Source organism: Oncorhynchus mykiss, chromosome 12 (genome assembly GCF_013265735.2).
Source record: "Oncorhynchus mykiss isolate Arlee chromosome 12, USDA_OmykA_1.1, whole genome shotgun sequence".
NCBI classification, from domain to species: Eukaryota; Metazoa; Chordata; class Actinopteri; order Salmoniformes; family Salmonidae; genus Oncorhynchus; species Oncorhynchus mykiss.
The window spans coordinates 71559019-71703197 of record NC_048576.1 but is presented as its reverse complement, the minus strand read 5'-3'; the positions used below and the strand labels follow the sequence as shown (position 1 = coordinate 71703197).

General features: G+C 42.5%; 5 protein-coding genes and 1 non-coding gene across 8 annotated transcripts; 2 read left to right on the top strand and 4 right to left on the bottom strand.

Moving 5' to 3' along the window:
* Nucleotides 1–47471: 47471 nt before the first annotated feature.
* Nucleotides 47472–54605, bottom strand: mrm2 (mitochondrial rRNA methyltransferase 2). Its single transcript, XM_021624928.2, has 2 exons — nucleotides 53944–54605; nucleotides 47472–47910 (listed from the first exon to the last, which is right to left on the bottom strand). The coding sequence occupies exons 1-2, from the start codon at nucleotides 54242–54244 to the stop codon at nucleotides 47477–47479; spliced, it is 735 nt and encodes a 244-aa protein (XP_021480603.2). The 5' UTR covers nucleotides 54245–54605; the 3' UTR covers nucleotides 47472–47476.
* Nucleotides 54606–54826: 221 nt separating this feature from the next.
* On the top strand, nucleotides 54827–56574 carry nudt1 (nudix (nucleoside diphosphate linked moiety X)-type motif 1). 2 transcript variants are annotated; one of them, NM_001165153.1, is given in 4 exon segments: nucleotides 54827–54951; nucleotides 55224–55380; nucleotides 55615–55760; nucleotides 55960–56424. In NM_001165153.1, coding segments are annotated over 3 exon segments (471 nt in total). In that variant the 5' UTR covers nucleotides 54827–54951; nucleotides 55224–55228; the 3' UTR covers nucleotides 56133–56424.
* Nucleotides 56575–56800: 226 nt separating this feature from the next.
* On the bottom strand, nucleotides 56801–71603 carry LOC110538233 (sorting nexin-8). Of its 2 annotated transcripts, XM_036938294.1 has the most exons (13): nucleotides 71361–71382; nucleotides 67529–67656; nucleotides 66654–66783; nucleotides 63527–63717; nucleotides 62882–63002; nucleotides 61132–61268; nucleotides 60924–61004; nucleotides 60667–60827; nucleotides 60292–60421; nucleotides 60126–60194; nucleotides 59626–59775; nucleotides 58960–59109; nucleotides 56801–58740 (listed from the first exon to the last, which is right to left on the bottom strand). In XM_036938294.1, exons 1-13 carry the CDS (start codon nucleotides 71380–71382, stop codon nucleotides 58651–58653), a joined length of 1560 nt encoding a protein of 519 aa, XP_036794189.1. In that variant the 3' UTR covers nucleotides 56801–58650. The 2 variants fall into 2 exon arrangements, with proteins under 2 accessions (XP_036794189.1, XP_036794190.1); XM_036938295.1 differs by lacking the exon at nucleotides 67529–67656 and having other exon boundaries at nucleotides 58496–58740; nucleotides 71361–71603.
* trnaa-ugc lies at nucleotides 59916–59990 on the bottom strand. Its single transcript has one exon. It is a non-coding gene; the product is annotated as a tRNA-Ala (tRNA).
* Nucleotides 71604–72720: 1117 nt separating the features above from the next.
* ttyh3a (tweety family member 3a) lies at nucleotides 72721–129498 on the top strand. The gene is made up of 14 exons (XM_021624923.2): nucleotides 72721–73826; nucleotides 86438–86607; nucleotides 102982–103093; nucleotides 103324–103544; nucleotides 104611–104706; nucleotides 107544–107616; nucleotides 108229–108304; nucleotides 114903–114958; nucleotides 116101–116193; nucleotides 117056–117148; nucleotides 119093–119229; nucleotides 121340–121516; nucleotides 122129–122207; nucleotides 125882–129498. The coding sequence occupies exons 1-14, from the start codon at nucleotides 73701–73703 to the stop codon at nucleotides 126038–126040; spliced, it is 1668 nt and encodes a 555-aa protein (XP_021480598.1). The 5' UTR covers nucleotides 72721–73700; the 3' UTR covers nucleotides 126041–129498.
* Nucleotides 129499–134417: 4919 nt separating this feature from the next.
* lfng (LFNG O-fucosylpeptide 3-beta-N-acetylglucosaminyltransferase) lies at nucleotides 134418–142508 on the bottom strand. The gene is made up of 7 exons (XM_021624922.2): nucleotides 141936–142508; nucleotides 137397–137445; nucleotides 137008–137110; nucleotides 136738–136891; nucleotides 136382–136633; nucleotides 136182–136267; nucleotides 134418–136036 (listed from the first exon to the last, which is right to left on the bottom strand). Exons 1-7 carry the CDS (start codon nucleotides 142365–142367, stop codon nucleotides 135970–135972), a joined length of 1143 nt encoding a protein of 380 aa, XP_021480597.1. The 5' UTR covers nucleotides 142368–142508; the 3' UTR covers nucleotides 134418–135969.
* Nucleotides 142509–144179: the final 1671 nt, after the last annotated feature.

The window sequence follows — 144179 nt, the reverse complement described above, 5'->3', positions numbered from 1 at the left end:
ACTGCAATACTCAATTCTTAAGGTTAGAGTAGAGCTCTGCAGAAAAAGTACAATGCTATGGATCAGATATAAAATATAGTATGCTGGTGGGATGCAATTCCAAAATGTTCCTGGATTTTTTTAACAAGGGTGTCAATAAAATGGAAACAGTGTTGGCAATGTAGTATGACTATCTCTTTGGTAATTCGGTAACAAATAATGAACTCAACCTATGGGCAGGCCTGGAGACAATGAATGCCTTCAATGGGGTACTCTGTCTGAATCAAAATTCTGAGCTTTTGTGAAAGACTAGGTAAGACATGGAAGGAGTGTATTTCATTAGAATTGTATTTGAAACATTGCAGAGCTCACCCTGGCATAGTCATTGTAACATCCAACACAAAGCAAGTGATACTGTTGTGCAGAGGAAAGATTCAGCTGTGAACGGTATTGTCAGGGATAAAGCCAGGGCCAAAATCAACCCCACATGCAGAGAGGGACCCATGGAGCTCCGAACACTTGATAAGTAGGTGTTTTTTAAGTTATTTTTCAACTTGATAGAGAAGCCCAGGCCAATCAATGGAGCACAGAACAAAACCGAGCACAGGTAAATCCACCACTGGCCGCCTCATTGAGGTTGAGATTTCAAACTTTTTGATGAGGTCCAGAGTTTCAACTGTCACATCAGCACTTTGCACTGGAATAATCAGCACAAACTGCTTTGTTAACAGCTGTCTTGGGAGGTGCAACGCTCAACTCTTATTTCATTGACCTCTGATTGCAAGGTTTAATTAACTCTGCAGTCCTGACGGGTGTCTCCAAAGAGTTCTTCCAATTTTTATGTGGAGAGTTCTTGACAGACAGATTCACTTGAACCTAATTGGTTTTGGCACAATTGCCTATTAGCGATCATCTGATTGGCATCAGATAACAAAGTTACTTAGTCTTGAGAGTGATTCAGATCTATCTCTGGGCCTACAATACGTCTTCACATGCCAAGTCATACTGCTGCTCAATTTCAGAATGCGTTGTTACGTCCTCTGAGGCACATTTCAATCACCTTGTGGTTGATGGCCTATGTGAAGGAGTCTTTAACCTATACTGGATGTAGGGTCAGGCTATAATCTAACATTTACAGATGCATTTTCCTACTTTGTATCTTTTGAGGAGAGCGACATCCTGACAGACACTTTGATATGGACAGTGTACAAGTGGAGGTAGACAAAATGCATCATACAGGAAGTAGCAGACGCCCTACCTGAGTTTTCTATCAAATAAGCTGGGTGAATACCTTTTGTGTTTGTCCAAATCCCTGTCTTTGGGCATCTTAAAATGCACTTCAATTAAAATGTTCATTATTGATTCAAATATGATTTTGTTTGGGTACGGTTGGCTTTTATGCACAAATAAACCCATCACTCACTGAACTCCCACGAGTGCTCCTGCTGTCTTTTCTGCTAACAGACACTTTGTAAATGATCACTCAGCATAATTACCTAAATCCTGAAAGCGTTTCACTAACGAGACAAATAACTTTTTGAAACTTTGATTCATAGCAACTGTCCCTCAAACCACGCAGGGGACGTAATAAAGTAAGGAAGCCGTTTAAAAGTCGGGATGTTCTGGTAGAAGGACGTGTCTGACAGAATCTGTCTGTAGGATGGTCGTCCGTAAAGCGGAGTGAGCGGACCTCCCTGGAGGCTGCCGCTATCTGCTGTCCGACGAGGTCTACTGAGAGGATAAGGCAACACTGGCTGGTGATGCCTCCCTGCACGCCTCCCCCGGGATGCCCTGTGAACAGCCCGTCACAAGTACTGGGCACACAGGCTCCAACTCACACATTTCTCGCTTTCATTTACACCAGTCTTTAATATGCATACATTCCATCGTTTTCACAAGATGTCGTGTTCTCTCTTTTGGCTATTTTCAGAAAGTTGACACCTCTATAGCTCACCACCTGGGTGGCATCAGCCATTATATTTTGGTGTGATGATGAGAAAACTCTACCATGGAAACCGATCAACCGGGTGCATCATTTAATTTTCATTCACCCTTGTTTCCCTGTCTACAACTGGTTTTGCCAGAATATGTGTCTGTTATAGTATGTCTTCGACACTAAACCATACATTTCACTGGCACACACAGTAATGATTGATTCAGGTGTACTGTTGAAATTGTGCTTTAGCTGGGTAAAACAACAACATAAATCTAACTCCCAAGCGATCAGATCTTGCCTCCAGCATATGACCAGTGAATTGCTTAATAAGGAAAGATGTGAAAACTACCAGATGCCCTAGTAACAGTCCCAAACCCCCATCATATCCACAGCTAGGGCCCAATTAGGGCAGCTTTAGTGACAGGTCCTGCATTACTGGGCTCCACAGAGGAAAAAGAGATCTCCTGGACTGTGTTTATCTCCATTGTCAATTCTTGCTTCCCTGACACCCTTCAAAATAGCCTTTGATGGTCTCTTAATAAGAGCCAAAACAACATAAGCTGCCTGGCCAATACATGTTCAATTAGGATTATCCAGAGGAATAATTTATGGGAGTTTGGAGTTCATATCTGAGTGAAGCTTGTCAAACTGCACAAACTTCCATAAGGCTTTAAGGGGTTCAAATTTGCAATTAACTCAAGCGACAGCGAGGAGAACAATGCACCTACCCAGGTCAGCCTCCCCCTAAAGCTTTTCCATTATTTTAACAAGCAAAACAGCATATTGTGTTAATAGATTTTTTTCCCCAGTCCTCTGGAGCTTGAGTTTCCTGTTGTCAGTCTTCCTGATTATAAAGGAAGACAATTTGAGTTAGAGACACTACATTAGTATTCACAATATGTTCCCCAGTAAAACAATGTCTAGTCCCCACAATGTCGCACCTTCGACTCACCCCTTACCTCATCTTAAATGTTCACAATACAGCCTTTAATTCCCAAATGACTGTCCCTGTTTATAAGATATACAACCCTCTGTAAAAGCAACACAACTTTGTGTAATCTTGTTGTGAACATTTGGAACCTGTTAGTCCTAACATATGATAAGAACATTTGGTTAGGTCAACAAATTGTGTATAAACATACTGTGTGGAAACTTTGTATCTAAAATTGTATTTTTAGCATTTTCATTTTGTATGATGTTAGCAGAGTTTCTCCGTATGTCGTTATTCATACAATGACTCATCTATAGTTTACCTAGCTTCATACTGGAAAACAACCCACTGTCAAATACAATTAGATCACCATAATTCCTTTGAATGAATAAATGACTTCCAGAGAAGCCTTTGACACTAGCATTTCTTACTGTGGTGATGAAACGTTGTGTCTATCACTCCACTTGTTGTTGAAGCAGATAAGAGGTTTGGAGAGGGGAGAAGATCAATCTGAGTGGCATAAACTGGCTCCCAATGTTGGGAAGATGCCTGGTACTGAACCATGAATCATCAGAACACAATGCTGCATTTAGTTGAGGGACAAGGCAATCCAGTGGGCCTTCAGGATGCCTGCATGCAACCGCTTCACCTGCAATGCTCCTGCCTCATCCTTCACAAGACAACATTCAACAACATGTGTCCTGGTGATGAATCTTTGCAGTACACAAGCAAATAAAAAAAGGGCCATGATTAATCTTCCTTTTTTGAAGTTGGTGAAGTGAGGTTGGTCTATACTTTGTGCTCAAAGTCACTGTTGTTTTACTGTAATTACATCTGCTGGAATTACAGGATACTGCGGTTTATTGCAATTCCACAGTTGCCTTCAGCTGCTGCCTATCAGTCAAAGCTCAAGGCCCCCGCTGTCAGCCAAAGGCTCCTCCCACGGTGGAACACATTTCACAGTGGGGCTGAGCAGAGTCCACCTCACCTCATATTATCTGCGAAAATCCAGTTAACAGCTAAAAAAAAAACTCGGAGCTTGTACATGATCTGCAGTTTAAAAAAGCAATTTGCTCCCAAGCCCACACTCAAAACAAAACCTGCTGTAAATTGTGTCCTGCTCTCGACTCCTCTCTACTCGACTACAAATTCCAGACAACAGACATTGGAAGAAACCGTCTGAATGCTAATTTTGCTGCCATTTGCTATTTGCTAACAGAGAGAATTGGCCCTCTATTTTTACCATTAAGAGAGGTATCAGTGATCTCTGTTTGCCCATTAAACAATTAATTGATTGGTACTGACTGGAGCCTGGAGGTTCAATTAGGTCAATCTGTTTTCCTATCTAAATGAAAAGTAACAGAAAGATGGAGGTTAACGGGAGGGTGGTACATCCTCATACATTAGACGAGAAGCTGCTGTCTAGAGTTAAATGAGCCCAGACTGCCCACGGGGTTTCAAATGGGAGTTTAGCAGATCTGTTCTGGCTCCTTCAATCAGGTAAAAGTGTTGTTTTCCTGTCTCAATGGGCAGATTTGTACATTCACATCCCTTTTGTTGATATGACGGTATACCGTAACGTGCCCGTTGATTGAAGTAAGGGAAACATGCAGCGAAATTCCTTCACAAACCGACAGGTTGTGTTCGTCAAATTGGTGTGTGTTGCAAATATAAGGTGGGAAACAACATTGCCGGTTGAGGTGCAAGTCAATCCAGCAGATAAGTGAGTAGAACAAACAAAGAAAATGTTTTCCTGCCTACCTCATCTGAGATGCAAAACCTGCCTCTGAAATTGCATAAAGAATCAGTGTTGTACTTCCACAAATGTATCCTTCATGACAGCCCTGCATGTTGAACACTCCACCCACCAATATGTCAAGCCCTTAAAGCAGCTTGGAGGTTGTAACAGATGTTCACATTATTCTCAGATGAACACAGACGGGTTCCAAAAGGGCTCAGGTCCCACCCTCTGCAGTATCTCAACTGAAGCGAAATAGTCTCAGTTCTTCGGCCACACAGCGCTCGTAAGTTATAGTCTTCGAGAATAGATACAGTGTAACTTAAAGCAGGACAACTTTCAGCCGCATGAACAACTGAATTGATCCACTGATTCAAAATTGACGTATATTATTGAAATGTTCTGGTTGTCATGTTGTCTGGTAACCTTTGTGTTGACTTGGCGCAGTCTTAAGCAATGACAACATTCTCAACTGTTGGTCTCACCATTGTGCACATGAGATGAATGTTGTTACCTGGTTCCATCGAATGCCACCTGGCTGAGTTCCCTGGGGACGGTGAACAGAGGGGCTTTTAATACTTGAGCAATTCGCTGAGAGCACAGTCAATTGAAAAATGATAATATCCCAGCATCTGCAACTTGCTGTCACCATTCAAACAGTGTTACAGCAGCTGGCACGAGGACACCTTGTTTTACAGCTGTGCTTGGAACTCAGAAAGCATTGCTGTCTTTTTTGGGGCATTTGATGAACAAAATACATCTGTAGTCCTCAGCAAATTAACCAGCATATTTGATTACACAATAATCAGCCCTGCATGTTGTAGACATTACATATGAGTTTTTGTTTTTTTGGTGAGACATAAAGTCTTAGTGCCTATACAAATATTAAGCACAAATACATTCAAGGTAATGCGATGATGGTGGGGCAACTTTCCCACTGGGCACAGACGTCATTTCAACATCTATTCCACATTGGTTCAACGTAATTTCATTGAAATGACATGGAAACAACATTGATTCAACCAGTGTGTGCCCAGTGGGTTAGCTCACCTAAGCAAGGTCACCCTTTCCACCAGTCAAAGGGGAGGGAGTGTTCACACGTCTCCTAGGGACATTTCAAACTGCATTTTTGTTAAAAATACTTCACCACAGAGTGGACAACAAAACAGGATCCGGAGGACATCTCTCATTTCCTTCCTAATAGTAGGATGAAAGCCCAACATACCAGCATTGTAGGTCAAGCATTGAGATCTGCTTTAAATGTCAAGAATAATCCGTTTGAAATGGTTTGGAAATGGTTTGGATGCTTTTGTATCTTCTAATTGAAGGACTTGTATTGCTCCCCTATGGCTGTCCTTCCACTACAGCTTTGTCATTGTGAGTGACAGGGAAATTATTACACGGTATACAAGACCCTTTTATCAAGACTTGAGAACAATTGCCTGCTGAAGAAATAACTTATTTCATGGGAGGAAAGTCTCATGTGAACTCACTTCCATCATTGAATTTAAACTTGAAGAGATGTAACTCCTGAGCCCTCTGTCGCCCTTTTTTCATGGCACCTGCAGCTGGGGCCCTGAAATTACTCCTATGTCTTTAACAGCTCAGGAAGTCTATTCTGCGTGAACACAGCAATCAAGAGCAGAGTCATTTACATCCCAGGGTTCTCTATCAATCAACAATTCTACCTGATTACTATTGTTTTTTTGCATTGCATTTCAATGTGTTTTATTGTGTAGTCTGCAGCAACGGAGAATAATTTGACACAATTCTGAAGATTCAATTCCTGCATCCTGTCGGGATGTATACTGGTACGGCAACTGCTCCGCCCATAACCGTAAGGCTCTCAAGAGGATAGTGAGGTCTGCACGCATCACCGGGGGCAAACTACCTGCCCTCCAGGACACCTACACCACCCGATGTCACAGGAAGGCCAAAAAGATAATCAAGGACAACAACCACCCGAGCCACTACCTGTTCACCCTGCTATCATCCAGAAGGCGAGGTCAGTACAGGTGCATCAAAGCAGGGACCGAGAGACTGAAAAACAGCTTCTATCTCAAGGCCATCAGACTGTTAAACAGCCATCACTAACATTGAGTGGTTGCTGCCAACATACTGACTCAACTCTAGCCACTTTAATAAAATTGATGTAATAAATGTATCACTAGACACTTTAAACAATGCCACTTTATATAATGTTTACATACCCTACATTACTCATCTCATATGTATATACTGTACTCTATACCATCTACTGCATCTTGCCTATGCCATTCGGCCATCACTCATTCATATATTTTTATGTACATATTCTTATTCACTCCTTTACACTTGTGTGTATAAGGTAGTTGTTGTGAAATTGTTAGGTTAGATTACTTGTTACATATTACTGCATGGTCAGAACTAGAAGCACAAGCATTTCGCATTAACATCTGCTAACCATGTGTATGTGACAAATAAAATTTGATTTGATTTCATTTTTATGCATACTCAGCAAATTGGATGCAGTCTATCACAGTGCCATCCGTTTTGTCACCAAAGCCCCATATGTTACCCACCACTGCGACCTCTATGCTCTCATTGGCTGGCCCTCACTACATATTCGTCGCCAAACCCACTAGCTCCAGGACATCTATAAGTCTTTGCTAGGTAAAGCCCCGCCTTATCTCAGCTCACTGGTCACCATAGCACCACCCACCCATAGCACGAGCTCCAGCAGGTATATTTCACTGGTCACCCCTAAAGCCAATTCCGCCTTTGGCCGCCTTTCCTTCCAGTTCTCTGCTGCCAATGACTGGAACTAATTGCAAAAATCACTGACGCTGGAGACCCATATCTCCCTCACTAACTGTCAGAGCAGCTCACAGATCACTGCACCTGTACATAGCCCATCTGTAAATAGCCCATCCAACTACCTCATCCCCATACTGTTATTTATTTATTTATTTATGCTCCTTTGCAACCCAGTATCTCTACTTGCACATTCATCTTTTGCACAACTATCACGCCAGTGTTTAATTGCTAAATTGTAATAAATTGCCACTATGGCCTATTTATTGCCTACCTTGCATTGCATTTCAATGTGTTTTATTGTGTAGTCTGCAGCAACGGAGAATAATTTGACACAATTCTGAGGATTTCTATGGGTGTCTGCATGTAGCTGATTCTCATGTCATTTCAGTTTAAGTTGCACCAAGTGTCTTTGTATTGTACATCATGACAGTCTTCTGTCATCAGGACACTGACACATCATAATGGTATGACAATGGGGCTGCTTTTGCTTAAATAAGATCTACTCAAATCACTGTTACTTTTCCCAGGTCTCCACAAAGCAGGCCTTGAACATTGGTTTTGAGTTGTGAATAACAAATGTTCATATTTGTATTTTAGACAGGTGGAAAGAAAGGATCAATCTGAATTTTGGTGTCAGAATAATGATTATATAACGCATTTGTCTGTCATGCGTCATACTTCAGGACAGGAGTGGTAAATTAAAACCCATCAAGCATTGCAGCAATATGACAGACAACCACCTCTTGAAGAGCTTAAGTGCTCAATGCAATATGTATGGGAAATATTTGCCACCAGAAGAACATGATGAGCTTTTAAGCAATGGAAAGACATTGAGAAAGTATTAGTGGTTTATGAAATGAGTTTTATAACTGAATACATTATTATGTTTATAGGGAGCAGATGTGGGGATGAATCCTTAACTGACATCCTCATGTCCTCGATCCGCCAGGATGTCACTCTGGCATAAGAACAAAGGGAGCCATCTACTAAGTGTTGACCTCTCTCAGTAACAACATGTACTAAGTGTTTACCTCTCTCAGTAACAACATGTACTAAGTGTTTACCTCTCTCAGTAACAACATGTACTAAGTGTTTACCTCTCTCAGTAACAACATGTACTAAGTGTTTACCACTCTCAGTAACAACATGTACTAAGTGGTGACCTCTCTCAGTAACAACATGTACTAAGTGGTGACCTCTCTCAGTAACAACATGTACTAAGTGTTTACCTCTCTCAGTAACAACATGTACTAAGTGTTTACCTCTCTCAGTAACAACATGTACTAAGTAGTGACCTCTCTCAGTAACAACATGTACTAAGTGGTGACCTCTCTCAGTAACAACATGTACTAAGTGGTGATCTCTCTCAGTAACAACATGTACTAAGTGGTGACCTCTCTCAGTAACAACATGTACTAAGTGTTTACCTCTCTCAGTAACAACATGTTCCCCGACCACAACAGCTCTCTTGTCAACCTGTACAAAATAATGGACAAATACAGACCTAATTTCTCTGTAACACATTATTATTCTGTAAAACACATTTCCTTAATGTTTCCAGGAACATGACAATATCTCCAACCCTGGGAGAAAGGCATAGACAGCACTTTGCAATTTTACAGATGGTTTAATAGCCTTGTAACAGAGGGGATTGGTGGTGTTAAAATACGCCCATATTAACATTCTGGCTTCTGTACATCCTTCTTTGAGGCATAGCATCTATTTTCTATTCTGTAGCTTTCTCACAGGCACAGCACAACATACTTGTTAATGCATTATCCTGCCAACAACAATAACATGCAAGGTGGGAACATTATACACCAGGCCAACAGCCTATATTATTGTGCTAACACACTGTTTCTTAACACCTTCAAGCTACTAAACCTCTTTTTACACCTAGTTAGTACTGGACCATTTGGAATTGACATTGATTGGGCAATAGTTGCTGCATTATCAAACTATATTCAGCTAAAGTTATAATAATCAAATACAGTGTACAATTTTCTAAATATGTATTTAAAAAAAATATGTTTCATGAAATACAAGATGCATTTTCATACTGAGAAAACTTTTATTTATTTTTATTTAACCTTTATTGAACCTTTAGACAGGTGGAAATAACAAAACAAAGGAGATGATCGTGGACTTCAGGAAACAGCAGAGGGAGCACCCCCCTAGCCACATCGACGGGACAGTAGTGGAGAAGGTGGAAAGTTAAGTTCCTCTGCGTACACATCACGGACAAACTTAAATGGTCCACCCACACAGACAGCGTGGTGAAGAAGTCGCAGCAGCGCCTCTTCAAACTCAGGAGGCTAAAGAATTTCGGCTTGTCACCAAAAACACTCAAACTTTTACAGATGCACAATCGAGAGCATCCTGTCGGGAGGTATCACCGCCTGGTACGTCAACTGCTCCGCCCATAACCGTAAGGCTCTCAAGAGGGTAGTGAGGTCTGCACGCATCACCGGGGGCAAACTACCTGCCCTCCAGGACACCTACACCACCCGATGTCACAGGAAGGCCAAAAAGATAATCAAGGACAACAACCACCCGAGCCACTGCCTGTTCACCCCGCTATCATCCAGAAGGCGAGGTCAGTACAGGTGCATCAAAGCAGGGACCGAGAGACTGAAAAACAGCTTCTATCTCAAGGCCATCAGACTGTTAAACAGCCATCACTAACATTGAGTGGTTGCTGCCAACATACTGACTCAACTCTAGCCACTTTAATAAAATTGATGTAATAAATGTATCACTAGACACTTTAAACAATGCCACTTTATATAATGTTTACATACCCTACATTACTCATCTCATATGTATATACTGTACTCTATACCATCTACTACATCTTGCCTATGCCATTCGGCCATCACTCATTCATATATTTTTATGTACATATTCTTATTCACTCCTTTACACTTGTGTGTATAAGGTAGTTGTTGTGAAATTGTTAGGTTAGATTACTTGTTAGATATTACTGCATGGTCAGAACTAGAAGCACAAGCATTTCGCTACACTCGCATTAACATCTGCTAACCATGTGTATGTGACAAATAAAATTTGATTTCATTTCATTTTTATGCATACTCAGCAAATTGGATGCAGTCTATCACAGTGCCATCCGTTTTGTCGCCAAAGCCCCATATACTACCCACCACTGCAACCTCTATGCTCTCATTGGCTGGCCCTCACTACATATTCGTCGCCAAACCCACTAGCTCCAGGACATCTATAAGTCTTTGCTAGGTAAAGCCCCGCCTTATCTCAGCTCACTGGTCACCATAGCAGCACCCACCCATAGCTCGAGCTCCAGCAGGTATATTTCACTGGTCACCCCCAAAGCCAATTCCGCCTTTGGCCGCCTTTCCTTCCAGTTCTCTGCTGCCAATGACTGGAACTAATTGCAAAAATCACTGACGCTGGAGACCCATATCTCCCTCACTAACTGTCAGAGCAGCTCACAGATTACTGCACCTGTACATAGCCCATCTGTAAATAGCCCATCCAACTACCTCATCCCCATACTGTTATTTATTTATGCTTCTTTGCAACCCAGTATCTCTACTTGCACATTCATCTTTTGCACATCTATCACGCCAGTGTTTAATTGCTAAATTGTAATAAATTGCCACTATGGCCTATTTATTGCCTAGCTTTCTTATCTTCTTACCTCATTTGCACACACTGTATATAGACCTTTTCTCTATTGTATTATTGACGGTTTGTTTGTTTATTCCATGTGTAACTCTGTGTTGTTGTTTGTGTCGCACTGCTTTGCTTGATCTTGGCCAGGTCGCAGTTGTAAATTATAACTTGTTCTCAACTAGCCTACCTGGTTAAATAAAGGTGAAGTTAAGAACAAATTCTTATTTACAATGATGGCCTACCCCGTCCAAACCCTAACCCGGACGACACTGGGCCATTTGTGCGCAGCCCTATGGGATTCCCAATCACGGCCGGATGTGATACAGCCTGGAATCAAACCAAGGTCTGTAGAGACGCCTCTAGCACTGAGATGCAGTGCCTTGGACCGCTGCGCCACTCGGGAGCCCCAACTTAGAAATGTCCACTGTGTTCCATCCACATGTACATTTCAAGTACTTTGTTTTTTTATTCCACAGTCTGTGCTTCCCTTTCAACGTCTCTGTGTACATGCTCAGAAGAGGAACGACAGAGAAAATATATACAAACAGAAGTCAGTGGTGTCTGGTTGCTTCCGAGGTGTATTAGCATAAGCCCATCTGATTGGAATGGGAGCCACACCACGTAGGAAGAGGCATGGGAAAGATGTGGGCTGTGCCGGTGGTGGGCGGTTGTCAGAAGATATAAATGGTAGTGCGAGTAAGAACCCTTAAGCCCTGTGCACACTGGCGGCAGTGGAGCACAAATATAATATATGCAATTCAATGGATACACTTCCACTGACAGAGGGATTACACCTCAGACAAGCCCAGCAGATAGCCTGGAGAGCAGTACTTTCACAGTATTGACCAGTGGCTCTCTCTGTTAGCTCTGTCAGTCACCGGGCAGCTTTGCCAGGCATGTGACATCAGTTATAAATTGTGTGACGAGGCATCCTCATGCTAGATTCTATGCCAGATGTAGCAGGGTAGAATGTCAAGTCACGTGACTTAAATGTGTCTTATGAAGTATGACCTTTGTGTGGGTTTGCATTGCAACTCTTCATTTTCACTCATGCTGTAAAAAATGATGTCAATACCTTCTCAATATACACACAATTCCAATCACATATAAGTTTACAGGTATGTTGCTAAATGCTTTTTGTTGACAGATATTAATCACATTTAGAGAAAAATACTTACCTGACTTTTCCTAACTAATTAATAGGAGTCTTATTGGAACAGACATGTATACAACTGAGTTTCACAGCCAATATACAGAAAATATAACTTGAGATTCACCTTGAAATCCTGACAAATAATTAAGAGTTGTCTCATGTTATTAAAGGTCCAAAGCAGCTGTTTTCATCTGAATATCAAATCATTTCTGGGTAACGATTAAGTACCTTAAGGTGATTATTTTCTATTAAAATGGTCAAAAATAAACAAAAATAGCAATTTATCAAGCAATAATTTAGCTAGGACTGACAACATCTTGCCTATGCTGCTCTGTACCATCACTCATTCATATATCTTTATGTACATATTCTTAACCCCCTTACACTTGTGTCTCTATAAGGTAGTAGTTTTGGAATTGTTAGCTAGATTACTTGTTGGTTATTACTGCATTGTCAGAACTAGAAGCACAAGCATTTCGCTACACTCGCATTAACATCTGCTAACCATGTGTATGTGACAAATAGAATTTGATTTGATTTGATTTATGGGAGTGGTCTGAGTGGGAAACTGAAAACTAGCTGTTATATGCAGAGAGGTTAGGAACTCTTTCTTATTGGTCTATTAACTAATTTATCGCTCGGTGATGTCACCAGGCAGACAAACTCCATCCCACCAAAACAGGCTGAAATTTCAGGCGGTCTTTCCAAACAGCTCTCACACCAAAAAGAGCATTATCATAAGTTTCACATTATTATTCCAACCTAATAGTGTGCAAATGTATATAGAACACAGGAAATCACGTTTTTGACTGAACTGGGACTTTAAGCTAAGCTTTGTCGTTAATTGAGTAGATACTTAGAGGGATCTTAGCAAATATCAATTTGCTGCTAATATTGGTCTTTAAGATCAATTATAAAATTAAACAGATTCTGTTAGTGTTGGCATCAAATAGCCAGGACTAAGATGTCTGTGGCCAGAACATATGTGATATTGTTTTTACAAAAAAATAACAAGTAGAAGTTTGTAAGACATTGAAGGAAACCGTATTTCAACTAAATGACAGGCAACCTTATAACACAACAATCTTCAATAATTGTATATTCATACTTACATTAGTGAAAATAAAGTTATTGAAATGAATCCAACCATGTCAAAATATCTTGTGACTTGAAAGGAGACATGGCAGATGGCAGTGCACCATAATGCCCGTTGTAAAATGAATTGTTTTGGCGAAGACGCACATGAGTATTTGTAAATGTTTTAGTAGATGTTAAAAAAAAAAACAGCGAGTTTTTCCAGATTTTCTTAGATTCTCTGGGGAAGGGTCAATCAAAGCAGCTTCATATATGAATGTTCTGCATGAGCTGTGCCTATTAAAAGTCATGCATAGTGCATTGAAAACTATAGCTGCAAAATTCTGAGAAATAACATTTTGAAAAATTAGTAGCATTGATATAATTTGATGCAGAAATGCTTAACTTCAATTTGAAGTGGGAAATATCCGACTGAATATATGCCTGTGCGCATGCATATATTGAATAGAAAATCAAAGGGTGCAGTAAGCATAATGTATATAGAAGAGATGTATATATTCCTGACTATTTTCCACCCCCTATTTGTGAATGTGACCTTTTTTGAACTTGTTTTTCATTTCGTTAAAGAATAGGTCACCATATTCAAAGGGTAGAGACCCAGTTTAAATGAATTATAGCTTTGGTACATTGTAGTTCAGTGCAAACTCCTCATTCCACCTTTTTGACACTTTTTGTTTGGTCTATTTAGAAGGTAGCACAGGTGCACACAAAGCTCTTTACTATTTTATTGGTTGGTCACCTTCATCGATGCTCAGTCTCAACTAAAGACTTCACAATTAACATTTTGGATTTGGTTCATGTTAGTCTAAATGACATAAGGGGCTGGCATAATAGACACTGTATTAGATGATGTCAATCCCGACAAATGAATCATAATCGTTTTCAAGTTTGCCATGTCACTTTCAATTGCCTTGCACCTCACTGCACAACTGTGATTGTCTTGGATGGGAAAGTACTGTTTCATCACCTAGACCGAGAGATGGATTGTTCCCAGAAGGGTATGCAGCCCTTTTGCTCTTACCAGCCACAGGGAGAACTAGGCTTTAGTAAAGGGGCTAGGATACTATCCTGACAAAACCTCACCGATTTTTATCCTCACAATTATTCAGACAGTTATATATTAAATATGTTTTGTTTCTCTCTGTGTACTCACCCGCCACCCCAACCCCCCACCCCTCAAGACATTAATTCATCCTAGAATAGACAGTCAAATGTTAGATGAGAAAGTTCCCCAGTAACCTAAATGTCAGGCCACCAGTGGTCTAGTTTATTCTGTGTGATATCCTAAAGCATAAAGGAATATAGACTTTAAAATTGAGGTCAAAGTGTCTCCAACTACTCTCAAAGAGGAACTTGGATATATTCTTATCTCAGAGAAGGAGTAGCTTGCACAGCCAAAGTAATGGGGGAAATTATGAAGATGAAAACTACAGTTTATGACCAAAATATACTGTAGAGGTGAGACATTTTCATTAAGATTGGTGTTTTTCATTTTAAAACCACGTAATCACATCCTCTTAAAACAATGGCAGAACATCTGGAACATACAGTATTTAGTGTTCCTTCATAAAGTTGACAATATAACAAACATTTATCATAATGTTCTAGGAACGCCATTCTTTCACTTTTGTAATCTTATGTCTGCATTCCTCTTTATCTGAAAATAAGAATCTGTCCCTGTCTGGCGCAATATCTCATAAACAATATGTCATTTATTACGGGCTACATCACACCATAAGAAAACAGGCAACAACGTACCATCAGCTATAAACTTTAGGGAAAATGTTTATCTTCCAAAGGACATGTTACATTTGAGTTGAGACATAAATTAATGTGGTCCTAATTTAGGAACAAAAGCAGCGCAAACTGCTGTAGGACACATTGTTCCGGTCAGCTCATTAATTGGCTGACAATTAAGGGAACAATTCCCCCAGGAAGTTTTTTTTTCTTCAGTAAATGTACAGTATGTCTGCGTCATACTGCACTCTTGGATCTATTAGTCACAGTGTTGTGTGTCAAACAAAAAAAAATGGCTTTAGCTTGAAGACTTTGTGATAAGTCAGTCATCATTTCAATTCATGCAAGTAAATTGGAGGCGCTTTTATGGATTAAGCCAGCTAATGTGTGCAGAGTTCCTCCACTGAGAATAAACGAAACAAGAAAAGGTGAGGTGTATCAGACTATATGATTACTAATACTAGCTCCCTTTGGCAATGAATTCCTATATCCATGCCAACCTGAACAACAGTATCCAATTAACACCAAGAAAGCAAGCACAGGGAACGAGATGACATTGGCAGGAGAGTATTGAGTGTCCAATGGATCACATTGTTTTTCATTTTTGTCTTTCATTTGGAGCCAATTGGACTTCAATAACAGGGTTTCATTGCAGGGAAATTAAACCCGAAAGCACCAGAGGAGTGGAGTCTGAAAAATGATGAAATTAAATCTGTGAAATTGGTTGACAATTAAAGTAAACAGTGAGCCAAGTCCCACTCAGGCCTTGTTATGAGGAAAGGGCAGTTTGTTATGTGGAATTATAGGCAACTTAAGATCAAAGTGTTCATTCTATACAAAACACCACTAATTGACTGCTCTGTGGCGTTGGAATATGATAATAGTAGCATGTCAGTTCTTTCTGCAGCGATCTTCAGAGGTGTCTATCTCCATTTTTGTTTCAGACAGGGAGTCAATGGGACTTTTCTATGTTCATCCCACATTTAGTTACAACCGCCTCGGTATTAACTCTGTATTTACTCCTTAAGTGAAAAGTGAAGGTGTGTCAAAACTCAAAATGTGTATGAAACTTTAAGCCTGTGGTTCTCAATCCAACTCTGGAACAAAATAAGAAGCAAATACAGCTGCAACCCAACTCATCAAGTTATGCTACAACACTAAATGAGAACCGTTTTACAACAAGCATGCAATTCCACATACTGTAGTAAATGAGAATATTACAAAATGTATTTGAGAGTTCCATGTTTCACATTCGACTATAACTGCGATCCATTGGAGGTACTGTATCACCCTCAGCCCCCTCTCAGTCAATGCCTCAGCATTAGTATGGAAATAGTGAGAGGATTCAAGGATATGACAAGCAGGAACGTCCCTGTAATTAACTCTAATCCGCTTTAGACCTGCTCGCCAATCTGTTCCCCAAGTCTGGTTGGTACATCCGGCATACAAGCTAGTCACAGCAACCTGCACATTTCAACAATGATTTGAGCATGATCCATACAACACAGAAAGCCGAGTACAAATTGTAAACATGGACAACTTGTTCACCCTTCGTATCAGTGGTGTGGAGTCTGCAATAACCAGCTCCTAGGCTTAACGAGAACAATAGCAGGATGTTCAAGATTGCACCATATATATATTACCTTGGCAACATTGGGTTCCACTGATGATTGTTAGTACATAACACTTCTGAAACGCATGTTTGTAATTAGCTGTTGTTGACAGAGACACTGGCTGCTGTTTTATCTTCATCATATTTTTTAACACTGGCACTCGAAAGACTGTTGTTTGTTGCATTTTAAAGTACCCAGGACATAGACCTTCTCAAAGCCATATTTATATTTAATCATAGGGTTCTGTTAGAGGTGAAGGTGTGTAGAAATGCTTCTCTCTTAATTACTGACTGTGAAAGCCCCGTAGCACCTAGGTGACACTGGTGTCGTTGACTGTTAGACATAATTAGAATTTAGCGTCGGCAATAAAGAGGGCCTGTAAATCTGCCCAAGTTTCATTTGGTTTGAGGAAGCATGGTTGGTGGCACGTTCATAAACCCAACACATTCAAATAAAAATAAAACCAGTTTTTGAAATAAAATATTCCCTCCCTGTTTCCTTTTTGAATTCTACAGACTAAGCATCATCATCATCATCACCATCATCAATGCCTGCAGGCCATTGTTTATTTCAACCACTCTCTTGTGTGCCATCGCTGTAATAAGTATGGTTTTAGGTCAACTACTGTGGCAGTGTCTGTGTACTTTATTTTAGGACGAAGGTGACCACAACCTCTACTTTGACAGGGTGAAGAGTGCAGTGCTTGTTGGCCCACTTGGTCCTCTGAGCCCAAACAAAGTGCATGGCTGTGGAGCCTGAGATATAGTTCCTGGATGATACATACGCAGGGTGATGCAGGCATTCATTATAAACAACCTGCTGTATTTATATTCAGCAACAGAACATTATTCACTCATCGTTTCCTCTCAAATCTGACATCACATTCATTCACGCGTTATGTTCAAAATCAGATATTGACAATTGTTTCAAGAATATTGATATTTCTTTTTTCACACACCCTTAGGCGTTGACGCACAGGCCTAGAGTTACAGAAAAACAAAGCGAGTGTGCTTCGAAGCGCATGCAATTCACACAGTCAAACATCACTTCATCCTCAGGAAAATCAGATGGATACATATTGACAGAAGGGAAATGTGTCCAGATTGAGTGAAGGAAGTGAAAATGAACCCCCATGCCACATGCTGCATCTGACCAAATTCAATGTGAAGGCTAACAAACACTTCTCACGTTTACTGCCTACTCTTCTTTTTTCCCGTTCTCAGAAACATGGCTATTTTACAACAATGGGGAAGTACAGCTTACAATTCACAAAGTGAAATATCCTTTATACGTGTTTACATGCAAATCAAGACGGTTTTCAGCCATAGTATAGAAAAGTAGCTATATCCAGCTATATGCAAGTCATCCAACCAGAAGGGATTTGTTTGTGTTTGGCTGTCTATTTTCAACCAGCATCCTGATGATTCGTTATTCATCAATTTCCACTGTGATTGCACATCCTGTGCGACAATATAGACTGAGCTCATTTCAATTTTTGTCATGGATAATGCCACTTCATTTTCTGCCACTGAATCACAACAAAACATCCATCAAACTACCCTCATAATATCATCCCTGACAGGGCATTTAAAAACAAATGCAGAAAACACAGGATAACTCTCAATGCTTTGGAAGTGCATTTGACTCAATCTCGGCGTCAGTTATTGGACGTTAAATTCACATTCAGCACCAGCTATTCTCCAAATGTATCTCCATCATTACCCAAGATTATACTGATTAACACTGACATTTCATTTCGGTTCTGTAGATGACTTGCAATTGCAATGTTTCTGTGTAACTAAACAAATGTGCACAGTACAATAAAGAGCACAGACAGGATCATTGTGTCATAAAAATCCATATCTTGGGTCTTTGTGCATGTGTCACTAACAACCGAGTACCATTGGTGCATTTTTGATTCAGCAAGCAGGAATTTGGAATAGATTTTGCAATGCTAACTATCCGGTTCTAGAGACCAGAATGAGAAACCACCCTCAGCAGGATGGGCCATGTTTGGATGAATATGTAGAATCATGGTTTCAATAAACACTGATGCAGCCATGCCGTGCAGACAGATTTGCTGTGCTTCTTGTCTGAAAAAGCCAAGACCTCTACGTAAGCATAAATCAATAAGTCTGAACTAACATCTTTGCCTGGAATTATTCTTGAATGACTTGGAATAATTCTGACACCCTGACAAGAAGGAAGAGCAGTACACTGTCTTAGAAGACACACACAGAGAGATGCTCAATGGCTGGCTTGTTGCTAAAACAAGATAATAAGGAAACTGTAACATATACACCAGGAGTCAGGACGCAGGTGAGTTTAATAGTGAGTATAAGCAGATAAACAAACCAGGAGACACGTACTGAACGTGAACAAAAGCAACACTGATGGAAAACTGATGGCTAAATAAAGGGGAACAAGTAATCAAGGTAATGATGAAGTCCAGGTGTGCATAACGATGGGGAACAGGTGTGCATAATGATGGTTGCCAGGACCAGTGGTTAGTAGACCGGCGATGGCACTCGCCAGAAAGATGGAACGGGAGTAGGTGTGACAGAAACTCAACCTATTGACATAATTACTAATGTACAGTACGACACGCACAGACTCTACTGTATATGGAAGCACATACCAACTGACACAGATGTATGTCATGGTAAATAAGCACCACCATCAATTATTCCCCATATATATCTACCTAACAGATCAGGTGTTGTGCCTAATAAGAAAATGAAATATTAATCAATAACTCACAATATTGGCAACCAAAACTGGAGGCTTTTTATTTTTGATTGTATAAAATGTATATTCATAACTGAAGCCTAATATGAACAAAGGCCCAGCAGTTATCGTTTGAGGAACACCGCTATATTTTTGTACCTACTTTTCTCCCCTCCACGATGTATTAATAGATCACGATAAAGTGCTTTGGCGCTCTCCTGATCCCTTAGATATCAATAATAGGCGGTTTAAAGTCAAATCAATAACTTAAAGCAAAATGAATATAATTGCCTCCATGTTATCACGTAAAACAGACCCTTGAGTCCAGCTACATAATTCAGCTCAAACAAACAGTGTCCAGTTCTGTACAGTGTAGAGCCAATATAGCTAATCAAGAGGTTACTGAAGGACATATATGGTTCTTCATTTGTCTTAGTCTCGTTGCCCATTCGATCTTGAGCTTTAGCTACAATAATTTTCTACAAGAGAGAAAAAAATGAACAACCAAATTACCAGAGCCTGTTAAAGGACTAGTTCACTATTTTACAATGTTATGTTAGACGGTTCCTTACCCTGAAAGTAGTCTATGGACCAGGAGAAGCTGTCATCCATGGTTCAGTTATCTTTAAACAGCCATTACGAAGTTCAGTTCACTTTAGCCACCGCTAAAAATCTATGGAAGTGACGGGGATATATGAGCATGTTTAGAAAAACAACGCTCAAATCACCTGAAATGAACTCCATATTTGGTTTGATGTTACTTAATTAAAGTTGATTTGGCCATAAACAAACAACAACATGCTCACAAGCCTCCCATCACTTCCATTGATTGTTAGTTAATGCTGGCTAAAGTCAGCTCAAGTTTGTAATGGCCGTATAAAGAAAACTGAACCATGGATTACAATTACTCCTGCTCCCTCCCTCAGGCGCTCGATGCCACCGGTCTACTAACCACCAATCCTGGCAACCCACATTGCGCACACCTGGCAACAATCATTGTGCACACCTGCTCCCATCACTACGCACACCTTCTCATCATTTTCTCCTTGATTACTCCCCCTTTATTTAGCCCTCAGTTGCCATTAGGTGGTATTGTTCTCTCTCACGTTCAGTACACTTCTTATGTTTGTTCTTGTTTATCTTTTCATCATTAACTCACTTGCTTCGCGGCGTATACGTTATACATAGACTACTTTCAGGGTGAGGAACCATCTAACCTCAAGTTGTAAAATACTGAACTACTCCTTAAACAATAACCCCATAGCCTAATAGTGGAAACTACCCTGTGAAAACAGGGGTGCCCTGTCAAAATGTAAAATATATGCTGCTTATTTATGAAACATCGATAATATGGACGTTCTGTCTGCAACTTGGCACTTTGATTAACTCACTTCATTTGGATCATCTCTCTGGGGCTTGCCCTCCGACCCCAGCTTCAGACTGCACTGCAGGCTGGCTCTTTGTGGCTTTGCCAGTTGTGTACTCAAAAGCTTCCTTTTTACAGTATCACTTTTGCAATGGCATCAGTTAGAGTTACATAATGCCCATCAGCAATTTATTGTAGGCATTTATGAGAAACAAATCTCATAAAAATATGAAACAATTAAACACAAAACGTTTTAAGCATTTCTTATTCTTCTTGAACTCACAATGCCTGATGTTGTTGGGCCAGACGATTCACAGGGGCAACTACATTACAATGGCAGTTTCAAGAGTAACTACAATAATAGAGCCAATGAAAGTATGAAGCAAAATGTCTCCTTACTCAGAACGTGTAACAGAAAAATGCAGCAGATTCCAAAGTAGAGAACCTAATAGACCTTCAATCTTCTCTTTACAGCGGCAACCCTAATGACTCCTTGTCGATACAAGGGAGGATCCTCTGGAGCAAAATAGAATAATTACTAAGAGACGTTCTCATCATTAAAATAGCTACCTTTGACATGGGTACCTACTTTATTGATCCCCTGGACTTGCAGACTGAACCACTTCAAAGTCTAGGCCTGGTGAAAAAGCAAGATGTGTCAATATTGTCTCTTATGGAATATTTTGGGGATTTTTCAATGAGAATTCCTGTCTCCTTGTTTAACTTTATCACGTTTTTGCCAGACTAATTATCTTCTACTTTCATGCATCGACGGAGAGAGAGCCTTTGAATTACTTGCTCAACTCTTGTCAAGCTCGGCCTATCAAGAGACAACAACATGCATTATTCATCTCTACAAAACTCCCTGTGCCGTGTCAGAAACTACATCAACAGCAATGACCAGTCCTCTGATAACTACAGTGCCTTCAGAAAGTATTCATACCCATGAACTTTTTCCACATTTTGTGTTACAGCCTGAATTTAAAATGGATTCAATTGAGATTTTATGTCACTGGTCTACACACAATACCCCATAATCTCAAAGTGGAATTATGTTTGTACACATTTTTACAAATTCATTTAAAATGAAAAGATGAAATGTCTTGAGTCAATAAATATATTCAACCCCTTTGTTATGGAAAGCCTAAATAAGTCACATAATAAGTTGCATGGCCTCACTCTTTGTGCAATAACAGTGTTTAACATGATTGTTTAATCACTACATCATCTCCGTACCCCACACAATTATCTGTAAGGTCCCTCAGTCAAGCAGTGAATTTCAACCACAAAGACCAGGGAGGTTTTCCAATGCCTCACAAAGGGCACCTATTAGTAGATGGGTTTTAAAAAAAGCAGACATTGAATATGCCTTTGAGCATGGTGAAGTTATTAGTTACACTTTGGAGGGTGTGTATTAATCCACCCAGTCACTACAAAGATACAGGTGTCGTTCCTAACACAGTTGCCGCAGAGGAAGGAAACCACTCAGGGATTTCAACAAGAGGCCAATGGTGACTTTAAAACAGTTACAAACTTTAATGGCTGTGGTAGGAGAAGCCTGAAGAGGAATCAACAACAATGTAGTTACTCCACAATAAATCAAACCAAATCAAATTTGTCACATGTGCCAAATAAAACAGCTGTAGACCTTACCGTGAAGTGCTTACTTATAAGCTCTTAACCAACAATGCAGTTCAAGAAATAGAGTTAAGAAAATATTTGCTAAATAAACTAAAGTAAAACATTAAATAAAAAGTAACACAGTAAAATAACAATAACGAGGCTACAGTTGAAGTCGGAAGTTTACATACACTTAGGTTGGAGTCATTAACACTCGTTTTTCAACCACTCCACACATTTCTTGTTAACAAACTATAGTTTTGGCAAGTCGGTTAGGACATCTACTTTGTGCATGACACAAGTCATTTTTCCAACAATTGTTTACAGACAGATTATTTCACTTATAATTCACTGTATCACAATTCCAGTGAGTCAGAAGTTTACATACAGTAAGTTGACTGATCCTTTAAACAGCTTGGAAAATTCCAGAAAATGATGTCATGGCTTTAGAAGTTTCTGATAGGCTAATTTACCTAATTTTAGTCAATTCAAACTCAGTGTCTCTTTGCTTGACATCATGGGAAAATCAAAAGAAATAAGCCAAAACCTCACAAAAAGAATTGTAGACCATTACAACTCTGGTTCATCCTTGGGAGTAATTTCCAAACGCTTGAAGGTACCATGTTCATCTGTACAAACAATAGTACACAAGTATAATGGGACCAGGCAGCCGTCATACCGCTCAGGAAGGAGACACATTCTGTCTCCTAGAGATGAACGTACTTTGGTGCGAAAACTGCAAACCAATCCCAGAAGAACAGCAAAGGACCTTGTGAAGATGTTGGAGGAAACAGGTACAAAAGTATCGATATCCACAGTAAAATGAGTCCTATATCGACATAACCTGAAAGGCCGCTCAACAAGGAAGAAGCCACTGCTCCAAAACCACCATAAAAAAGCTAGACTATGGTTTTCAGCTGCACATGGGGACAAAGATCGTACTTGTTGGAGAAATGTCCTCTGGTCTGATGAAACAAAAATATAACTGTTTGGCCAGGATTCTCTGGAGGCTCCTGAACATCCTCAGTGTGTGCTTGTTCCATTATAGCTTCTGCTATAGCAGCACCTTCATCAACACGTTTCCTTCTTTCAGCCTGGGGTCTCTTTACTGCCCCACCGTCCTCTACAAATCAAATCAAATCAAATTTATTTATATAGCCCTTCGTACATCAGCTGATATCTCAAAGTGCTGTACAGAAACCCAGCCTAAAACCCCAAACAGCAAGCAATGCAGGTGTAGAAGCACGGTGGCTAGGAAAAACTCCCTAGAAAGGCCAAAACCTAGGAAGAAACCTAGAGAGGAACCAGGCTATGTGGGGTGGCCAGTCCTCTTCTGGCTGTGCCGGGTGGAGATTATAACAAAACATGGTCAAGATGTTCAAATGTTCATAAATGACCAGCATGGTCGAATAATAATAAGGCAGAATAGTTGAAACTGGAGCAGCAGCACAGTCAGGTGGACTGGGGACAGCAAGGAGTCATCATGTCAGGTATTCCTGGGGCATGGTCCTAGGGCTCAGGTCCTCCGAGAGAGAAAGAAAGAGAGAATTAGAGAGAGCATATGTGGGATGGCCAGTCCTCTTCTGGCTGTGCCGGGTGGAGATTATAACAGAACATGGCCAAGATGTTCAAATGTTCATAAATGACCAGCATGGTCGAATAATAATAAGGCAGAACAGTTGAAACTGGAGCAGCAGCACAGCCAGGTGGACTGGGGACAGCAAGGAGTCATCATGTCAGGTAGTCCTGGGGCATGGTCCTAGGGCTCAGGTCCTCCGAGAGAGAGAAAGAGAGAAGGAGAGAATTAGAGAACGCACACTTAGATTCACACAGGACACTGAATAGGACAGGAGAAGTACTCCAGATATAACAAACTGACCCTAGCCCCCCGACACATAAACTACTGCAGCATAAATACTGGAGGCTGAGACAGGAGGGGTCAGGAGACACTGTGGCCCATTCCGAGGACACCCCCGGACAGGGCCAAACAGGAAGGATATAACCCCACCCACTTTGCCAAAGCACAGCCCCCACACCACTAGAGGGATATCTTCAACCACCAACTTACCATCCTGAGACAAGGCTGAGTATAGCCCACAAAGACCTCCGCCACAGCACAACCCAAGGGGGGGGGGGCGCCAACCCAGACAGGATGACCACATCAGTGACTCAACCCACTCAGGTGACGCACCCCCTCCAGGGATGGCATGAGAGAGCCCCAGTAAAGCCAGTGACTCAGCCCCTGTAATAGGGTTAGAGGCAGAGAATCCCAGTGGAAAGAGGGGAACCGGCCAGGCAGAGACAGCAAGGGCGGTTCGTTGCTCCAGAGCCTTTCCGTTCACCCTCCCACTCCTGGGCCAGACTACACTCAATCATATGACCCACTGAAGAGATGAGTCTTCAGTAGAGACTTAAAGGTTGAGACCGAGTTTGCGTCTCTGACATGGGTAGGCAGACCGTTCCATTAAAATGGAGCTCTATAGGAGAAAGCCCTGCCTCCAGCTGTTTGCTTAAAAATTCTAGGGACAATTAGGAGGCCTGTGTCTTGTGACCGTAGCGTACGTGTAGGTATGTACGGCAGGACCAAATCAGAGAGATAGGTAGGAGCAAGCCCATGTAATGCTTTGTAGGTTAGCAGTAAAACCTTGAAATCAGCCCTTGCTTTGACAGGAAGCCAGTGTAGAGAGGCTAGCACTGGAGTAATATGATCAAATTTTTTGGTTCTAGTCAGGATTCTAGCAGCCGTATTTAGCACTAACTGAAGTTTATTTAGTGCTTTATCCGGGTAGCCGGAAAGTTCCCAGTTCTACAGTTCCCTGTGTGTCACTCTCAGGAGTTCTCTGTGCCTGTTCTCTCTCAATTGTTGTGCTGTTTTCCGTGGAATGCATTTGGTTAATGTGACGCCGCCACATTATGCCTGGGCTCACTTGAACCTGGTAAGTTCTGGGTCCCGTTTTTGTATGTACGGTCCCTCTTGTCCATTTCCCTCCTTCTGTAGTCTCGCACCATCACTTCCTGTCCTGTTTGGAGATGGTGCTCCTGGCCACCGGAGAGCATCTTGGCTTGTTTGTTCAGCACTTCAGTACGCCTGTTTGGCTTCATGATGTCCAGCTGTGTGCGGAGAGGCCTCCCGAACATCAGTGCGGCTGGGCTTTCATTTGTCGTGGCATGTGGGGTGTTTCGGTAGGAGGCCAGTAACTTGGCCAGTTTTGTTTGCAAAGTCCCTTCGTCTCGTTTTGCTGCACAGTTCTTGCTTTAGGGTTTGCACATAGCACTCTGCCAGCCCATTGGTGGCAGGGTGGTACGGAGCTGAGTTTGAGTGTTTGATTCCATTTACTGACATGAATCTTGTAAACTCGGCACTTACAGAAGCTTGCGCGTAGTCACTTATCCGGAGTGTGCAAACATTGTTCTGAGACACTCTATTGTCTGAGCTGAGGTGGAGGAGTCAGTGCAAAGCACCTCTGGCCATTTGGAATGGGCATCAACTATAACCAGAAACATGTGCTTTTCAAAGGGACCAGCGTAGTCCACACAAATTCTCTGCCATGGCTCTGCGGGCCATTCCCATGGGTGGACTGGGACAGGAGCAGGCCTGTGAAGGGTTTTCAAACATCCACTACAGTTCTTCACCATATTTTTTATCTGTTGATACAGACCTGGCCACCAGAAGTGGCTCCTTGCGAGCAGCTTCATTTTGACAATTCCAACATGACCTTCATGTAGTTGCTGCAAAACCTGATGTTGGCATTTCTGGGGTATCATGACTCTCATTCCCCACATCAAACATCCTTGGTACGTTGTAATTTCCTTTCTCCGCTGGAAATACGGAGTCAGCTCTTTTCTGCCAGTAGCTGGCCATCCTGACATGATGTAGGTGTCCACTTTTGACAAGGTCACATCTTTCCTTGTCTCCTGTTTGATAACTGTGCTTGTGACCGGTAGTGCCTCGAGCTGAGCGGTATGGAAAATGTCCACTGCATCCACACTCCTTTGTCTTTCTCTTGTACACAGCAGTCTGGATAATCCATCTGCATTTGTGTGGAGGGACGACGGCTTAAACTCAATGTCATACATATGACTGGCAAGAACAAGGCGTATCGCTGTAAACTGGCTGCTGTCATTGCCGGAATGCCTTTCTTTGGACTGAAAATGGAAAGCAACGGCTGGTGATCTGTAACCAGTGTGAAACGCTTGCCATATAAGTATGCGTGGAATTTCTTGACGCCCCACACTAGTGCCAGTGCTTCTTTGTCGATTTGTGAGTAGTTTTTCTCTGCATCATTCAATGTTCGTGACGCAAATGCAACTGGCCTCTCAACTGGCCTCTCTGTGTGCCTTTCAGTGTGTGTGAAAGGACGGCCCCTAAGCCATAAGGGGACGCATCACAAGCCAACTTCACTGTCAGGTCAAGGTCGTAATGCATCAGGACCTGTTCAGATGTGATGAGCCGTTTTGCCTCAAGAAATGCATTTTCACACTGCTCTGTCCACCGCCATCTCCTATTCTTCTCCAGGAGCTGATTTAGAGGCTGGAGTACTGCTGAAAGGTTTGGGAGGAATCTTCTGTAGTAATTGATCAGTCCCGTAAAATATCTCACTTCTGTGATATTTTGTGGTCGTGGTGCCTGTACCACTGCTTAAATTTTGTCCTGTGTTTTGTGCAATCCATTGCGGTCGATTTCATGTCCACAGAATACCATTTTTTTAAATTTTCTTTGAAAAACTCACACTTCTGTAAGTTTGCCTGTAGACCATACTCTTTCAGTCTTTTCAGGACCTCTTCCAGGTTAGCCAGGTGCTCTTTGTCGGTGCGTCCTGTTATGTTCATGTCATCCAGGATATACTGGGTTCCTGGGATTCCTTGCAAAATCTGGTTAATAATTTGTTGCCAAATGACTGGGGCTGATGCAATGTGTGTGTTTATTATCAGGTACTGTTTGGAGCTCTCTTCAACCATTAGCTGCAGGTAAGCTTGTTTCAGTTCGATTTTACTGAAGTGTTTCCCACCAGCTAGTGCAGCAAAGATGTCATCCAGACGTGGCAGGGGGTATTGGTCCACATGCAACATTGAATTCATAGTTACCTTGAAGTCCCCGCACATTCTAACAGACCCGTCTTTCTTCACAATAGGAACTATGGGTGTGGCCCATTCACTTCTGTCCACTTTCGTCAGGATCCCTGTATCCTGCAAGCGATCGATTTCCGCTTCCACCTTTGGTCTCAGGGAGTATGGAACAGATCTGGCTTTGCAGAATTTAGGGGTTGCGTCATCTCTTAGTACAAGTTTTGCTGTGAAGCCTTTTACTGTTCCCATCTGATCACTGAAAACTGTGTTGTATTTCTTCCGCAAGTGTTCCAGTGTTTGGTCTGTGGCTTTCTCTTTGGACTGGGACGTGTGGAGCATTCTCAGGTCACACCAGTTCAGCTTTATTTTTGAAAGCCATTCCCTGCCAAATAATGGGGGGCCAGTCCCAGGCACCACATACAGCTAGCTGTAACTGCTGTGTTTGCAACCCATAACGCACTCTGACCTGCAACACCCCCATTGGGCTCAATCTCTCTCCTGAGTAGGTCTTCAGTAACACATTTGTGTTCTTCAGCTTGATAGCCTTGAAGTGCTCATTGTAGACAGTAGTGGAAATTATAGACACTGAAGATCCTGTGTCCAGCTCCATTTTGAGGGGTTTGCCTTCGATATCTGATGTCATCCATATTATGCTACTGCTGGGAGAAGTCACTGTGTTTAACTCCATTGTACCAATTAATCGTTCATCTGAATCACTGCCACTGTTCTCTGCTAGCTCCTTCACAGACCCTTTACTTTTCTCAGTTTTCCTGTTGTGACTGAATTTTGAATGTGCCCCCTTCTACTGCATGTGTGACAAATTTCGTCTTTGAAACAGCAGTCCTCTGCTCTGTGACCATCTCTGTCACACCTGTTACATTTTTCGGCCACACGGGGGCGCTGTCGGCTGCGTGAAAACTTGTGCAGGGAAGTTTGTGATAGGTCAGTATTTATTTTACTTTGCAACTCAAATGCATCTTTAGTCGCGATTTCCATAGCCACAGCAATTTCAACAGCCTTTGCAAACGTGAGATCTGATTCTGTGAGCAAACGTTTCTGAATGTGTTCATGTTTCAGTCCACAAACAAATCTATCCCTTAATGTGTCATTTAGGTTCTCTCCAAACTGGCAATGTTCCGACAGTTTCTTCAACTCTGCTACATATGTACTAACACCCTCCCCCTCATTCTGATCTCTCTTGTGGAAACGAAAACGTTCCGCGATGAGGAGTGGTTTAGGTGATAGGTGATTTTGCAATATCTCCACAATCTCTGTGAATGTTTTATTTGAGGGCTTCAGAGAGGCAGTCAGATCTCTTAGCAAACTGTACGTTTTTGGGCCAATTAAACTCAACATCGCTGGTACTCTCTTGTTATCAGCAATGTTGTTTGCAATGAAGTACTGTTCCAGTCGTTCAATGTAACTTTCCCAGTTTTCTTGCGTGTCATCAAACACATCTATTTCCCCGATGCTAGCCATTCTCTTTACCTCCGGATCCACGGGTCTTTGATCTGCCGCCTTGTTCTCGTCAGCTCTCCCCTCGTCGTCACTGCTTGCTAGCTGTTATTCTACAGGGTCAAAATCTTCCTCTCTTACAGGGTCAAAATCTTCCTCTCTTCCTACGAGGTTCATCTGCATTCGTGATGCACACTGCAGGTAATCATACTTGTCGCCATTGTAGTGTCTTAGCTCTTATTACTTATTTATATAATAAGAAAGACTGAATACAAGAGATTGAACTGGAGCTTCACATTTACTAAAACAAGTTACCAGAATAACATAGAACAACACTGTGCATGACCAAGGGTGCTCCATTCTTAAAGGGGACATCAGTAATTAACAGAACATAACAGCCAGAATGACCATCGTTATGTTTGGAGGAAAATGGGGGAGGCTTTCAAGCTGAAGAATACCATCCCAACTGTGAAGCACGGGGGAGGCAGCATCATGTTGTGGGTGTGCTTTGCTGCAGGAGGGACTGGTGCACTTCACAAAATAGATGGCATCATGAGGGAGGAAAATTATGTGGATATATTGAAGCAACATCTCAAGACATCAGTCAAGAAGTTAAAGCTTGGTCGCAAATGGGTCTTCCAAGTGGACAATGACCCCAAGCATACTTCCAAAGTTGTGGCAAAATGGCTTAAGGACAACAAAGTCAAGGTATTGGAGTTGCCATCACACAGCCCTGACCTCAATCCTATAGAACATTTGTGGGCAGAACTGAAAAAGCATGTGCGAGCAAGGAGGCCTACAAACCTGACTCAGTTACACCAGCTCTGTCAGGAGGAATGGGCCAAAATTCCCCCAACTTATTGTCGGAAGCTTGTGGAACGCTACCTGACATGTTTGACCCAAGTTAAACAATTTAAAGGCAATGCTACCAAATACTAATTGAGTGTATGTACATTTCTGACGCCAGGGAATGTGATGAAATAAATTATTCTCTCCACTATTATTCTGATATTTCACATTCTTAAAATAAAGTGCAGATCCTAACTGACCGTAAAACAGGGAATTTATACTAGGATTAAATGTCAAGAATTGTGAAAAACTGAGTTTAAATGTATTTGGCTAAGGTGTATATAAACTTCCGACTTCAACTGTATATACAGGGGTACCGGTACCGAGTCAATGTGCTGGGGTACAGGTTAGTCGCTGTAGTTTGTACATGTAGATTGGGGTTAAAGTGACTATGCATAGATAGTCACGGGGGGGGGGGGGGGGGGGGGGGGGTCAATGTAAATAGTCTGGGTGGCCATTTGATTAATTGTTCACAGTCTTATGGCTTGGGGGTAGAAGCTGTTAATTGTACCCACAAACACCAGTCTCAACGTCAACAGTGAAGAGGCGACTCCGGGATGCTGTTAACCTAAGTTCCTCTGTCCAGTGTCTGTGTTCTTTTGCCCATCTTAATCTTTTGTTTTTATTGGCCAGTCTGAGATATGGCTTTTTCTTTGCAACTCTGCATAGAAGGCCTCTTCACTGTTGACATTGAGACTTGTGTTTTGCAGGTACTATTTCATGAAGCTGCCAGTTGAGGGCCTGTGAGGTGTCTGTTTCTCAAACTAGACACTAATGTATTTGTCCTCTTGCTCAGTTGTGCACCGGGACCTCCCACTCCTCTTTCTATTCTGGTTAGAGCCACTTTGCGCTGTTCTGTGAAGGGAGCGGTACACAGCGTTGTACGAGATCTTCAGTTTCTTTGCAATTTCTCACATGGAATAGCCTTAATTTCTCAGAACAAGAATAAACTGACGAGTTTCAGAAGAAAGGTCTTTGTTTCTAGCCATTTTGTTTCTAATCGAATCCACAAATGCTGATGCTCTAGAAGGCCAGTTTTATTGCTTCTTTAATCAGAACTACAGTTTTCAGCTAACATAATTGCAAAAGGGTTTTCTAATGATCAGTTAGCCTTTTAAAATTACAAACTTGGATTAGCTAACACAACGTGCCATTATAATACAGGAGTGATGGTTGCTGACAATGGGCCTCTGTGCGCCTATGGAGGATAATCTGTCGTTTCCAGCTACAATAGTCATTTACAACATTAACAATATCTACACTGTATTTCTGATCAATTTGATGTTATTTTAATGGACAAAAAATGTGCGTTTCTTTCAAAATCAAGGACATTTCTAAGTGACCCCAAACTTTTGAACTGTAGATTTGACAAACATGTTTTAGAAATTTGACAAAAATGTTACAATTATTATTATTATTATTACTTTGTCATTATGGGGTATAGTGTGTGGCTGGGTGAGAAAAAGCCACTGTAAACCCATCTACATAACAACACTAAATGTCTATATCTATTCAGCATTCATCTTAAAACATTTCCGGCCCTCTCTCTCTTGCTGTTGTTTCATTGTAAATGTGTTGAGGTCTCTAGACATTCATGCTCACATAATGTTCTTATGTGTTTAATGTTGCTTTGCTCCTAACGTTGTGCGTTTGCCATCGTAACCATGCAAATCGTTTTTTATTCAATGAAGATGGTCTTGTATAATTAACAGGCATATATTCTGTGGAACTGAATGTATTATGATGACTTGGCCAGTAGAGCCTGGGTCTTTTACATTAGAAGGTGCAAGCTTTCCCAAGTCATCTGACTGTCAGCTCAGCTGTTGTTACCATGGCACCCCTGGCTGGTAAAGGAGGAACCACAAACTGCTGCAGACAGCAAATGCAAGAATAGAATAAGAATGGAGAAGAATGGTTGTGTTCTTTGCATAATTTGGAGACCATTTTGTGAAGGCTCTCAAGAGTACAATATGCAAAGTCCAGTTCAGTTAATTCACCTCAGTAGGATAATTTTAAATACATTGACATGCCATATCTTTGAGCCAGAACTGTTCAAATGATGTACATAACACGGTTATTGTATCTAACTTTGCCACATCATTTGGATAATTGTGTCAAGATAAAGAGAGTATATAGTAGATAATTAAGTTCCGAGAAGGGCAGGATATGAATTGAAACAGGCTATCGTAGAGATACCTTGCACATTAAAGTAAATGGAACTTAAAAAGAATAGACCAAAATAATAACTGGTTTATTTCATCAAAAATAATGCATTAACAATTATTTATTTCTGTCAAGTATATTTGATAAATGTTTTTCCTTTAGCTAAAATTCATTAAGGGAATACCATTCAATTACAGCTGTAAAGGTTTAGAATAACAAAGGCTTTTGGGACACGAGGACAGCATTAAAGAAAATTACAAAAAAAAAACAGAGCTATCTCAGAACCCAAAGTCTTTGAGAATACTGCTGAAACGAGAAATTCTCCAAGCCCACTTTCTTCATCACATGTGTCTTTGAGAGACATGGTGCTGGATCCAAAGAGTTAGGGAGCTTTTCACCAGAGTTTGAGGCAGCTTGTTCGAAACCATTTATTGTGTGGAAAGTATTGGCAGCTTTTCCCCCCTCGAGGACTCAGCAAACTTCTCTTTAATGAAGGGGAATATCAAACACCATTCCCAGCGGTACTCATTGCCTGTAGAGGCTTTCACTTGTTGTTTCACAGCAGTAGAATTACAGTGGAGCTTTTTAGTCTCACCACCAGTTAGCAGTGTGCATTGCACAGCACAGAGTGTAACAAGTCTGTGGGGTCTAATTGAAGTCCGAACAACAGATTGTCTTTGATCATCCTTCCAGATGGAGAGAAGCACAGAGCGATTTCAATGTCAGTCGCTGGAGCAAAAACCTTTGTCTAATCAAAAAGTCGACCTAACGACACCTCTCACAATGGAGGAAAATCAAGCGATGGCTTTCTGGCATCAGAACATACATACTAATTGTTCCCCCTTGACTCAGACTAATAGTAACTAACAACATTAGTTTCAGGTTTTAATGTCACATGGACAAGTACAGTGAAATGCCTTTCTTGCGAACCCCAAAACGCAATAATCAATAACAATGTAATACTAGAAAAAAACATGAGAAATAAGAAGAAATATAAAGAACACAATAAGTAAGTAAATAAGCATACAGGGTCAGTTCTAATACCCTATTTATAATGTGCAGGGATACTGGAGTGATGGAGGTAGATATGTATAGGGGAACTAGCCAACAGGATATAAGAAAAACAGAGTAACAGCAGCTTGTGTGTGTGTGTGTGTGTGTGTGTAGAGTCAGTATACAGTGGGGCAAAAAAGTATTTAGTCAGCCACCAATTGTGCAAGTTCTCCCACTTAAAAAGATGAGGGAGGCCTGTAATTTTCATCATAGGTAGACTTCAACTATGACAGACAAAATTAGAAAACAAAATCCAGAAAATCACATTGTAGGATTTTTAATGAATTTATTTGCAAATTATGGTGGAAAATAAGTATTTGGTCAATAACAAAAGTTTAACTCAATACTTTGTTATATACCCTTTGTTGGCAGTGACAGAGGTCAAACGTTTTCGGTAAGTCTTCACAAGGTTTTCACACACTGTTGCTGGTATTTTGGCCCATTCCTCCATGCAGATCTCCTCTAGAGCAGTGATGTTTTGGGGCTGTTGCTGGGCAACACGGACTTTCAACTCCCTCCAAAGATTTTCTATGGGGTTGAGATCTGGAGACTGGCTAGGCCACTCCAGGACCTTGAAATGCTTCTTACGAAGCCACTCCTTCGTTGCCCGGGCGGGGTGTTTCGGGATCATTGTCATGCTGAAAGACCTAGCCACGTTTCATCTTCAATGCCCTTGCTGATGGAAGGAGGTTTTCACTCAAAATCTCACGATACATGGCCCCATTCATTCTTTCCTTTACATGGATCGGTCGTCCTGGTCCCTTTGCAGAAAAACAGCCCCAAAGCATGTTGTTTCCACCCCCATGCTTCACAGTAGGTATGGTGTTCTTTGGATGCAACTCAGCATTCTTTGTCCTCCAAACACGACGAGTTGAGTTTTTACCAAAAAGTTATATTTTGGTTTCATCTGACCATATGACATTCTCCCAATCTTCTTCTGGATCATCCAAATGCTCTCTAGCAAACTTCAGACGGGCCTGGACAGGTACTGGCTTAAGCAGGGGGACATGTCTGGAACTGCAGGATTTGAGTCCCTGGCGGCGTAGTGTGTTACTGATGGTAGGCTTTGTTCCTTTGGTCCCAGCTCTATGCAGGTCATTCACTAGGTCCCCCCGTGTGGTTCTGGGATTTTTGCTCACCGTTCTTATGATCATTTTGACCCCACGGGGTGAGATCTTGCGTGGAGCCCCAGATCGAGGGAGATTATCAGTGGTCTTGTAAAGCATAGAGAAGAGTCTATGGCTTGGTGGTTAGAGTCTTTAATGATTTCCTGGGCCTTCCTGCCACACTGCCTGATATAGATGTCCTGGATGGCAGGGAGCACGGCCCCCGTGATGTACTGGGCTGTCTGCACCACCCTCTGTAGTGCCGTGCAATCGAGGGCGGTGCTATTGCCATATCAGGCAGTGTTGCAGCCAAATACTATCAAAGGTACAGCTGTAGAACTTCTTGAGAATTTGAGAGCCCAAGCCAAACTTTTCCAACCTCCTGAGGAGGAACAGGCGCTGTTGCATCTTCTTCATGACTGCGCACGCGTTTGGACCATTTTAAGTCTAGTGATTTGGACACAGAGGAACTTGAAGCTCTCAACCTGCTCCACTGTGGCCCCATCGATGTAGTCCACGGTCAGATAATTGGTCTTACTGACATTGAGGGAGAGGTTGTTGTTCTGGCACCACACTACCAGGTCACTGACCTCCTCCCTATAGGCTGACTCATCATCTCCAGTGATCAGGCCTACCAACGTCGTGTCATCAGCAAACTTGAAGATGGTGTTGGAGTCTTGCGTGGCCAATCAGTCCTGAGTGAACAGGCAGTACAGGAGGGGACTAAGCACACAGCCCTGTAGGGCCCCTGAGTTGCGAGTCAGTGTGGTGGAGGTGATGTTGCCTACCCTCACCACCTGGGGGCGGCCCGTCAGGAAGTCTAGGATCCAGTTGCAGAGGGAGGTGTTCAGACCCTAGGTCCTAAGCTTGGTAATGAGCTTAGAGTGGACAATGGTGTTGAACGCAGAGCTGTAGTCAATGACCAGCATTCTCACATAGGTATTCCTCTTATCTATGTGGGTGAGGGCAGTGTGGAGAGCAATTGTGATTGCGTCATCTATGGATCTGTTGGGACAGGATGCAAATTGGAGTGGGTCTAGGATGTTTGTGATGGTGGAGTTAATGTGTGCCATAACCAGCCTCTCAAAGCACTTCCTGATTATAGAAGTGAGTGCTACAGGGCAGTAGTCATTGTAGTGTGAAGCCTTAGAGTTCATGGGCACGGGAATGATGGCGGTCATCTTTAAACATTACAGTCTGGGACAAGGAGAGGTTGAAAATGACCGTGAATATGCCTGCCAGCTGTTCTGGATGCTCTGAGATCGCACCCTGGAGTATCGTCGGGCCCCTCGGCCTTGCGGCTGTTGACCTGGTTAAAGACCTTTCACACATCGGCCTCGGAGAGCGAGATCACCCAACCCTCTGGGTCGGTGACGGCCCTCACACCCAGCACGATGTTGTCGTTGTCAAAGCATGCATAACATGCACAGTGTTCGTCTGGTAGAGAGGCATCGTTGGGCAGATCACAGTTGGGTCTTCGTTTGTAACCCGTATTAGCTGTAGCCCCTGCCACAGGCATCGGAGCCCGTGTAATATGATTCCACCATATTCCTATATTATCCTCTTGTTCGTTATACCTCAGATTTACATCACTCTATATCATCCATAGGTTCATATCCATGCGCATTAATGAATGACTTACCTCATAAATAATGCAGCAATATGGTCAATGCCCTGAATGTAAATAATGTTCACAACTTTTGTGTGAAGCAAAGGCAAGCTCATTTGACTTACCAGTTGTCATTGACTATCACCAACAGTGTTCTGTTAAGCTGTGATTTAAACGCACAATCTGTAAGATTTCCCACTGTTCATTGGCAACTTAATGATATATATACCAGCAGGATCAACCTGTTGAAATAACAGATTGTGCCTTTAGGCGGGATATCTGGATTCCTCAGTAAGGGCTTCAGGGTGATTCCCTTGAGTGAGACACTCTGGTTTGATTCTCATCCAGCTCATTCCTGGCATTTCTGAGTGTTTGGCAGCCCCTTCATTTCTCTTGACAATCGATTACTTTAAAGTTCAATGTAATTAGTAATTATTCTTAACGTTTAAGCTGAGAATAATAGTTCATCTTAACCCTAATGGAAGAATGTGCCATCTCAGAAAACCTTTCCTGAGTGAATGCATGCATCATTCTCTCTAATGTAGGATAAAAGGAAACAGTCATTTGTCTACTCAACTTGTTTTGTTAAAAGTCAAACACTTTTCCTATGTTCGATTCCCCCAAACCCCCCAATCCAGATAGTCCCTTGTCAAATAGATGTTGGATTGAACATTCATCAGAGCTGTGTAAATGAAAGAGTTGCTTTGAGGGCATCAATTACATGTTACACCTACAGTGGCCTCTTGATTTCTATACTCCCAGTGCCACGAGATAGCAATTCGATGTCAACTATCTTCAAAGCTATGAACTCTGCATGGCTGGAATGGAAAGGCTAATTAGCCAATTTCCATTGAAAAGATGAAAAGACAGTCAGTGTCTATTTATCCTGTCATTTTAAACCCCTTCTTCTCACTATATGATTGGCAGCAATAAACAAATTAATTCGAAAATATATGGTGCTGTATGCAGCAGTATGGTGTTGGATGCTGCAGTATGGTGCAGTATGGAGCTGGATGCTGCAGTATGGTGCTGTATGCTGCAGTATGGTGCTGTATGCTGCAGTATGGTGTTGGATGCTGCAGTATGGTGCAGTATGGAGCTGGATGCTGCAGTATGGTGCTGTATGCTGCAGTATGGTGCTGTATGCTGCAGTATGGTGCTGGATGCTGCAGTATGGTGCAGTATGGAGCTGGATGCTGCAGTATGGTGCTGGATGCTGCAGTATGGTGCTGGATGCTGTGGAGCAGATATGTTTTTATGGGATGAAAAAGTTCTCAAAGATTTCATAAACATTAAGACCATGCCTTAGATTGTTAGCAAGCGAACTTCAAAGCCAAACCGAATGCCTTTTTTTGTAAGTTCCTGTGGCAATTAGACAAAACAAGAAACATCCCTGAGCAAATCATGTTTATGCCACTCTGTATATAAACACGTTCAGAATATCTTATTAAACACCAGTTGATCATTTTCCTGAGGATAAAACGGGTTTGAAATTGAATTTCTCTGCATGTTTTATTTATTTTACGGCAAATATACATCAAGATTACGTAGTAATTTGCACTTTTCCTCTTTGCAAATGAATCAAAATATCCTTGGCAGAGGCAATGCAAAAGACAGATTAAGCTTAATTAAATGCTCCATTTGGTTAAACATCAGGTGAATAAAGTAGCGATGTGCAACTTGTTTTTTTTTACTTCTTTATATTGAGCCATGTGCAGTTTGTGATGACAAACTGGTACTGCATATCCTATGGTGTTGGCACATTCTGACACATTCTGATTCTGAAGAAAAATCGGTCATTCCACATGAATATTCAAATCTGATTCAAGTGAAGTGCTGTACCTCAGAAATGCAAATCTTAAAAAAAAAAAAAAAATGCAGCTAAACAAGACCAAAGTGTCATTTAAAACAGGTCACATGTATAATTCAAAGCTGTTGTGTAACAGCAAGAAGAGTCGTTTTCCCCCTTCATTTGTAGACCTCCCGCTGCTTTCCCTTCTGAGAGAAATGTTAGATGTCTTACCAAAAAGCCTTGTCTCCTGCTGCTAGCCTGAGAACTATCACCGAAGGTGAGTCAACAGGAATGACCAGCAGAGCACCGTGGGAGCTCTATGGTTCTCCAGACAGCCAGTCAGAACAGTTTAGCAACCAACACCCCTCCATAAACACAGGGGAGGCTGTTACAACATACACTTCTCTATACTGACTCGGGCCATATAGTGGAACTTACCGTAGTGCTGTGTGTCAAACTCTGCCTTCAGCATCTTTAGAGAGATGTATGGCTACATGTAGTCCAAAAGACTCCATAGTTTACACTGTGAGTTCCTAAGTAATCCAGGAGGGCATCCAGCTATAACCAGAGAAGCAAAGTGAGGGAATTTCTCTTCAAAAGGGTTTGGATTTGATATGCAGGGATCATTTATAGCAATTAAGACTTGGCATGAAGGTATGAAGGGGATGAACATTTGTACGCTTCAGTGATTTGTGAATAATATTCTTTGGGGAAAAAAACAAGTTCCCTTAACCATCATCAGTGAATTTTAAAAACAGGAATATTTTCAACTGTACACTTACTTACAAATCAGTCAATTAGAATAAATATATTTGTTCAAATATTTTAGTGCTTGCCCTGAGAGGTCCGTTCTATATCATGTTCAAATTACATGTCATGGGCTAATTTGTAGGAGATAGTTAGAAAGTGCAGATAATAAATGTACTTGGTCCGTTTTTATGAATAAATCATGATCTCCCATGTTTTCCATGTAGTGGGATCCAAATCATTTCCCGTCTGACAGGTAACGAAGCAAGATGCCCCAGAACTAGCCCTTGCACCATCTGTCTCACCACACGCTCTATTCCGGCAGTAACTTCTCATTTACACTGTCCACAGGCCTGCGATCCAGCCCTGCAACCCTAGAAACCAGTTACACACCTGTCCCTTGACAAGTTAATTAAATGAAAGGAATAATTGGTCCATGGCAAAGGATCCTAATAGCTCTGTCAAACTGTCATGCAATTAAAAGAGAAACTTCTAATGGGGACTGTATGGAAGTCCATGTGGCGTATAGGTACTTTATACAGTAAGAACATATCTGGGGTTTCAGATACGACCTGAATTAAAGGAGAAGCTGCCCTCCATCTCTTTATCTCCTCCCTCTCTCCAAGATGGAATTCAATTGATCTGCCTTAGACTAGCCTGGGAGACAGCTGATGAGGAGAGCTAACCCTTGAGTACTCCCGGACGGGTGTAATTTTGAACATTTACGCCAGAAAGAGAAATGTCTAATTGAAGAGTGAAGTCTGGACACCTGTCTGAAGCCTTTTGCCTGATTTCAAGACTTCATGGTGTAGAGAGAGCTATTTAAGCACCTACTGTTGTATGTGGGCAACCTAATGCCTGAACGGGTATGTATATTCAATTGCATGCCTCATTGTACCCTCCCGCATTCTTCAGGAGGGCTTGCACCTAGATGTTTGCAGACAAGTCTCTCAGTGTCTCTGTGCCAATTGGTGTAGCTGAACCATCAAAACTATGAACTGTAAGTGTCAATGATAACACAAAGAAAGACAAATATACATCAAGAGATTTCTGGATAAGAGCATCTGATATGAGCATCTGCTAAATGTGTAAAATGTCAATTTCAAGTTCATTTAACTGTCAGCGCAGTTATGAATGCTTGGCCAGTCAACCATAATTTGAGCTTGCTTATAAAATTGGATAAGTGGATAATGGCCTAAAAGTCTATTCAACAAGCTAGGGGGTGTGTGTTGGTAATGTCGTTTAACTTCATCCATTTCTTCTTCCAAGAAGTGAATGCAGCGTCCTGATGCAGTGAACTGATTATTGAGTCAACTGTGTTGTTCTAATGCAGTCGCATTTGATGCCATACAGATGTGAGCACTGTGAATCAATGCTCCAAAAGTTTGTGTTTTTCTGCTGTGTCAGAGTAAGAGGAGGTGACTAGAAAATACATACGTTTTCCTGGAAATGTACTTGTGTTTGTACTGTGTTCACATCACAAGTTTCACACTTTGTTAAGCAAAGGTACTCCATTAACAAACAGTAGCCAAGTGTCAGGATCTGCATGCAACGCTCGGTTGGCAACTTTCTTAGTCCTTCTCTAATGACCGAATCCTAACTTGACCAAGCACCAATTTATCACGTGTCATCCAACTCTGAACTCAAATGACTGCAGACAACATCCCTTTACGTTCAGGCCCAAGCCACTTCCTGAATTGAACCACTAAAAGAGAGGCTCCTAATCTCCCGGATGCAGGCTTTTAGCATAAAAGCAAATCAACTCATTGCTGACGGAGCCAGGTAGCTACATCTATTAACAATCCCCGTGGGAATACATTTCCACCACAATCCATGAGAACGTTTATTGGAAATCCCTAGTGCTGCCTGAAAGAAAGGAAACACATTAGAAAGTTAACTTCAAACAGTTCCTCTGAAGCAGTGGAAGTTTGCTCACAAGCCAGATGATTAAAGAGGTGATCTCATTTCCATAATTGAATTTGAAGGAATTCATAGTCCCTCCAAAATGATTATTTTTTATTTTTTAAGCTTAATTGGCTACTATTTACATACAAGCCACCAGCTGTCTCCACAAAGGTAAATGAACCCGCAAGGCGTTATGCCTAGCCCTTTCAGCAACAGCAGTAACAAGTGCAAAGGAATTGTAGGATTGCATCTAAATATGTGTCAGCAGCACACAGTGTTTAGGGAATAATATTAAAATGTGATCTGAATACCAAACGAAGTGGACGATCAACAAGTAATGAGCAGAAATCAAAAAAAGGGGCCAGCTTTTCACATTTTTCTCCATCAACGGACAAACAATTGGGATTCAAGAAGGTTTCTTCTTTATTAACGTCATTTCAGCATGGCCAGAAATGTGTTCAACAAAGTATACTCAGTCATCACTCCTAAAGAAAGTGACAGGTTGCCTAAAGGAAACCAAATAAGCCGATTTAATTAATACATTAACATGATCTATCTATTTCATTGGTGCCATAAATACATGCAAATCAAGTCATAATTAGGTTTAAAAATTCGATTTCATGGGATAATCGGACTTCTAAAAACTCAATTTTAGATTTTAATCAGATTTCAACAAGGATATTAACTCAGTGGTAATTTGAAGGGCATTTATTCATGTAGAGTATATTCAGCCTAAGCCTGAGAGCAGTTGATTAATTCAATAAAATTAAATCATTGGAGAGCTTTTATTCAGTAGAAATGTTAAAACACTGTTAGGCACTATGATAAAAGAATGATGTTTTGTTTCAACAATTTAGCATGAAAAACCCCAATTGAAAGATACGGTCAAAGGTCTACTTGAAAAATTCATATTCTTTTCAAATTGATTTAAGAGGTTGTTGTGACCCATACAATACTTACATGTCTCATGCTTTTGTAACTTATAAAGGCTGTACAATTCTGAAAAGCAGCTGGTAGACATTATACTTGGGGATGGCTGAACCCAAATGCTGGCATCAGAAGTCGTGGTTGTGTGTCTATTGAATACTAGGACTATCTTTACCAGGGTTTGTAAAGATAGCAAAATGCCCATTTATAAACTGGGAGATTTGAGCTCTGAATGCTGATTGGCTGACAGCTGTGGTACAGATGAAGTTAGATGTTTACATACACCTTAGCCAAATACATTTCAACTCAGTTTTTCACAATTCCTGACATTTAAACCGAGAAGAAATCCCTGTTTCGGGTCAGTTAGGATAACCACTTTATTTTAAGAATGTGAAATGTCAGAATAATAGAAAAGAGAAGGATTTATTTCAGCTTTTATTTCTTTCATCACATTCCCAGTGGGTCAGAAGTTTACATACACTCAATTAGTATTTGGTACCATTGCCTTTAAATAGTTTAACTTGTGTCAAACATTCCGGGTAGCCTTCCCACAATAAGTTGGGTGAATTTTGGCCCATTCCTCCTGACAGAGCTGGTGTAACTGAGTCAGGTTTGTAGCCTCCTTGCTCGCACATGCTTTTTCAGTTCTGCCCACAAATGTTCTATAGGATTGAGGTCAGGGCTGTGTGATGGCCACTCCAATACCTTGACTATGTTGTACTAAAGCCATTTTGCCACAACTTTGGAAGTATGCTTGGGGTCAATGTCCATTTGGAAGACCCATTAGCGACCAAGCTTTAACTGATGTCTTGAGATGTTGCTTCAATATATCCACATAATTTTCCTACCTCATGATGCCATCTATTTTGTGAAGTGCACCAGGTGTTCTTCAACTTGAAAGCCCCCCCCCCCCCCCCCCCAAACATAACATTGGTAATTTTGGCCAAACAGTTCCATATTTGTTTCATCAGACCAGAGGACATTTCTCCAAAAAGTATGATATTTGTCCCCATGTGCAGTTGTAAACTGTAGTCTGGCTTTTTTATGGCGGTTTTGGAGCAGTGGCTTCTTCCTTGCTGAGCGGCCTTTCGGATTATGTCGATCTGGGATTTTTTTTTTACTGTGGATATAGATACTTTTGTACCTGTTTCCTCCAGCTTCTTCACAAGGTCCTTTGCGGTTGTTCTGGGATTGATTTGCACTTTTCGCACCAAAGTACATTCATCTCTAGGAGACAGAACGTGTCTGCTTCTTGAGCGGTGTGACGGCTGCATGGTCCCATGGTGTTTATACTTGCGTACTATTGTTTGTACAGATGAACGTGGTACCTTCAGGCATTTGGAAATTGCTCCCAAGGATGAACCAGACTTGTGGAGGTCTACAATTGGTTTTCTGAGGTCTTGGCTGATTTATTTTATTTTTCCCATGATGTCAAGCAAAGAGGGACTGAGTTTGAAGGTAGGCCTTGAAATACATCCACAGGTACACCTCCACTTGGCTAAAATGATGTCAATTAGCCTATCAGAAGCTTCTAAAGCCATGACATCATTTTCTGGAATTTTCCAAGCTATTTAAAGGCACTGTCAACTTAGTGTATGTAAACTTCTGACCCACTGGAATTGTGGTACAGTGAAATAATCTGTCTGTAAACAATTGTTGGAAAAAGGACTTGTGTCATGCACAAAGTAGACATTTCTGAAGTGGTTGAAAAACGGGTGTTAATGACTCTGACATAAGTGTGTAAACTTCCGACTTCAACAGTATACAGTGCCTTGCGAAAGTATTCGGCCCCCTTGAACTTTGCGACCTTTTGCCACATTTCAGGCTTCAAACATAAAGATATAAAACTGTATTTTTTTGTGAAGAATCAACAACAAGTGGGACACAATCATGAAGTGCAACGACATTTATTGGATATTTCAAACTTTTTTAACAAATCAAAAACTGAAAAATTGGGCGTGCAAAATTATTCAGCCCCTTTACTTTCAGTGCAGCAAACTCTCTCCAGAAGTTCAGTGAGGATCTCTGAATGATCCAATGTTGACCTAAATGACTAATGATGATAAATACAATCCACCTGTGTGTAATCAAGTCTCCGTATAAATGCACCTGCACTGTGATAGTCTCAGAGGTCCGTTAAAAGCGCAGAGAGCATCATGAAGAACAAGGAACACACCAGGCAGGTCCGAGATACTGTTGTGAAGAAGTTTAAAGCCGGATTTGGATACAAAAATATTTCCCAAGCTTTAAACATCCCAAGGAGCACTGTGCAAGCGATAATATTGAAATGGAAGGAGTATCAGACCACTGCAAATCTACCAAGACCTGGCCGTCACTCTAAACTTTCAGCTCATACAAGGAGAAGGCTGATCAGAGATGCAGCCAAGAGGCCCATGATCACTCTGGATGAACTGCAGAGATCTACAGCTGAGGTGGGAGACTCTGTCCATAGGACAACAATCAGTCGTATATTGCACAAATCTGGCCTTTATGGAAGAGTGGCAAGAAGAAAGCCATTTCTTAAAGATATCCATAAAAAGTGTCGTTTAAAGTTTGCCACAAGCCACCTGGGAGACACACCAAACATGTGGAAGAAGGTGCTCTGGTCAGATGAAACCAAAATGGAACTTTTTGGCAACAATGCAAAACGTTATGTTTGGCGTAAAAGCAACACAGCTGAACACACCATCCCCACTGTCAAACATGGCAGCATCATGGTTTGGTGGCAGCATCATGGTTTGGGCCTGCTTTTCTTCAGCAGGGACAGGGAAGATGGTTAAAATTTATGGGAAGATGGATGGAGCCAAATACAGGACCATTCTGGAAGAAAACCTGATGGAGTCTGCAAAAGACCTGAGACTGGGACGGAGATTTGTCTTCCAACAAGACAATGATCCAAAACATAAAGCAAAATCTACAATGGAATGGTTCAAAAATAAACATATCCAGGTGTTAGAATGGCCAAGTCAAAGTCCAGACCTGAATCCAATCGAGAATCCGTGGAAAGAACTGAAAACTGCTGTTCACAAATGCTCTCCATCCAACCTCACTGAGCTCGAGCTGTTTTGCAAGGAGGAATGGGAAAAAATGTCAGTCTCTCGATGTGCAAAACTGATAGAGACATACCCCAAGCGACTTACAGCTGTAATCGCAGCAAAAAGTGGCGCTACAAAGTATTAACTTAAGGGGGCTGAATAATTTTGCACGCCCAATTTTTCAGTTTTTGATTTGTTAAAAAAGTTTGAAATATCCAATAAATGTCGTTCCACTTCATGATTGTGTCCCACTTGTTGTTGATTCTTCACAAAAAAATACAGTTTTATATCTTTATGTTTGAAGCCTGAAATGTGGCAAAAGGTCGCAAAGTTCAAGGGGGCCGAATACTTTGGCAAGGCACTGTATCAGACCATATACGGGTATGACAAAACATGTATTTTTACTGCTCTAATTACGTTGGTAACCAGTTTATAATAGCGATAAGGCACCTCGGGGGTTTGTGATATATGGCCAATATACCACGGCTAAGGGTTGTGTCCAGACACGCCGCGATGCATCGTGCATCATTTTATAAATGTTTTTATGTAACTAGGCAATTCAGTTAAGAACAAATTCTTATTTACAATGAAGGCCTACCAAAAGGCTCCTGCGGGGACGGGGGTTGGGATTAAAAATAAAAAAATAGGACAAAACACACATCACGACAAGAGAGACACTACATAAATAGAGACCTAAGACAACAACATAGCAAGGCAGCAACACATGACAACACAGCATGGTAGCAACACAACATGGTAGCAGCACAAAACATGGTACAAACATTATTGGGCACAGACAACAGCACAAAGGGCAAGAAGGTAGAGACAACAATACATCACACAAAGCAGCCACAACTGTCCGGAAGAGTGTCCATGATTGAGTCTTTGAATGAAGAGATTGCGATGGACAGTTCCATCTTTTATCAAGAACAGCCCTGAGCCATGGTATATTGGCCATATACCAGACCCCCTCGTGCCTTATTTATGAATTTGAAATCATTCCCCATTAATGTCTTATAGTTGGTATAAAAAAAAACATTGCTATGAGCCACAGGTAAAGCGGTCTATCAGGGCTCTGGTAAAACTACAGGCACTTCACAACCACCTGTATTGTGGATTTACACTACATTACAGAAACTGGTGATACGTAACATGTCCCTGAAGCTGGAAATTGAGGACTTTTCAAAGACAAGAATGAAAAAGCAAAGGACTAGATACAAGGTAGCTAGCCTAAACTACACGGAGACTATGAGGAAGCTCTGGATCTTCTTACCAAGGCAATGCACCAATATTGGAACATGGAATGCCAAAACAATGTATTTATTTATGATTGTGTTAGGCCTTTCAACCTTTCGCCTCTAAACATGTCTAGTTTACTTCAGAAGTTCCTTGCACACTTTCCTGCTGGAGCAGGTGAAACCTTCACACGTGCTGTGGTTAATCGTACCACAATGACCTCTGCGTCAGCAGCAATAACAAATCGAACTTGGAGGTTACCACGGAGGTGGAAGGAAATCTGGACAGCATATCAGCTCACACAGTGTACAACGTAATCTATTATGTCCCCCTCCTACCTACACACAATGCTTGATGGTAGAGGTGACTGGCTTCAAACCACTCTATGGTGGAACTTGTATAGCCGGTGCTAGTCTCATTTATGGCAGTGAGGTTGAAGGAGTATTGAATAGAAATGCCTTGCTCATTCAGTCTGTTCTAAGGCATTTAACTGGACATTATTTGTGTCTTTGGTCATCAATGATTTGTGAAAAGTCAAGGCTTTTGAAAAACATAGTTCAAGGTCGAGTTCAGTGGTCGATACCATGAAGACGATGTTTAAAACGAGGTTGATTTGTCGCGCACATACCTAATATTTTTATGCAGGCTGATGTCCACATTACTATTCATTCTTTGTGCTGTGTAACACAAGTCATGTGGAACCCAATACGCCAACAATGAACCCTTTACAATCTAGCTGCGGATCACATACAACTGAGGAGATAACAGGGAGGTATCCATGGCTTGAAAGTCACAGCTCACTGGCTAATTGTATGAAGGTTTATAATAGCGTCATGGAGACAGGGCCCCTCCACCAATGTATGGTATCAAATATATGAAATCTTCCATGTGGATCTTTATGGTGAGGTTCTTTTCATCATATTCTCCATTTTAAGGGACATTTGTATCTGTTTCTCCTGGCCCCATCACATTTAATTGTGTTCTCAGTGCATTGCACAGTTCTGATACATTTGTTTCTTTGTTCCTAATAAAATCAGCAGAGTACTTTCAAACGCTGAGAGGCATATAATTACAGCCAAATCAACACTACCGTGGGCCTTCATCCCGTGGTATTTAGCTCTGTATATTTTTTATATGTTTCACCAGGCAAGCCAGTTAAGAACAAATTCTTATTTTCAACAAAGGCCTAGGAACAGTGGGTTGTCATTCTGCCAGCTCTGGGATTCAACCTCGCAACCTTTCGGTTATTATTCCAACACTCTAACCACTAGGCTACCTGCCGCCCCCTGAGGGAAATCTCAACCAGTGGCAGTCCACTTGGCAAAAATAATTCTAAATCACATCATTTCAAGCAGAGCATTCAAATGCCAGCCTGATGATGTACTGAAGAGCACATCCCCGCTCTCTGAGAGTGAAGACCAACACTATTTATAATGCACGGCTTCAGTGGCATTAGCCTTTTCATTAGTCATGCTGTCCATGGCTCTTTCATCCAGCCTGTTTTCCCTATACAAGCCCTAAATGAGAGAATGATTACATGTTACTACATGGCTGGCAAAACAGATTATAAGCATTACAAATGGCAAACTGGAATATTTATTATCAAACAAATACCAAATGTACTTTGTAATACTTCAAACATGCCTGACAAAGGAAAAAATAAATAGTTCTGACGTGCACAGAAATTTACTTGAGGAACACGGTGGCTCTGATGATAAGGGCTTGATACATACAATACATTCTGGCCCATAGCTGTTGATATCACCTTGTCTCTCGGTAAAGATGAAAACAGCCCATACGGAGAAATGATTGGCCTGCAAATGCACAGCTTATTGATACCTCAAGGGCGCCATCTTCTGGTAGGCTAAATATTTCAGCTCAATAGAGAAATGAATAATGCACGCTTGATCCAAATTTCTTGTTGTATTTTACAGATGTGGTATGGATGTGACTTGTACTTACAAAGTATGTTTAAAATATTTCAGGGAAGGTTTCAAGAATTGTAGATGTTGAATAATGTAAATCATTGTAGAATATCCATCGATTTTAATGAGTTGGGTAAAGATATCATAGAACATGTACAAAAAGTACATTCAGGAAGGAGAAATAGAGGGGCTACTCAAGTGCTTGAGCACCTAAAGCCTTTCATTACAGGTGAACAAAGCTTACGACACGCATGAAAATATACAGTCAGACTATTTTATTTTTTCTGTACGACCGGGCAAGGAAAAACAACTCTGACGACTCCTTTCGGCTGGCTTTTGGTTTGACTGTCCTGACGTCACGGAACACAGCTGAAAGCTTCTGCTGAAGCTGGTGCGCCAATGCCCCGTCCCAATACTTACAAATCAGAGAGCCACCGGTCTGCAACACCTTCTCAGCCAAGTCAATCAATGACAATGACATTGTGATGAGTTTTTCATGGTCCATCTCCTTGAAACCACTGGCATTGGGTGCCATATCACTCATAATGACATGAGCCTGGGCACCAGGGAGAAGTTCAAGCAGCTTGGCATGTGTGACTGAGTCGGTGATGTCATGATTGGACAGGAAGTGAGCTCCATCTAGAGGTGCTATATGCAGAAGGTCAATTCCAACGACAATGCCACGGGGGAATTCTCCATCTGGAAGTAACAAAACATGCAAGAGGTCATGAAGTGTAGAACTGCGGTCATAACTCATTTTCACAGCTTCTTGTGCTAAAAGAACATTGGATAACACTGTCAAGCCTTGACAATACATTTCACTGATGGCACACTGATGTTCTACAGATGATCCTAATGCTTGGCACAGAGCTCTCCACAAGACCAACAATGAACTTAAAATGTCAAAAAACAGAACAATGAGGCAACTGTACATTGATTCCACCCCCAAAGGTAACATTCATATTTATTAGAACAGCGCTGAGAAGGTTCAAGGTTCGGAGGCCAGTTTGGATCAATTTGTACACTACTTCGACCAAATAAAATGTCTTGTTGCTGAACTTAAAACCTCTCCACTGTCACTACTTACAGCAGCCTCCACTCCCTCTGTGCCCTAGAATGTAGTCCCCAGTGTCGCTCTTCCTCCCTCGCCTGCAGCAGACACAGCCCTGGGCATGCCTCTCTCACACGGGACACCTGCTGTACCACAGCATCTTCTAGAGGAGGAGATCAGCCTGGTGCTTCAGCATAGGGATGAGGTTTGGGAGCCGCAGTGTGCATTGAAAAATGTTGAGGAGGAAAACCAGGCTTTCAGGATAGAAGTGTGTAGACTTGGAGAGGAACTGTCCAGCACAGTCAACACTGGCCACATACACGACCTGCAGAAGGAGCTACATGAGCTAAGGCAGGAATTTCTCAGCCGTAACCATCCACTCTACAAAGAGTCCCACAAAAACCAGGACAAGAGCTGAATCAGAACACACCAACCAACCAACCAATGCACTGACCCAACTGACCACTCCATCCCCAACTCACAGCCTGTAATTCTCCAATCACTCCTGCCATCCTTCATAGACCTGACGAAAAACCAGACATTATATTAATGATGAACTCAAATGGGAAGTTTTTATTAGAGAATAAACTTTTCCCAAATAAAAATGTGTCAAAGTTATGGTGCCCCACAACAGAGGGAGCTTTGGAGATGTTGACTGTGGCCCAGCTTGTCTCCCCCAGCCATATCATCATTCACACAGGGACCAATGACTTGTGTCCAATAGGAGCGAGTGGCCACATCACTAAGGGGAGTGATATAAAGGGCCTCCACCATCTTCCCCTTCGCGAACATAGTAATATCTACCCTGCTCCAGAGGAGAGATTTCCACTCTGCCACCATCCAGAAGGTAAATGCCAGCCTCTCTCGGGACTGTGTGCTAAGGCCCAACATACACCTGACCCACCATCCCACCCTCAGCCTGGACTGTCTTTATGACAATTCACAAAGAGACAGTCCCCACCTCTGCCAGGATGTTAAATGATGTTGCTCTGGGTGGCAAGTCCACCTCACATGAGCAACAGAACAGGCACCAACTACCTGAGACAAATCAGATGCTCCTTTAGGCCTGCATCTGGTGGCGCCTCACAGAGATTGGAGAACAGCCAGCAACACTGCCCCCCCACACCACCCTCTACCAAGGAACTGAATACAGATACTCTGAGCTATGCCCAAGCCGTACGCAGTCAAAGAGGCCCCATGCAGAGTTTGGAGCATTGCCGTCCACACCACCCTCTTCAATTCCGCTTACAATCTCCCTCCCATGGTACCAGACCAGGCCCGCCTCAGCACAGCTCAACCTGGCCTATCACAGCACAGCTCAACCAGACCTGGCCTATCAAAGCACAGCTCAACCAGACCCATCACAGCACAGCTCAACCAGACCTGGCCTATCACAGCACAGCTCAACCAGACCCGGCCTATCACAGCACAGCTCAACCAGACCCGGCCTATCACAGCACAGCTCAACCAGACCCGGCCTATCACAGCACAGCTCTACCAGACCAATCACAGCACAGCTCAACCAGACCTGGCCCATCACAGCACAGCTCTACCAGACCAATCCCAGCACAGCTCAACCAGACCTGGCCCATCACAGCACAGCTCTACCAGACCAATCCCAGCACAGCTCAACCAGACCTGGCCCATCACAGCACAGCTCAACCAGACCCATCACAGCACAGCTCAACCAGACCCAGCACAGCACAGCTCAACCAGACCCATCACAGCACAGCTCAACCAGACCTGGCCTATCACAGCACAGCTCTACCAGACCAATCACAGCACAGCTCAACCAGACCTGGCCCATCACAGCACAGCTCTACCAGACCAATCCCAGCACAGCTCAACCAGACCTGGCCCATCACAGCACAGCTCTACCAGATCAGACCCATCACAGCACAGCTCAACCAGACCTAGCCCACCTCAACTCAGCCCAGCTCTACACTGCACCGACCACTACCCCCTAGGGTCTAGCAAAACACTGTTGAGGGTAGTGCACCACATGATGCAGTCCACACCATGTATCATTCACATAATCAGCCACACTGTCCTCCATACCACCCTCCTCAATTACCCCACAACCTCCCTCCCAGGCTAGTTTTGGTTACACTCCCTACTCCCATCCCAGGGACAGGCCTGGGACACTCCTGCCCCCCATAGCAGCTCCAGCCCTGCAACAGGAGCCACAGCAAGGCCTCCTGTGCACACCCAGAATAGAGCATTGGCAGCCACCTCCTTTGGCGGGAGCTTAATCAGGGTGGACTGAGCTCTGCCAACACTGCTCTCCCAGTTCCCGCCCCAGCCACTGTATCCAGCGACTTGAGAGTGGTCTGTCAAATGCTGTCTACTCTGCTCTCACGTGGGTGGGCCAGAGACCTTGGCAGAGTCTCAACTCACTCAACAAATAGCTGCAGATGACCCTATGCCTGTTATCTCTTATGGGACTGAGCTGAAAACGCCCTCTGACTTTAAATCCCGTAGGGGTCTTGGGCTAATGCGCCTAAATGTGCAAAGTATGGTTTTAAAAAATGGACACAATTAACATTTGGGTGCAGGACTCGTGTCCTGACATTCTGGTTCTCTAGGAAACATGGTTAAATGGTTCTGTATCTGATAAAGACATTGAAGTAAATTATTATAATTTATTTAGATGTGACAGATTACAGAAAGGGGGAGGAGTGCCCATATATGTCAAATCTATTTTCATGGTGTCCCAATCTTTAAATATTTATATTCCCCATAAATGTTAGCTCCTGGTTGTAGAAGTGCACATAAACCAGAATACACACTTATTTCTTGCTGGGATTTACACCCCCAAGCTGCCATGGCAGATGCTATTGGTGCTATAACTGAGTGTTTAACACCTTTTTTTGTCCTCGGAGTTGGTCATTTTAGGGGATCTTAATCTGCATTGGCTATCCCCGGCCTCAAATCAATTTAAGAGCATATACATTGATTTGAATCTGACTCAACTGATCTCAAAACCCACACAAATAAATGTGAAAAACTCTTGTTAACTCCTCATTGATTAATTTAATTCTTGCTAATAAAAATATATATTTTAGTATTTGCGTATATCTTGGTGATCATTGTCCCAAAGTATGTATTAGAGATACAAAACAGCAAAATACTAATCCCTGTTTAATTAACATTTGAAAACATTTTCTCCTCAAGGGTTTTTAAATGACATGTTCTACTCTGATTTAGCCACCATATCCTGTATTCCTGACCCCGAGTTGGAACTACTCTGATTTTAGAGCACTCTCGTCTGAGTGTGCCAGAGTGCAGAATAACTGATGAATTTTGGAATGCTCAACACCCGTTAAATATGGCCGGTGTCAGTAAACCTCAGCAAAAAGTTGTATTTAAAATTGATGCCAGCAGGACAGTTACAGTTTCCAACTCTCTGAATACCTTAAAAACAGCCTAACCAGCTCTGCTAGGGCGAGAAAAATGGTCCGAGTGAGGTGTTCTCTCATTTATGCCTGGAAGTAGCTAGCCTGCTAGCTAACTTTAGCCAGTGAGCTTGGGCGCTTGACTGCCGCTGTGAGGTCAGAACGCTCGGATCAACAATACTCCTCAGCCAGAGCGTCCGGTGTGCACTCAATGCTCCGAGAGCGAAATGCTCTGAATTTACAAACGGACAATCTGAAAATGCTCTGAATTTATGAACGCCCAAAGCGCACTGAGCTCTCTCTGGCAATCCAGAGTGAATTTACAAACGCACCCCTGGTGAATCTTTGTTTTCATTTTAAAAATGTACTATCTGTGATGTGCTAGATGCCTTAAGATTGGGCTGATATGCTTGATCCATTTTCTGCTGCAGCTCTCTGCCCCCCTGATAGCTGAATCATTAACCCATATGTTTAACCTGACGATTATATCTGGTACTATCCCCAGGGTTTGGAAGAAGGCCCATGTACTCCCTCTTCACTAAGGTGGTGACCCTAGTGACCTAAATAATTATCAGCCTATTTCTAAACTTTCTTGCCTCGCTAAAATATTAGAATCCTTGATTAATTCTCAGCTAAGAACTTTATCTTTGACATGTATTCTAAATGTAAATCAGTCGGGTTTTAGACCAGGTCGTAGTACTATCTCTGCTGCATCCCTAGTTATAAATGATGTGGTTAACTGTATCGATAAAAGGCAACATTAAGCTGCCCTCTTCATTGACCTTTTGATACTGTTGATAATTCACTGCTAATTCAGAGGCTTTCATCAAGTGGTCTTAGACCAGGCTGAATGTAACGTTTAAAAATGACTTGACACATGGAACTTAATGTGTATCTACTGATGGTGTTAAATCAGGTTTCCTGGATATTAAGAAAGGTGTTCCGCAGGGGTCGATTCTGGGTCCTGTACTTTTTACTGATTACATTAACAATATTGACTGTAAAAAAATATTTTACCTGCACTTGTACACCGATGATACTGTTGTGTATCCTATTGCCCCCATGGGTGACGAGGCTCTATCTGAGTCTGCCTTCATTGTACTGCAGAAAAACTTTATTGCCCTGAAATTAGTAGCCTACTGAATGCAGGTAAAACTAAGTACATGTTGTTCTCTAGAGCGCATACAAATAACTGATGATTTAAGCATGCGTCCTTTGGATGGTTTTCATATTGATCGTGTCCCTGCTTACAGGGATAGATGAAAACTGTCTTTAAAAAGCATACTGATGAGTTAGTAAGAAGCTTCTTCTATAGAAATATAATGGGCTTCTTCTATAGAAATAGGTCCTGCCTCTCGCTAAATAGTAGAAAGCAGATTCTTCAGTTGACGTTCCTATTGTTCCTAGACTATGGCGACATCATCTATATGAACGCAGCTGCCACTTCATTAAAGCCATTAGATACAACTTATCATAGCGTACTATGCTTTATTATGGGCGACAGTTTTAGTAGTCATCACTGCATTCTCTACCAGAAAGTTGGTTGTCCCTCTTTGATGTCCCATTGCTATGTTTTCATTTATAAAGCCGATTTACAAAAAGTCCCACTGTACCTAACATCTTGACTAAACTTTAGACATAGGAGTTAGCACACCCGGTCTCAGGGATGGTTAACTCTGGAAATGAACTAAAAGCTAACTAAAAGCTGATTTACCCTTCTTGCACCTTATTTGTGGAACAATCTTCAAAATGTTCTTAAATGTGATGTTCTGGTGCCTCTAGGTCCATTCAGAAAGCTGATTGAGGACCGTATTACTGATGAATGTGATGTTCTGGTGCCTCTAGGTCCATTCAGAAAGCTGATTGAGGACCGTATTACTGATGAATGTGATGTTCTGGTGCCTCTAGGTCCATTCAGAAAGCTGACTGAGGACCGTATTACTGATGAATGTGATGTTCTGGTGCCTCTAGGTCCATTCAGAAAGCTGATTGAGGACCGTATTACTGGTGAATGTGTTTGTTTTTTAGGACCATGTTGTTCTTTCGGCTTGTGTTTATTTTATTTCTATTGTGCGTATTTTCTGTAGTTTATGTCATTCAGGGCTCATCTGTAAAGTAAGTATGACTCCCTGATAAAATAAAGGTTAGATAAATAAATACAAATAAACATGGTAATCAAAAGAATGTCAGACGCAGGAAGATATATATTTGGCCTGGCTGGTAGGTTTATTATAACAGTATGTCATGTGTTAATCTGCCAGTTGGGTAAATACAAGACGTACTCACTAGCCGCAGTTGAGTTGACCCTGTGAACAGCGAGCTGGCTCCAAGCACCCGGTGCAGCACCACAATCTATTGCGTTGAAACCGGGTTTTAAAAGTGTGTATTTGTCATCAATCTCCAGCAGTTTGAAGGCGCTTCTACACCGGTAGTTGTGCACATGGGCAGCCTTCACAAAGGGGTCATTAAGCTGCCGAACTATCCAGCGCTGATCAGCAGTACTCTTTCCTTTTAGATTATGCGCAGCCTTTTTTAGGAGATATACAGAGGTGTGTAGATATGATTTTTGTAACACTGAGTACCACATTATTTAGCTAAATGTAATGGCAACGATGTGCTAATGCTGCTGGCAAACAGCATTTCGTTCGATTTTGTAGTTGCACTTCCTGATCACATGAGTTTGTTGGACACGCTCGATTTAGTCAAAGACAGCCGAATCCGCGATTTAGCTCTCCCGGGAGTCCTGCAGGGCGACATTAGAATCACGCCAACCCGGTGCGCCGCGCGAGCTATATTGAACGCAGCTAATTCATGTGTCCGAGAACGTCAATGATGCACATAATCTGCGCAGATCGATTTATTTTGGAGAAGTTATAACGGGTGGCAATTATTTTGTTTTCAAACGTGTTAAATTATATGAGGATGCGTAATTAAAGATGTTACCGTAATACTACAGCAACTGATATCACCAGTTATGGAATTGTTTTGATATGATGTGGCATTATACTTTTGTTTCCAGTCGACAATATTTGAGGGTAACACATTTTCACAGATCTTTAACTAAAACGACCAACTTTATCCTATATTGTTTTTATCAATGTCGAATGCTACAGGTCAGTGCCCGACACATTGAATACGACCACATGGCAGTGCACGACCCATTGAATACGATCACATGGCAGGCATTGCCACAGTCAACGCGGGATTGGAGAAATTCGTTATTTATTCTGGATAACTCAAATCTACGAAAACCATTTAAAGGACTAGATTGACAACCTAAAAGTTTCTATAAAGGCAAGTTACTTGCATGGATTTTTACTTCTAGTCTACTTGAAGAATGCAATAAAAGACTACTTTAGTTTGCTGCTGTGCACTGTTGTAATGTCTTCTTGCGTACCAGAACTCTTACAAAAGTGTTTTGGCAGAAAATAACTTTACAGAATGCTGCTGAATAATCTGAAATGTATCATTTCTAGAGATACTGTAGCTTCGATGCAACCAAGCGAGTGAGGTCATCCATGGATTGTGGTCTACTGATTATTACACACTGATTATGTATATTACAGGTACAATGTTGACCAACAAGCTGCTGACCCTGGTGCTGGTGGTGCAGCCTGGACGGGTGCTGCTGGGCATGAAGAAGAGAGGGTTCGGAGCAGGGAAGTGGAATGGGTTTGGTGGCAAAGTCCAACCTGGGGAGACTATTGAAGAGGCTGCCAGGCGGTGAGATTGGTTGCAGTCCTCGGTAGATGCATTGTAAGGTTTTCCTACTATTTGGTTGAACAATTTGCTAACATATTCCAGCACTGGGCAGCGTCTGATACTACATACCCCCATAAATGTCATATTGTGATGTTACAGTAGGTATGGTCTGGTCTGATTGCCTGTTATCTGAAGCTTACACACTTTCCTGCTACTTTCTCTCTACTTGCAAATGTTTTTTTTGTTGTTTTCCAGAGAACTGCAGGAGGAATGTGGCCTCACAGTGGATGCACTTGATAAGATTGGAAATATCAAATTTGAATTCATCGGAGAAACAGAGCTGCTTGATGTGCATGTTTTCCGAGCTGACAACTACAACGGGGAGCCAACAGAGTCGGATGGTATTCCTTCTCAATCTCATGCATTCTATGTAGGGCCTGGTTTGGAGACCAGGATAAACTCATAGCCCAACAGGCTATAATCATAGACCCCATAGTTTTCCTGGAAGAGACTGCTGACCCTATACTACGTGCCTTTTTATGAACATTTCTTAGACTGTTGTCTGACGAAGTTCACTAACTTATATATTTTCTCTTATAGAGATGCGGCCACAGTGGTTCGACTCGGACAAGATACCCTTCAGTCAGATGTGGGTTGACGATATTCTGTGGTTTCCACTGATGCTTCAAAATAAGAAGTTCTTGGGCTACTTCAAATTTCAGGGTCATGACTTGATCATCGAACACAAGTTGGAGGAGGTAGAAAGGTTTTAAGACAGACTACTGGCCTCGGAATCATTCATACTGTATCAAAGAGCATTCCCACATGTTGTCTACCTAAAGCATCCCTGGAGAAATACTGCAGAATTCCTACTGATTCCAGCTACCCTTGTTCATATTCAGTGCCAAGAAATCCCCAGGTCTTTGTAAATTTACAAACACTTTGTTGCCAGTGACCATATGCCTGTGAATCAGTAATAATAATTCCCACTGAGCCAAAACAAAATACTGGATGTTTAAATGTTGCTGACATATGTATCCCATTCCACTATTGTGGTTATATTAAATGTTTAAAGTATGTGCGAATGCAGTGTGCTCTTTAGTAAAGAATGCATCTCTTTTTTGTTACTTTATCAAACAGGTGGTATGGTAAACTGGAATGACAATGATTTTGATTGTTCGACATCCTGTTTAATTAAATTTAGTATCAGGGTAATTTTTTTAATTTAACCTTTATTTAACTAGGCAAGTCAGTTAAGAATAAATTCTTATTTACAATGATGGGCCAACTGTGCACCGACCGCCCTATGGGACTCCCATTCATGGGCGGATGTGATACAGCCTGGATTCGAACCAGGTACTATAGTGACGCCTCTTGCACTGAGATGCAGTGCCTTGGACCGCTGCACCACTCGGGAGCCAAATAATACTAATGAGACGGGTGGGTATCTAATACTTTTTATTTAAGTGAGATTAAACATAACTGCAATAGTTAATGGTCCTGTATCCACATCCTTCACCTAGTTCCAATGTTCTTTCTCAAAGATCAGATAAAGCATTTGTTCCTCTTATTATTTAAGACTTGCCAAAAAAATAAGGTTATGACAATATCTTATGTTGACACAATAATAAGAACTTGTGAGGAACCAATTAACAGTTCCACAGAGAAGACAAAAAAGAATGCATTGAATAACAAAACGTATTGCCCCAGAGCTCTTTAATATAACTCAGTTCTAATTGGGAGACTCCATTTTGTTACACAGCCTCATTCATGTACTTTAATTACATGTAAAACATGCAATTTGCACATCCGTAAAACCTTCAAAATTGTGAGTGGAAAACTGAATTCTTCATCAGATCAAATAATGAAAAACTTTACTAACATAATCTTATGCTTTAGACATGGAATCAATGTATACTGTTGAATAAGAGGACAATAAATCATTGGGTATATTATTGAAAAAGATACATCAGAATATTCTTGAATATTACATACACAGAAAAATATTAAATATAATTTTCTTCAAATCTACATTAAGTAAACACTGAACCAACATTGCAGCTCAGTTCAAACTGAAACATTGTCAGAGGCATTAACACAGAGCACATTTAATTTCTACCTGAAATAAAATATTACAGGATAATTACTTCATAATTGCACTAATGACTGTGTGGCATTGTAGCATGTTTCTTTGGTACGTTCACCATTGGTCAGGTGGAGTGTTATATCAGCCATAAATCATTCATTATTTACATTTGATCAAACTTCCTCTTGATAGATTGCTCGGCTCTTGCGTAGAAACTGAAGTAGCTTTTCACAGTACTGCAACTAAGATTCGATTGAAGCGAGGAATCTGAAGTCCTTTGCATGAATATCAACACAACAAGCTAGCAAGCCCAGTTGCACAAGTGTGGTCAGTAGGATGATTAATACTTACATTGTACTTCCCAACAAATCATTGAATAGCATGCTGCTACTACATTTACTTCAATATATATTGGTTTGCCTGTCTTTATCAGAAATGAGGCTTTGCCCTGATTAGAATCTTTCTAAACATTTACGCTAGTCATTTTAAACACAAAAGGTTATATTGCCAACACCGGGCTGCGGCAAGGAAACCTATCGTCTCTGTGTGGCAACATCTTCAATCAGCTTAATTAGTGGATTCTTAAATGTGTCTGCCTGCAATAAGACACTACATTATACCTCAACATAGGCGAATGATCCTCCAAGAAGTGTAGGTAAGAATTCCCTCATATGGTAAAGGCAGTGAGCTACAAAATAACACAGAAAGGTCCAGCTTTTCAACAAAATGTTCCCTATATATCAATTATGAAATCAATATTTTCCTCTCCTCATACAGCAAGGCAGCAGTACACATTCTTCAAAGCACTCTTCCACTTCCCAATGAGCTCCTTTGACTGATCAACCTCTGACATCCCTAGTGAGGATGCACGTACGGTATAATATATCTCGAGCTGCAGACCACATCCATTCATTGAAATCAGTGATATAGTGGTAAAAAAAAAAAAAAAAAGAGGGTAAACTGATAGCCGGGTAGCAGAGACTTCAATGCATTTTTCCGCAAAAGATGGATAAACTGTCCCACAAAGAAAAAAGTGAGTAAACTACATTTACTCACCACTGATTGATACTTAAGGCACAGTTTGTAGTGTCTTTCAAGGTTTTATGAAAACAGTTCACCATCAGTCCCTTCTGAGACTTTGACTGTCTCTTGGCTTGCAAAGCAGCATATTCGTCGCTCGTTGAGAGAGAAGGGGACATGGGTGTCTACTTGGGTGTAAGAGGAGGGGATTGCATTTCATCGACACCGAAGAGACACCCAAGCTTCTGCTGGAGATCATTCCACACGGCACCCATCTAGTTATCGATCAAACAAAGTAGTCTGTTACAGTGAAAGCATCCTCTGGCCAACAAGACAATCATCTTATAATTGTGTATCTATTAAAGATTAGAATCCACACTCTCACACACACACACACACACACACACACAGCAACCTATGAACTGTGTGCTCCACTACTTCAACTCAATCCTTAGAAATCCATGCCTGACACTATATTTCCAGGTGAGTCTCACCTCTTGGTGACCTTGGACCTGTGAGTTGACGAAGGCTCCCAGGATGTGAGAGGTGATGGGCAGGTATGTGAAGATGAGCTGAGTCTCTTGGTGAAGGCAGAACAGGGAGAAGTAGTTCCGCAGTTCCATGGTCTGAATGGCGTTCTCCTGCTGTTGGGGGAGGATACAAACCATTACTTCACAAACCACAACCATATGATGGTTATCAAGAGGAACAGCCTCATTGATCATAAGACTATGCTGTCATGGCCTTGTCTGTAGAAGTCAGTGTTGAAAAACATGACATATAAGATCCATTCTAAGGGCTGAAATACCCAAATGTCAAATGCAATATCGTCCTAAAATGGTTTAGTATGAGAAATGTGGTAGGATATACAAGGACATCAATCCTTATACCAGGGTATCAATCAACTCCCCAATGATGGCATATAGGAAAATGCTGTTCCCTCCTTCATCTCAATGTCAGAGAGGACAGTCTCTCCGAAGGAGGGAGGCTGGGTTGGCCTGTGATGTCAGGATAATGAAGATTAAATAATGTCAACAGTGTTGATTTGACATGTGACAACCCTGAGTAAATGAGGAAGGAAGAGCGTTTTCAAGCACACTGAGTGAGTGAGTGAGAGAGTGAGAGATAGAGAAGGAGGTAGAATGAATGACAAAGAGAACCTGCACAATGCGAGACTCCAGTTGCTCCACTGACACCTGCTCTTTGGGCTGCACTGTGGCACTCATCATCTGCCTCTTCATCATACCGTACTTCTGCAGCGCTCTCTGGTGCTCGTGCAATACTCCCTTCTCATGCCGCTCACACAGATCCTATGGGATACAACAACACACACACACTGGGTAAGAAATGACTAAATAACTACCCTATTTTTTAAAACATTATAGTCATTTAACAGACACTCTTGTCCAGCGCGGCTTACAGTAAGTAGTGAGTACATACTTTTTCGTACTGGTCCCCCGTGGGAATCGAACCCACGACCCTGGCGTTGCAAGCACCATGCTCTACCAACTGAGCCACATGGGTCAAATATGTTTTGCTAACACTCTAAATTAAGTTGCTGTTATACCTGTGTAGTACATTTGTAATAATACTGGTAACATTGCATTAACATGATTCATAGTTCTTCAGTAACTGCATATTTTACATTTCTCAAACTCACTCTGTATGATTGCAGCAAATCCAAGAATAGATTCAGTTTTTCCACAACATCGTCCTCTTCTCTCCTCCCCTTAAGATATCAATGAATGAATTATGTTTAGCACGCAGGTAGTTTGGCAATAGCACTGTAGAGCAGGTGGTACAGTATACAGTGAGCTGGATTGTACCTGCTGAGCACCTTTGTCGGCTAGCAGAGCAAACTCCACGGAAAGGCCTTTCAGAGACTGACGGAGAATGCCCCAGGTGCTTTGGGATGAGGCCAGAGAGGGAATGGGTGAACTGTCGGAGCCCAGTGTACTGCAACAGAAAGCATAACTAGAGAAGCTGGACCAGTACGGTGTCTTGGCTGACAAAAACGATTTGAAGTGAAACCCGGAAAAGGAAAAGAAAACAAATCCTTCACAATTGCCAACATTTTCTTCCCCAAAACTGTTGTATTGGTGGGCTAGCTAGCATAATACATTTCCTTGGGCCAAAACACTTGCGTAGAGAGGGGCGATAGAGAAAGAGAGCTTTATGCCCTTAAATGCTGAGTTCTGTACCTGAGCTCCCTTCCAAACATTAGCAAATCAGTGGCGTTTTCCTTGGAGCGCTCTGCCATCTTTTCTGCCCGGTCCCGCAGCTTGTGAAAGCTGTTGTGGATATTCCTGATCAGTTCTCTGCTTGATGAAAACTGGGCCTGGATATCAGCTGGGAGATAATCCTACAGCACAGATGTACCAAGACTCACACTGCTGCGTCTCAGTAGGATATCAAATAGTCATTTGATGTACTATTTCATAATAGAAACAATACAAACCTTTGCCAGAGTTGCCATTGTATTAGTCATGAATTCATCTCCCATTTTCTTGCAAGCATCACGCATTTTCACTTGAACATCCTGAGAGTAAGAGAGAGTAAAGTTGTGTGAGCAGTACGGTCATTATCCATGGCAAGCCCAATGTGAACTTGGCATAGACAACTAGCAGAGATGAACCAAGGTGGTCTTTTCAGTAGCAGAGACGTACCGAGCCGTTGAAGGTGAGAAAGGTCTTGACCAGTTCGTCCTCAGAGAAGAAGGGGTGTCGTGCCACTAGGTTGATGAACCGGCCCAGAGCACGCCGCCTTCCCTCTATAAAGTCCCTCTCAGACATGGAGGTCAGGACTGTAGACAGACAGAGGTCAGTTAAAGAGCCAGCATATTCAGTTGTTCTGCTTCCGTAAAACAGAAGATATCATACCGTTTTATGTAATACAGTCAGGGTTGGCTCTTGAAGTAACTCATCAACCTGGATTACTTTTTAAAAAGTGTAATCGGATTACTTACATTCTTAAAAACAGCTAATTGCTTGACGGGATTACTTCATCTATCTATTCATCTATCTATTGATTTGATATACTTCATCTTGATAAAACTTTTGTCATCATTGCTGTCATTTAGCGTACCATCAGCACTTCTCACATGCTCTCAGAGATTCTATTATTCCGCTGATCACCCATTAAGGGTGGATGGCTTCTTATGTGGTTGAATGAATTGGTAAGGCTTCCAAAACATTGACACCTGGCTCACTGGTCAATGCAAAATCATCTGGACTACAGAGTTCCTGCTTGCTGCTTTGAAGCAGTGCAGTTTCAAACTCTCTTTCCTTTATGAAATGCTTTCTGATTGCACAATATTTCAAAATGTAGGCCTAATCATGGGAAAAACACTATTGAATGCCACCAATGTTGACACTGTTTAAAAGAAAAAGGGTCTAAGCTTTCTGGTCTGAATTGTATTTAATATCCAACAAAGGGCATTCAAGGTGGGTGTATAGGCATATAGATTAAATGTACTGTTAGATATACATTTACATCAATAATACGCTATATTTTGAGTTAGTGATCTAGCTAACCACTTCCTCAGCTGGTGAATTAGTCCCAAATAAACTAGCCTCAAAATGTAAATTAGTGCCCAAAAAGATGTAGACAAATGTATATCTATTGAACAAAAAATATATAACAATTCTGTAACCCTATTTTCATAGTAAAATAATAACAATTGCCTAGTTGCCAAACCCCAAAACCTTGACAATCACCAGTTGAGGTTGCAATTCAAAATAGCTGGAATCATGCAGTTGTACTTGAACATGATGTTAGAATAAACTGTGTATTTCTTGAATCATACCATGTTAGTAGTCTAGTACACCTCTGAATAAAAAAAACGCTGAATTGCTTTATAAGACGATAAGGCTACCATTGTGGTGCAACCAAATCATGGGCTGGTGCTGACAAGTGACAATGTTAGTATGGAGCCCTGTGACTATGCTCTTACACATAGAATATAACATGAATTATAGGATCTTTAACCTATGCTCTCACCCCATTTGGAAATAATCATGTTACTAAATTAAAGAATACTATATTATTCAAATATGTCTGGATGCTAGAATTGAAAGTAATGCAAAAGTAATCGAAAATGTAATTGGATTAGGTTACTTATTTGGAGTAATTAAAATTATTATTTACCATGTAACTGTAATCAGTAACGGATTAAATTTTTCAAGTTATCCGCCCAACCCTGAATAAAGTAATAACAATGGTATCTAATAATGGTAATATGAAGACAGAGTTCATGTCTGCTGTGGGAACACAGGTGAAGTTGGATTAATAGAATTGGAGTTTCTTTGGAGCAGCGGGACCCCCAGCTCTGATGCAGAGTGGAACACTATTACTTACAGATCAAAGCCTCACTCTCCTCCTAATAATCAAACGTTCTGACTGACATCCTCCATTTACCTCCTTTCAGCATTCTCTTAGGCGGCAGTGCAGGCACCATTCTGTAGGCAAACCTCTGCAGCAAGAGCTCGTGGAAGACATCGAAATCAGTGTACCGCCGGTAAACAGAGATCTTAAAATGCTGAAAAAGTTCAAACAAATATTATTTGTGAATAACAGAGATGTGCAAAATAACATAATGCTTTGGGTTGTGAATTCAACAAATATATTGACAATGGATGTGTTTGTCATGGGTTGGCTTTAGTTCATACTGTTTGGGAATGCTCACTGCACAGAAACAACACCAACTCTGTTCAGTTTAGGCATCCAGTGTAAACGATGCAATGTACTGTATGTATACATGAATTCTTAGGTGGACCCTTACCAACAAGCATTAAAGCCATTCGTTTCACCAAGCCAAAAATGCAGAAATAATTGAGGAGCCAGGAACATATCCAGAGGGAATTACAGGCTTTTTGGAGTTATGATCAAAATTCCTATACAAAAATATGTTGCTTGTAATGCACAAATGTGACCTATTTGAAGTAACAAGGTATATACATGGTAAAGTCTGGGCTTGACCTTTTCTATGAATAATTTCCTTGACTGTTCTTCTAACAAAGGCCATTTATGTTACTCTCGTATGTAATTAAATGCAGCCTTCACCTGGCTGGTGATCTGGTACTCCACGTGTTTGAGGAACAGACCCTTTTTTTCAGGAATTAGCTCCACCTGGACTGTCTCCCTGGCAAGCAGCTTGCCCAGGGTCTGGGGCACCGTGAGGGGGCTCTCCTGAGTTGGCTGCATCCTCAGAGTCTGGAGAACCTTGAACTCGCCAAGTTGGGGCTTAGGGAACTCTGTCAAATCAAACATGAGTAACCAATGCTCTCATCTACTCATTTCTCTAGAAGGCAATCAGCACATCTATGCTCACAGACAAAGTGTACACATCCAGCTCTATTGAACTAATAGACATAATTTATGATTTCCTGTAGTGCAGGTTTGAATATAAAAAAAAAATCCTACACACATCCAAGTTGTGTGGGAAAAGCAAGCATGTTCCAGTGTACATTTGGCATTTCACCTTAGTTGCCCTCTGATCCCTCAGACACTTGAAATCTCCCACACATTTTTTTGGCTACTTTTATTTAATCAAGGGAGCCCAATTGAGAACAGTGTCTCATTTGCAATGGTGCCTGAGGACACACTTGCGTGAATTCATTTACCAACAGAGTTTTAAACTGCCCTATCGGCACCAGGGAATCCAGGTGAAAATTGTTTGTAAGGTATTCCAGAACTGTGGTGCGTTAAAACTAAAGGCGAATTTACCAAACTTTGTGGAACCGGGACCTCAAGAGTTAAGAAAACCTCGGAGCGGGATCGGTATCTCATATTGAAATATTTCAACAGGGAAGTGAGGTATGTTGGAATCTTGTGGAGCAGAGCTTTGTAAACAAGGAGTAATAAAGTAATCTACAGGATTTTCGTGAGGTCCAGCCAACCTTCTGATACATGATGCAGTGATGAGTACTAAACCTGTCAGTGAAGCGCGCTACGGTAGATAGCATCCAACGGTTTAAGACTAGTGGCTTGCTGCAGTCTGGTAAAAGTATTTGCCCCCTTTCAGATTTTCTCAATTTGTGGCATATTTTTGATACTGAATGTTATCAGATCTTCAACCAAAACCTAATATTAGATAAAGGGAACCTGAGTTTACAAATAACAAAAAAAGTTATACTTATTTTATTCATTTAATTCACACAATTATGCAACACCCAATTCCCCTGCGTGAAAAAATGAATTGCCCCTTACACTCAATAACTAGTGCCACCTTTAGCTGCAATCAAATACTTCCTGTTGTTGTTGATCAGTATCTCACATCGCCTGAGGCAGAAAAGCATCCCCAAACCATCACACTACCACCACCATGCTTAACCGTTGTCATGAGGTTCTTACTGTGGAATGCAGTGTTTTGTTTTCGTCAGCATATGTTATCCAAGTTTGCCAAAAAGCCCCCGGAGACACCTGGATAATCATCAAGACTCTTGGAAGAATGTTCTATGATTGATTCAAAAGTGTAACTTTTTGGACAACATGCCTGAGTATGCCTGACGAAAACCAAAAACTGCATTCCACAGTAGGAACCTCATACCAATGGTCAAGCATGGTGGTGGTGGTGTGATGGTTTGAGGATGCTTTGCTGCCTCAGGACCTGTACGACATCCCTTAATAGAAGGAACCATGAATTGTGCTCTGTATCAGATTATTCTACAGGAGAATGTTAGGCCATCCGTCTGTATGCTGAAGCTGAAGCACAGCTGGGTAATGCATCAAGACAATGATCCAAAACACACAATTAAGTCTACATGGCTAAAAAGCAATACATTTTAAGTTTTGGAATGGCCTAGTCAAAGCACAGACCTCATCCTAATTGAGATGTTGTGGCAGGACTTGAAACAAGCAGTTCATGCTTGAAAACCCAGAAATGTTGCTGAGTTACAACAGTTCTTCATGAAAGAGTGGTCCAAAATTCCTCCACAGTGACTTGAGACTGATAAACAACTACACGAAGTGTTTGGTTGGAGTCATTGCAGTTAAAAGGTGGCACAACCAGTTATTGAGTGTAAGGGGGCAACTACTTTTTCACACAGGGGCATTGGGTGTGGCATAACTTTATTTATGAAATAAATAAATGTAATGTAATTGTTGTGTTATTTGTTCACTCAGGTTCCCTTTATCTAATATTAGGATTTGGTTGAAGATCTGATAACATTCAGTATCAAAAATATGCAAAAGTAAAGAAAATTAGAAAGGGGTAAAAATACTTTTTCACGGCACTATATATATTACATAGTAAAGAGCACAGGTCCCAATACCAACGCCTGCGGTACACCTTTTGTAATATTGAGGAAACTAGACTTGACACCATTAGAAAGCACACATGACTCTCCCTAAACTCAAATGTCTCTTAAGTCTTTCAAACAATTATGGTGGTGTGATTCATGTGATCCTGAATGTAACCCTCCTTGACATTCCACAGAGATATGAGCAGAGTTAATAGTCCTCCTACCACAACCAAGAAACCAGCTCTACCATAGCTCAGCAGAGAAAACGTGACATCAATTTCACAGAAAGCGGTCAGCTGCCATATTGGCAGCACTTGAAATAACACAGAGGGCCCTAAATAATCATATGAGCTTTGGAACAGAGCTCTAACTCAGGGCTGTGTTCGGAGTAATGGCTACCTCTGAAAAACAAAAGACGACCACTCCTCTCCAACTTAAGTACACTGTAACACTCAAAAACCTAGCCGCAGAATGTGAAAGTAAATTGATTCATACAATCAAGAAATACAAGTGTACTTAAGAGAGAGGGAAGAGTTCTTCCTGTAACTTTCATTATGATTTTCACAGAGCTGTTCCAGAGGAATAAAAAATGGCAGGGAAAGGTCTTTTACAGAGACATGGGAAGGGAGCTGGTGGATTCCCGGACGCAATGCCCAGAGGTTAGAGGAAACCGGCCAACAAATACAACACACTCTGATAAAACTAGGACCAGCTTTTAAGCACAGCACACTTGCTTCTTTTGTGTGCAAATTCAATGTGTACTTTAGCTTGTCACATGCATATTCAACTTCACACAAGAAATATATAGTGAACTGAACTTTCTCACACAAGCTGTTCATAGGGGTCACAAAGGTTTTTGACCTTAGATACTAAACAGCCAAGCTACTCATTAAGCTACACATTTACTGCTATGTCCTCCCTTGAAAACAACTAGTTCAAAGGCTTACCTTGTATGCAGTTCTCTAAGAGTTTCGGGCTTGGTTGCTTTCCTTGCTGAGCAAGCGCGATCAACGCCAGTGCTTTATATAGGGACAACTTGCTTAAGAATCCATCAGTGTAGTCAACATGCTCAGCAATCTGAAAAAGACAAGGACATTACAGGACTCTCTTAACAGGTCACTGCTCAATCCAAGGTATAAATTCAGCAGTGGTTGACGAGAAAATGCAGAACACACTTTAGTAATGATTTCATACACACTTTAGGAATGATACAAAAGAAACATCAAACTGAACCATGTGGTCTCAGCTGAAATACATCAATGAAGCGTTTCCATGGATAACGTGTGACACGTTGTATTTTTCATGTCCCATGTGCTCTTGAATAACACAACTTTTAAACGCCATCCCTTCAAATACCATCACTTTCCAGTAAGCTTTACTGAAGCAAATACCACTAATTAAATGGCAGCAAGGAGATAGTTAGCAAAAACCGCCCTTTCTAATAACTGGTGTTGGAACTAGTATTGTAATTACCCCCTTAGTACTTAGTGGTAAAAAAAATATAGGCTTGAGAGGGTCTTTGAATAGAGTTGAATGGTTTGTATCAAAGAGCGCTAGATGTTTTTCAAGACTTTTCTGTTTAGTGTCTACTTCCTATTCTGCAGAATGTCTTGTTCACTTTTCTTGGAGTTCCAAGAAGGGAAGAGGATAGAAAACCCATAGGTCTAATACATAACAAACCAGCCTGTGCTTCTGTTTCATAACAACAAAAACTTGAGCCTAAAAAAAAAAAAAACACAAACAGCCAGAATTCCCTTTCCACATTTGGCAGCCATTCTAAATCATAGATGTGACAACAAAGTAAAGAAAACATTGTGTTCACCTGGCCCTGCACAGCACTGGGGAGATCTGTTCTGCTGAGCAACCTCTTAAAGACCTCCACCTGCACTCGTTCCTCTATCTTACTCCGGATGGCCTCATACACCTCCCTGTAGTATGGAGGCACTGATCCTGACAGAGGAGGTGCACAAACCATTAGGCATGGATTTATGTGGATGAAGACATTTTTATTAACTGCATGACTTGTGGTTAAACATCATGGCAAGATCGATTTCATTTAACATACACAAAATCAAATGTATTGGTCGCGTACATATATTTTGCAAATGTTATCGCAGGTGCAACGAAATGCTTGTTTATAGCTCCAACAGTGCAGTAAAACCTAACAATACAGAAACACACACACTCCAAAAGAAATATCAGAATGAGCAATGTCAGAGTCCGACTATATATAGATATTTTACACATTGTACAAAACATTAAGAACACCTGCTCTATCCATGACAGACTGACCAGGTGAATCCAGGTGAAAGCTATGATCCACTTAAAATCCATGTAGAGGAGACAGGTTAAAGAAGGATTTTCAAGCCTTGAGACATGGATTGTGTATGTGTACCATTCAGAGGGTGAATGAGCAAGACAAAATATTTAAGTGCCTTTGAACAGGGTGTGGTAGTAGGTGTCAGGCACACCAGTTTGTGTCGAGAACTGCAACGCTGCTGGGTTTTTCACGCTCAACAGTTTCCGTGTGTACCAAGAATGGTCCACCAGCCAAAGGACATCCAGTCAACTTGACACAACTGTGGGAAGCATTGGAGTCAACATGGGTCAGCATCAACATGGGCCAGAAGGTGTTCCTAATGTTTGGTATAGTCAGTGTATATTTATATAATGGTGTGAAACTATGGACAGTATATGAATAGAAAAGGTGTGTACAGCAGTAGTTATATAAGATGAGCCTTGACTAGAATACAGTATATACATACGAAGTGGGTAAAACAGTATGTAAACATAATTAAAGTGGCCAGTGTTCAATGACTATGTACACAGGGCAGCAGTCTCTAAGGTGCAGGTAGGGCTGAATTCTGGGCTTATAAAATGATACCTAGGCTACAAAATAAGCCTTCAACATAGGAGCCACTAATAATATAATTATTTTATCAAAATAGATTAACCTGCATTTTTGCAAAATCACTGATCTGGCTTTCAAATAAGTCTACGAAAATGCAATTTTTGTTATAATTTTTACCAGAACCATGCACATCCACTAATAATGACCAACTTCTCGTTACGGGCATTATAGAAAAATAAAGGTGTAAAATGTAACTTTTTGGGCAAAACAGCATGTTCACATAGAAATGTGCGTTATAGATCTGACATTCATGGAAAGCAAGTCTAAGAAGCGGTAGATCTATTTTATTTGCGCTATTTCTATGCTTCCTGTACTTAAGTTTTGTTTTTGCGTTTTTGTACATCAGCTTCAAAACAGCTGAACATACAATATTTTTCTTATGGAAAATATATTTCACAGTGGTTAGATGGTACAATGATGCTCTCCACTATATTTGCTTGTTTTGTCACAAACTGAAATTAGGCAAACTATTCAAATTTTAGTAACCAGGAAATGGCTGAGTGATTTCTGCATAGTGCATCTTTAACACAGATCTCATAAACAATCTCAAGCACCAGCCCACCTGCTAGTGAGTAGCCAGATAATCTTTCTATTTAAAGTCTAGCCAACTTGGATCTACAGTGCATTTTGTTGTGTTACAGCCTTAATTTAAAATGTATTAAATTTAGATTTTGTGTCACTGGTCCACACACACACACAGTACCCTATAAAGTCAAATTGTAATTTTGTTTTTAGAAATGTTTACTGGTTAAAAATGAAAGGCTGAAATGTCTTGAGTGAATAAGAATTCAAACCCTGTTAATGCAAGCCTAAATAGGTTCAGGAGTAAAGATTTGCTTAACAAGTTACATAATAAGTTGCATGGATTTACTCTGTGTGCAATGATAGTGTTTAACATGAGTTTTGAATGACTACCTCATCTCTGTACCCCACACACTCTGTAAGGTCCCTCAGTCGAGCACTTAATTTCAAACACAGATTCCACCACAAAGACCAGGGAGGTTTCCCAATGTTTCTCAAAGAAGGGCACCTATTGGTAGATGGGTAAAAAAAAGCAGACATTTAATATTCCTTTGAGCATGGTGAAGTTATTAAATACACTTTCGATGGTGTGTCAATACACCCAGTCACTACAAAGATACAGGTGTCCTTCCTAACTCAGTTGCCAGGGAGGAAGGAAACTGCTCAGGGATTTCACAATGAGGCCAATGGTGATTTTAAAACAGTTACAGAGTTTAATGTCTGTGATAGGACAAAACTGAGGATGGATCAACAACAATGTAGTTACTCGACAATACTAACCTAAATGAGAGTTAAAAGAAGGAAGCCTGTACTGAAAAAAAATATTAAAAAACTTGCATCCTATTTACAATAAGGCACTAAAGTATAACTGCAAAGAATGTGGCAAAGAAACAAACTTTATGTCCTGAATACAAAACAATGTCTAAGGCACCACTCCAGAATCTCCCATAAGTGTTCAATTGGGTTGAGATCTGGTGACTGAGACAACCATGGCATATGGTTTACATCGTTTTCATGCCCATCAAACCATTCAGTGGCCAATCATGCTCTGTGGGATGGGTAGCCAAAATAATGGCTTGCCCAGCATTTTTATACATGACCCTAAGCATGATAGGATGTTAATTGCTTAATTAACTCAGGAACCACCTGCTTTCAATATACTTTGTATCCCTCATTTCCATTATATGTCATTTTCATAATGAAAAAAAAATTACTATCGACAACTTTCCTATGGTAGTCTGGGTACCAACTAACTTTCCACTCCTGTCATTTGCCAAGAGGCTGGTAAAAATAGTAAGAAGAAGCAAGACGGAATCCTCTGCTCTCCCCACACCCAATGTTATGTTTACAATGACATGTATTAAGTCAGAATACCTATCGTTAGAATGTTTCTAATTAAATGTATGAATTAAATTAATGCTTTTCTATTAGTCTAATTTGCATAAATATTGTGATTGGATGATAACTGTGAGGGTTATCGAATCAGGATCAAATCTTAATGATAGACTGTTCATATGAAGAGTGCCTAAAGTCTCTTAGGCAAATGACAGGAGAGGCATGTAGTGGAATATAATAGCTAAATAGAAGACAACCAGGTTAGTCCTATGCTATGGAACGTTGAATACGTGAGTTGGACAGGTCATAGAAATATAATATAGATTGTAATCCTATGGGACAGTAACATCCAAACCAGGTGAGAACATAACAATGAGCAGACCAATGCAACGGTACAGCAGCCTACCCTACTGTATAAAAAAACGAGTTTATCTGTCAAATCACCCTTAATTACACCTATATGTTCTTGTCTATTACTGTTCTGTACTGTTATGTACATTTTACGTGGACCTCAGGAAGAGTAGTTGCTGCATGTGCAGTAGCTAATGGGGAACCTAATAAACTAAACACCCTTGCTAAACTTGTAATCTAATGCTCAGATGAGTAGCCTGCATTTTACAATTCGCAGTAAACCTACTATATTACTGTTGATCTTAAATTGACAGGTTGTATAGTTACATCACGAATCGTAGGCTGCACTATTTAGCTCTGAACAGTTCACACCGCGTTCTCTTAGTCTGAATTCAATGAACAAACATACCCCCCCCCCCCCCGAAAAAAGAACATTACTTCGCCTGTCGCCACGTGGAACGTTTACAAAAAGTCGAAAACATATTCTTAAATCTAACATAAAGATGTGGAACATAACATGTATTTAGCAAATTACCTTCATTGAGCTCGCTTGCCATAGTTCAGATTGTCATGTGAGCACGACAGCACCTCCATGTGATTTCCTGAAGAAAAAACCTCGAATAATTTCCTATTTCTTAAAGTTGTAGTGAACTTTGGACTTTTGCCAGATTTCAGACCTTATGCAGCAGTACTGTATATGTCCAAACATTATTGTAGGCACTAGACAAGATATGGATTACTGCAAACTGGATATTAGGAATCGCAGGTGAACAAGTGTTATTGTATATGGGCCCTCCCCCACAAAGGCTTGAAACACCTCAAATATGCCTCTGCCCTAGAATATAATTGCATTCCCATTCTCAGTCCAATTTTGGAAACCGAGCAATTATGACATAGCCTAACCGCAGTGGTGTAAAGTACTTAAGTAAAAAATACTTTAGAGTACTAGTTAAGTAGTTTTTTGGGATATATGTACTTTACTATACTATTTATACTGTTGACTATTTTTACTTCACTACATTCCTAAAGAAAATGTTGTACTTTTTACTCCATACATTTTCTCTGGCATCCAAAAGTACTAGTTACACTTTGAATGCTTAGCAGTCCAGGAGAAAAGTGTGTGAATTTGACCTATCAAGAGAAAGTCCCTGGTCATCCCTACTGCCTCTGATCTGGTGGACTCACTAAACATAAATGCTTCCTTTGTAAATTATGTCTCAGTGTTGGAGTGTGCCCCTGGCTGTCAAAAATAATAATAAAAAGGAAATTGTGCCGTCTGGTTTGCTAAATATAAGTAATTTGATCTATAGCATTTACTTTTATTTTGTACTTTTACTCAAGTAGTATTTTACTGGGTTACTTTCACTTTTACTTGAGTCATGTTATATTAAGGTAGCTTTACTCAAGTATGACAATCGAGTACTTTTTCCACCTCTGCCTAACCATAACTTGATTTGAAAAAAACTCTAGCCAAATAAATCAAAGAACATCTCTTTGAGGACCAGTGCACCAAATCTATTTATTGGATATTGATATACAAATGTGTATATAATTACATTGGGTTCAGATGGTCTACAAGTCTATTTTGGGTTCAGATGGTCTAAAAGTTTGAAGGGTGATTTGTCTCCTCCAATAGATCCCGAAGGAGTGAAAAAAACAGTCAAGTAATTAGCAGGACCCTAAATTGATAATTACAAAAATGTTGTTATTGTACAGTATGTGTCATAATGAGTTCCTGGATAGAGCCCAATAGTTTGTTCATTTATCCCTTTACGCAGCAGGTCGACTTGATAACTCGCTCTTACTCAAAATATGCCTGGGTGTGTGTAGCTTCACCATCTCGCCACCAGAGGCCACTACACACAAATAATTTGCAACGAGACAGCGGCGCTGCGTGAGGAGTGGGGTTGTTGTGGGTGCGAGCGGGACTGCAAATCTGCATCGGATGGTGTCGAGGTTGCAGCGTCGTAGTCCCCTGAACAGTTCACCGAATTGTTGTTTATCTTTAGTGAATGAACGGGAATTGTCCACTTTAAACTACTTTGCAATACAGTAAAAGACTTGGTCGCAATCAAGGCATTTAGGAAAATTGAAGAAAATACAAAGGGCGCAAATGGAACTGGAGCAACCACGGAAGGAGCACGGATATATTCGCTAAGCTAGTTAGCAAGCCAACTAGCCTGCTGCTAACTTGATACATTGGAACACGAGTAACAATCAACTGGCTATGACTGATAACGAGGAAAGGACAGTCAAATTATAATCCAGAATGAATTATTGAGAATCAAATCAAATGTTTTAGCTACGCATTTTTTCTTACGAAAGTATTTGAATGGATTGGATGCGTTCTGTAGAATTGCTCAACAACAATAGTTAGCCGGCTAGCTAGCTAAGGTTACTTGCATGTTGAGTTGGGAAGCTATCCCGTTAGCAAAATAACGTTACGTCATCTGTACAGTAGTTAACCAGACGGACAGGCAACTACAATAAGGTGGATGGACTGTCATCTGCGTGGGGGTGTTCGTGAAGTTAACGTTAGTTGACTGGGTAGCCTATTCCTCCTTCAGATTTTTTGACACAGTTTAGTATTACACATGACAGAAGTGAACATGGTAGTGTTATATGACAGTGGATATAGTTAGCTACACGTTTGTTAGTACCGTAGGGAAGAAGTGACAACCGATATCTCAGGTACAGTTTAACGTTGGACCACAATGCATTAGGTCTGACGTTCTGCTTTAGGACATAGAAATCTCTTTGTTTTTGCTGGGCCGCTTGCTAACAATAACTTTATGACGCGGGCTCAGTCCATTATTTCATTTTTGACTGACCACACCGATCACAGTTTCCCTAAAGCGTCCACAGCCCTCATACCATGGCAGCGGTTGTCAACTACTCACCGCCGTGGTGGGTCAACCTGCTACACCGACTCCCTCATTTCAACCTTCAATTCGAACAGACGAGCAGCGATTTTCGCCCGGAGGACTCGTCATATCAACAGGTAACTTTATGACATACACTTACTTGAACTGTGTATGTGTGTCTTGTGAATCAGAAGCAATAAATGTCTGTCAAACATTATACCTTTGTAAACAAAGGAGTTGCCAGTGGGTTGCTGTTGTTTGATGTATGATAATATTCTGGGATGATGCAATTGAGTGAGGATTTTGGGGAGTTTAACAAATGGGGCAGGCATCAGCACAGACCAATGCAATGTTATACCCCGGTGTATTGACAATTCCTATTAAACTTGTTTGGTGCAGAGCCTTTGCAAGAATACTCAAGACTCCTTATTAACTGTGGTTCCCTAGGCGTGGTACAGTACATAGACCTAGTCCCTACTGAGACTGGAGGGGTGACTGACAACTACTTTTGCAGGCTATATTTCTCAAACTGTTGTCAGGTTGATTTCCCATTGCAGAAACAGCCACTGTTACCTTCTGACAAGACATGACATGTATGGATTTGAGGGATGGGTGGAGGTGGATTAAAGACAGTGGTCTTTAAACCGAGTTATAACAGGGATCCCATATTTCATAAATTGCAGCATAATCATAGCTATTCAGCTAGGTCTGGTTCTCCTAATTTAGTTTGTGTGAGGGGGAGCATAATGCCCATTTACTGTGTGGCTGTTATGGCTTTGGCCTGTGCAACAGCAAACAAACTATGGACATTTTAAGTTAGCTAAAATGGGGATTTCCAAAATGAGCTTGTCTGCCTCCAAAGTGTATGGAGGAGGATGAGATTAACAGATGGCTTCCCCTTCCCTGTCAGCTGCTGTGGGTATCACAACGACAGTTGTCACAACAGGCTCAAAAAAAGGGCTGTGTCTCCTGGCACTGTGTGTGACTGACTGTCTGTTGAGTGCTCAGGGAGAAGGGAAAGGGAGATTGCCAGAGCTGCTCATTCACAGCTTCTAGGACCAAGATAACCTGTCAGTTATCAGACTTAATACTGGGCCGTGGGCCTGCTGACCCAACACTTCATCCAGCCTACACGTCTCAAGATAACCCCAGATTAAGTCATGCTGATGGAATTGAATTTACTATCCCCGACCTACAGAAGTTATTTCTCAAATTTCTTGAGATGACTCTGTCCTAACCAAAGGAAGCTGTGGGCCATGTCAGTGTGAATGCGACTCAGTCATGTCTGTAATGTGCCATGTGTTCGCTGATGATTAGTCTGTTAGGCATTATTTGCATTCTTTTCTGCATTCTTGTCACACTGTAACTCTGTTCCTCAGGAGACAGAGCCCGGCATCAATAGGTCATTAAGAGCTTGATGTATGACCTTTGACCTTAGGTTGTGATCCCCAAGGTCATCTGGCTGCCCGATTTTGACATTTTAGTCACTTAGCAAACACTCTGGTAGGCCTGTTGTAAGGCAGGTCCTCACAAGCCCTCAGTCCAGCCTCTCTCAGCCTATTGCAGAGAGTCTGAGCACTGATGGAGGGATTGTGCGTTCCCTGTGTAACTCTGGCAGTTGTTTCCATCCTGTACCTGTTCCGCAGGTGTGATGTTCGGATGTACCGACCCTGTGCAGGTGTTGTTGCACGTGGTCTGCCACTGCGAGGATGATCAGCTGTCCGTCCTGTCTCCCTGTAGCGGCGTCTCACAGTACGGGCATTGCAATTTATTGCCCTGGTCACTTCTGCAGTCCTCATACCTCCTCCTACCTGCCTAAGGCACGTTCACACTGATGAGCAGGAACCCTGGGCATCTTTCTTTTGTTGTTTTTCCAGAGTCAATAGAAAGGCCTCTTTTTAGTTTCCTAAGTTTTCATAACTGTGACCTTAATTGCCTACTGTCTGTAAGCTGTTAGTGTCTTAACGACCGTTCCACAGGTGCATGTTGATTAATTGTTTATGTTTCATTGAACAAGCATGGAAAACAGTGTTTAACCTCTCTAGGGTAGGTGAGACGGAAGCGTCCCACCTCTTCAACAGCCAGTGAAACTGCAGGGCGCCAAATTCAAAACGACAGAAATCCCATAATTAAAATTCCTCAAACATACATGTATTTTACGCCATTCTAAAGATACACTTGTTGTAAATCCAGCCACAGTGTCCAATTTCAAAAAGGCTTTACGACGAAAGCAAACCAAACGATTATGTTAGGTGAGTGCCTATTCACAGAATAACACAGCCATTTTTCCAGCCAAAGAGAGGATTCACAAAATGCAGAAATATAGATAAAAATGAATCACTAACCTTTGATGATCTTCATCAGATGACACTCATAGGACTTCATGTTACAATATCCATGTACGTTTTGTTCGGTAAAGTTCATATTTATATCCAAAAATCTGAGTACATTTGCCCCTTACGTTCAGAAGTTCCAAAACATCCTTTGATTTTGCAGAGAGCCACATCAATTTACAGGAATATTCATATTAAACATTGCTAAAAGATACAACTGTTATGCATGGAATTTTAGATGCACTTCTCCTTAATGCAACCACTGTGTCAGATTTCAAAAAAGCTTTACGGAAAAAGCAAAAAAGAGTCTGCGCTCAGAGCCCAAATAAGACACAAATATATCCACCATATTATGCAGTCAACAAAATTCATAAATAGCATCAGAAATCTTCACTTACGTCGGAATGCACTCCCAGGAATCCCACTTCCACAAGAAATGTTCGTTTTGTTCGGTAATGTCCATCATTTATGTCCAAATAGTTACTTTTGTTAGCGCATTTGGTAAACAAATCCAAAGTCACGAAGCGTGTTCACTAAAAGCAGACGAAATGTCACATTTCCGTAACAGTCAGTAGAAACATGTCAAACGATGTATTGAATCAATCTTTAGGATCGTTTTAACATAAATCTTAAATCATGTTCCAACCTGAGAATTCCATTGTCTTCAGAAGTGCAATGGAACAGAGCTCCCTCATGTGAATGCGCATGGTCAGAGCATGGTCAGCTCATGGCAGATCTTACTCATTCCCTTCTCCTTCAGCCCCTCTTCACAGTAGAAGCATCAGACAAGGTTCTAAAGACTGTTGACATCTAGTGGAAGCCTTAGGAAGTGCAACATACCAATATCCCACTGTATCTTCAATAGGAGCTGAGTTGAAAATAGACCAACCTCAGATTTCCCATTTCCTGGTTGGATTTTTTTCTCAGGTTTTTGCCTGTCATATGAGTTCTGTTATGCTCACAGACATCATTAAAACAGTTTTAGAAACTTGTTTTCTATCCAAATCTACTAATAATATGCATATTCTTGCTTTTATGGCTTTGTAGCAGGCCATTTACTCTGTGCATGCTTTTCATCCGGACGTGAAAATACTGCCACCTACCCCAAAGAAGTTAAACCCTTTCAATGATGATCTGTGAAGTTATTTAATTATCTTTGAAAGACCGGGTCCTGAAAAAGGGACATTTCTTTTTTTGCTGAGTCTATAAGTGAAAGCATTATTGCTAAATGTTTTGATAAGCAGTGATCTGATAACTACATACAGTGGGGCAAAAAAGTATTTAGTCAGCCACCAATTGTGCAAGTTCTCCCACTTAAAAAGATGAGAGAGGCCTGTAATTTTCATCATAGGTACACTTCAACTATGACAGACAAAATGAGGGGAACCTAAGTGTATGTAAACGTATGTATTTATATATTAATGTATGTATGTATGTACATATCCTCCGTAGGAAATCGTATAGATACTACAAAGGCATGATCATTTAAGTTGACATTGCACATTGGGTGGACCGACGGCAATCTTTGTGGCACTAATTTGAAGTTAAAATTACAATTCACTTAAAATGTCAAAGGTGTTGCAGTGGTGTGAAGGGATAGGTCCATTGGTGGTTAAAAAAAAATATTAAACAACAAATAACAAATCTAGAATTTAGAAAAGTTTGACAAACCTGTTTTGTAAGCTTTTAAACAATATCAAACTCAAGTATTTATATTTTCCAGTGAGGAATACATGGATCTCATGATATGGTGGGGTATGCAGAACTTTGAGTACCTCGATCTCCTGGATGTGTTGGCCTTCAGGTCCAAAAAGTCACTTTCTGACCACTTCTTCCATGGGCAAACATGTATGGAAAGTTTTTAGTTTTGAATCAAAAGAGATGCTGTCAAAAAGTGATTGAATTTATATGGATTTACCCTAAGGTCATTTGCATGAACGAACTGCCCTCGCTATTGCCCACCACCAAGTCCCACTACCATAGATTTAGAGGTTACGCCAATGAGTGTGTAGTAGAAGATGAGTGAGTGCAGCAGCCCAGTGCAAGCGAGCTGCACAGCTGAAGATTGGGGAGGGGAGAACCATCCCCCTGCACTCTGCAGCATGGCACTTGTTCACAGGGTCAGAATTAATGGATATTCTCAGCTCCTTTACTTGAGGGTTTCACTCAACCCTCACTGAAGAAAAATCCACTCTGTCCTTGATGCGCTGATCAGTGACCTTTTTCCCATTTTTCTCTTTTTAACAGCAAGTGCTAAGACTTTAGTGTTGAAGTGGATTTCAAAATGAGAGATAATTGGCAGTCTGTCGACAGGGTATGACAAAAGCCAGGATTTGTTTTACCCCCGCCTCAAGTGTCCACAAATTTTGAGTAGGCCTATGTTGCCAAGTACGCCAATTCTCCCCTTAAGCTCTGATTTGGCCCACAAAGGAGATCTATAGGCCTAACCAGGCATATATGCAACATTTGTCCTGAGGCATACATACAGTCATCACACCTTTCATTCTGATATCTAATGATGTCTTAATGATGAAGACAGTCATCCACTTTCTTCATTGGTGCTTTATAGTTAGAAACGTTTTGGCAATAGTGAGAAACGAGTGAAGATGGCTGTCTGACAAAATCCTTCGCGTCAGAAGGCCAACATGGAGGGGGGTTGTCAAGAGGCATCTTTTGTAAATTGTGGACCAGAGCCAAGGTTTTCCGAGGTGGAAGAAGAGAGGTAGTCTATCAGTCTATTGCCATTTTGATGGACGGGAGTGGGACTGGAGCTCAGTTTGTTTGGGTGTGGGCAGACTGGTGTGAGGAAAGTAGACAGGGCCAGCATGGTTTCAGCCTCCTACCTGGGTCAGAGAACCAGGAGAGCCCAGGCTAGCCTGAGGAGTGGGAAAATATATATTCTTTAGATTTAGGCCATACTTGGCCAGAAATGCCTTTTTTAAAAGTAGGCTACTTTGGTTAGGGCAAGTATGTTGACATCCACACTGCCAATAGCACAGTGAGATTGATGTATGAGAGAACCAATTTTTATTTACCTGGTGTGGTGGAGTGTTAGCCAAAAATGAAATTGTATTTATCCATTTACTTTGTCTTTACGTAGTGTCATCTAATGATGTGTCTTCATGCACAGGAAGTGGAGAAGGGCAACAGGGTGATAATCTGTTATGTCAGCTTGTTCACCTGGTGTGACACAAGACTCCTAGTTGTTACAGGAAACAGGCTGTTTGTCACTGCATCCGTCTGCATATGTTCATCAAGCAGTTCATTTTAGATGTGGGGAATTTGACCTGGAAGTGAAACCTGATTGTAATGGACAAAGTGGACAGTTGAGTCAGCACGTGTTATTTTCTCTCTTCCCTTGTCTTGGGATTTGGGTCTGCTATTCTTTCTTGGCAATGTGTCTAATTCAAAGCCATACTTAAAACTTTGTGATTCTACTTGAGACGCAGACGTCTCAAGTAGGCACCTGGAAATGCAAATGCGCTACGCTAAATGCTAAATGTACTCGTTAAAACTCAAACGTTCATTAAAATACACATGCAGGGTATTGAATTAAAGCTACACTTGTTGTGAATCTAGCCAACAAGTCAGATTTTTAAAATGCTTTTCGGCGAAAGCATGAGAAGTTATTATCTGATAGCATGCAACACCCCAAAATGCCTGAAGGCGACGTAAACAAAATAATTAGCGTAGCCGGTGCTACACAAAAACGCAGAAATAAAATATAAAACATTCATTACCTTTGATGATATTCTTTGTTGGCACTCCTATATGTCCCATAAACATCACAAATTGGTATTTTTCCCGATTTAAATCCGTCCATGAATGCCCAAAATATCCATTTGTATAGCCTGTCTGCTTCAGGAAAAAAGCTCTCTTCCAACACGCAACGTCATTTTTAAAAATTATATAAGTTGCCTATATTCTTTGACAAAACACTTCAACCTACTTTTGTAACCCAACTTTAGGTATTTGTAAACGTTAATAAGCGATCAAATTGATCACTGGGCGATCTGTATTCAATAGCAGCTACTCAAGAAAACAATGTCCATTTTTCAATCTTCCAAAATCGATTGTTGTAGGCTGGATGGAATGACGGATCTATTGGTAATGTCTCAAAGGATTTTGTCAATGAAAATTACGTTTTTGGCGACATCGTGTGGAAGCTGTAGGAATTGCATCCGTGTCCATATTAAATTTGGTTTCCTTTAAACAATACATGAAAGGGGCGCATGGATACTTTTTTCAGTGACCAGTTTTTCTTGCGCTTTTCGATGAAACACACGCTCTGTTATAGTCACAGCCGTGATTTAACCAGTTTTAGAAACTTCAGAGTGTTTTCTATCCACACATACTAATCATATGCATATACTATATTCCTGGCATGAGTAGCAGGACGCTGAAATGTTGCGCGATTTTTAACAGAATGTTCGAAAAAGGAGGGGGTAGGATGAAGAGGTTAAGTGCCCTTTAATTGAACACATATGGACCACGATTTGCTTTTTTGGTATGTGAAAAACAGAACTCCCATCCCTGAAACTTGAATCGCAACATAAAACAAGGACCATTTCCTTTTCTTGACAATGGGGAGTGAAAATGAAAGAAATCATGACTAAAAGGTAGAGAATGACTTTTAAATTGAAGGTCATTATTAGTCAGCATTGAATTCCCATCATCTTGGATCAGAAGCTGGGAAGATGAGAAGGGGTTGAAACAATGCCAGCATCCTGTTCACAGGATGGTACGGCTCCTCTCCAGCCCCTTTTGAACTTCACTTAGTCAGACAGTGACAATGACTATTTTCCATTTATTTAACCACTCGAGGTATGAATTTTCTCAACTTGCATTTCAGCATATGTAGTATTTGAAAATGTTTGCGCTGTGTATCCATGAAGTAGTGGTATAATATCACTAGGTAACACAGATGGCTGCCCAGGAGATGGAGCTCAGTGAGATACTGTAATTTGAGTTAAGATTTTGTTTCTCCAGGGTGGGGAAACCGTCTCAATAAAGCGCTTCAATGGAGAGGCCTCAATTCACCAAGAGCCCAGGGGCAGCCCGTTAGGCTGATCTTATTGAAAAATGCATCTGTTTAGAGAACCAGGGTGCCGGTATTTTCCTGTTTAATATATCCGACTACTAGGGGAGGAGAAACTGTCTGGATCGAAATCTGTGTAATTACAATGAACTCCCAACCTGTATTCCCCCACAGGAATACAAACATGAGCGAGAGGCCTGTGTGAACTACATATGAAGTGCCTGCCCTCTCCCTATGTGCTGCAGGCTGAAGGATGGGACTGGTGCTGGACCTACAGTACTCAGCAATAGACCTGTTTCTCTAGGACAATACTTAACATGTCATCAGGCCGTGAGATGCATTTGATAATAGGTGTTATGCTGTTTCTGTTTGCTCATACACTGCTCAAAAAAATAAAGGGAACACTTAAACAACACAATGTAACTCCAAGTCAATCACACTTCTGTGAAATCAAACTGTCCACTTAGGAAGCAACACTGATTGACAATGAATTTCACATGCTGTTGTGCAAATGGAATAGACAACAGGTGGAAATTATAGGCAGTTAGCAAGACACCCCCAATAAAGGAGTGGTTCTGCAGGTGGTGACCACAGACCACTTCTCAGTTCCTATGCTTCCTGGCTGATGTTTTGGTCACTTTTGAATGCTGGCGGTGCTTTCACTCTAGTGGTAGCATGAGACGGAGTCTACAGCCCACACAAGTGGCTCAGGTAGTGCATCTTATCCAGGATGGGACATCAATGCGAGCTGTGGCAAGAAGGTTTGCTGTGTCTGTCAGCGTAGTGTCCAGAGCATGGAGGCGCTACCAGGAGACAGGCCAGTACATCAGGAGATGTGGAGGAGGTCGTAGGAGGGCAACAACCCAGCAGCAGGACCGCTACCTCCACCTTTGTGCAAGGAGGAGCAGGAGGAGCACTGCCAGAGCCCTGCAAAATGACCTCCAGCAGGCCACAAATGTGCATGTGTCTGCTCAAACGGTCAGAAACAGACTCCATGAGGGTGGTTTGAGGGCCCGGCGTCCACAGGTGGGGGTTGTGCTTACAGCCCAACACCGTGCAGGATGTTTGGCATTTGCCAGAGAACACCACGATTGGCAAATTCGCCACTGGCGCCCTGTGCTCTTCACAGATGAAAGCAGGTTCACACTGAGCACATGTGACAGACGTGACAGAGTCTGGAGACGCTGTGGAGAACGTTCTGCTGCCTGCAACATCCTCCAGTATGACCGGTTTGGCGGTGGGTCAGTCATAGTGTGGGGTGGCATTTCTTTGGGGGGCCGCACAGCCCTCCATGTGCTCGCCAGAGGTAGCCTGACTGCCATTAGGTACTGAGATGAGATCCTCAGACCCCTTGTGAGACCATATGCTGGTGCGGTTGGCCCTGGGTTCCTCCTAATGCAAGACAATGCTAGACCTCATGTGGCTGGAGTGTGTCAGCAGTTCCTGCAAGAGGAAGGCATTGATGCTATGGACTGGCCCGCCCGTTCCCCAGACCTGAATCCAATTGAGCACATCTGGGACATCATGTCTTATCCACCAACGCCACGTTGTACCACAGACTGTCCATGAGTTGGCGGATGCTTTAGTCCAGGTCTGGGAGGAGATCCCTCAGGAGACCATCCGCCACCTCATCAGGAGCATGCCCAGGCATTGTAGGGAGGTCATACAGGCACGTGGAGGCCATACACAGTACTGAGCCTCATTTTGACTTGTTTTAAGGACATTACATCAAAGTTGAATCAGCCTGTAGTGTGGTTTTCCACTTTAATTTTGAGTATGACTCCAAATCCAGACCTCCATGGGTTGATAAATTTGATTTCCGTTGATAATTTTTTTTTTTGCGTGCCCATAGTAAACTGAAAAAAAATCTGTCAAAAATTGCTCATATATGCATATAATAATTATTATTGGATAGAAAACACTCTAAAGCTTCTAAAACCGTTGGAATTATGTCTGTAAGTATAGCAGAACTCACAGGGCAGGCATTCTTCCAAACTAGTTTTGTGGTCATGAAAGTTGGGGCAACTTTGACGTCATCGACCCCTCTTCCCAACCAGCTATGGATCTGGGGACACTTTCTATGTCTTCCACTAGATGTCCTCATTCAGTAGAGCGTTTAATCGTTCAAATCCCGTGAGAATTGGCCCTATGGGAGTGAATTGAGTGAGTGCCGCGAGAAAATACCTGTGCGTTAGGGCGCGAATTGGTCCCGGCCATTCCTTTGTTCCAGCACTCCGGGGGAGAGCTAACAATGACCGGTTGAATAGAAAATTGTTTTCTATGATTACAACATCCTAAAGCTTGATTCTGCACATAGTTTGACCTGTTTAGTCGACATATAATATGTAATTTTGAAGTTTTGATGCGCAACTTTTCCAGACCAGAGGACATTTTGGGTGCATTTCAGCTGATATTGTTAGCAGTAGCTAATACAAAGACACAAGACTTGAAACCAAACGATGTTTTGGGTAAGTATGAACCCTTCCAGTACATTCTGAACGAAGACCATCAAAGGTAAGGGAATATTTATGCTGAAATCTGTGTTTCTGTTGACTCCAACATAGCGGAGAAATATTGCTTATATCTGAGCGCTGTCTCAGAATATTGAATAGTGAGCGATTTCTGTAACGTTAAAAATAAATGTAACAAAGCGATTTTATTAAGAAGCAGTGTATCTTTCTAACTATATGTAGAACATGTATATTTAGTCAAAGTTTATGATGTCTATTTACGTTATCTTGCCGCGCTACCTATATTTTCTGCTGACTTTTTTGAGTATTTTCTGAACATGAATTCAATGTAACTGGACATTTATGGATATAAATGGCATATTATTGAGACTGAACATTCATTCAAACAGAACTTTTGTGCGTTTTGCCAGCAGCTCATCGTTGAGCGTCAAGCATTGCACTGTTTATGACTTCAAGCCTATCAACTCCCGAGATGAGGCTGGTGTAACCGAAGTGAAATGGCTAGCTAGTTAGCGCGCACTAGTAGCGTTTCAAACGTCACTCGCTCTGAGCCTTCTAGTAGTTGTTCCCCTTGCTCTGCATGGGTAACGCTGCTTCGATGGTGGCTGTTGTGTTGCTGGTTCGAGCCCAGGGAGGAGCGAGGAGAGGGACGGAAGCTATACTGTTACACTGGCAATACTAAAGTGCCTATAAGAACATCCAATAGTCAAAGGTTAATGAAATACAAACGGTATAGAGGGAAATAGTCCTATAATTCCTATAATAACTACAACCTAAAACTTCTTACCTGGGAATATTGAAGACTTGTGTTAAAAGGAACCACCAGCTTTCATATGTTCTCATGTTCTGAGCAAGGAACTGAAACGTTAGCTTTCTTACATAGCACATATTGCACTTTTACTTTCTTCTCCAACACTTTGTTTTTGCATTATTTAAACCAAATTGAAAATGTTTCATTATTTACTTGAGGCTAAATTGATTTTATTGATGTATTATATTAAGTTAAAATAAGTGTTCATTCAGTATTGTTGTAATTGTCATTATTACAAATAAAAATTTGGCCGATTTTAATCGGTATCGGCCTTTTTGGTTCTCCAATAATCGGTATCGGCGTTGAAAAATCAGAAATCGGCCGACCTCTAGTCCGCACGCATGAACAGAAGACTGGAGCCCAGGCGGCGCCTAAAATTAGATCCTTATTTAGCATTTGCCCAAAGGAGCTGGGCTGTCTTGCATTTTGTAAATCATTTCCTATCTCAAAGGAGCTCAGAGCAGCTGTTGTTGAGGGAGGGTGCGGTAATACTGGATTCATTCTCGTTTAAGGCGTTACAACAGGAAAAGGTGGAGAAGAACAATAATCCAAAAGACCATTTCCTATGCACATTTGTTCTCAACCTGATATCCATGAGGTAGTGAAGCCAAATAATTACCACTGCTACCTGGGCATTTTAATAATATACAGTATTGCATTGGGCAAATCACTGCAAATGTACATCTGACAGCAGTAAAGATTGAGTGAGCGGTGCTAAGCCCAAACGACAGTGGCCTTCCCCTCAGTCACCCCAGGGCCCTGGTCACTTAAGACTTTGTCTGGAGTGGAGTGACAGTCATTCTTCTCTTTTCCCTCTGCTGGAGAAGTAAGTCGCCTCACACGAACCCTGACTCTCTTTACCCCACTTCCTATAAAGTCACAAGCTCTGGTCTGGCCTGAGCCAACACAATGCTCTCTCCAGCACCCCGTTCTGGAAAGGGAAAGATGGCAGCTTGTGAGCGTCCAAAGATTCCAGTGCTCACATGGAAACAGGGGTTCACTGGGCCCACACAAATCAAGTTATTTGATATCAAGCCACGCCCAAATTTCATACAGGATATATCCATTACGATGAATCATAAGACTGAAGGTACTGTACAGCAGACAGATTGGGAGCATAATCTGCTTTACAGTATCTTCTGTTTTTATGATTCTGTATATCCTGTTTGAAATTTGGGCTTGATTTGGAATAATTGTGGCCTTCCCCTGTATTATGAGAATGGGCTTTAAGTGAAACTTCACAAATGAGGCCAGGGAAACACAGATTATTCATGTGTGAGGACGTTAGAGACTAAGATTATATGGTTTGTATGTGTTTCAGGAGGCTTTCTCAGAGTATGCGTCTTATGGTGGTGTGTTTGTGCTTGTTCATGATGGGGGGTTTTAATGAGGCTTGAGGTTTTTCTCCTCTGCCTTCTACGTTATTCTCAAAGTTATGACGATAACCCTTAATTAACTGTGATCTGGTGTAAATGAGCTATGACGAGCCAAAGGGCATAGCTAATAATCAGAGAGACCATCTCATTGCCATGTGACTCCTCTGGGTGGTCAGAGTGTATATCTGCTTTAATAGCTTCTCATTCCTTGCAGACTGGATGTGCAAGATAGCCTAGCGGTTAGAGCGTTGGGCCAGTAACCAAAAGGTTACTGGTTTGAAGCCCCAAGCCGGCATTGTGGGACAATCTGCCGTTCTGCCCTTGAGCAAGGCAGTTAACCCCCAACAACAACTGCTCCCCGGTCTCAGATGACATGGACGTCTTTTTAAGGCAGCCCCCCCCCTCACACCTCTCTGGTTGAATGCATTGTTGTGCAACTGACTATAAGTATCCCCTTTCCCCCAATATCATTCCAACGGGCAACAGCTATGCAGTAAAAAAAAAAAATGGTCTAAATTAGACTATTGTTCTACGACCACAAAATGGATCCTGGATGCTTGGCTCCTGTATCTATACATCCTACAAAGTCTCTCTGAAAGATTTCCCCAGCAGGTGTGTGTGTGTGTGTGTGTGTGTGAGTGATAACTGCAAAACATTCCGTTGCTATTATTCATTATGTGTGTGAGATGACGTCTCATCGTCCTCTTGTTCCCCCTCAGTCCATCCTGCTGCTGGGAGGCGTGGCTCTAGCCTGCCTGGCCCTGGACCTCCTCTTCCTGCTGTTCTACTCCTTCTGGCTGTGCTGCCGGCGGAAGAAGAGCGAGGAGCAGCCCAACGCCGACTGCTGCTGCACCGCCTGGTGTGTCATCATCGCCACGCTCGTCTGCAGGTGAGTCCCACATGGAAAGACGTACGGCTCTGATCACTCAACATACCCTTGGTTCACTACCTAAAATACAGGCCTAGCTGTAATGAGGTGGGCCATCTCTAATTTCAACATGTAAAGCCTGGGACTGCAGACGACAATGCAAGGATTAGCAATGTTCACCATCACCCCATAACATCCTCGATTGGCCCTGTAGTGCACCGACATAAGCGCGTTCCATGCATGATGGAGCAGTTTGTGCCTTTTTTAATCTCCTCCTTGATACCTTTGTTATCTAACACATTGCCAGCAGTCTTCCTCTGAGATGAGTGAACACCACCCACGGTGTCATGCGTGACTGGCTTTAAGACCGCATGCCTAGTCTGCCGGAGGAAATTTATTAGGGGTTTAACGGTACATGTATTCGTACCGGACCGTTCGGTACAGGGAACTCGGTTCGGTCCATACTGTGAACCCGAATGAATTCATAAAAGATATTTACAGTCCAAAATAAAAACACTAGACCTGTGTCTCTTGAGTACATTTCAGGCTATTCCGTTAAAACAGCTAGTTCCTTTGCATAATTTTTTTATCAACATTTTAATTTTAATTGGCGCATATCAAACTGTACTTTTGTGAGGTGCAGAAGTTAATTATTTTTGTATGATGGTGAGTGGTGGGATTGATTAACCAGAATTGGAGGGTCTTCATTCATCGTTTAAATCTCCAGTTTGGGAACATTTTGGCTTCCCAGTAGATTACAGCGCCGATGGACAGAGAGTTGTGGATAAATGCTTAACAGTATGTCGTTCAAGGAGATTAGCCTATGCAGCTGCCAACACCTCATGTTGACACCCCAGTATACCGGAACAAGACAGAAACGCTAAGAAATAATAACAACATCGTCTCCCCTCTGCATTCAAGCATTCTTTGGCAGCTGATTCTGACCTGGCCAAAGAAATTACAAGAGCAATTGTAAAAAATAAACAGTCTACCAGTCTTCGGTTTATAGCTGCGGACATGCGACCATTGGCGGTGGTTGAGAATGGGGGGTTTCAGCCCCTCATAAAAGTGCTCGAGCAACTATCATGGTGCATTAATAACCAAGAGGGAAGGGTACATTTTATATATATATAGGACTGGGAAAAATCCACTTGAATGGCCCTCCAACAGGTAAATTCCCACCTCTCACATAGTTCGAAACGCAGCATCAGAGTGGAAGCTTGAGAGGCCCAACATAACAGTTCTGTCACAACAGACAATGCCAGGAACATTGTGAATGCTGAACATTGTGAACAGCATTTAATTTTCCCACTGTACTGAAACCAAACTGAAACGTGACTCCAAAACCGCAACACGTACCGAACCGTGGGTTTGGTGAACCGTTACACCCCTAGAATTGATGGATAGTTTACTCTGCTGGAGGCTGTGCTCTAAGGAGAGCAGAACTGTGACCTGTCTCCGAACTCATAATGGACACAGGAGGTATTTGACACACACACTGTCAGATGCCACTTTTATTGTTGTTTATACCTCCCCCCTTCTGAACTGAGGATACAAGAGCAGATCTTCATTTGACATTGGACTTCACAAACCATGGGTTGCATGCTGTAGTCTGGGGATGACAGACAGGACCCCCACAATTCTTCTAAACTTTGACCTGTAAATTTAATCCCTTTGAGAAATTATTCTGTTTTTGTGTAGGCAAACAATTTCTCTGCAGTGGAAGGGATGTAGTTTGGTATCTTGTAGCATCTGAAAGCTGCTGCTGCTGGTTTAGTGTCTAACTATTGTGGTGAGATGGTGGTATTTTTAGAACTAATCTTCTGCTTACTTCATTGAAGCTCTCAATTGGAGGGTAGGCTACTTGGGCGCTTGCTGCATGGTGTTAACCCCTTCCCGTCTGGTGTTCACATTTTTTAAACAATCTAGCATCTACTCAAGCAGAGAATGAGAGGTGCACAGGGTTAAAAGGCTTGACACCACAAATCCCTCTACTAGATATTTTCTGCAGTCTGCCTCAAATGAAATAGTCCTCAATCACGGCTACTTTTTTGTATCTAGGCTGTTAGTTTTCCTTTCTTAGTCTAGGTTATCTAACTACTTACAGTTGAAGTCGGAAGTTTACACACACTTAGGTCATTAACTTATTTTTCAACCACTCCACAAATTTCTTGTTAACAAACTATAGTTTTGGCAAGTTGGTTAGGACATCTACTTTGTACATGACACAAATAATTTTTCCAACAATTGTTTACAGACAGATTATTTCACTTATAATTCACTGTATCACAATTCCAGTGGGTCAGAAGTTTACATACACGAAGTTGACTGTGCCTTTTTAAATAGCTTAGAAAATTCCAGAAAAGGATGTCATGGCTTTAGAAGCTTCTGATAGGCTAATTGACATCATTTGAGTCAATTGGAGGTGTACCTGTGGATGTATTTCAAGGCCTACCTTCAAACTCAGTGCCTCTTTGCTTGATATCATGGGAAAATCCAAAGATAACAGCCAAGACCTCAAATTGTAGACGAGTCGGGTTCATCCTTGGGAGCAATTTCCAAACGCCTGAAGGTACCACGTTAATCTGTACAAACAATAGTATGCCAGTATAAACACCATGGGACCACGCAGCCGTCACACCGCTCAGGAAGGAGATGCGTTCTGTCTCCTAGAGATGAACGTACTTTGGTGCGAAAAGTGAAAATCAATCCCAGAAATGTCTTCTGGTCTGATGAAACAAAAATACAACTGTTTGGCCATAATGACCATCGTTATGTTTGGAGGAAAAAGGGGGAACTTGCAAGCCGAAGAACACCATCCCAACCATGAAGCAGGGGGTGGCAGCATCATGTTGTGGGGGTGCTTTTCTGCAGGAGGGACTGGTGCACTTCAGGAAAATGATGTGGATATATTGAAGCAACATCTCAAGACATCAGTCAGGAAGTTAAAGCTTGGTCGCAAATGGATCTTCAAAATGGACAATGACCCCAAGCATACTTCCAAATTTGTGGCAAAATGGCTTAAGGACAACATTAGTCTAGGTATTGGAGTGGCCATCACACAGCCCTGACCCCAATCCAATAGAACATTTTTGGGCAGAACTGAAAAAGCTTGTGGTGCAAGGAGACCTACAAACCTGACTCAGTTACACCAGCTCTGTCAGGAGAAATGGGCCAAAATTCACCCAACTTCTAGTGAGAAGCTTGTGGAAGGCTACCGGAAACGTTTGACCCAAGTTAACCTGTTATGGCTGCATCCCTTGTTCTCAATTTCCTCCTGAAGACATACCCTAATCTAACTGCCTGTAGCTCAGCCCCAGAGGCAAGGATATGCATATTCTTGGTATCATTTGAATGGAAACAATCTGAAGTTTGTGGAAATGTTAATTGAATGTAGGGGAATATAACACCAATAGATCTGGTAGAAGAAAAAAACTTCAAAAATGAGCGAGCTACATGACATTGAGCATGAAGTCACCCAGGTGTCCCACACAAATGTACCCAAGTGGCCGAATTGGTACAGTGATTCATTTTGAAGGAAAGAACGATATACAAAATACATAAATGCTATTCTAACACTCACCCCCCAAAAATATATATTAAAAAATATATATATATATTTATATATAAAAATAACAAGAGTAACTATTTACACATGTTCTATTTACAATATTGTGAAGACCCTCAGTCCTCTACACAATATTGTGCTGCTGGTGCCATGGCCCATGGCTTTACACCAAAAAGAGACTGCTGAGGCTTACTGAACAGGTGGTGCAGGTGATGGGGCACTTCCTGTTATAAAGGGCACAACGGCATCTCCCTACTGTGCCCTTTTTGCCCTGAGGCACATTCATGCCTGCAGAGATGAATCTGGTCAGGTGAACACCACTGGTTGGAGCAGAAGGGACAGAGGTAGAGGGGACAGAAGGTGCTACAGTGGACTTGCTGTAGCTAGCAAGCTCCTGGATGAGCAGCTCCCTGAAGGCTAGCTGTGAGATGGGAGGCTGTCCACAGCTCTTGGCCATTTCCTTCTGCAGGATGAAGGAATTCACCACAGCAATGTCAATGCAATTATAGAAAAATGTCTTGTACCATTTCATGGTCTTGTGGAGAACATTGTAGTATCATATCCTACCTCCCATGCCCTTGTTGTAGTCCTTCACAGCAGCTGGAATGGGGACATTTTTTGTGGTCCATGCCCCGCTACCGTCCTTCACACGCCTGACGACGTGATCGCCACTGGAGGACTTGTGGATAGTTGTGCACATGACCACCTCTCTGGGATCCATCCACTTTACAAAGAGCAGGCCATCTTCACGAATCCATCTCATGGTACCCCGCTCAGCCCACTTAGGCATTTTGTTCACCTTTGTTTTTGGAAAGCCCTCTCTGTTGGTCCGAATGGTGCCACAAGCCCACACTTCCCGCTTCCTCAGCTCTGTAAACAGGGTAGGGCTTGTGTAGAAGTCCACAAACAGTTTGTAGCCCTTCCCCAGCAGTTGAAAATCCAATAACTCCATAACGGAATCATAACTCTGTCCATTACCGGTAGCAAAACTGTTTATCCCCCCCATAAACAAAAAAATTGCACGTGTAGGCACACACACAATCTGCCAAAACAAACAGTTTGTAACCCCATTTGGTTGGTTTGTTACGCATGTATTGTTTGATGCTGATTCTGGCCTTTGAGGCTACCATCCTCTCATCGATTAACAGGTTCTGGGCAGGCTGAAAATAGGTCTTGCAGGCCTCAACGATGCTGGGGTAGAGAGGTTTGATTTTGCAGAGCCTATCAAAACTTGCGGTGCCTCTTCTTGTCATTCTCCCCATCAACTTCTGGGTCACTGATGTGAAGCGCCCGTGAGATAGTCAGAAATATTTTAGAGGACATGACAGTGGTGGTGAAAGGCAGTTGATAGAGAGCTGACGTTTTCCAGTAGTCCCTCAGTTTTCAACTTCACCAGCACCATGTAAATGACCAGTGAAAGAAAGCAGAAAAGATCTGACATGGAAATGCCTCTTTCTTTCCTGCCTGCTTCTTAGCCCCATACTTATTGGTGTTCGCCACCAGGGAATCAACAACTGACGAGGTGAAAAAGTTGAAGGGGGCTGTACTTTGCAGTCATGTCTAGTTGAGGTCCTGGCTGCCTTTTTTATCTAAAAGCTGGTGGAATTGGTTCCACATCTTCCAACACAGTGTGTCAACGACCCTCTGGCCCTCTGTCTGCGGGTTTCTGTCTTCCCCACCTCTGACTTCAAACCTCTACATGGCAGGGTAGGTGTGGAGCCAGTGACAGCAGGGGTCCGGCAGGATGAACAAGCTTCAGAGGGGGATGGACACCTAGACATTGGTGGCGCATAATCAGAATCACTGCCACTGTGGGGGGAAAAAAAATAATCTGTAAGAATACTTTCACGTATGAGCCCTGTATCAACACGTAAAATAAACAATGTACCATATAGAGTACAGGGAACATAATCACTATGGTGAAGTGCTGTTCCATGCCATGTTTATATCAAATCAAATCAAATCAAATTTATTTATATAGCCCTTCGTACATTAGCTGATATCTCAAAGTGCTGTACAGAAACCCAGCCTAAAACCCCAAACAGCAAGCAATGCAGGTGTAGAAGCACGCAATGTATAAAATACATTTAAAAAATATCACACACACACAATGTATAGCCAAATGTGTACCTTACACATTTCATTACTGATGATATTTTTATATATTGCAAATAAAATAAGAATCTCAACAACAACAAATCTCATAAATAATATTTTATATTCATTTCAAACAACGACATTAGCATGATAAGATTTTACCAGTCCAGCATGGCATCCTCTCTGTACAGAAACATGTCTTCCGCCTGGGAGTCAAAACTTGCCTCGCTGAAAGATTAATCTTCCTGAAGCAACTCTCTCGCGTTCTCAATCAATTTCTTCTATCATTTGGGTTACATCTGTATATCTAGACTTTGTTTTAGCTTTTCCTGATTTATTCACCATAATTTAAATTATATAAAATTGCTGAAAATGCACTTCACTATGTACTGCTATGCGTAACACTCGTGGCTCCGTCAAGTAGAATTTGCAATGGCGAATGAACTTCTTTTATGCCAGAGTTTACGCCAAAGGCTGGTCTTCGAACGTATAACCATTACATATTGCAGTTTACCTCAGCTCAATGGCTATCTTCCAAGCTAGATTTCAAGATGATCAGTGGTCATTGGGCCAAAATACAGTCAATCAATGACAGACCGCTCCTACCATTGGTGCGCAGTGAGGTCATTGATTGGTGTCTTCAAATCGGGTTGTTTCGGTCAATGCGTCCTGGAAAAAGAGCCATCAAGTGTGATTGTGTTACTAAAAAACAGAGGATTGCAATGAAACCAACCATGACTGGATAAACGTGTGTTTAGTCTGTGTATTTACCAAAAATGTTTCATCCAAAGTTGAATGAGACGGAAATCACGACGCAAGCGGTTTACATATGTTTCGTGTTAGGCTATAATAATGGATTTTATCAAACAAAACTAACATTCACTGTGGAGCTAGGACAATTGGCATTGCCACCAGAGGAATATTTTCAAAGGTAAGTGATTTATTTTATTGTTATTTCTGACTTTTGTGACACTAATGCTTGGTTGGAAAATGCTAGTAATACTTTTGTTAGATGGGTGCTCTCCTCAGATAATCGCATGGTTTGTGTTCGACGTAAAGCCTTTTTGAAATCTGACACAGCGGCTGGATTAATAAGATTTTAAGCTTTTAAATGATGCAAGACACATGTATTTACGAGAATGTTTAATATTACGAATGGTGTATTTAGAATTTTAGCGCTCTGCAATTTCACTGGCTGTTGGCCAGGTGCGAGAGAGGTTAAAGCTGGTGCGAGAGAGGTTAAAGCTGTTGAAGTGGTTGTTGTCTGACTGAGAGACTCTATTATGAAGATGAGGACATATTGATTCTGTTTAGAGTAAGTTGATGCCACAGAACACTGAATAAGTGGAATGAGGAAGTTGGAGAGGCATTGTTGTGCAATGTAATCTTCTGTATGATTATGAACAGTGAAGTGTGTTACACAGAAACCTTTTTTTGTGGTCATGTGATGGGTCTCAGCTGTTATTTTTATTTATTTTATTTAACCTTTTATTTAACTAGGTAAGTCAGCTGTTGAACAGCTCTAGGCTGAACCACAACTGGTTTAATGGCCAGCCATATTTAGGCTTTAATTTGCATCATTGGTATATGCAAGTTCCTGCGCTGCACTGCAGTCAGCATTGCCGTAGAATCATGACAGTTTTCAGCGTCTCTGTCGGAAACGTTGGTTCCTTACCAAACACCATGCCAACGCCCCTATTCTCTGGGATAGATGTGATAACCGTGAGGCCTCGTCTCTGCAGGTAGTCCTCCAGCAATGTATTGGAAAGTAATGAAAAAGTTAGGAAAACAAAGGATTTCTCACATTCAACCTGAAATCATGTGACAAATGAACCCCCACTGTAGTTTCCATGGCAACATCCTCTCAGAAGCCAACTCAGGACACAGAAGAAGACCCAGAGGGGCTGGCTCAGCGCAGGCAGGGCTCTGGCTCAGAGCAGGCAGAGGGATACTCAAGGACTCTGGTGGTTTAGCGTTAGAACCTTTTGAATGACAATATTATTGTGGTGTATTTTCAGGAATTAGGCTACCCCAAGAATTCTGCAAAGTGTCAATCTTGCGGAGCTAATCACACTAGATGGCATACTATACTGGACAAAATGTAAACGTAACATGTAAAGTGTAAAGAAATGCAAGAGCCCAGATATTTTCCATACACACAGATTATTTCTCTCAAATATTGTGCACAAATTTGTGTACATCCCTGTTAGTGAGCATTTCTCCTTTGCCATATCATATCAAGAAGCTGATTTAAACAGCATGGTCATTACACAGGTGCACCTTGTGCTGGAGACAATATAAGACCACTCTAAAATGTGCAGTTTCGTCACACAACACAATGCCACAGATGTCTCAAGTTGAGGGAGTGTGCAATTGGCATGCTGACTGCAGGAATGTCCAACAGAGCTGTTGCCAGAGAATTGAATGTTAATTTCTCTACCATACGCCGCCTCCAACAACGTTTTATAGAATTTGTCAGAGCTGTATTTATGTCTGTAATAAAGCCTTTTTGTGGGGGAAAACTCATTCTGATTGGCTGAGCATGGCTCCCATGACTGGGCCCCTGCCCAGTCATGTGAAATGTATAGATTATTTATTTCAATTGACCGATTTCCTTCTATGTAACTCGGCAAAATCTTTGAAATGTTGCATGTTGCGTTTTATATTTTTGTACAGTATACTTCAATGGGATGGCAAAGTATCACATTGGGGTAAATGCTAAGGACGATATACCCTTTCATTATCAAAGAGTAGCTCTGTGTCTAGTACAGTGGGAAACCAGACCAAACTGTTGTCTGTTTCTGAGTCCTTCTTTCTGGAGTCCCTCCCAACCAATAATTTACACGGCTGTCTGGAATAACAACAGGCTAGTCCACCACAGTCACACAGACAAGCTTTGGAATCCCTGGGTCTCACAAAGGGTCATGTTCTGAGTGGCAGTGACAGATAAGTGAACAGTGCTTGCTGTCTGTCAAAATAATGTACCTAGAATTCCTAGAAAAACCTTCCTTTTCGATTATGCAGCCCCTTTGTGAGTGATCTCTTAAGACAAAGCTATTGGCCAGAATGGCCACTCTATAGTGTCTGAGGTCTGGGGCACAGCCCAGTATTTATGACTGATGAAAGGTTTTTCGTCTTCTCACCTCAGTCTCCCTCCATCCGTCTGTGGGATAGGCACTTCCCAGCCTTCTGTTTTCAAGGCACTGTGACCCAGGTGGTACCTCTCCCTGAACTGTAATTGCATCTCTGGTTGAATCTGAATGATGGATATCTGTCCTCCCTGAACCCCAGTGAGTATTGACCATCTGCACCTGTCGCTGCCTTAACAGTGAGCTTCTGGAGTCTCTCTGCCCGCCTCTCCTGCCCTGCCCCTCCTGTGAGAACGAATCCATCCACATGATGCAAGTCTCTGCAAGCCCAGGCAGCTGAAAATATTTCTTCCCGGCTGTGGGAGTCTTATCGACTCGCATCTATGCTTGTAGAGAGAAGAGATTCATCAAACTCTCTTCGCCCTACCCTCCTTTCACAGGCTATGAGAGGGTCTCTCCCCATTAGGAAGGAGCACAACCCATAAAAAGCAGCAAAGATATCATGAATTGAACAAGACTACTCACTGTGCTTAATATTGTGTAATTCATGTGGTCTGCTAGGGATGGGCCCGGTTAACGAACGTTAGTATTTGATTATTTGCGAGTGTACATATTTTAACATTGAAAAGGCTTTGTCTGAATTAACTAAAATGATCCATGAAGTGACATTACTACATACAAGTAAATACCGTGGCATTTGACATTCTTCATTTAATAAAACAACAAACCTTTTAATATAAAATAGGGCGGGTAAAGTGTCACTGACATTTTCCACCTCTCCCTGACTGAGTCTGTAATACCTACATGTTTCAAGCAAACAACCATTGTCCTTGTGCGCAAGGAAGCGAAGGTAACCTGCCTAAATGACTACCGCCCCATGGCACTCACGTCTGTAGCCATGAAGTGCTTTGAAAGGCTAGTCATGGCTCACATCAACAACATCCTCCCGGACACCCTAGACCCACTCCAATTTGCCTACCACCCCAACAGATCCACAGATGACAATCTCAATCGCACTCCACACTGCCCTTTCTCACCTGGACAAAAGGAACATGTGAAAATGCTGTTCATTGACTACAGCTCAGCGTTCAACACCATAGTGCCCACAAAGCTCATCACTAAGCTAAGGACTCTGGGACTAAACACCTCCCTCTGCAACTGGATCCTGGACTTTCTAACGGGCCACACCCAGGTGGTAAGAGTAGGCCACAACACGTCTGCCACGCTGATCCTTAACACTGGGACCCCTCAGGAGTGTGTACTTAGTCCCCTCCTGTATTCCCTGTTCACCCACGACTGAAAAGATTTGGCATGGGTCCCCAGATCCTCAAATGGTTCTACAGCTGCACCATTGAGAGCATCCTGAGCGGTTGCATCACCGCCTGGTATGGAAGCTGCTCGGCATCTGACTGTATGGCACTACAGAGGGTAGTGCGAATGGCCCAGTACATCACTGGGGCCAAGCTTCCTGCCACCCAGGACCTATATAATAGGCGGTGTCAGAGGAAAGCCCATAAAATTGTCAGAGACCCCAGTCACACAAGTCATAGACTGTTTTCTGTGCTACCGCACGGCAAGCGGTACCGGAGCGCCAAGTCTAGGACCAAAAGGCTCCTCAACAGCTTCTACCCCAAGCCATAAGACTGCTGATCAATTCATAAAATCGCCACCGGACTATTTACATTGATCCCCCCCCTTTTGTACACTGCTACTCGCTATTTGTTTGTTACCTATGCATAGTCACTTCGCCCCCACCTACATGTACAGATTACCTCAACTAGCCTGTACCCCTGCACACGGACTCGGTACCGGTGTATACAGCCTTGTTATTATTATTGTTACTTTTTATTTTAGTCTACTTGGTAAATATTTTCTTCATCTTGAACTGCACTGTTGGTTAAGGGCTTGTAAGTAAGCATTTCACGGTAAAGTCTACACTTGTTGAATTCGGCGCGTGTGACAAATAAATTTGGATTTGGTTTATTGTGAGCCAATCAAAGCGGCACTACAGTCAGAGGCTGGATATGTAGCCTAGCAGGTGAGTGGGGACATTTCTAATCAATGCATACAGGAATAGAAACGACGGAAGTTAGACTGTTTTTTAATCTGAAGCTCGCCGTTAATGTTCCATTGTAGGGCATTACATAGGAGAAGCGTGAGAGATTAGTACTCTGCCAATGACTGTGCCTGTTATAGCAGCACGTGTCCCGCGTTGGACTGTATCCGTAGATGGTTCTGATGGAAAGGTTGCCTTGTGCATGGCCCAGCAGTGCCCAAGAAAGTGTTCAATCAAATAGTTTGATGCCACCACCACCCCTTCAAATGAGAAGCCAACAGCGGGCCGGGACATAACTCTCAAGGTGGGTATACGTTATAAGCTTAGTCCTGAGTTCCACTCTGAGTTCCACTCTGTCTACAAGTTGTTGTACTTGTAGACAAGGAAGGGGAACGCGGTCTCTCACACACTGACCCCTGCCCTGCTACAGCAGCAAACAGTTTTACAAAAAAACACATGTATTTCAGATATCCGATATTTAAGAAAATAAAAAATAAAATATTTCCAATGCCCATCCCTAGTCTGTGTGCATGGACGCCTTTTAGGGGGGGGAGAAAACAAATCCGGTCTGCCATTAATGATAAACAGTAACCAAAGTAGTGGATGGTTTTGTAACAGAGAATCTTAACTGTCATGCACTTTGTGTTGTGTGTTTAATAATCTGCCAATAAAGATTTGGGAGGATGAGGAAACAGCTCCTTCAGCTGTAATTTAGAAAACATGACCTTTGTGTTGTGGGTTCAGCCCCCAGGCCACCCAAACAAGTAAACAGTTTAGTCTGTTTCCTCTCTTTGTTTAGTACTTCTCAGGTCATGGCATCATTGTCAACACAGAGGCCCAGCCAGGAGTCTCAAGGCGCTGAAATGGTAGTCGTTCTGCTCATCTAGGGACGGACAGATGGACACACAGACAGCAAACTGTGGACAGTCACTGTCTGTAGCTCATACATAGATGATCAAAGCGGAAATAGGAACGCAGCCACAAACACAGAGCAAAATGGCCTCATGACAAGTGACAGGAGAAGGAAGGTCGGACAGATAGACATTAAAAAGGGCTGATATCTTCTGCTCATTATCTTTTTCAGTGTGTTCCTGTTCAGCTGTTGACCACATGGAAAAAGAGGCCTCGGCTCTTCATGGATCCACCCAAATAAATGGACACTTTTTTTTAAAGAATCCAACCATCTGCTTTGTGCAGTTTATGTTCAGCATTGTGGAGGTGTGAGAACACAGCCTAAAAAAAAATTCCACTCCGTATCTGTCTGGAAACGAAGCCTATTCTCTCATGTATAGATGAGAGGCCATCATGGTAAATAAGAATTTGTTCTTAACTGATTTGCCTAGTTAAATAAAGGTTAAATAAATAAATAAAAAATGTGTAATAATACTATGTAAGTAATCCTCTGGGATTTGACTGTTAGGCCAGATACTTGTATAAGCATACAGTCTCAGAGGAGTCATGAGAAAGGGAAGAACAACCTGAGAGCAGAGCAAAGAACTCCCACACTTACTGAAAACTGAGTAATGTCTTACGAATGGAAGACGCCCAAGAGAGACACATTAAACGCTTCCATATCCCGAATAAAGAGTTAATTTATTTGGGAGAGCTTGTGAAATCCAAGCATGAGCTTTTTGCTGACTCAATTGTGGAATCTTCCTGTTTTTGTCACATTCATTTTAACACTGGGCTTCGCTGAATCCTGTTTTCACTCCCCATGAGTTGGATCAGCTCAGAGCCATCTTGTTGGATTCAGCTGAAATCACTGCAGAGCGGCTCACAAAAGCATGGAGACTTGATGAGCATGTGGGCTGCATGACAATTACTCTCTCCCTGTGTGTCGTCGTCGTGTGTGTGGTGAGAGCGTGGGGAAAGTGGGATTAGAGCAATGAGTAAAAATGCCGCATGTGGAATATCAAATTCAGTTTATTGCCACGTGAATGACAGGCAGTGTAAGTTTATGGTCCAACTGTCATGAAACTTGAGAGAATCTCTGCAATTTTGTTTTACTGAAGTCTTGCACAAAGCTCATGATTTGAGGGAGTCCTCGCAGTCACATGCCCATCTTCTGTCACTTTGTTACGTTTTGGCTGTGCAACTTGAGGTTGTCGAGATCAAAGGAGTTGTTGCTGCTTGCATAATTAAAGATGATGGAAATCCCAGGCAAGAGCCTAGGAAGCAGAACTGCCTTTCATGTAAATCCGTTTTTAGGCTTGACATTGAGTGTGCGATAACATCTTTCTGGTTTGTCTTCAGCCTGCTGTAAACTCACTGTGCTGGTCGATGACAGGGAGATGGAACTCAGATATGTCATTTCTGGCGTTTTCTTTGCGAACACCTAAACATAAAGCACTTAAGACGTTGTCTTGCTGCTTTGTGGGTCCTGAATCACTGACCTTACAGTGAGAGAAACAACAACGCTCTGTACATTTCTGTGAAACGGCACAGGGGTGTAATATGAACGACAGAAACCGGATGTGTCTAGAAAACATTACAAACTCCTAAACTATCAGGGTGGTCGAAGAGCACACTAAACCAACAAACTAGTGGGGTTGTTGTGTATTTAATCTCTGGCTGTGTTTCCTGTTCTAAGTTTCCACCACAGTTTACCAGTCCCCAGAGGGAGATGTGCTTTGTTTGCCCTGAACACAAACCCATAGTTCCAGCTCACCTTTCCATCCCTCAGAGTATGAGAGGAAGAGATTGCCCTAGCTAGCAGCAGTTCAGGAAATGGCCAATCCCATCCACTCATTGGCTGCAGGGTGAAGAGGAGTGGACTGGCTCCCATTTTAACAGGAGGTGTTTCCCTTGTCAACATGACATTTGATTTAATCCCCTCTGACGTCAGATGCTCTTGTGTAAAGAGGACTGGGGATGTTATGTCACAGGCATGAAGAGTTAAGCCTAAACAGACCTGCTTTAAAAAAAAATTACAAAATACATTTTTTTAAAAATGGAAAGATCTGAGCTTCAAATTCACTGCTTGGTTTTATGGGGGGGTGAACATTTGATATTATCTATCTTACTGGTAGGGTGGTTCGTTGAAGTCTGTTTTTTTTCACAAGATGTCTAGACCGTGTAGGAGGGCTAGATCAGCTTAGTCTTCACAGTATACACTGAGGGTACAAAACATTAAGAACACCTGCACTTTCCATGACATAGGCTGACCAGGTGAAAGCTATGATCCCTTATTGATGTCACTTATAAAATCCACTTCAATCAGTGTCGACGAAGGGGAGGCAACAGGTTAAAGGACGATTTTTAAACATGGAGACAATTGAGACGTGGATTGTGAATGTGTGCCATTGAAGGTGAATGGGCAAGACAAAAGATTTAAGTGCCTTTGAACGGGGTATGGTACTTGGTGCCAGGTCCACCGGTTTGTGTCAAGAACGGTTTGTGTCCAGCCAACTTGACACAACTGTGGGAAGCATTGGAATCAACATGGGCCAGCATCCCTGTGGAACACTTTCGACACTTTGTCTATAGATTTTACGCAGGGGATGATTGAATGTCTTTCTCCAGGTTTGTTCTGAAGTAGTTTAACTTGTCTTATGTCTATAATGATTGACTCTGCTTCTTTCTCCCCTCCCTGAGGTAATTGTCATATTGTACTGCTTTAACTTTGCTCAAAAGTGGTTGCCATGGCAATTTCATAAGTCATTGATGGTGCATCAAAATGTGATATCACTTGCTGTGGCTGCATCAGTTTCACTCATTGTTCAGAGATATTCTCCTCATCTGTCCTTGAAGATTCTCTACTTCAACTGAGACATTATGTTGAGTAAGCCTAGTTTCTGTTGATGTAGCCTAGTTATTGCTGCAGCCTTACATGCATGACACTCAAACTTCTCTTTTGAAATGTTCAAAGTTTTGGTTACTACTGGTATGGCCTGGTCTTGGCTCCATTAGTGTTGAACAAGCTAGATGTTTATCAATGCCAGAGGAACCCTTTGTTTGGCCTTACCCCAGACCCACACCCTATACAGATCATCCTGGCAGATGTACAGCCTTGCAGGAATGATGGGAACTCTGCTACGGTTGCAGGAAACCATGTAACCATAGCTTTAGATGGCGTCTGTCTGAGAACCACAACTGAACGTACCTGCTTTAAGCTTACTGTAGGATAATGGCAGTGAAGCTTTGAAATCCTGCAATACAATGTTTAAAAGCCAGTCTGTTTGACCAGAACGTCTCCTTTGATACGCTGCCCTCGAGGCCTCCTTCCATCTTGCTTGTACAGTTCCTCCAACTGCCTTATAATGATGTCATCATGTAATCGGCCTATTTACTTTAGTTTATAGCTCTGAAGGACTCTGCATGGAGCCTGTCCTCCATCTGATGTTTGTGTGTGTGTGAACTGTAAATGGACTGTCCTTCAACAAGCTGCTGTACACATGGAACGCTCCTCCAGTTTGCATGTGTTCAGCTGAGAGTGACCATATGGTCACCAGGCTATTGTTTGGCCTGGCTGTCTGGCTCGGCAGTCTCTCAGTCAGCAGGGAGGCAGTGATTGTGACGCCTATTGAACTGCTCACAATGGGAGGGAGTTAGAGAGAGAATATTTATTATTTTATGTTAATATTGTAAATCTCCAAAGTAAGCTTTGGCAATATGTACATTTTTACATCATGCCGATAAGCAAATTGAATACAGAGAGAGAGAGATGCTGTAGTGACCCCTGGTGGTGAGGTATTTGTTTCCCAAAGGGGAAAGAGGTTAAAAGTAGTGACAACTCCTCCTTAGACAAGGCTGATATCATTCTCATTGTTGATTCAATTGATTACCCCCCACATGTATTGAGCAACAGTCCCACTCTCACCAGGTCTTCAGTTCCTACTGAGTTTCTTGGGGTTCACTGTTGAGCAAAATTCAATCGCATTCTAATCTAAAGGACAACTCAGACTTCTAAAGACCTACTGGTATCAGTTTTTAATAGGTAGCTAATATTCAGAATGTTTATGTAAATAATTAGATGATATTTGCATCAGAAATTCAGTGTTGTATGTTGCCACCTCGAATGCATTTGATTCCACTTGGGAACCACTCTAGCGCAGTGGTTCCCAACCTTTTTTGGTTACTGTACCACCATCTGAATTTTCCTCTGCCTGGAGTACCCCTGAAGTACCCCCTCATGTGCATTTTACCAGTAGGCCTATGGTCTCATGAGTCTTCTCAAGTACTCCCTGTGGATAGGCCAAGTACCCTCAGGGCTCCTGGTACTCCTGTTTGGGAACCACTGGTCTAGCACTAGCTGGCAGGCAGTAGGTCTTTGTGATAGCCAGGATGGCTCCCCCTATAATCTCTGGCCTCCATGAATGGGCAAGGGTTGATGTCCTGTGTCAGTGCAGCCTTTGTTAGCTCTGGCGTGGGGTTCTGGGCATTGCTGACCCATTCCTCTTGGTTGCTATGGACTCTGTATAGGGAGGCTTACTGCTGGAGCTCAATGCTGCCTGTTTAGTAGCATCTATCCCTGGCAGAGTTGATGCAGGGTTCACACGCCTACCCCGTACGTCTGTCTGTCGTGCTGTGCCGACCCCTCTTCCTCCTCCTAACCGCTTCCTCTCCTCCCCTTTGTCTCCCTTCAGCGCCGGCATTGCTGTTGGTTTCTATGGGAACGGCGAGACCTGTGACGGCGTGAACAGGCTGACGTACTCCCTGCGCCACGCCAACCGCACGGTGGCAGGAGTGCAGAAACTGGTAATACTCAGAACTCCCATTGAAACAATGACACCCCAGCAAAGTCTCTACTGTCACAGCCATAACATGGGCTGGGTCCACCATTCACAGTCATCATACTGTTGATCACTATAAGGAGCAGTGATTCCCCTGCTAACCCCAAATAGATACGATATAATAAACACTATTGATTTTGTCTAGGAGTGGGTTGTTTGTGACTTTGGGTGTCCCTCCCTGTGCCTGCTACCTAGGTATCAGACGGCACGGGCTCCCTGAAGCAGACGGTGGATGGCAGTCTGGGGCAACTGGAGGGCCAGTATGCCAAGCACACAGACTATCTGTCTATCATCCAGAAGCTGCAGGGCCAGCTGGACGAGCTGGTGAGGCAGATGGTGGAGATCCCCTTCTGGGGAAACAGAGACATCTCCCTGGAGGAGCTGGCCGTCAACATCGAGCTCTACGACTGGTACAGGTGAGAGATGGGCAGACTGGGAGACTCAATATATGACATCTCATGACATACAATTTCTATTGTTCACCAAAACCATTACCAGAACCGAGGCCTGTTTGTTTTAGTACATCGTTTGGCTATTGTAGGTGAATGTAGTTGGAGTTTGTTTTCCTGTCATGTTGTATGATACATTGCTTGTATTTCAAGTTGGGTATTAGGGAGTTTTTATTATTAGCTACTTTTGCTGCTGCCTCATTTACATACAGGAGCTCACAGCAACATGGGTTTAATGGAGTGTGAACAGAACTACACAGCTTCCACTCTGAGAGGAGTCCTGCACTAGAGGATTAGCAGTTTACATGAACAGTACGTCATTCCTCGTAGATTGATGTTTATGCTGGTGTCGTGCTGCAGAATTCCACTGCTAGGCCCTTTAGAGAGAGAGTCATCTCAGTTGATACTCAGAAAAAGCTAAGAAATCTAAGAGACCTCAGATTTTTCTGGGGAAACCCTTCAAATGAACCATTTTAGTGGGAGGAGACACTGGATGAAACACACAACACAGTCCTCCCTCCTGTAACTCGTGTTAACAACCCTGCAGTGTAAGATAGTTTATATATCCTCAGTACATTTCACAGTTGGATAGTCGGTCTCCTGGTGAGACCGTCCAGCCAGCCAGTCAGTGATATTCAGTTGGCTCTGTATGAATGTGAAAGTCGTTAACAGAGATGACTGCAGTCAACAGTGGAAAGGCCTTTAATCAGTCTGATTCAGCAGCCGACCCTCCCTGCTACTTCCTCTCGACATCTCAAACACTTCCTCCCTCAGCATCTCGCAGGGGAAGTGGACTTCAAATCACGTCTCCTTCTTGTTTTATGTATGTTTGACACAATCCCCATGTTTGTATCCTTTTGATTTCTTTAGCAGTACCAATGTGATTTGTACAGTGGTCATAGATAACTTCTCCTTCTTGCTGTACTGTGCTGCGTTTGTCAGCAGGCGTTGGGGTTTCTTCAGTCAGTTGGTCTATAGTTCTGTTGTGTTTGTGGTTGTTCGTGACTGTTGTTATTGTTGTTTTCCACTTCAGGTGGCTGGGCTACTTAGGCCTGCTGCTTTTCAACATCCTCATCTGCCTGCTGGTGCTGTTTGGCCTCATTCGCAACTCCAAGGGAACACTTATTGGGTGAGTCCTACCATGTGAGGGAGTGAACCAAAAAGAACTGTGGGGAGGGGGACCATATTCTGCTGGGCCATATATTTATAGCAATTGTCATGCTATTGAATTATTTAAACAAAATGAAAGCCTCCAACGTGTCAAGTTTTATCTCAAGTATCACTTTGTTCGCCCCTTGCAAATTACTTTTGACTGTACGCGGAACACCCTTGTCATTGCGATTATGTGAGACGAATTCACGCTTCATAAAGTGTCAGCCAGTCACAGTCCATTTGGCACGTGCATTAAAACTAATCTCTCATAAAATTCCTCTGTCTCAACTCTTGATAATTCTGCAGGGAAGTATGTTAGATCCTTTTTTTAAAGGCTTCAAGGACACAGGCTCAGCGCTGCCTGTCCTCCTCTTCAGTCCCTCCCCTTCTATTTCATTTAATGATCTGTGACTGTGGATACAGCGGGGTCAGTTTGGGTGGCTCATTTTCATGTTGGTCAGTTCCAGAGTGTTGGGCTTTATGGTTCCCCCAGGTCCCGCTCTCCTATCCCTCCTATGTCCTTTCATCTCACGCATCCTCAGTGAATCAGACCCAGGTCATCCTCAAGCCCTGCCCAGAGACCAATGAAGGGGTACTTCCTCTAACATAATTAACCCTAACTCTCCTTGTGAGATGAGGGAAACATTATCCCAAGTCCCTGTGGGTGTTTAGGGTTGAAATCAAGGTCTCCCTTTTCATAGCTCAACATTAAACCCTCCAGCATCTTATTTAGATCAGTCATAATGTGTAATAGCCATCGTTTGGGGTTAAGGCTAAGCAACTCACAGTCCAAGGCAATGTTCCATCAATTGTTTTGCGGCATTGAGAACATTTTTGTCTGCTGAGAGCAAACTTGAACGTTATGAAAATTCCAGTGTGTGTTTACTGTTTGATCTGAGGCTGTACCCAGTTTTTTTTGTTAGTTTTAACAGTGGCCAAGTGGGCTGCTGTGGTCAAGTGGGCTGCTGTGGCCATTTGATCATAATGTCGTTCTACCTGAGTGGCCTACCGTTAAAAAAAAAAAAACAATGGAGAAAATGCATCCCATAACATTTTAGCATGGAAATAACTATTGAAATAACTGTTCTATGATACAGGCCTACATCCCATGAGACTTTTGAAAACATGCAGGGCTTGACATTAACCTGTTTAGCCACTTGTCCTTCAGACAAGGAGGTGACTGGAACTGTTGTTGTATTGTGTTGAGGCCACTTTACAAAATAAAAAGTTCTGTTACCTAAATCCCTCATTTGTTTAGGAAAAACATTCCCTATTCCCTTGACCCTTGCTCTTAACGTGACGCATGTATGCATCGCATGCACATGACCAATAAGGCCTGACCTATAGCATATCATAATTACATCAATCAATTAGTTATAACAAACTCTGAACACCGTAACACATGGCAGCAAAAGGGATGCAGAGGACGTGACAAGTATACTTGAAACCGGAATGTTGACTGGTTGCTCAGGAGGTAAAGGGGAAGTCAAGCGTGTGGAATAAATTTCAGTAGTTGTGGAAAATACTGGAGCTCAAGAAAAAGAAGGTAAGGAGCAAGCACCGAGTGCCTTATTTTATTGAATTAAAATGCTTGATTTGCATTTCAAATCCTTAATGACTCGTATGCTATATGATGACATGAACAGCTGAATGATTGATACACTGCTGTAGCCTATATAACTATTGAAATCTAGTCCTCGGTGAGTTACGGTATTAAGACCAAACAGGAGGCGCTCTTAGGCCAACAGCTCGATGGTGGTTATACAATACTGCCATACTAAGCCTACTAATGATAATGACATTACTTATTATTATTTTTATAATGAGGATCATACTAGTAATAATAACAATGAGATCAAGAAAAGGGAGGGTTGTTATTATTATTTTTTCATTATTATTATTATTGTAAATATAATTTTTCGGACAATTTGGAACCATGTAAACACTAATAAATGATAAATAATACCAGAGGCTGTTCTAACAAAAAAAATATGTAAAGACTTTATTACAGTATAGCGTAGATTAAAAACAGCCCAATTTGTGAAATTGTTTATCCGACTTGTTGTGGTTGCGTGAGGCTTGGTGCTCACGGAATCAGTAGGCTATTAAGCAAACACTCAAACAGGCAACAGAAGCAGGATCTGTCTTATTTCTGTAGATATATATGGATGATTTATAAAGCCGATCCCATATAACATTTAGGGCTATTGATTACAGACCTAATTAAGATGGCGTTTCCTCTCTCCTCACTTTTCTTAGACAATTAAGGCAAGGGCTGTTTTCTCGTCTCCAAACTGCTGCTGCCTCCCACATATGTTGCTTTACTTTGCTATTATGCACATAGCAACATGGTTTAGGAAAAGCACCAATTCAATAGCGTACTGATATTTCAGAACCACGGACAGCAACCTCTATCCAACTCAGGAGAAAGGTAATTTGTTATAAAGTAATATTATTTTTATTAGTGTTGCACCTTTGTTGTTATGTAGTATAACCATATACAATTTCAGTAGCACTTCTTAGTGATGGACTGTGACATCCACACAGCCTCCACAATGGATTAGTCCACTCAGACAGGTGCCAATCAGACAGATGTCTTGTAAACAATGATGATAAATCAAAATAAATCTCGGTCGACCAAACAATCAACCAGTCTACTAAATGGGGTCAGCCCTAAAACGTTGCTAGTGTAAACTAACGGGGTGAATCTATAGTAAACTTGAGTGAAGTTCAATCTCTTGCGGCTGATATTTCTTCTGTGTGACAGTCCTGTTCTAACCTCTGTCCTCGCTCTCTCTCTCTCTCCTTCCGCAGAGTGTGTCTTCTGGGCATCCTGGCTCTGGTTATTAGCTGGGCCTCCCTGGGTCTGGAGTTGGCTGTGTCTGCCGTGAGTGTCTCCATGGGAACATGGCTCTATATCTCTATGTTGAGGCTTGGAACCCAGAGCTCAGTCCAAGTAGTGTGGGAGTTAGAACCTGTACAACCTGTTACCTGAATCACTGCAGTGGGCCAGCTGACACTGAACAAAATAGAATGTTTGGCATGAGGTACTATTATCAGTATGATTCATGAAGTTAGGGTTGTTAACACTTGCCAAGTTTATCTAGGGACAATTGCAAGGCAGACTAGCTACTACAATTTATAGCTGGTACAGTGTGCCGTTCATTGTGCGCAGCATCCCTTTATCAAATATTTAGGACCCAGTGGGATCTGTCTTTATGCAAATCCCCCTCCCACACCATTTCAAATGGATAATTCCCTCCCCTGCGTATGATTCATAGATGACCCCCCCCCCCCCCCCCCCGCCTCGTCTTCCTTCCGTGACACGATGATGCATGTGATCTTTATTATCTCCTGATGGAATCCTCTAGTGAGACTGATTTATCCTGCAGACTAAACATTCTCATTATTCTATCTACTGTGTTGTTGGGAAATGTCCTGTTATGCTTTCTGACTGTTTTTTCCCAGCGTGTGACTGTGTTTTACTCCCTCTCTGCAGACCTCCAGTGACTTCTGCGTTGCTCCAGACATGTTCGTCACCCAAATGACCGAACAGTATGGAGTGCTCAATAAAGGTGAAGATTCATTAAGAGGAATCGTCAGTGTCTTAGATTTGTCACGTTTATTGAGAGATCGATCATAAAGTGAAATCCAGACACTGCTCTCTGTGAGATTCACATCTAACTCTACTTTTAAGTTGTTTTGTGCAAGAACGCCGAAAGGCAGGTTTTTGTTCGATTTCTCAGTCACGTAAGCTTTCATATCCTGTTTGTTTTGGAGGAGAACCGTCTGCTGACTATGAATTGCGTTCTCTCTTCAACTTGACAGAACACTACAACAGTTGTAGAAAATCGTTGTAGGGGGAAATGCTGTTTGTTTGTTTATTTGATAAAATGAGTTTCTTTTGTCGTCGGGTACTCATCTGGAGGATGTTTTTGATAGCTCTGACAAATGATTGGATTCATTCTCTTCAGTAGCATGCACGCTGGGATATGATGCAGAAATAATGACAGAGCAACGACACAAATGCCAAAAGCACTTTAATATGTGCCAGACAAGCCCAATCACTTTGATGCTCAATCAATTCCCCATCCCACCCTGGGGAGAGAGATAAACCTTTTTCTTTTCTCTGGCCAGCGGTGAAATGTATTGCTTTCAGATTTATGGACCTGGGCTGGGGTGCATGAGCTACCTCCTCAAACATGTAATAGGATTCAATAAATTACCCCCAGAGCATCTGTGGCCGGGCAGACAAGCCAGGGGTGACGGGCTGCGCTGAATTTTAAGTGTCTAATGCGACCTGTGGCGTAATTGGCCAAACTGGTCCCATGATGAGGAGAGAGATGGAGCCAGGGGTGTGTGAAGTAGTGTGTGTGTGTGTGTGACTGAGATAAGACCAGTGGAGAAGGGGGGTGAGGAGAGTGGTTATGGTGAAGCAGGCAGAGTGGGTGGGTGGGTGGGTGTGTTTGTTCCTACTACAGTTGAAAGTACTGCATCATTTGACACAGTCACCAGTTGGGCTGGGAATTGCCAGGGACGATATAATCACGATACTTAGGTGCCTTCCGATTCTCACAAATCTCACAAGGGAGCCACGAGAAAACAAGTTTTGATCAGTCATGGAAATAAAAGTGCTGAAAACAAATTGGCTCTGTATTTCACAAAATAAGCTATGAAGTAAAAATACTATTATTGCAATATTGTCAAAACGATACGATATATCGTCAAAAATAACACAATATGTAACTATCGATTTAACAATATTTTTCCCCCATCAATAGACCCCAGTTAGTGTCATCCTTTTTCTAAATCACCACTCCAGCTTTCCCTCTCCATTGTCAAGTCATTGCTGGAGAGAATAGAGCTCTCTACCCTGTCATTGTGAATGCCTCTGTCTACTCTCCATAGGAATACTAGAGGAGGCGCTCCGGTAAGGAAAGCCTACATTAACTGTAGATCCTAGCTAGTCGAACGGTTGTTAAGACCTACAATTGAAGTCGGAAGTTTACATACACTTAGGTCGGGAGTCATTAAAACTCGATTTTCAACCACTCCACAAATTTCTTGTTAACAAAATATAGTTTTGGCAAGTCTGTTAGGACATCTACTTTGTGCATGACATTTTTCCAACAATTGTTTACAGACAGATTATTTAACTTATAAATTCACTGTATCACAATTTCAGTGGGTCAGAAGTTTACATACAGTAAGTTGACTGTGCCTTTAAACAGCTTGAAAAATTACAGAAAAGAATGTCATGGCTTTAGAAGCTTCTGATAGGCTAATTGACATCATTTGAGTCAATTGGGGGTGTACCTGTGGATGTATTTCAAGACCAACCTTCAAACTCAGTGCCTCTTTGCTTGACATCATGGGAAATCCAGAGAAATCAGCCAAGACTTCAGAAAATAAATTGTAGACCTCCACAAGTCTGGTTCATCCTTGGGAGTAATTTCCAAATGCCTGAAGGTACCACGTTCATCTGTGCAAACAATATTATGCAAGTCTAAACACCATGGAACCACACAGCCGTCATACTGCTCAGGAAGGAGACGCGTTCTGTCTCCTAGACATGAACGTACTTTGGAGCGAAAAGTGCAAATCAATCTCAGATGAACAGCAAAGGACCATGTGAAGATGCTGGAGGAAACAGGTAAAAAAGTATATATATCCACAGTAAAAACGAGTCCTATATCGACATAACCTGAAAGGCCGCTCAGCAAGGAAGAAGCCACTCCTCCAAAACCGCCATGAAAAAGCCAGACTACGGTTTGCAACTGCACATGGGGACCAAGCTCGTACTTTTTGGAGAAATGTCCTCTGGTCTGATGAAACAAAAATAGAACTGTTTGGCCATAATGACCCTCGTTATGTTTGAAGGAAGAAGGGGGAGGCTTGCAAGCTGAAGAACACCATCCCAACCGTGAAGCACAGGGGGTGGCAGCATCATGTTGTGGTGTGCTTTGTTACAGGAGGGTCTGGTGCACTTCACAAAATAGATGGCATCATGAGGTAGGAAAATTATGTGGATATATTGAAGTCATCATATCTCAAGACATCAGTCAGGATGTTAAAGCTTGGTTGCAAATGGGTCTTCCAAATGGACAATGACCCCAAGCATACTTTCAAAATGGCTTAAGGACAACAGAGTCAAGCTATTGGAGTGGCCGTCACAAAGCCCGACAAAACCTGACTCAGTTACACCAGCTCCGTCAGGAGGAATGGGCCAAAATTCACCCAACTTATTGTGGGAAGCTTGTGGAAGGCTACCCAAAACATTTGACCCAAGTTAAACAATTTAAAGGCAATGGTACCAAATACTAATTGAGTATATGTAAACTTCTGACCCACTGGGAATGTGATGAAAGAAATAAAAGCTGAAATAAATCATTCTCTCTACTATTATTCTGACATTTCACATTATTAAAATAAAGTGGTGATCCTAACTGACCTAAGACAGGGAATTTTTACTAGGATTAAATGTCAGGAATTGTCATGAACTGAGTTTAAATGTATTTGGCTAAGGTGTATGTAAACTTCCGACTTCAACTGTATGTGCATCACCTCATCTCTGTTCAGTACAGTATCTTCACCCACTGCCTTGAGGCTGGACTCAGGCATTCAGGGGTGTTACTGTGTTCTGTTTTTCCTGCGTGTTAACATGCCTGTGTGCTTAAAAGCAGAACTGGAAATGATTGCAAACGAATGTAAGGTGGTTTTAGACTTCAAAGCGAGCTGAACAATTGTGGCATTGCAAGACTTGATTTTAAATTGGTACGCTATTGGTGATATGACTCTGCGAGAGTCTCTTTCTCTTCAACATGGTGTCCAGTACATGTTTGTGACCCCTAAGAATGACCTTGCCTTCCACCCCCAAGGTTGTTGTTCTCAATTTGCAAAAGGAAGCCTTTGAAAAGGTCACCCTTTTCATGACCTTTATTCCGTTCTATCCTTATTTCATACCTGTCACTCGGCATCAGGAGAAGTGGCCGCCCTGGACAAGCCGTTGGTTTTATTGCTGCACACGATTTCCTGTTTATTTTGCCCTGGTAAACGGACGCTACAGGCTATACAGTGGGGAGAACAAGTATTTGATACCCTGCCGATTTTGCAGGTTTTCCTACTTACAAAGCATGTAGAGGTCTGTCATTTTTTATCATAGGTACACTTCAACTGTGAGAGACGGAATCTAAAACAAAAATTCATAAAATCACATTGTATGATTTTTAATTTGCATTTTATTGCATGACATAAGTATTTGATACATCAGAAAAGCAGAACTTAATATTTGGTACAGAAACCTTTGTTTGCAATTACAGAGATCATACGTTTCCTGTAGTTCTTGACCAGGTTTGCACACACTGCAGCAGGGATTTTGGCCCACTCCTCCATACAGACCTTCTCCAGATCCTTCAGGTTTCGGGGCTGTCACTGGGCAATACGGACTTTCAGCTCCCTCCAAAGATTTTCTATTGGGTTCAGGTCTGGAGACTGGCTAGGCCACTCCAGGACCTTGAGATGCTTCTTACGGAGCCACTCCTTAGTTGCCCTGGCTGTGTGTTTCGGGTCGTTGTCATGCTGGAAGACCCAACCACAACCCATCTTCAATGCTCTTACTGAGGGAAGGAGGTTGTTGGCCAAGATCTCGCGATACATGGCCCCATCATCCTCCCCTCAATACGGTGCAGTCGTCCTGTCCCCTTTGCAGAAAAGCATCCTCAAAGAATGATGTTTCCACCTCTATGCTTCACGGTTGGGGTGGTGTTCTTGGGGTTGTACTCATCCTTCTTCTTCCTCCAAACACAGCGAGTGGAGTTTAGACAACAAAGCTCTATTATTGTCTCATCAGACCACATGACCTTCTCCCATTCCTCCTCTGGATAATCGAGGTGGTCATTGGCAAACTTCAGGCGGGCCTGGACATGCGCTGGCTTGAGCAGGGGAACTTGCGTGCGCTGCAGGATTTTAATCCATGATGGCGTAGTGTGTTACTAATGGTTTTCTTTGAGACTGTGATCCCAAGCTCTCAGGTTATTGACCAGGTCCTGCCGTGTAGTTCTGGGCTGATCCCTCACCTTCCTTATGATCATTGATGCCCCACGAGGTGAGATCTTGCATGGAGCCCCAGACCGAGGGTGATTGACCGTCATTTTGAACTTGTTCCATTTTCTAATAATTGCACCAACAGTTGTTGCCTTCTCACCAAGCTGCTTGCCTATTGTCCTGTAGCCCATCCCAGCCTTGTGCATGTCTACAATTGTATCCCTGATGTCCTTACACAGCTCTCTGGTCTTGGCCATTGTGGAGAGGTTGGAGTCTGTTTGATTTAGTGTGTGGACAGGTGGCTTTTATACAGGTAACAAGTTCAAACAGGTGCAGTTAATACAGGTAATGAGTGTAGAACAGGAGGGCTTCTTTAAAAAAAACTAACAGGTCTGTGAGAGCTGGAATTCTTACTGGTTTGTAGGTGATCAAATACTTATGTCATGCAATAAAATGCAAATGTATTACTTAAAAATCATACAATGTGATTTTCTGGATTTTTGTTTTCGATTCCGTCTCTCACAGTTGAAGTGTACCTATGATACAAATTACAGACCTCTACATGCTTTGTAAGTAGGAAAACCTGCAAAATCGGCAGTGTATCAAATACTTGTTCTCCCCACTGTACCTCACTCGGCAGCACTGAGGTCTCTGGGAATAATTTCAACAGCTCTGGTTCCATTCTTCATCTTATCTGTTGTTCCTCGCTGGCTGTAATATGTCTATCTTTACTGCCCTGTCCTAGCCCCAACAGAAAAAACGTTCTATTCTCCCGCTTTCTGCTTAATGTTTCGGCCATTGTTTCTCTTTTACATCACTCTGCCATTGTGGTAGTAAAATCCTGAACCGAATTATTGAATCTTCCACAAAGATAAGTTATGAGTCTGTCGTCTCTGACTGGCTGCTTTAAACACTATTACAAGCAGTAAATGAGAGGTCTTCTATTCAGCCTGTTGTATATGGCCATCCAAGGATATCATTGAATGAGCAGTTAATTTCCCTTGTCAGTGCCATAATTCCACTGTTTATGAGACTCACAGGGTGGGAGCTCAGTTTAGAGGAGCTACAGCAGATGTGAACTGGCCCATCCATAACCAGAGCAGACTTGCTCTTCTCTCTACCACTCTGTGTGTGTCTGTGCGTGGGTGCGGTGCGGTATATCCGGAACCCATTTGACTGTGTGGTAATCAGTGAACGTCACAGACCAGTGTCACATCAGAAATAGGATGCCATGTGTTATGTTGGTGGTGCTGGTGATATTCTCTATGATTAATACTGGGGACCAGAAGTAGAGCCACTCTGATTCAAACCTGCGCTATGTTTGAGTCACGAACTCCCAAATATCATTATTTATTAAATTGCATGAGTGTGTGGCCCACACAGTGTGGGTGAGAATACATGTCTCTTTCTCACACCGTCCCAGATTGAGTTCCCTAAAGCAGGATACTGTTAATCCTACTGGTACAGTGTGCCTGAGCGTGCTGCTAGCTAACCCATTAGCATTGTTTACGGAGCTCTGAACTGTCCCCATCGACCCAGGTTCTGTCCCAAATGGCACCCTATTCCCTATATAACGCACTACTATTGACCAGGGTGTAAGGTAGGGTGCCAATTAGAGACACAACCCCAGTCTCCCCTCCTCACAAGCCCCCAGTCTCCCCTCCTCACAAGCCCCCAGTCTCCTCTCCTCACAAGCCCCCAGCTAATCGGCAGCCATTGATTACTCTGCAGGCCCTCCCAAAGATCATTATTCACCCTCTTCAGAAAAGTCTGTCTCTCTCTGTCTCTGGGGAAGCTGACCTGAGATGATACCACATCACTGTAGGTTATGGAGTTCCCAGCTGACATTCAGTAGGCTGGGCACTGCTTCAGGCAGTGGCATATAAAGGCTATGGGATATCAAGGTCAGGGAATAGAAATACCATCCAGTAAGTCACCATGGTGGTGAATGAGAGGACCTGCTTTCACAGGGGAAATGGTTGGAGAAAACATGATGTCCTCTGTGAGAATGTGGTAATGCAATTCACCTTCTAGTAGTACAGTGACCCTGCTAGAACTAACTAGACTGAGGTTGTCTGCGGTACTGCTCACATCATCTGATCCAGGCCTGTTGTGTGTGTTTTTCCACAGACATTTTGCAGTACTACATGACATGCAGCGTGGGCCAAACCAACCCATTCCAACAGGTAGGCTACTTCAAACAGACTTTTACTGGCCATCATATTTTAGCAAAGCGCTTTGATATAGGCCTCACAGGCAGCAGGGATGTGTTGTTTTTCTAACATGTTTAGTATTCATATCTTTTTCAGTGTACAGTATATGCGTGAATCAGGCTAACGTGTAACTTTGATGCAGGTTATAATTTATCTGATCTGTTGAGGCTGAACAGCGATGATGATGAACATATGCGGCCTTTATAGATTCATCTGTGGGCTTCCGTCTCAGATGAACATTTCACACCAACGCCTCGGCCTTAAAAGCAGCAGCTTTAACCCAGCGGGTGAAGTTGGTGGAAATGACGTCGTTAGAACACGTTCTGCCTGTTGGCAAGAACCTGAGTCTTATTAAGAGGAGTAAGACTAGTCAACCACAGCTACTTCAGAGGGACAATATCGTCTTTTCACTTAGACTTTGTAGCTTTTAATTGACTAATTAAGGTGTCGCAAAACATTGATGTACAGTAGATGTTTACTGACAAAACATATCTCCCAGAAAAGCTTTTTGTTCAAAGAATACGGGTCAAGGCTGCGAGACTGTTTTTGGGTCACAAAAAGCACATTGTGACGTACACTCTGTACCAGTCCACCTAGAGAGGAGTGGTCTTGCTGGTTAAGACAGAACAGAGTGCACACTCCCTGTGCCTTTCATCTTTTAGGCCAAATGTCAGCTTTTCCCCGGAGGTGTAAATGTAGAACTGTGAAACGACCACTAAGGCCATTGCCAGTGTATTAATGTGATTTGAAGACCCTACCATAACACCCTATCCGTGACGTGCTTTTAATGGACTGTAGTATTTGTTCCCCCTCTTCTCAGTACAGCACAAGCCCAGGCTAGCTATCACAGCAACATCTGTTAAGAAAAAGGGTTGATATATATGTAATATATCTCACAGGTACCAGGTGTCAATGTGCCGACATTGGGTTGAGTGTAAAGGGACATATTTGACCATCAGAAAGGACTAGAGTTCGCTAGCATGGTTTAAAAAATATATATATATATATATTCTGTGTTAGGGTCAGGAGGTTTGTCACGAAGACATTGAACAAGTAGCGCAGTACTCAGTGCCATGTCTGATACAGGCGGTCGTGTTTCCCCTCTTGTGTTGTAGAAGTTGTCCGGGAGCCACAAAGCCTTAGTGGAGATGCAGGACGACGTGTCTGAGCTGCTCCGCTCGGCCACCAGAGAGTACCCCCAAACTAAGGTGAGCGTCCTGACTCCTGACATCCGTCACTTTACTTCCTGCTGTGAACGCCACCTGCCAGAGTACTGATGCTAAACACACCCTGCCTTCCCCCTGGTCTGGACACACCGGCTGTACTATTGTAGCAATTCTACGGGTTGCACGGTCCACTGAATGGAACCAGTGGACCAAGAGGCAGAGAGAGAGGAGACGAGTGCACCTGGCCACAAAAGTCTGCTGCCACGTCACCTTTGCGTTATGCTCCTGTTACTTTCACTGACCTCTGTACAGCCCTGTGTTGTATTGTCCAGCGCTTCTCTTTCCACTGTGTGCACAGAGCATACTTCAGTGGGACAGTGAAGAGAGAAAATGCTGAGTTCACGGGAACATTTCACGTTCTGTTGGGCTACCAGAGATGTAGAACTCCATCAACACTCATCAGCCCTCATGTCACAATTAGTCATTTAAAATAGACCTCTGGACAGACGCTGTTCTCTGCCGGCCGTTACAGCCCATAGGAGAATCCGGGCGTGCAGACAGACGGCGGTATAGCCTAAATTTGAGGTTTGGGAGGAAGTACCTTCATTTCAATGGAATGTGGTGTGCACCATTAAAATCCTGGAGTCTGTCTGCACGAGGCGTCAGGGTTGCTGACTCTGTTCTGGTTTGGGAGTTTTCTCAAAGTTTCGCCCGACTCTCTACTTTTGTTGACGTCATACCAATCTTCTTTACTAGTGTAAGTAGGACACGAAAAATTAAGTACTGCCAGTATCTCTCTCACACACACACACACGCTCACTGAGACAGTGGTCTGGCCTAATTTGCTGTGTTAAATGTAGACCTGGCCCTGTTTTTAAAGTGTTTGTGTGTTTGTGTCTTGCAGGGGAATCTAGAACAGATCCAGGGGGTGCTGAACACCACAGAGATCGGCCTGCATCAGCTCACTGCCCTGGTGGACTGCCGAAGCCTTCACATGGTGAGCTGCCTTCCTGCCTGGGACACCAGGGGGACCATGGCTAACATCCTTACTCCACAGGGGATGTCGTATGGTCTCTGTGTTGCGTGGTCACGGTCTACATGTGTACGTATCCCTCTCTGGGATGTGGTTGTTAGTATGTACGGTACATTCGGTGCATGTCCAGTCCGATGATGTTGGCAGATGTGTTTGCAAGCTGTGTCTAAACGGTCCAGTGAGTCGTTGTGTGACCCGCAATTGGCTTTCCCTCTGCCTGTGTGATGGAGAGGACCATGTTCACAGTTCACACTCCTGTGCACGTGCGTCTGTGCTCCGCTTAGCTGAGCGCAACTCTGCTCCACTGCTCTTGGTTCAACCCTGTATTCAGACCTGCTCCTCTCTGCCTGCAGTGCATCCGCCGCCCTGGGCTGAGCTGCATATCTCTCTGATCTGTAGTAGCAGCCCTACCTGACTGCTCTTCACGTCCTCCTCTGTTAACCCCTATGTGGCCGGTGCCCACTGTCACACTGTCAGAACCCTGCCTGGGTCTCACTGTTCCTACTGTCACTCCCACTCTCATCCCCACCACTCACAGCCCTCACAGCGGAGGGCAGGAGAACCTGAGCCAATCAAGCAGTAGCCCAGGAGCTCACATTCAGCCGAAACCAGGGCCACTTTCAGTAGCAGATAGAATGTCATGACGTGAATAGAGCTGACGTGGTTTGTTCTTCTACAGAGAGGGATGTTTGTTCTGCATCGTATATTTCTTTCTGAACATTGTGCTGAGCGTGACCCAGGAGGATGGGGTAACGTGCCTGCCACTACATCACATGTAAACATGCTGTACCTAGAGGGAACAACCAAGACGTCTCTCAGTGCAAATGCAGGAAGCAGAAGCGGTCGTCATGAAATGTTTTCTTTAAAAGCTGGACAATATTATTCCCAACTTACTCTGCTTTGGTCATGTTGAATAGCACTCCCGGGTATTGCGCATGTCGTCGAGCTACTTCCTCTCGATAATGACTGTACTTTGCTTGGCTCTGAAGCAGCACCGTCTTGGCCTGCTTTCTCACTCCTCCACGCCATGTATCATTAAATAGTCATGTCTAACCTCCCTCCCCCCAGTATGTGTGTCAGATAGGGCGCTGTGTACAGTAACCCTGTGTAGCAGGCAGGCAAAATGTAGCATCTGTTTGGTAGGTTAGTTGTGTCTCTATGACGTGATGTGAACCTCTATCCTGTGCACTAGTTGTCATAGATACATGTATATGACATGGCAACGAACCAGACAGTGGTGATGGGAGGAAAGATCCATGCAGTTACATATCGGGGTATTATTTTTGAAAAGATAGCGCATAGTTTTGACAGTATCGCAGTATTATCTGTGCGCTAGTTGTCTGTACCTGCACCAAAACTCCACTATTTGTTTTCAGCACTTCTATTTCCATGACTGCTAACTTGTTTTCTCATGGCTCTGTCTTGTCCCTCTGCAGCAGCAATGTTTTTGAATGATCGCCTCGCAATAAAGTCACAGTATCGAATCGCAGTACAGATTACAATTGTGAGGTTCCCAATACATATCGTATTGGCACCTAAGTAACGCCCTACTAGACAGTGGAGTATACTATGTGCAGACAGATCTGTGACCATGTTAGTGGTATTGTGTCCAGGCATTGCAAAACTTCACATTTGCTCTTGCACAATTGCATCAATGTCCTGTCGTACAGGCCTACTGTACATGGATGGATGGATGGATGGATGGATGACATCTACTAATGATCTAATGTCATTAACTGTGTTGTGTTCCAGGACTATGTCCAGGGTATAACAGGGTTGTGTTATTAACTGTGTTGTGTTCCAGGACTATGTCCAGGGTATAACAGGGTTGTGTTATTAACTGTGTTGTGTTCCAGGACTATGTCCAGGGTATAACAGGGTTGTGTTATTAACTGTGTTGTGTTCCAGGACTATGTCCAGGGTATAACAGGGTTGTGTTATGATGGACTGGAGGGCCTGATCTACCTGGTGTTCTTCTCCTTCGTCACGGCTCTCATGTTCAGCTCCATCGTCTGCAGCCTACCTCACACCTGGAACAACAAGAGGTCAGAACCCTTCTCCCATACACACTACTATCCTCCAGTACCACATACAGTCCCTCCAATTGGACCTCAATGCTATTTCTGTTTCTATGTTAGTGCTCCATGTCTATGAGCAAAATGGTTCAGAAAATTAACAATGTTTTAGGTATTTCAGGGTTTGAGAAACCATTTAGAATTGCTTCCAATAGAACTCATACATTAGTTAATAGAGCTTTTGCCTGAATCGTGGACTGTAGCCTCGGAGGCCCATTTTACATTACACGGAAATGACTCAAATGATAATGATTTGCCTGTAGACAGACAGAGACAATACTATTATAGAATTTAATAAATTTTTTTCCTGAAGAGTTTCTAAACCCCTGACTAAATGTGTTAGCTGATTTTAGTCTTCCGTTGCTAGTGTGTAGAACACTGGCAGCGTGTTCCATGGGACCTGGCCAGGAGGGCCCAGCTGCTTCCCCAAATATCACTTCCTGTTATCCCCCTCTCCCTAATCGTGCAAAGCTTTGCCTAAATCTATTGCAACCATTGCATGGAGTGGTGTAATTTTGGAGGTTGACGTTGTACTTTATGAAATCCATCTGATTTCCCTCCGCTGGGTGCCCCTATCAGCAGCAGATGGATAGGATGAATCATAATGCCTTGTAAGAGAGATGAGAGTTAGCTGTCCCAAGCCACGCCTCCAGTTTAACTCCACTATGTAATTAGCAGAGTTCTGAGGAGACTGGTGGATATGTTATGTTCTGCAGTTTTATCTCAGCTCGCTGTTCCTGTTACACAGCAAAGTTTTTTTTTTTTTTATAGGAATGAATGCATCTTCTAAATGACATATAGTTGTTTGAGTAATAGCTCATTGTTGTAATGATGCATGTAGTTCTTAATAACCCAACATTAAGCTTTACTGCTTTTAATGCCATAAGCCATCCCATTGATATGTTTTATATATGAACACGGCAATGTTGGAAATTAGTTACGCCCCCCCCCCCCCCCCCCCCCCCAGTACATACTCTGTCTTCGTAATGTTCTGTATGGGTGAATGCGTGCTGCCCTGAATGGGATGATGTCATTAATTAGCTGTGTGGAGGAGAACGCTGTGGGTGGTGTGTTGAACACTAGAGGGAGACAAGTCACCATGACCATGTCATCATCATCAGTGCTATTCACTGCAGCGCCACAACGGCTGTTTTTGTCTTCTTTTGTTGTCCATGTTTTATACCCTGACCGTTGTGCTACAGGGGGAAATGTCTTTCGTTTTTTTGAAAGTGTGACAATGTGGGCTTTCAGTGGTGCCCGTGCGGTAGTCACGATCACAGCTCATGTTTGAACAGAAATGGCGAAGTGAACCAATCTGTATTGTAGCAGATCAATCTGTAATATTCGTGTGGAAACTGAATACATTTCTATCTTAGTGGAGCGTGATTTTATTCCTTAAGCTCAGTGGGGATTTGCTGCTATCCCTTTTTCAAAGAGAAGACTTCTTTCGCCTCCCCTTGGGCAGTGAAGTGAATTGAATAGAAACGTGGCTGTGGATGAATGCAAAACGTGACTGTGAATGTGCCTGTTATTGTGCCGCTGCTGCTCTCCCGATCAGTGGGAGAGGGGCTCCCTCTTGTGGCCGTTTTGTCACTCTGCAGGGTTGTAGTCAATTCCATTTCAGTTTGGAAATAACTGTCATTCCAATTTTTGTCCCCCATGATGAAATTGAGAATGGGACTGTGGATGTGTCCTTGTACGTTTGTCACACGCAATACCTCAGATAACGCTGGCCCGATTTTGACTAAACTTGGGTGAATGGTGCGTCTTTCCATAGAGATCCGACATTTACAAAATGACACTGATTTGCCCAAGGCAGGAGCTATAGTAATTAACTGATATGTGTTAGTCACATGTAATATCTGATTTGGTCCAAGCAGGGGGCGCTGCATCCTTCTTAGGGTATGACATGTTTTCTGTTGCCTTTTCCTCAATGATTTTCTATGAGAAAGTGTGGAAGTCGAATTGTAATTTCTGTTTTCTTCCTGAATTGAAACGGAATTGACTCCAACCCTGGTCGTATGTGTCCTGGTGGACCTGTGACTCAGCAGTGTCTCTCTCTATTTCTCTGTCTCTATAGGAACGAGGCGGACAGCGAGGAGGAGTCCATGGCCCACGGAGGCAGACTGCAGAACCATGACAACCTGTACCGCGTCCACATGCCCAGCCTGTACAGCTGTGGCAGCAGCTACGGCAGCGAGACCAGCATCCCTGCTGCAGCCCACACCGTCAGCAACGCCCCCGTCACAGAGTACATGTGAGTACAGTAACACCAGTCCCGTGGAACACTCGTCTCAAAGAGAATCACTGGGGAACAGTGGGTGCACTTCCCCTCCACTTTCTCAGTGTTGAAAGGTTCAAAGCAGGCTGTGCTGGTGAGGATTGAGGAATGTGAGATATCATGTGACCCAGGGCTGTGCTAGCACAGAGAACGATAGGAGCGGTGCTCTGCTCTCCCATAGAGGGTCACATTCTGGCGGCCACGAGCGATGCAGCTGTTGCTCTCCAGCTGTGGCCCTTTGAAACCCAAGGCCAACAGCCTTATGAATGGACCTCTTAGGACGGGGGCTGGGGGAGGGGATTTGTTGGTACTTCTGGTTTTGGTGGATTGTACAGCACAGTACAGCCTGGGATGTACTGTGGGATTCTGTGTCTGTGGTGCCTGTAGGGGTGTAAATGGTATCATGAACTATTTGTATATGTGGGTGTACGTGCTTCTGTGGCATGGAAAGTATATTTTGAGGGTCAGTAAGTCATGTACGTGTTTGCACCTGTTTCTGTGCGTGTGTGTGTGCGCGCAGGTTCTGCAGCTGTAGTTCAATCTCCGCCTGTGTTTAATCTTGGAGTGTGTGTTTGTTCTGTTACACAGGACCCAGAATGCCAATGCCTTCCAGAACCCGCGGTGTGAGAACACCCCACTGATAGAGAGAGAGTCCCCTCCTCCCTCGGTAAGTGTCCCAATGTCTACGTTATACACTGATTGGCAGAACACCTCCACTGACTGGGTCATTTGGCAGCCGTTGTGTAGGACACGATAATGATGATGATGATAATGAAAGATCTTTTTTTAAAGTAAACAGTCTGCCAACGGGGTCTGGTTTTGGAAATGATGTCTCAGTGTAGTAAGTGCATTGTTTTTGCCTCTTATTTTGACATATTCAAGTGAGTTTGGCTCACAGTAAGGGCTAGAGTCAACATGACGATCCTAGCTACCAGTCTTCACAGGTTGTGTGTTGTAAGTCAACCTGAATCCCTCCGTCAGTGGTCCCTGGCCGGTCGCCCTCCTGTCCTGGAGGCTGAGCCCCTCCTTGGTGTCCGTGTGTCTGCTTGGGCCTAGACTCTGCGCTGTGTATCTTCTCTATACTGTCTTGTCGCTGTTGTTTTCTTTCCTGCAAACCCACACAGTTGTATTTGACTGCCGACATGGACAGTTACAGCCGCAACAGCTGGCAGTTAAAGCCCTCGGCGAGTGAGAGATCGTTTTGGTAACCTCCTCCGCTATGCTAACAGGTACAGACAATGCCCCCCCCTCACCTTCACTTACTGGCCTGTGTTCCCCTCCAAACCAAGTCTCCCACCCCAACCACCCACGCCTTATCCAGAGTTACCTGCCACCCCACTGCCCTCCTGTGTCTTGCTAGTGTGACCCCTCACCTAACGCGTGTCCCCTGACTGTGGCCTTGGGCAGCATGCCTTCCTATCCCCCAGTACTGCAGCTGTTTTAGGTGGTACACATCACGTTCTTGTCCTGTCTTCAGGCCCACCATGGCCTTTCTTTCAGGAACATTTAAGCCTACATCCAACAGAAAAGGACATTCACGTAACTGCGTTGCAGTCTGCCGAGCCCTTCAGACTGTTGCATTCCACTTTCCACCGGAACCAGGGAGGGTCTGGAAAGGAGTGGACACTGAATGACATCTGAGTGGACTTTTTTAGGGTTTGACGGTTTTGAAAAATGAACAAGTTAATTACTGTAGAAGAGAACAACTTTATCAATTTTGTTGCCAGGAGATTCCCCTGGTCCAGGACTTGTACTGGTTCATTTTGGAAGTCTTGACTTATTCTGTGAGCCAGAACATCTTTCTGCTACTGTCAGGTTGTTCCACCTATGTCTCCGTCTCTCTCCTGGCCTTCAGAGCTCATAGATGTACACTATAAAGGGTCAAATGGCTCCTGAGTGTGGAGTGGGATGATCTCCACTTCACTTTACCTCTAAGTCTAAGAGACTCCCATTGAAAGTCACGTTGATCTGGCAAGGCCACTTTTCAGTACAACCGTGTGCAGGATATAACGTCTGGTTCTATCCAGTTGGCCGAGCATGGCTCTGGCAACGCTGATGATCCTGGGTGCACACATGACTGCAAGTCACTTTGGATAAAAACTAAATGGCATGTATATTATATAGGAGTTATAGGCAAGTGGAATAAGTCCTGTTTGTTCTGTAAACCTGTCACATCCTTTCACAGAGTGTGTACTGCAAGTGCACCTGGTTTTGTGTCTGCTCCTTCCTTTGCAATAAATACATTGTAATGTACACCGATGTGACAACCCAATTCTAGTGTGGTTTATTATGTCTAAGTACAGTATGATAAGCCCTTACTTTCCCATGTAGATACATACTATATATACACTGGATAAATGGATGGATGGATATATATTGTTGATATGGTAGATGCAATGGATACGGTCGGTAGATACGATAGATGGATACAGTAGATGGATACAATAGATACGGTAGATACGATAGATAAATATATACTGTATCTATCGATCGTATCTACAGTTGAAGTCGGAATTTTACATACACTTAGGTTGGAGTCATTAAAACAAACTATAGGTAAATACTGTTGATACTGCAGATAGAACTATAAATAGATACTATAGGTACTATAGATACTGTAGGTACTATAGATAGATACTGCGGGCAGATACCGCAAGTAGATACTGCGGGCAGATACCGCAAGTAGATACTGCGGGCAGATACCGCAAGTAGATACCGCGGGCAGATACCGCAAGTAGATACCGCGGGCAGATACCGCAAGTAGATACCGCGGGCAGATACCGCAAGTAGATACCGCGGGCAGATACCGCAAGTAGATACCGCGGGTAGATACCGCGGGCAGATACCGCAAGTAGATACCGCGGGCAGATACCGCAAGTAGATACCGCGGGCAGATACCGCGGGCAGATACCGCGGGCAGATACCGCAAGTAGATACCGCGGGCAGAAACCGCAAGTAGATACCGCGGGCAGATACCGCAAGCAGATACCGCGGGCAGATACCGCAAGCAGATACCGGGGGCAGATACCGCAAGCAGATACCGGGGGCAGATACCGCAAGCAGATACCGCGGGCAGATACCGCAAGCAGATACCGCGGGCAGATACTGCAAGCACTGTAGATACTATAGGCAGATACTGTAGGTAGATACTGTACATACTGTAGGTAGATACTGTAGTTAGATACTGTAGATACTGTAGGTAGATACTGTAGTTAGATACTGTAGATACTATAGGGAGATACTGTAGATACTGTAGGTAGTTACTGTAGGTAGATACTGTAGTTACTGTAGGTAGATACTGTAGGTAGATACTGTATGTAGATACTGTAGATACTGCAGGTAGATACTATTGGTAGATACTGTAGTTACTGTAGGTAGATACTGTAGGTAGATACTGTAGATACTATAGGGAGATACTGTAGATACTGTAGGTAGATACTGTAGTTAAATAATGTAGGTAGATACTGTAGTTACTGCAGGTAGATACTATTGGTAGATACTGTAGTTACTGTAGGTAGATACTGTAGTTACTGTAGGTAGATACTGTAGTTACTGTAGGTAGATACTGTAGATACTGTAGGTAGATACTGTAGATACTGCAGATAGAGATAGGCTTCACTACAGACTATCTCTGTGGTTGAATTCCAAATGGTATACAGGTAAAGCAGTTAAGGGACAAAATGATCTATATTTCAGGTTTACATCACAGACTGAGCATGCAGTTCATTCTTTCCATTTCCAACCAAAATGCAGACTGAAGCTTGATTTTATGCACCAGGCAGTTACATTTCTGATCTCACACACAGACTGTTCAGAGCCATATCTGAGGGTAGGGGAATCTGAGATATTGGGAACATACTGCTGATCCTAGGTGTTCACAATAGGCTGGCCAAATGACTCCCAGGGTGACATTCCCCCAAGGCAAAATCCCAGTGCTGTATCCCACATGCATTTGTTTTGCAGCGTCAGAATGGGGGACCCTGAATGTTTTCTCTGTTGGTGTTGTGATGTGTGGAGCTTGTTCATTCTCCAGCCCTCAAAACCAAACCCTCTCTATTGATTTGTTAAGGTGACCTGTTGTTCTCAGCTTGTTACATTAGTCATGCTTTTTGATGTCAGGGCAAAGACCTGCACTTTCAAACATAGAACATATCAAATATACACCCCTGAGGCAGAGGCAAGATGTAAAGACTACGGTCTTCATTACAATGTTTTCCGGAGGCCCTTTCATGACTTTTCCATTTTTTACAGTTCTTTATTGGATGAAAATGTTTTATCTGTGAATACACGGGTCATCCCATGCTGTTTTGTTACGCCTTACTTTTCTCTTTCTCTCAACAGTACACCTCCAGCATGAGGGCCAAGTACCTGGCCAACAGCGGACCGGGTCCCAGTACCTCCACCCCCGTTCCTCCACAGCACCAAGAACACGACTCTGCACACCACTCACGACAGCACACTCCACACCGCCCACCACATCACCCAGCGGCGCAGCTCTAGACAACACCGAGGGCGTGACCCACCAACAGACACACCAGTCTGGAACCACCTAGCCTCTGGAACTTCTTCTCCAATGCCCCTCAACATCTCTGTGACGTCATCGCCATCCTCATCCAGGCTACAGTCTCAATCTCCTTTCCTCTTCACTCTTACTAGCCCTCTCCCCCAGCAACAACTTCAAACATCTGAGCCAAATATGTCTTTTGAAGTGTGCTTGATGGCAGAGCAAAGAAAGGAACGCGAGGCAGACGCATCATGTAAATAGTTCTGTCGTCATTACAATGTTTTCCGTAGGCCCTTTCATGATGTTTCCAGATGGCCAGTCTGAGCTGGGCCACAGCGGAGCAGCTAGCCAGTGCAGGGTGAGGGCCAGTGGGAGGTTATTTCCAGCATCGTGGGATCGCTGTCATCTGTTCCATGGGCTGCTAGTGGACTGACTGAGTTGGTGGCCCTTGTTCCCCTGCTACCACCGCCTCGCCTCAGTGCTGGGCCATCCTCGTGGCCCAGGGACAATACAGACTAATGAGGCAACTGGCCTCCAGCTCTTCATAAACTATCTCTGCTCCTTTTCCTCCTCCTCTGCTCAGTCCACCAAATATCATCTTGAACGGAGTGATAATGTCTTTATGAGGATATGTTGCTCAAACAACATATTTTGGTCTTATTTGTCTGCCACTTTTGGGGTCTCCCTGTATTTGATATTGTATGAAGGAGATATCCACAATCAAATGGTCTCTGTGTTAACCACTGCAAAAACCACTGGTTATGGTGCTGTGAAGGAGAGAACACCTGAGATAATGAAACTAAACCCCCATTGCTTTGGTGAGGACTGAGACAGTTATGGGAATATCTAGCACTGATTACTATTGATAGTGATTTTGTTCAATATGTTGCTATGTACTGTACTCTCTCTCTCATTGCTGGAGGAGATGTTGAGCAATGCCTTACACAGAGAGCTGTGGAAAGGCCTAGAAACTGCTGTTCCCTCACACCCTTTTACAGAACTAGGCCTCTGTCATGGCAAGTTGGGATCCATGCACGGTTCCTCCAAAGGTTGGATGTACCTCAACAATACTATGGCCCTGATATGTCTGAACGACAAACACCAGTGTTTCTCAAGCATTCTGTGTGAGTGTTCTTCATTATAGTGAAACATCTCAGTTCCTCATGTAATCCTGTTATCTGGAGGACTTGCAACACGACCAGTAGAACGCCGGATCGAGGAAAGGGCATTAACATCAGTTGTATTGTCCGGTCTCTCAATCCTTGTGTCTGACGAGATCACATTGACATATCATTACTACTGTCTAACAAGCTGAGAGACTACTGATTACTCATCTACGTAGCCATCAGCTTGTTATTGCATTTGTCTGTACAAACGGACTGTGAGTGGGACCAGTTATCTTATTTCACCATGTCTTATAGTAGTAGGTCTATGACTGGAAAAGACTGGGATCTCTTAACTCTTACATTAGTCCTGACCTGCATGTTTGTGGCTGTTGTCCCCCCCCCCCCCCCCCTCCCCCCCCCCTCCCCCAGAGGGAGGTTTTTCATTGGAGTGATACAGTATGCCACTATTCCTGGAAAATGACTGAAGCTACATGGATTTTGAACTGGAGAGTTTTGCTGTTTCGATTCCAGCGTCTGCTCTTGGATGGTGTGAACTGAAAAGACGGATGAAGCTCACTAAAGAAGAAGAGCTGTGAACGGTGGGACCCGCTGTCCTCTCATCAATACCACAGACCACTGTTATCAGAACTGTAATTCTCATTACAAAATGTTCACACTTCTATGGTAAGGTTTTGTTCTCAAACGGAAGACTATTCAGACGAGGAAAGGAAACCTTATGAAACTAATGGAAGCACAAGCTTTTTTTTCAACAGACAGATATGAGGACTGGTTCCAGGTTGCTGAGAGACCAAACAAAAGAGGAGTTTTCCTCCACCATTATAAGACTCGTTTAAAAGATCATTTGCAGTAGTCTTCTGTTAGCCAGGTATCTTGTGTTGGTGTTCCTCTGCGTACAGTGGTCGGTGTGTTTGCTTGCCAGTCTCCTGTCCTCCCAACAGATCTCTGACCGCCTCGCACAGTTCTCCTCTGCTGAACCCTATGGATATAGTCACAGACTGTAACATCATGTTACATCCAGTGTCTGGAGGCTGTACATGAATTAGTATGCATTTCTTCTAAAGAGGGGTAGAATACATGTATTCTAGTGTACAATTATGCATGTTACAACAGCCAAGAGAACTGGACATCCTAATGCGCCAGCATTTCATTGTCACAAAGATGTGTTTTGGCGTAAAGAACTATTTTGGAGAGAAATAATGAAACTGCAGGAGTTGTTTCACAATGGGTAAATTGAAGAAATGCTGTAGTGACACGGGTTCATTTGTACTATTTACCTTTTCAGCAAGAGCATCCTACTTCTCTGTGGACTCCTAAAGCATGGTGCCCCTTCAAACGTAGAGTGAAATATTGTTGTACGTTGTTGCTACTGACGCTTCTCTTGGCGCCCCTTCGTTCTGCATTGTAATCAATATGAGAGGTGTGGTTCTTTCTTCAGACTGTGCCAATAACCAAACACAACACCTTACCTTTACAAGGATCTTTTTAAATGTCTCACGTAGGCCTGTTTGTACAGTTCACAGCACTGTGGTTGCCTGAGCAACCAAATTAAGAAAATGAGCCCTACATTTTGAACTGAAAATGTCTTGTTCTTTTATTCTCTGTGTGAAAGACCATTTATTATAGTAAGGATGCATTTTTACCGTTTTAGAGTAGTCATATTCTCTTTGTTAATATTGTAATGCTAGACCAATGTACAGACTTTAAAGGGATACTTCAGGATTTTGGCTATTAAGCCCTTTATCTACTTCCCCAGCGTCTGATGGTCTAATAGACCACCGTCTCTGCATCCAGTATGAGGTAGATCTGCGAGCCAATGCTAACTAGCGATAGCTGAATGAGTGGAAGTGTGTGGTATCTACTAGCAAATGCGCTGACGCTAGTTAGCAACTTCCTTCAAACTGCACGCAGAGACATAAAAATGGTATCCACGAGTTCACCTGACTCTGGAGAAGTAGATAACGGGCCTTAATTGACAATATCCCTTTAAAACATGTTTGCTAAATGAGCTGGTGAAGTTGACATTTCCTTTGTCATTGTGATGAAATCTCTTTTTGCTTCATACAAAAAAAAAAGTAATTTACCATTGATTCTTTTTAGTGTTCATTGCATATATTACGATGTGTAGGAGGCAGAAAATGTTTGTTTCTTTAATGTGAATACGATATAATTAGTCTTTCATTGCTTTGTTTTGATAACATTTCCCTGTAGATTTACTCATTTGTTTTCATATTATTTTAAAGCAATTACTAAAATATTGTACATGTTGAACCTGTGGTTTTATTGAGCTTGAACTGTGTTTTGAAATTAAACCAACCTTAACTGTTGAACCCTGACTTGTCTTTACATGTAAGGAATAGACCATGTTGATCATAACTGTTTTCAAATGGACAGAAATGCATGATTTATACGAGAGTTTGATTTTAACTTAGCTGCACATAGGCGTCCACTGTAAAATAATGTAGGCTATCAATGGTGAACAAAGATAACAGATTGTTTGCTCCACTTGGCTGACATTGTGACTAGCACTAGGTAGCAGCAGTACTACACAGTGTCTCAGTAAATATATCTGTGCTATATAGTACCCTGAGGTGATGGATGTACAAGTATTTTGATATTCAACACATCAGGCTTTGTTTCAGGCAGTAATATGGCTCAAGTGTATTTCTGGGATGTGCTATTGTTCTCTATAGTGTGCAGATTGAAAGGCTATAGGACTGGAGGAGAAAGGCTGTGTTGTCTGTGTAACCTCACTGGGCCGACGGCAGGCGAGAGGCCAGTGTCACAAACAGGACAGACATCCAGCATTGTCTCCTTCCTGTAGGGCAGAACGTCAGGCAGCTGCTGTCTCTCCAAGACTGGCGTCCTGTCTAGTCTAAGGGGGGTTGGAGGGATGGGAACGGGGATGGATGAGTGAATGGTCCCTCGATCCTGAAAGATCATAAGCCAAAGTACTTTAATCCTAGTATTTTGTTCATCCCATTTTACAACCAAATGTAATGTTAGGAACTCAGACTTTACGATACATGAATTTCACAAACATGACAAATGTCCAACAAATCCTTTTAAATCAAATCGGTTTTGTCATGTGTTCTTCCAACATAGTATGAACAAAGAGAACTGGTCAACACTTCTTCCTGGGTCGTAGGATGATGATAAGTGAACAGCTGGAGAAGTAGATGAACTCAGCAGCTGTCCGTTCCTTCTGGCCACTCACTGCACTGTCATCAGTTTGGAAGGTCCATTTAGTATCTCACACCAGATGTGAACTTTTTGGTAACCCTTTAGGATGTACATTAAGTATGCATGGAGACAACGATGCCTATCAGATGATATTATTTGGTCTTACATGTAAATGGTTAATGATGCTTACGATATTCGATAATTTTTTTTAATGACTTTTTCTAATTCTTGTCTGAATATGCAGCAATCACATCTACCTCCTTCCTTCCCTGCTTCTCAAAGTTTCAGTTTGACTGAGAAGTAAAGAAACTAAGCAGAACGGTGTTTAAATAGTCTTGTTTCTCCTGAAGAGGCAGCCAAGTTTTTCACAAATGCACCGGAAATGTATTCAGCGAGAAGGAGCGCGCTAATGAAATTTCACACAGTCTTACTCTTGAGGAAATTGAATTACTCCCCATTGTTGGATTGGAGGAATGCATTGCTAATGCATTGAGGTGGAGGGCTGAATAGCGGAGCGGGGCGCGATGGTGCCAGGGCCCTCTGACCCCCAGCAGACACTTCCTGAGTCGGGCCTGGGCGCACAGCCAGATGCTCCTACACTAGCACAGCTCTCTCTCCTCTGGAGGATTCTAACCCCAGCTATCTCTCCTCTGGAGGATTCTAACCTCAGCTATCTCTCTAGGACTCAGAGCAGCTGCATGACAGACCAGACGGAAGAAGCCTATTAGTGTAGATGCCTCTCTAAATTGTCATCCCTTTTAGCGAGAATTAGAAAAGTCTAATTCTAGAGGATGTCTCAGTGTATTCTGAGCCCCCCTTTTTTAACACAATGTACAGTAGTGTCCTGTGGGACTGAGCCAGGCAGAGAGCAGTGAATGCAGGTCTCTGGGCATCTTTGACTGGAGGGACGTCCTACCAGGCACATTGTAGTTGGAGTCATGGGAGGGCCTGGGAGTCAAGGAGACAGGGCGTGTTGCTTGTCCCTCCTTTGTGGCTGGACTCAAAAGAGAGGGGCAGCTGTATCCTGGGGGGGGGGTGTCTGTGTTACTCACATCCCACACACACCAGGAGGGGGGAATGAGGGATCGCTGGAGCTACTTTGTTACCCACTCCCTAACCTTTTATTCCATGGCTGTGTGGAAACCCAGTCATTTCAAAAGCAATCATTGGTATTGGTGCAGGGTAGTTAACTTCTCGAGCAAATCCCCTCCCTCTCCTACTTTTAACATTGATCTAAACCGTATCCCTTTTTTATTCCTAGGCTTTGAAGGGTGTCTTGCCTCCTGGGCAAAACTAATGCCTTGAACCAATGTTTTTCCACCACCTCTGGTTTAACAAGGTTCATTTTCACATTAGTTTGCCACACTTGCCGTGAATGTGGCCACATTCCTCCTGTAGAAGCAACAATAGCTGGAAATGGCATTTACAGAACAAGCTATTGTGTTAGAAAGCAGGGAGACTTCTATATCGCTACAAAGAACGGGTCTTCTTCTGTGGTGACGATTGTGTTGTTGCTGGTTGGTTGCTGGTTGGCTCTTAGGCCTGATATATGGAATGATTGAACTGAGCCCCATTTGAAGTGTGGCACACCTATAACAGTAATCCTAGATCACAGGTGTATTAGTGGGATTTGGTATAGGTTATGAATAAACAGCATTATGCAATAGCTGTAATATACTGTATTTAAACTGAAAATCTCATGAGGCATACATGGCAGTAATCAAGCTTCAGTCAACACTCGTAGCTTGGAGTCATATATCTCTCTTGAGTGTCTGCCGGGGCAGAGGCCTGGGGAAGGTGCTGTCTGTCCAGAGAATTCATTTGCATCCAGATTTGCATTCCATGCAAAAGCTTGTGTCTCGCACACCCCTAAGACACTTACACAAGAAACCAGACTTCTTCAGTTCAATGTGTGCTCGAGTCCCTAAGTTAGGACTGTTTCCCTACATGTGTAAAGGAAATGTTCTATTTTGTTGCCTCCACTATCAAATGAACCTTTCTTGCGGTGGCGCTACAAAGTATTAACTTAAGGGTGCTGAATAATTTTGCACGGCCATTTTTTCAGTTTTTGATTTGTTAAAAAAGTTTGAAATATCCAATAAATGTCGTTCCACTTCATGATTGTGTCCCACTTGTTGTTGATTCTTCGCAAAAATATACAGTTTTATATCTTTATGTTTGAAGCCTGAAATGTGGCAAAAGGTCGCAAAGTTCAGTGATAACAGGATGAGGCACAACATCCCCCCCACCCCGGTTCTGTTTCAACATTGTGTCTAGTCACCAGAAGAGATGAGGTTACAGGGCTGTAGCATCCTGTTGTTGCTCTCTGATAACCCTCTCACCAGTTACATGTCTTTCTGTTTGTCATCTGTCACCTGCTGTGGTGTCTGTAACTACACGTCTAAGGTTGTCTGTCTCATACACTTAGGACTTCCATTCAGTGGGACTGTAGCTTATCTCTCAAAGCATATTTTAATCTTTTGACTCACCCACTTTACATTTACAGTCATTTGTCAATTTTGAAAACATTTCATGTGAAGGGATGAAGGACCCGTCAGTGAAGCTGAGCATGTGAGACAAATTACCAGAGAAAACATCCAGACCACAAAGCCATAATCATTGCTTGGCTTGGTGATATGTAGTGGGAAAAGTTACAGGCCCTTAATGTGCCTGAAGCTCAGTTTCAGACAGACATCTGTCATCTCTCTCTCTCTCTGTTCTCTCCTCTCCAGTGACACATTAAATGATAACTGACCCTCCAATATTTATGGAGGTTTGAACTGAGGGTGAAATGTATTATATGACACAGGCGTGTTAAAGCCATCACTCAAGGAACCATATCCATTTAACCAGTGGCTATTGGTTGGGTAAAACTGTATCCTGACTAACCCAGAGGAAGGAAGGGGTTCTTGACTGGCACTGGACCCATGTGAACAGCATAAAAATGGCTAAAGTACATAAACTCTTGTACAATTAAGTGGTAAGTCGCGGATGTGTCCTCGTAATAACATGTCTTCTTCGGCACTGAGAGTGGTTTGATCTTTCACTTAGAAAAACAAAGGTTTTTATATGAATAACAAATCCTTAATTGAAGAGTAATGTCATCTCCTACAGCTTTGGCTCTAAAGTCTGGTCTGACTCACAGGGTTACAGAAACGTTACCTTGGTCTGTCATTTCAGAACCTAGAGGGATGAAAACTTCTGAGCTTTTCTGCACTTTGATACAGGTGAGACTGCATTGGTTGAGTGATGGACGTTGTTGGGTCTAGTATCCTTCAGATCAGGCAGGGCTACTGTTTATTTACAGTAAGAGGGGTACAATATGGGATACACAATGCTTTACCCACAATTTATCATTGCCAAACTGTTTTCCCAAGGCTCTCTGTCACACTGTAGGATGAATGATTTCCTCCATCTTGGCATAGAATTCTAATGTCTGAAGAAAAGCAGTGGCTCGGTCTGTCAGACACACAGAAATGTCACATCTGATCACAACTTCAGTGGAATTAGGATTGTGACACATGGAGAACTGCGGTTTGTTTATTTTCTCGCAATCCTTTCGATTGCAACAATGTCCTTTCCCATACCCAGTGTTGTAGACTAATAAATAAAGTCGGAGTTGTGGCTTTTAAGTGCTTCCAATTAGCATTATAATTTACACCCTGGGCCTCGGCCAACATTCAGACTCACTGGGAGAGGTTGTTTGCCTAAATGCTTTAGTGAGACAAGCACAGAGCTTTAGACAGAGTACATAAGCATTTGGGCATTACCATTTCGCCCTTTTCTTTGGCATGGTTGTGAGAGATGACCGAGTTCACAATGATAGTTTTTAATCATGCCTGGGCGTGCCCTCTGACAGTTACATATCAAATCATGGCAAGTTATGACACCCTATGTCATCCCTTCTAAATAATGACGTGATTGAATAAGCTGATATTTCGTTCACACACACAAACACCATCTGTAAAATACAAGGATGGTTTATTCCATTCTAGCCTTTATGTAGAAGGAGATCTGTAATCTCATGCTATGAATGGAATGTAATAGAAAAAACACAAAACAAAGATCGTTTCTCAGCGGTTATCCAACTTTATTTCAAACTGTGTCATGTTCAGGCACCACACGGGTTCCTATGGTAATAACATCAGGATTTGATCAAAATCCCTGAGAAGCAAACAGAACCATCCAGACACTGGAGGATAAATAACAGCCCTTTAGCGCAGTTACAACAAGCAGTAAAAAAACATGTCCAGGTCATCAAAATCATTTACATTCTAATCCTCAATATACACATTTAGCATTTCAACAACAAAGGCACAGTACACAAATACTGCTTTATAATTAACATGTACAGTCCTACCCAATATGGGTTGTTTACAGAGGAAGAACACCTCTGTGTGTGTAAACACTGGTGTTGCTCTTGCAAAGCTCAATACAAAACCAACCCGCATACTCACTGAGGAATAAGTTAGACCAGTGTACATGGCTCTCCGTCAATCCATTTTGTGGAAAACGTATCAGAGAGTATTACATGTGTTGATGGTCATCTAAAAAAGGTAAATATAAACTCTCAGTGGAAGAGTTGGAGGTCGTTTAGCTACTTCACAAGAGCAAGCAAAAGTTAATTTCAAACCCAGCTGTGCAATTTTTAAACAAGACCATCTTCAAAACGAATCAACAGTTGATTGTAACAGAGAAGAAAAAAATCAATATCTTTGCTATATATTATTTTCCCTGATTCTATCAAATGCAAGGAATGTTATTAAATACAACCAAATCTAGAGATATCGATCTTTTTGGGGTTATGTCATTACATCCGTTGGTTTTGACACAGCTGTGAAACATATCTAAGGACGTCAATTCTGTCAACTCATTCATTTAAAACTATCAGTAAGGGGAAAAGTGCTTATTCCTGATATACCTCAGATTTTATAACCTGACGGCACATTTGGAAAACTGCCTTCTGCCAGCTCAAATCATATTAGTAATAACACTGACAAATCATTAACAAAAAGCACCAACATATCTTCAGATTATTGTTTTTGTCCGGAGTCTTCTGAAATGAACAAAAAAAAATAAGCCACAACCAAAAATCCCAAAATGAAAACCATTTCCTCCACAATCTCAGACATTCTGACTGATTATTCCTATAGAACCTAAAAGGATCGCCTTGAATGGCTTCCAAAACCCAGAAGAAACTAAAAGAAATTGAACAATAAAGCAAACAATTCAACGGAAATTCAACAAATTAATCACGTAAAGCTGGCAAAAGGCTTGGATATATAAGTAGTACATTCTATAAGAATTGCAAATACAATTACAAGCAACATTTAAAACACAACGCACTGATTGCCTGAAAAGCCATAATGCTTTAAGCTCCTTCCCACTAAGTGCCTGCCTGGCTCCTCTGCCCCTATGCCAGGGGAGGAACCAAGACACCACACAGGAAGGAAATGTCCCAAGGCGGGCCGCACAGCAGCCCAGTAAAACTATCAGAGTCCGTGTGCCACTGAAACAAAAATACAGTGACATCACAGTCCGATACCAAACACGGGTCCCCACCAGCCTTTCAGATACCGAGGCACGGCGGGGACGAGGATACCAAAGGAGCCGGTCACCTAGTAGGCAACCTGAAGCGGACACCAAGGTGTGTCTGGGTACAGCAAACAGTGCACAGACTTAAACCTGGAACACAAGGCGAGAGAGAAAGAGACATGGAGGTTAGATTAACAGAGAAAAAAAAGATATACCCTCTTTACAGTCAAGATAGTTCAAGTAGAGTAGGATCGCCATTTGTGTATTAGTAGTCATGCAGAGTGTAATGTCTCACCTTGATGGGTCTTCCTCCACAGGGAAAGCCCCTTTCATATTGATGATGTTCCTCTTGTTCTCAAACATTCCATAACTCAATGTGATCTGGAATAAGCAAATACGGGAAAGAAATAAGCAACCCTTCCCAATAAGTTCTGATAAATAATTCAACTCTATTCTCACAGTGAAACGACGGACGGACATACGTTCACATCTCACCTGTTTGTGAAGTTCAGATCTGGACACCTGTTGCAGGTTCTCCAGATGGGAGTGGAAAAAGTTACTGCGGGTCAGAGGCACCCCCAGCACCGACTCAATGATGTAGCCGATGGTGCAGTCGTCAGGCAGACGAATCTTCTCTGCTGTGTTCATAAAATGGCCGCCACTGGCCCATGGGCTCATCTTCAAAGCCAGGCCTCGACTCACACAGAAGCCGGCTCCCCCAGTAGCAAACCAGAAGTTTACTGGTCTCTGGAAGAAGAGAGAAAAAAAGAGACAGCGAGCATGTTAAGTTGTTGTTATGCAACCTTTCTGAAGCATCTCAAACTTTTAATAACCAATTGAAGTGCACCTACCATCTTGTTGTCTCCTAGCCTCTCTGTGGCCTCGATGGGCCGGTCCAGGCTGGGCTTGCCAATGTACATGTCCTGGGTGTGGGGGTAGTGGGACAGCAGCTTCACCAGAGTCCTCGTGTTAACGTAGTTATCATCATCCACGTGACAAAACCACCTAAGAGGGGAAAACATTGTTAAAGCGTTACAATACTTCAATTAGAACAATAATCACTATCAAATCTAGAATGATATACAGCCTGGGTAAATTCAGCACTTTAATTAGACACTTACTTTTTCCCAGACTCAATGAACTTGTCGTACTCCACAGCCATCTTGCAGGATAGAGCTTGGCGGCTGTGTGCTGCTGAACAGTTGGTGTTGATGGCGTGACTCCCTGTAGGAACGATGAGGGAGGAGATGGTGAGTTACAAACTAGTACCTTACTAGCTAGTTTATGTAAGTAATTGTAACTATAGCGCTGTTAGAGCCTTAACGTCATCTGCCACTAAGACTACATGCCCCAGGAGCTCAAAGCAACACATTCCATGGGGATTCAAATATGGGCTTGGTTTCTCACTATCAAATCTGGACGTTTAATGATAAACTAATTCCAGCTACTGTTCAGGTTAAGATAAATATAAAATGAGAACTAAAATGCTTCTGAAAAATCCAAAACTCACCAACTTTCTTCTTCAGCTCCTCATCTTCTCCGTCTGTGAAGATGTATGTCTGAAAAGGAGGGAAAATACATCAGATCACATTGTGGGAGTGGAAATCCATGAAATCAAAGCCCCTTACAGAACAAGTGGTGGCACAAGAATCAACTGGAGTCCGAACTACAGATGTCCTTGTTCACCATACATCGAATTCAGTGTGATGACCATCTATCAGCAGTCGTTTATGCATGTGGAAAACACATGGAGTTAAAACAAGCCCCACTCTAATAAAGGCCTCTTATGCAAGGTTCCCCTCGCTCCATGGCAACTGTGCAGGCCCCCCAAAAGTATCCCAGACATAGAACAAAGAGGGAGGCAACCATCTCGACACCACTAACCCCCAACACCATTAAGACCCAATTCCATTCTGGATCTGTACCCACTCCCTAGCTCCAACATGTTGACTAGAAATAGAAATCGATGGCCATCATTCAGATATGATCATTTCAGCACCACCTGTGTGACACAGAGTAAGGTCTTAGCAGCCAAAGAATAATGCTGTCAAGGTTAGAATACTGCAGGCTGGTGTTTAGTTAACAACAAAAGGCAGCCTCAGTGGCAGACTTAAAAGAGCAGGTAGGGATTAGGAGTTGTTTTATGGTGGGTAGGGTTTATGGTGGGTAGGGTTTAGCAGGTGCCAGGCAGCCCTCAGTCAGTCAGACAGGGCTGATGAAAGGGCCCCCATGGCCTGTTTGCGTCTGCCGTTGCCTGTTTGTGTGTGTGTGTGTGTGTGTCTGCCGTTGCCCGTTTACTCTTCCCCTCTTGTGAGACAGCACCTGCCTTATCTCCGCCGTGTGCCCCAACATGCCAGGTAGCAGCGCGCACTCAGCCCCACTCCCTCCTTCCCTTTCTCGCTGCTCGTGACCTCCCAACAGTTTATGACAACTGAACCAACCCCACATTCCCACTAATTGCTTTCTGCCACTGACTGTTGAGCAGCAACAGCCATCTGAGATCTGTATCTTAACAACGCGGCTGGCTAAGTTCATGCCAGAGGGAGATAAGGCAAAGACATTCACTTTTCTAATAACTCCCCTCCCATTTCTACAGTTCAGTACTATCTGCCATCGGTGCCAAAGATTTATCTGATTGGTTTGCACAACAAACAGGGAGCAGATGTTGTGCGATGGATGCTGCAAGGCCTTGGGCCTGTGTTTGTTTAAGGAAGGGTGGTGGTTTCACTGATAAAGGGATCAGAGGCTGGCGCTGTTTGCTTTAAGTCCCGCTGAATGGACAGCCTAATCACTGAGGCAGCTGCCAGAGCGACCTGGGTACTGACAGACAGGGGTCGAGTGGGGCTGATGGAGGGGGGGTCTCACTGCTGATTAGTAAATCCAAATCTGTGTGTGGTCATTCACCCCCACTTCAAGCTTCTACCCATCCCCCGTTCACCCCCTCTCTCACCACCCCATACGCTGTACCTCTTCAATAGAACAATGCCGGGTGTTTTCATGCTGCGTAAAGTCCTCCACTGGGTAAATTCTAACTATGTTTGCTGGTATTTGCATACAGCTGCAGCAGTTAACTAAAGAGAAGTCTCCAAAGGGCTAAATGGCTTTTGTCTTAACTGAAACATTAAAGAAGTCACTGAAATACTAATTCATTCACCCCCATAATTTCATAAATAACAAGTCCTGCCCCGTGAGGAGAATAACCCGTTGTTTTTTTATGATGACTGTCTGAACCACAAATGAGATGAGGGGGGGGGGGGGGGGGGGGGCGACGACTGCATTCCTCCCCACCAAAGAAAGGGCTGGCACAGCCCAGTCTGAGCAGAGTATGGTGCCTGGCTGGCTGTCTCAAGATCCCCGGGAAGGAAGGGCACGGACTGCACTCCCCTCCACACATCTCCCTCCAGCAACAACCACGTACTCCGCCCCCTTCACTCAACCATGTCGCGTTCTCCCTTCCCTTTAGCCTTTAGCACAGCACTAAAGTCACTGGAGTGTTGACTACAGTACAGGACAGAGAACAGGCCACCTACAGACACACAATGACACTTTCCCACTCTCTGACCAGCTGGATATTCAGACTCATTCCTTCATACTGTGAAAGGCTATTTGATTAACTCAACAATGGAGCCAAGTCTTCTTCAGAACTGCCAGACGTACAGACGCTCGTTTTGGGAGTGCTGGCGAATTAGTATAATTTCAATTAAAAATGGAATGCATATCAAACCACTATGATGTCACTGCCAGTGCCAGGCTACCAGCTGTTCTGTCCAGACACAACCAAAGTCAATACCCTTATAATGCCCATTGATGTGTAGTTTAGAGCTAGATTTCAACCTGTGTTTTGTAGCTGGTTATGTACTGCAGAGCCCAGAGTACTACAAGCCAGAGAACGCTGTTTCTGCACAGTTTGTTCTCTCATTGTTTTGAGGCTCACTCACGAGGGAAGCTGCATTGTTCCAGGGGGGAAATCTGCTGAAACACCGGAAACAACGGGCTACTATTTGAACAACCCATAAATAATAACAAGTTGTAAAAAAATAAAAAATTATGTCACAGTACTTTTGCTTACTCACTAACTTATGACTCACAAAAAAAATGGGCCTTTCACTACACCAACTATTCTTTGAACCAAATAATTTCCCCCCCCCCCCCCCCCAATAATTTATTTCATTTTATGTAATAAAAAACAAACTTCTGACCATAATACTAAATCGGATATATTATTCTGCCAGACACAGTAAGCCACAGGCACAATTCTATCATGGTAATCACAGATCGGATCTACCCTCTATTTACATGTAAACATTATCTGATAGCACGTCCGTTGGCTTAAGGAAAAAGTGTATCTCCTGTGCTGGAAATACAAATCAGGGCTCTGATCTGCCCAGTTTACAGTTCTAGTCAGGCCTCACCTGCTGGCAGAATGCCATGATATCTCTACTAGCTGCAGACACCAGCTACAGACACCAGCTACAGACATGATCAACTGGATTCAGTCAGCTGAGCTCCACAGGTGTTCATCAATTGAGCATTATCATATAGCCTGGGTGCAGATGTCCATGTGTGCTGGGAATGACCTGATTCATATAACTGGCATTAGAACCATCCTTTGTTCTCTAACTTCTGGCCACCTGTCAGCCTTCCTCCAGGAACTCCCATTTGTATTGTGGGCCCAGGCTGTCCTTTATGCCTGCACTGGATCCCACCAGCTGCCTGATTAAAACCCTGCAGTTAACCCATCTCAGAGAGAGAGAGAGAGAGTTGACTTACATCATCCACTACAGTAAGCACAACACACTCAATGTCCATGTAAACTGCTACTCCCCAAACTCTATTGACAGCCCATCTTACTGAGCATAAACCTGTCCTGAAGTAGGGGGGGGCTAGGACAGATGTCAGATAGACTTCCCCTGTATCGTTCTCCTATATCGGATGTAGTAAACTCACCACAGAACATTATGGAATGGAGGGAGTTTTTGTAGGGAGTTTCTTGAATGGGCTACTGTATTTGATCATGTGATGCATCTTATGTGTTCAAAGTTCCATTTTCTCACCCCACTTCCTCTGCATACAAATAGAGACAGTGTTGCCATGACTAACCTTCAAAACACCCAAAACAGAGTGGGGTTTGGCTTGAGATGGAGAGAAGAGTTCTCAAAAGAAGGTGGATAAAGAATGTGTGATTGTGCCCGAGGAGAATTTAATTTACTTTTGAAAAATATGCGTGACAACTCTGGGTAGTGGATAAAAATCACTATGACTAGCCTCTGTTTCCTCTCGACTATGGCTGTGAGTGCCTTTGTGCACCAGTCGAAAACAGCTTGGTTCTCAGGGCTGCATTTTCATACTCAGCGTGCTACTCCCAGCACAAACTTCCCTATAGATGCATCCCTTTGTCCCAAGCATCCCCTTAACGAAGCCCCACCCCCCCACAGTTTTCCCATCCCTTGGCTGCTGGACCCAGACTCAGCTCCCACGTTTCCATGGGGTCGGCTGAGACAAGGGGGCTGGGAAAGCTTTTCTTCCCCCCTTCAGAAAGACGCTTTGTTAGCCCTGGAAAGGGGACAGCACTGGAGCTGCTGCTGTGAGACATACATTGCACCAGGGCATTCACAGGGACTCCCAAAAGAGGGGGTGAAAGAGAGGGGAAATGAGGGGGGTGCAAAGGCTTGAAACTGCTCCCTATGTTCTCAGGGGCATCACTCAAGGCAGAATAAAAAGTGGCAGAGCCTAAGGAACTCTGCACAACTAAGAGGGTAACATGGACAGTTCAGGATCAAACAGTTATCACCCATTTCACCTGACATGAGTGGAAAATATGTTTGAGTGGGTCAGCCGTAACACTTAACTCTCATTGGTGGCTTGTGGTAAAGCATATTTTATGGGAGAATATTCGTTTTTTTGTAAAATCATTGTGGTAAATTGCCTAGCCTAAGCCTACTAAAAGAAACCTAGTGGAAATATGTGATTGTTTTATTCTAGGTTATGTCCATGGAAGATTTCAAATTAACCATATTCTTCTGATAATAATGTAGTATTGTTGGCTTACCTGCTGCATGTTTCTAGAGATCCAGGTATCCAGAAGGAGATTCAGTCGAGACTGATGGAACTTCTTTGTGGTCTTGACAGCGATGAAGATGTCATCTGCACTGATGTCCTCTGCGGGGGACGCATCTGTCGCTGACTGAGCGGACCCTGCAGGCTTGTCCACCTCTCTCCGTCCCCGGGTCAACTTGGAAAAATACGCAGAGAATCCTTTTTTCGTCTGCGCCTCCGAGTTGACCTGTTGCTGAACAGCCTTCACTCCGTCCGTAGCCAAAGTGTCCATGCTCTGGAGTGAGCGCGTCCCCATCTCTCTCTGGTTTGGAACCTCATCTACCTGAACTCTTTGATGCTGCGCGACTACCAAGAGCAACATAAGACAGGTGAATAGTCCACTGGTTATAGAAACAACCGTTTTCTTAGCATAACTTTTCGACATGTTGATATATTTCAAAACTACAATATGTAGTTGTATACTGAGAATAACCTAAATTGAAAGTCCATATAGTAATTCTCTCCAGATCGAACAAAGAAATCAAACAGCCGTCCCGTGCGTCTGCATTATTGTAATACAATGCAATTTTGTCCTAGCCCAACTTTATAACCTACTCTTCAAGCTAGCCACGCCTCATGGGCGGTCTGTAATGTGCAATTGCGCTATATTGTGGGGACGCTGAGAAAAGACTCTCCCCCCGGGCAGATCTAAATCGTAGACACGCCCACGATATGAGGTGTGTGTGTGTGTGTGTGTGTGTGTGTGTGTGTGTGTGTGTGTGTGTGTGTGTGTGTGTGTGTGTGTGAGAGAAATAAATTATTTTAAGCCCCTTGTTACTTTTGAATTCCTTGCCCGCCAAAGTTTTCACATTCTGCTTAGCCTACAGCTATTTTCTATAGGCACTTTGCTTGTTCTTGAATCTACTATAAGTTGGCCTTTATAGTAATTTGGTAAATATGATGCTGTGTGAGCATGTGACATATACATTTGAATAAAGAAGTATTATTATCTGGAGGATAAAAAGGTTGCAAGTTCAAATCCCCAAGCTGACAAGTTATAAATGTGTCGTTCTGCCCCTGAACCCTGAACAAGGCAGTTAACCCACTGTTCCTAGGCCGTCATTGACAATAAGAATTTGTTCTTAACTGACTTGCCTAGTTAAATAAAAAATAAAAATGGCATCAGATCCTAAGGTTTTCCTTATCAGGGAAGTCCCATGGCAGCTACAGATAAGAGGGAAATATTTACTCTAAGAAAGCAGCAGGTGGACATTGTTCATGTTTTCAGCACCTTGTCTGCAGCTGGTGATGGTGAAGAGTAAGCATTTTTCAACTAGGCTTGAATAATTAACAAACCTATCTGGCTTTAGTTGGCCCGTTTGGGGAAAGAACATCTGAGCCTCACAATCTACAAGAGATGGTGCCTAACTGAATACATCTGGACTATATTTAGGCCACTTATACAAACATCCTTGTGAATTAAACGTTTCTTTAGTTTGGTTACAGAGCAGGATTAGGAGTTTACAATGATTGATTAGGCCTACCATTGGAAACTTCCATTTAGAACCGGTGGATTCTGTAACATTTGGCTATGTTCAACGTCTTACAAATGTCTCTCAGATATAAAAAAGTTGGACTCCTCATTGAAATTCTTTGTGAACTCATTCAAATTCTGCCAAGTGTGGACAGCTTGCTCACCAGCCAAGCAAATGCAATTATTCTGCATTGACCTTGTAAGGGCTTTAAACAGTTGGCAATTCCTCAGCCCTTGTTATTTAAATTCTGTCTCTCAACCAGTGGGGTGGCTGACCCCTGGACGTGACATGAGTTCCAGCAGATCGACTGCCATGCAGCTGGCAGTGACAGGTCTGAATACCCACACTCACTCCCACCAGTCTCAGTCTCAGACCAGAGAATGGCCAATGGAGCAAGCAAACTATTGGATGAGAATTATAATCTCATGTTACTAAATTTAAAAAAACAGTTTGATGTGAAAAAGCATGTGAATCGTGTGAAATCATCTTTTGGTTATAGGGGTTAGCTTTGAAGTCATATTAAGAATATTCTAACACTGACTATCCTTATTTGCCATCATCTAGCTAAAGCCCTACCCCACCCCTTCTATTGTTGAGCTAAGTAAACCAGAGTGAATTGGTATGGATACAACCTTTATACTTCTAGTCCTCTTTTTTAACCGACATCCCAAGGACTGGTTGAGCTAAAAGAGGACACAGTAAGAGAACACACTGTGAGATGG

Excerpts from the sequence above, each read along its gene's own strand:
- nudt1 (XM_036936697.1), top strand. The coding sequence starts at position 55,326 with ATGGGTTTGGTGGCAAAGTCCAACCTGGGGAGACTATTGAAGAGGCTG. Across the intron at positions 55,403-55,614 it reads GAGATTGGTTGCAGTCCTCG|AGAACTGCAGGAGGAATGTG; the intron begins GTAGATGCATTG and ends GTTGTTTTCCAG. Across the intron at positions 55,761-55,959 it reads GGAGCCAACAGAGTCGGATG|AGATGCGGCCACAGTGGTTC; the intron begins GTATTCCTTCTC and ends TTTCTCTTATAG.
- mrm2 (XM_021624928.2), bottom strand. The coding sequence starts at position 54,244 with ATGTGGTACTCAGTGTTACAAAAATCATATCTACACACCTCTGTATAT. Across the intron at positions 47,911-53,943 it reads GGTCAACTCAACTGCGGCTA|ATGGAGAATTCCCCCGTGGC; the intron begins GTGAGTACGTCT and ends TGTTACTTCCAG.
- lfng (XM_021624922.2), bottom strand. The coding sequence starts at position 142,367 with ATGTCGAAAAGTTATGCTAAGAAAACGGTTGTTTCTATAACCAGTGGA. Across the intron at positions 136,892-137,007 it reads TTCATTGAGTCTGGGAAAAA|GTGGTTTTGTCACGTGGATG; the intron begins GTAAGTGTCTAA and ends TTCCCCTCTTAG. Across the intron at positions 136,634-136,737 it reads GGCTAGGAGACAACAAGATG|AGACCAGTAAACTTCTGGTT; the intron begins GTAGGTGCACTT and ends CTCTTCTTCCAG.
- LOC110538233 (XM_036938294.1), bottom strand. The coding sequence starts at position 71,382 with ATGGCAAGCGAGCTCAATGAAG. Across the intron at positions 63,003-63,526 it reads AGTACCAGATCACCAGCCAG|CATTTTAAGATCTCTGTTTA; the intron begins GTGAAGGCTGCA and ends GAACTTTTTCAG. Across the intron at positions 60,422-60,666 it reads ATGTTTGGAAGGGAGCTCAG|TACACTGGGCTCCGACAGTT; the intron begins GTACAGAACTCA and ends TTTCTGTTGCAG.
- ttyh3a (XM_021624923.2), top strand. The coding sequence starts at position 73,701 with ATGGCAGCGGTTGTCAACTACTCACCGCCGTGGTGGGTCAACCTGCTA. Across the intron at positions 107,617-108,228 it reads TGGAGTTGGCTGTGTCTGCC|ACCTCCAGTGACTTCTGCGT; the intron begins GTGAGTGTCTCC and ends CCCTCTCTGCAG. Across the intron at positions 121,517-122,128 it reads GCCCCCGTCACAGAGTACAT|GACCCAGAATGCCAATGCCT; the intron begins GTGAGTACAGTA and ends TCTGTTACACAG.